Here is a 115,174-nt window from a genome sequence, read left to right as displayed (position 1 = left end):
ACGCATTAATAACATCTATGGCACTCTGGCGCATGGATCAGAGTCGTTTCCAACACTTCTTCGCATATACACTGGCGATCTCAAACTTATTTTTCGCCATAAATTAATCTGATGTACGCGTTGCAAACTTTAGTGCTGCTGATAATACCTACGTGAGAAATCAGCAATGTTGTTACTTAGCTCGACATGATAGAGGATATCCTTGGCGATGTTACTTCCCTGTTGGGTGTCGTCCTCAATTTCACTGCTGAAATACAATGGCACACGACCATATATTGGTGTTATTGAGACCCGTAGAGAATATATATATATATATAGATATCCACGTGTTATTCACGTTGTCATACACACCTGGTCGAGAAAAGCGAGTGACAAGAATTTTAATTAACAGATCTAAAGAGAAAAGAGAATTGCGTTTACAGAATCAAGATGATGTTCATGTCGTGATTAATATCAAATATAGGAAACATTCACCATGAAGTAAGCGTTTGTTACTGAACCACCCACTGGTCATTTTTTTGTGTGGTCAGCTTTTATACAGCAAATCAAGTCTGTAATTATAATATCATTATAAAACGTATCATCTCATATATGATCTTCAACACAATTTCTAGCAAAAGTCACAATCAGATTCTATCACGGTTAAGGCAGTTCATAGCAGAAATCCAGTTGAAGGTAAAAAGCATATCACCGGCTTGGCTTTTGATAAGCACGTACCATAAAACAACTACTGCAGAAGCTAAGTCTGTCCATCAAAGTCACTCTCTTGTGCACTTAGATCAGAATGAGTATCTGGATGAGATTGAAGCTATTGTTTCTTTCAGCATGACTAACCGATTAATCCTAATCTCTTACTATGCAAACTGACACCTGCAAAAAGAAAAGAAACAAGTGATATTGATGTACTTTTAACATTCAGTGAAAACATAAGACTTTCAGAGGAGAAACTGTATGTGCATTGTCAAATGCATGAAGCTGCCACTTAATTTTAAGCTTTTCCCTCTTTGTTAACTGAACCGAGAAATTTCAAGACATATACATAACACTGAAATATTTTCTATTATCACCCAAGTGTGAGATATGATTCTCTTATGTCAACTTCAGAGTGGGATCATGAAGGTAGAAACTATGTTGGTGTGCTAAAACTTTCATTCTTTTCACCAAAATATAGCAAGTAATATGCCATATGCATCATTATTTCTAAGATCGTTCAACTGGTGACATTCAATATTCACAACAGTATGTTTATGTATGATTCCTTTGAATTCTATCTGCTCCTATGGAGTTAAATTACTTTAAAGAATACATGTTGACATGCTATGCAATTGTTTAGGTGTGTCTGTATTGAAATGTGAATATTATTCATAAAAATAGGGGTGCAAAACCTTGACAGCTACAGAAAATGCAAGACAATACATTATGGTTACCATTTTGTTCCCCTATTTAGTAAGTTAAGTCCAAAAGATGCTACTTTGTCATGATGTAAACAGTTCTCACATGGAGGTACAAAACACAGTTACCTCCCTCTCCAAAGAGCATTACATACAACACTAAGTGATATATGGAAAAAGGAAGGAGATATAATAAAGTTAATGCATACAAATTATTTAAATAAACACAAAGAAACCAAAAAGTATAACAGATGTGGCTGACTGCACCATCAAAAAATTATCAATTTTCCTTAATTAAGAATTTGGCTACAAATGGTTTATGTCAAAAGTTGTGTACATATCACATATTTAGACATGATCTAGTACAATGGCATAAAGGAAAACTTTTTGTGCACAAAACTAAAAATGGCATTATGCTTTTGAAAAAGTTAGCTCTTTGCGGCAAAAAGCACTGCATTATTTACATTGTGAATTATGACTGACTGCATTTCTTGAAAGATTTCAAATTGTTTGCAACCTACAATGCTCTTGGTCTTTGTTTACCACCATAACATCAGTACAAAATCAAAATTCCTTTACAATGTTTCATGAATGTCAAGAAGAGATCTGGAAGTTATAAATTTTAGGAGGGAATAACATAAATGCTATGTTAGGTGTCAGTGACAGAAGTGAAAAGTTTCTCAAAACTCTTCTAGCAAACTTAAAGAAATTACACATTTAAGTAAATCATGTGCTTTAGAAGTACTCTTAGACTGATATAAAAGAAGTGGTTCCTAACATTTCATTATCATTCTGGTGATGCTAATAGCAACATCAGTGTTGTGTCAGTGTATATTGTGGGGGGGGGGGTAATCGCAACACAAGTCTAGCTAGTCTGGAAAAGTCCAAGTTTAATCAACTAACATTAGACAATGCTGGAATATTGATATACTGATGTGTTGGACCCTAAAACTTACAAAGAGTGACATATCAAAGAAATTCATTGATACATAGAAAATGAAATTGACCATACATATACAAATTACTCAATACAATTTAAAAGAGAAATTTCTTCTCAGACACCAATTTACTTACAACTGACTTTAATGTTTTCTGGAGTTTACAAAATCATAGTAAATAATAAGATAAGGTATAGAACAAATATTTATAGTGGAAAATCCAGTTCAAGGTATAAAGCATATTACCGGCTTGGCTTTTGATAAGCACGTACCATAAAACAACTCCTGCAGAAGCTAAATCTGTCTGTCAAAGTCGCTCTCTAATGTGCACTTAGATCAGACTGAGTATCTGGATGAGATTGAAGCTATCGTTTCTTTCAGCATGACTAACCGATTAATCCTAATCTCTTTCCATGCAAACTGACACCTGCAAAAAGAAAAGAAACAAGTGATATTGATGTACTTTTAACATTCAGTGAAAACATAAGACTTTCAGAGGAGAAACTGTATGTGCATTGTCAAATGCATGAAGCTGCCACTTAATTTTAAGCTTTTCCCCCTTTGTTAACTGAACCGAGAAATTTCAAGATATATACATAACACTGAAATATTTTCTATTATCACCCAAGTGTGAGATATGATTCTCTTATGTCAACTTCAGAGTGGGATCATGAAGGTAGAAACTATGTTGGTGTGCTAAAACTTTCATTCTTTTCACCAAAATATAGCAAGTAATATGCCATATGCATCATTATTTCTAAGATCGTTCAACTGGTGACATTCAATATTCACAACAGTATGTTTATGTATGATTCCTTTGAATTCTATCTGCTTCTACGGAGTTAAATTACTTTAAAGAATACATGTTGACATGCTATGCAATTGTTTAGGTGTGTCTGTATTGAAATGTGAATATTATTCATAAAAATAGGGGTGCAAAACCTTGACAGCTACAGAAAATGCAAGACAATACATTATGGTTACCATTTTGTTCCCCTATTTAGTAAGTTAAGTCCAAAAGATGCTACTTTGTCATGATGTAAACAGTTCTCACATGGAGGTACAAAACACAGTTACCTCCCTCTCCAAAGAGCATTACATACAACACTAAGTGATATATGGAAAAAGGAAGGAGATATAATAAAGTTAATGCATACAAATTATTTAAATAAACACAAAGAAACCAAAAAGTATAACAGATGTGGCTGACTGCACCATCAAAAAATTATCAATTTTCCTTAATTAAGAATTTGGCTACAAATGGTTTATGTCAAAAGTTGTGTACATATCACATATTTAGACATGATCTAGTACAATGGAGCAGCAGAGAGGGCGAACAGACCAAATGATTCCGACAAACAAAAAAAACAAAAACAAAAAAATAAAATCTGTAGAAAGGTCCAGATTTTCACCAATAAACGTTTCCTGGGAGGTTTTTATTTTTTGTTGAAACCAACCCCATCAATAAAACCTAGTTCGAAAAGGTAGCTGAAAAATAAAGTACTCTACGTGTTTATTTATTTTTTTGTTTAATTACTGGACGACCAACATTGGTAGGTGCCCTCTCTGCTGCTATTAATTAAAAGATTTTATCAAGACCCACACGGTATCTTGTTCTTGGATCATGTAAATTTATTGTTATAAATCCATGCGGAGTAGCTTGCGCTCGTGAGAAGAAATTTCTGAATTTAATTATATCCATGTCACCACCACACCAAGTTTGATGAATATTTCGCAGCGTGTGTGTGTCTACACCATTAAACACAACTAAAATGTTGCAGTTGTCTCTAATCACCTTCGGAATTTGTGTATATCGTTGAGTAACATAGATCACATCTGTATTTTTATGTCTACCTCGGGAAAATATTCTGGCTGGATTTGATTGTTTATCTAGCATCACATCGTCGTATACAACTAAATTATTGATAAATCCGTCTAAAACATCTACGGACGGTGCTTCATCAATATCGGTTATAAACTCTATAACATCATTACCCTCGTCCAGTAATCGCGTGTTTTCACTAAAATCTTTAAGTACATCATAACATTGTTGATCAGCGGATGGTGCTACTAAATATAATTTATCCCATTTCAACCATCTCATTATCAGATTAAGTAATAACTGCGTCTTACCCGATCCAGATGGTCCTATGATAATCATTCTGATGGAGTTCGGTAGCGCAGGATGATGTTTAACTGGCTCTCATTTTCTTGTTGCTGAGAAATCAATTATATCCATATATATTATATCATGAGTTTATATTGTTTACGCTGTAGATTTAAAACTCCAACTGTTGATTTAGCTACGGTTACAACAAAAAATAAAAAAATAGTGTATGGTGGAAAATGTTCTGTGTGCGGTAGGAAGAAATTTTCGTTTTTACCTAATAAGCGTGGTGGTGATATTGCTAATTTGATGTCAAAGTTTCCAGGTACTCCATGGGCTAAATACTCAGGAGAAAAACATCTACCAGGATATAATTATTGCGGTCCTGGTACTCGACTTGATATCAGGCTCGATAATCAAGATCAACCAAAACCAGGTGAGGAACCAATAAATGCTATTGATCGAGCTTGTCACGCTCATGATGTTGAGTATAAAAGTAAAAATCTACAAGATAGGCATATTGCAGATGTGAAATTAATTCACACGCTAGATTCCATAAAAAATAAAAATATCAAAGAAAAATTAGCTAATTGGTTAGTAAGATCCGCGATGAAAAGTAAATTAGCGCTTGGGGCTGGTAATATATAAATGGAATCGATTTATTATTCACCGAGAGGATACTGGAGAGGCAAAGCAGCAATTGGTAAACTTGCTGATGCAGCAGCGGTTAAACATTCTGCTGCTAAAACGTGGTTATCTAAACAAGCAATATGGCAAATTTATCTACCACGTCCTAAACAAATTCAGTACGCGTATTTCGATGTCAGTGTTCCTAATGAAGTTCATCAAGCTGATATTCTGTTTTTACCGCATGATACTGTGCGTGGAAAAACATACAAATACGCGTTAACCGTAGTTGATGTTGCAAGTAGATATAAAGAAGCAGAGCCGCTATCAGCGAAAACATCATCTGAAGTAGCCGATGCGTTTGAACGAATTTATCAACGAGGTGGTGGACCACGAGGTGGTCTACGATGGCCACAGCTACTACAGGTTGATCCTGGTAAGGAATTTCTTGGTCCAGTATCATCGTTGATGAAACAACATAATACCAAAATACGACGAGGTCATACTGCAATTCACCGTGATCAGGCAATTGTTGAGCGATTTAATCGAACACTCGCTGAGCGGTTATTTGGATATCAATACGCGAGGAAATTTATTCAGGATAAAAGATCTCGCGAGTGGGTTGCAAGATTACCAAGCGTGATAGCTGCATTAAATAATGAGATTACACGAACAACCAACATGAAACCCATTAGCGCGGTCACAAAAAAAAATATACCAACACAACGAAAAGATGTTGAAAAACAGAAAATATTGGGTGATGTCACAGTCAGATATTTATATGAGCCTGGTGAACTTGAAGGTGGTAAAGCGAGAGCGACTGATCCTATTTGGAGTGTTACCACGCACAAGATATCCACCGTGACAAGATCGCCAGGTAGACCTGCAATCTACAGATTAGATTCGGCTGCTCCTCAACGCGGATTTGTACGTGAACAACTACAAATAATCCCCACGGATACACAACTACCACCGTGATCACTTAACTAGCGCTAGTGCCTGCACCCTGACGTCGATTACACTCAAGACAGGTCAGCATGATATTTTCTCGTGCATGACCGCGACTATTATCTTTTCTATCTACGGTAAATTGTCTTGAATCATCACTCGAATACCGCCATAACATTATACAATTGCAACTTGTGCAATGATTATTCTGCTGCTGTTTTAACTCAATAATAAATTCAACATCAAGATCAAAGTCGCATTTATTTTTTTTATCAGATTGTTTATATCCGATTAATTTTTTTCTTATTATATCATCATCGATGATGTTAAATTTATCAACGATTTCAGGAATTATAATTCTACGTAATTGAGATATCTTTCTGACCCTCAATACCGCTAAATAGACTAAATTTGACCACTCGATGTGATCGTCTACAATCCAGACTCGTGTGTCAGAAATGGTTAATCGCTGAGACGAGTGGATCGTCATAGCGTATCCCAATACCCATGGAGATTTGTCAGCGCGCAATGCATCTTCGACTACACTGATATCAACGGCGACAATATCATTTAATACGAGATTCTGTTTCTCAGTCTGCCCTGGAATATCAACATTAATATTTTGTTTTCGTGTATCTGATGGTCTATAACACAACAGTACGGGTAATTCTGAATATTTTTCTTTATGTAGTTGAAATAACTGCTGTTGTAAATCGTCTCTGATTATTTTTCTGCTTGCTACGATCAAATCGTTGGGTCTCCATAAATTTAAAAAATCGCTCATTGAGGTCTCTGAGATTACTCTGAGTAATATTTCACACTGAATTTTGTTTGATTGTAATCTGATTAATTTTTTAAACTCCTTCAAATTTGCATCGAGAGCTCTATGATCATCATCTATTTCTTCGTAATAATCAACGAAACTTTTTAACCAATCATGTGGAAATGGTCCAACAAAAGGCGGTGGTTGACCATGATCGCCACACATTATTATAGCGGTATTTTTTGTCAGCAACCAATCAAGAAACGTTTTTAATGTATCCAATGACACCGTACATATCTCATCCCAAATAATTATTTTAGGTATATATTTTTCTCCCATTCGTTCAGGAGTCCATGTATCCCCGCGCCACCGAAAGAAACTATGATACGTGCAAGATTGTACTTGTCGTTGTTTCATCTCGCGTGCAAGTCTATGTGTGGGTGTCAGCACGATCATATCCGAATTTCTAAAAACATTAATTGCTCGAGTCGTTTTGCCGCATCCACCAGGTCCATTGAGATATACTGTCTTATATCTGGTTATTGGATCACTCACCGGCGGCGCTTTCGACATTTCTGATATTTTATTACCCTTACGATAAAAATCTCTCATTGGAACATCTGCTGATTCTGTGTAATTGTGTACTATTTCTTTTTTTATGCTCCACGAACCCCATCGTTCATCATTACTTGTGAATTTCATAACAGATTTTAAATATTTACTCGAAATATAAAACGAATCTGTTGCGACTCTGACTGCGGTCTTAGGAAATCTATTAATCATCGATAATAAATTTATGGAAACATAAGCCAACATGGAAGATCTTAGATGAGTATACTGTGCGGAGACGTCATTTATGTAACTAACGATCGTGCCCAATTTTGTTCCGTCGGATAAATAAACATTTTCTCGATTTACAAATATATTTCTCGCTGTTGTATCAGCGATTATAAAATCGTACTCGGCATCATCTAAAATTAATCGTGTGTGATGTCTTTTATGATCATATGCACCACCTTGAGTAAATTTATCTATAATTCTTCTACTGAGATCTTTTGCGGTTTTGAGTTTAATCTCGAGAATTTTAGGAGCTTCTTTGATAATATCATCTTCGGAAACATCAGGACATTTTTCCTTAAACTCGCTAATAACTTCATCGAGATTGATATAATCTGGCATGGGCAACCAAACTTCGGTCTGCGCGTGATATGATATAATTGCCTCACTGACCACCAACGATGTCAGTATCGCACAATCTAGCATATATCGTAACAAAACTATAGGTGCCCAACGTTTTTCACAAAAATGTCTGCCAAACCAAACATAACAAATCTTGTGAAGATTTTCGTTAAGCTCGAATGATTCAACACAAGCAAATCCAGTCAGATCAAAATCAGGTAATGGTCCATTAATTGCCACTCGAGTCATCTCGTTTGTGGGGTGACCAAATCTTTTAAAGTACACAGAACAATCTCCGTATCCTAGGAAACTTCCCGGATAACATGCAACCATATCAACCGAAATAACATCGTTGTAATTATACTTGGTATTCCATAATCCGCCATGTCCGTATTCGACGCAACTTGCGCGTACGTCCTCGAGTAAATCAAATCGTGTTGGTTTCCATGAATTTCGTTCTCTGGCGAAATGAGCCGCAACAGATGGAACGGTAAAACAATTAGTAATTTGTCAGTATTTTCCGCGAAAAACATCCGCGAGATTTTTCATCTCGTCATGGAGAGATTCTGTTCGATATATTTCACCATTTGGTCTAACAAACTGATCAAATTCACCTTCCTCATCACTTTTAAATAACCATACCGATACAGGATCGTTTTTACTTATTTCGTTGATAAAATCAAACATGTCTGGGGGGTAAAATCTAACAGTTCGATCACGTGGAAATATTGTTACTGCGCTGGTCCATGCGTGTGCGTTGTGATCAATAATATTTATTGAAGCTCCTTTCGATTTATATTTAGATTCGTACAGTACCTCTCCCGTTATTGTCGCTACAGTTATTGGAAATTTTAATAGTTTTCCTAACTCAGCAACATCTTTTATTGTAGCACCTGTATCCTTAACTGAATCAGCCCACGAGTTTATTTTTTTACGTCTTAAATCAGTTAATCCATTTCCACGCATCGCGTTTGTAAAGTGTTCTATTACTCGTTCGGCTACACAATTTAACCTTGAAAATTTCATTGGTGCCAGTTTATCAACGTTGGGTTTTTTATTTATCTCATAGATTCCATAAATAACCGCTGTTACAGGATACGCTCTCTCATAATACGGTTTGTCAATACCCGTCAGTAGACCCGGTCTGGAATTTTTACTTAATATAACAGTTTTATTATTACCAAGAACAGGATCATATTTGTCACGGATAATCCAACTACCTGTTTCTGTTAATACAATAAATTTTACTTTGAGGAAACATTTTTGATTGCCCTCGTATTCATTGATGTAGTTAATGATAGTAGCCGCTCGCTTGTCATTCATTGTGGCGTCCTTGACAGTATTGCGAATAATCTTGAACGTTGACCATGTATGAGATGCACCATCTGTGTAAAATTCCTTCTGGGCGTCGTGAATTTTCGAGATCAAACTTTTATTTTTCGGATCAACCAGATCTCGTACTGGCAAGTCAGAAGATAATCTGTCGAGGTTGAATTTATGCTTAACAGGCCTAGCTTGGGATAATTTCTCAAACTCGTTCATATAATTAAAACAAATATTTAAATAAAAAATATTATATATACAATGTCTCAATGCAGATGGTTGATGATCGGTTCAGTAAATCGATGCAACAAATCCTGTAGAGGTGAATTTTGTTGGATGCACTTACAGGGTATACGGCGAGGAAGTCTAGGACCAATACCGTGTCTGCGGTGTGGTGTTGGAGTGCGAGGAAAAACAAAATTATGTGGAAAGTGTGGGGGAAAACGGTTCAGAGAGCTTAAAAGATATTATGACAAAAAAAATAATAATGGTGAAAACGCTATAAAATCCGTGGAGGATTATATATCAAGATTTCAGACAAACAATGATTTAAACAAATAATATTATTATAATGGAGCAAAATATATTTATCCCACATCCTGTCGTAACAAACTATGAATCAGATCGTAATGGCATGATTAGAAATTGCAGGTTGAAGAGACCGGTTGGTAATGTTTCTAATACTGGCTATCTAAGGTTCAACGCTGGAGGGAAAGGGTATCATTGTCATAGATTTACGTACGAATGTTTCTTCGGAGTGATCAAAGACGGTTTTGTGATCGATCACATTGACGGGAACACTCAAAACAATAATTTATCCAATTTACAAGCTATCTCACACAGCGAGAATAATACACGTGGTAATACTGGAAGATGTAAGACAGTTTTTAGAAGGGTAGTAAAGTCTACAAACATAGAAACCGGTGAAGAAATTACATTTCAGTCTATGAACGCAGCTGCGAAATACTTTAATATTAATCCGCGTTTGGTACAATTAATCGCAGAAAATATAACCAGATCTGCTTTCTCAAAAAAATATAAACAGAGAATCACCTTTCAGTATCAATAATTATCATCACCACGTTGAATTACATTATTATTTTAGGAGACCCAGTACTGTATGTCCTCCATACACTACTGAATTTTTGATTATGCAAAAGGGAGATTACTTTGTAATATATAGTTTTCTTCGTAGATTTTTGATTTTTTATGATCGTAATTAGTCAGTTTAACTAATTACGTCGTAATTAATTACTCGTAGAAGCATATTTATGGTTTTTAAATATTTCCCATCATACAACATTACGAGAAATCAGGGCAATTTTACAACCGCTTTTATTGATCCGCAGGTAGCTGTATACAATCAGCTTAGGAGCCGTTGTTAGTGTACAGGTGCATTTCACAATCCGTTATTGATTTCTCAGGTATTTGCAGTCTGCATAATACAAATATATTCAGAAACCACTGTTATAATTCACAAGCCGTTATTTTAATGCAGGAGTAGTCATTTAAATGTAGAAATTATTATTATTCAGAAACCGCCATTTTAGTGTAAATATATTTGAAATTAGTTCCTTAGTTATATATTAACTTCTGAAACATATGTTTCTAACAAGATTTGATAGCTCAATCGGTATCGTATTGGACTGTGACGCTCGCGGTCCAGGATCGAATCCCATGACTGACAATTGGTCGGGTGGTTACGCATATTAGCGATTTTTATAATTAATTGGGGCACCGCTAGCCCCCCTCCGCTGTCAGAACACCATCCTGCCATGTCAAACGTGGTAGATACATGTTTTTGTATTTCCCACGGGTTGATTATTGTGGGTGGGTGTTCTGTTGAGCGGAGAAAATGGCCTCATTTCATTCATTACATCTCATTTCATTCATTCATTCATTACATCTCATTACATATATTTCATCTCATTATTTATATTTCATTTAATTGCATCTCATTACATACTTAATGAACCTGCTAAAAGACTCGAATAGAGGTTCCATTTCATAATATATGTTTGTGCCGTCCATGCATAATGAACCTGCTAGAAGACTCGAATAGAGGTTCCATTTCATAATATATGTTTGTGCCGTCCATGCATAATGAACCTGCTAGAAGACTCGAATAGAGGTTCCATTTCATAATATATGTTTGTGCCGTCCATGCATAATGAACCTGCTAAAAGACTCGAATAGAGGTTCCATTTCATAATATATGTGCCGTCCATGCATAATCTGAGCTCGCTAAAGACTCGATAGGGGCTCTTCATTCATTAAATGTTCTGTGTGCCTGGTGAACTTGGTAGAATGCGATGGCAATCTGCGAGTTCTTGGCTGTGCCGTCCATGCATAATCTGAGCTCGCTAAAGACTCGATAGGGGCTCTTCATTCATTAAATGTTCTGTGTGCCTGGTGAACTTGGTAGAATGCGATGGCAATCTGCGAGTTCTTGGCTGTACTGTCCTTGAAACATCCCGACGAACTCGCTAAAGACTCGATAGGGGTTCTAGGGATAATTTTTTTTTTATTTTAAAGATTTATATATTATATAATGAACCATGAAAATATCAATGACATTATTTCTGCTATCAAAAAACTAGAAGAAAACAGAATTAATATATCTGATGAACTAAATCCTGAAAAAATAATATCTGATTTTGAAACATTAGAAGAGCTTAAGAACGAAAATAAGTACGTTCTATCATCTCAATATAAGTTCATAAAGCGGATTCAGTCAGCTATGTTTCAGTCACTGGCTATGGTGAGCGATGATCAAGTAAATAAATTTGTTCCTCTTTCTGTCGCAGTAGAAAAGGTCAGATCGCTGTTATCACACGAGTACGAAACGAATAAAACAATCAGTACCCGCATAAGATACTTAAGAAAAATTATGTCAGCGGGTAACGACCAAAGCAACTCTGTCTGAATTATTATCTATTTATTCTGAGATTATATTTATTTCTGAATTATTATTTATTTATTCTGAGATTATACTTATTCTGAATTATTATTTATTTATTCTGAGATTATATTTATTCTGAGAATATATTTATTTTGAAATATTATATTTATTCTGAATTATTATGTTTATTCTGAAATTGATGGGCTGGTTGGTACTCAGAATCATGCAAACCAATCAATTTTGTAATTTTGATGGGTTAGTTGGTAGTCAGATTTATGTAAAATGATCAAATTTGCAATTTTGATGGGTTAGTTGGTACTCAGATTTATTATATTTTTTCTGAATTATTTTATTTATTCTGAATTATTATTTATTTTTTCTGAATTATTATTATTTATTCTGAATTATTATTTATTTCTAAAATTGATGGGTTAGTTGGTACTCAGATTTATGTAAAATGATCAAATTTGTAATTTTGATGGGTTGGTTGGTACTCAGATTTATTATATTTCTTCTGAGATTATATTTATTCTGAGATTATATTTATTCTGAAATATTATATTTATTCTGAATTATTATGTTTATTCTGAAATTGATGGGCTGGTTGGTACTCAGAATCATGCAAACGAATCAATTTTGTAATTTTGATGGGTTAGTTGGTACTCTGAATCATGCAAACCAATCAATTTTGTAATTTTGATGGGTTAGTTGGTAGTCAGATTTATGTAAAATGATCAAATTTGCAATTTTGATGGGTTAGTTGGTACTCAGATTTATTATATTTTTTCTGAATTATTTTATTTATTCTGAATTATTATTTATTTTTTCTGAATTATTATTATTTATTCTGAATTATTATTTATTTCTAAAATTGATGGGTTAGTTGGTACTCAGATTTATGTAAAATGATCAAATTTGTAATTTTGATGGGTTGGTTGGTACTCAGATTTATTATATTTATTCTGAGATTATATTTATTCTGAAATATTATTTATTTTTTCTGAAATTGATGGGCTAGTTGGTACTCAGATTTATGTAAAATGATCAAAATTGCAAATTTGATGGGTTAGTTGGTACTCAGATTTATGTAAAATGATCAAAATTGCAAATTTGATGGGTTAGTTGGTACTCAGATTTATTATTTATTTTATTTTCTGAATTATCCATCAGATCGTGGGGGGGGGGGGTAAGTTGCTTGATTCTCTAATTGATTTCAATTGAATAAAATGCCAAAACCAACAAAAATTAGAAAAAATCAGTAAAATTAGCTCAAATATCAGTAAAATTAGCTCAAATATCAGTAAAATTATCTCAAAAAATATGTAATTTTTTGCTGATTTATTGGTTTTTACTGGTTTTGATATTTTATTCAATTGAAATCAATTAGAGAATCAAGCAACTTACCCCTACGATCTAATGGACAAAATCACCCAAAATGGGTAAAATACCCATCAAAAACACGAAATTTGTTGATTTTTCACTGAAATTCAGAAAAAAGAAATATTTCTGATAAAATATAATAAAATATTTCTGATAAAATAAAAATAAAATAAAATAAAATATTTCTGATAAAATAAAATAAAATAAAATATTTCTTAATCCGCTCCTTATTTTATTCATTCTGGAATATTATTTTTTTAAGTTGATCGACTTTAATGCAGGAATGTGCATAATTTAGAATCTGATCTCTGCTACAAATAAGCTCGATAATATGTTTTTGACGGAGCTCATCTAACTGTTCTTGTGTTAATAAGAAATCCTCACCTCCGTATTCATCAATAACTAAATTAACGTTAAATTGCTCCATGTTTTGTGAAAACGCTGTTCTGATGGCGTTTTCAAGTACTTCTTTGTCGTGTATAAAAACCCTCACGTGCTGGTACATTATATAATATTTACTTGATTAATTAAGATTTCACATACAGATTTATCACAAGTTCTTCTCCACGTACGTCAATTAAGCGATTGAGATGGTCTGTGAGCTTAAAATTTATTCGTGTTAACATATTATTGTGACACCGCAGATAAACAGGATTAGTTGGTTCTTGCACGATTAAACTTCCGGGGGAAACTTGTGGTGTAAATGTATATAAGATATATCCTTGTTGAGCCTGATTTGATCTTCCGAGATCTATTTGATAGCTGCCATCGACTACGTCACAAACCAGATTGACCACGATCGTGCTGGTTATATTAACGATTCCCGGAGATACGTGTCTGCCGCCGCCATGTGGATCATTATTATGTCTGAGAACAGTTGGAGGTGGTGCTAGTTTTTTCCACGCATCGAGTATTTTAGGAAAATATTCATCAATGACATCACTGACAGATTTTCTTCGAGCGTCCGGGTTATAATTGGGAAATTTGAACGTCGGTATATCAGATTCCTTGATTTTATATTCATCAATTTAAAACTTTTTTGCAGCGGGAGACGATTTTAAAATTAGATCTATAATTTTGTTGTGAGTGCGTTCCATAGCTTCTGCGATATAATTCAGAATTTCTATTTGTTTGATAATTTCCCCTCGTGTCTCGTGGGACGTTATATCGAAAAGATACTCAGTGAGGCGTTCACGTAGTTTATTTAGCTGATCTTTATGATCAAGATTGGAAACGTCAATAGTCCTTTTAATTTCGTGTTCATGAATATGACCACTGAGTTTATCCTCCGGTAAAGCTGAAAATATGTCACCACCATAACCAATTAAATCATCCAAACTAATATCCCAAGTTCGAGGTCCACGCCACCACCACCAAATATCTGTCATTGTAGCTTCGTGACGAGAGCTGCTTGTCAGCGTAAAATCAGATTTTTTTGGTTCTGGTGGTCCTTCATACACCGGGGGAATTTCAGGCCAACCTAGTACGGATCTTATCGTGGATTGATAAATATCAACGACGTAATCGGGAGAATGTATCTCAACCGTCGAAGATAGCGTCGGTTCATGAACGTTAATTGATATTTTTGCTTCTTTTCCGGTTATTGATTTTATTCTACGCTGAAATTCCTCATTGATATCTTCAATCTCATAACTACCAGTGGGTATTCCAACATCTATCCAGTCAGGAGTACCATCTGGTTTGTTCTTGTTAGCAAATACAAGCAAATTATTTGCTGGTGTACCATTAAATGATTTTGATCTGATATTTGGCCAGTTGTAATATACCCGTAATTGAGCTAACGCTATTTCTTTTACTGGAATTGCAGTAGGAAAATTAATACTAAATTCAGGATCAGATGAACTTACCGAGATCATCGTTATCTTTGGCGGAGTTGTGTTAGTCACGATCTGCTGGAGTAATTCTGTCATTATTAATATTTGTATCTTTAATACCGATACCTTCGTCGTATATTTTAGTCATCATTGAAAACTCGAAATCGGATATAATTCCATCACCGAGACTCGCTGATAACAACGAGGATAATTTCGAGTATGCTACCGTCGTTATGTGTAATTTTATTATGTAATCGGATAATTTTTCGTTCGTGCAAGTACATATTTTTTTTTGCGATGATATTGAGCACACCTGCAATCGTTGCCGCTGAAATACAAATAGTTACAGCTACTGGTGCCATCATTGTCACCGCTGATAATATAACACCCGTTCCAGCAACAGCAGCGGATACTGAATAAACAATTACATCAACGATAACTAATCGTCGTCGATATTTTTTTACTTTTACTGTATATTGATCGACTTGATCTTTTAGCGCCGCCTGTCATTCACGCGCTTGATTGTACCTGTATTGTGCACCGTCCATATATTTTTATGCAGTAACCAATTGAGGTGTTTCATATACAAATTCCAAACACCACCAGTAAGATGTTGCGGTTAATTTCTTATCAGCTGCTTCCAGAATAAATATTTCTTCGGTTCCGCTATTTAATATAATAGATACATCCCCGGAAAACCTGTCGGTGGAATGACGCCATGGAAACGTTGTGAAGATCTCAAATCGCGCAGCACTGAACACGGACAGCCTGTACACGCCAGTGACTGTTGCGGTATATTTGATTGTATTATTTTGCTGCGACCATGTTGCAAATCCCGATGATACTGTGTATACGATGTTTGTGATATGTCCGGGAGTTATTCCAGCTGAAATTTTAATCAGACCGGTTTTGTTAACGATCTCAGGAATCCCCGCTACGATGTTTTGCTGTGTTTATTTGATCGTGTCAATGTTGGTCTTGATATCTTGCTGTGTTTGTTTGATCGTGTCAATGTTGGTTTTGATATCAACGAGTTTTATGTCAACGGAGTGCGGAGAACCAAAAAAATCTTCAGTGGTTTTTTGATGGTTTCTGCGAAATCTTCCAAAAGCGCGCACGTGAACATCATACTCAGCCCGTAACGTGGATAATTTATTATCTACGGTACCATAGCTAATGTCAACATACTTTTTCGTTGCAGCATCTTCACCGGATGTTGGATCTCTTAAAACTACTATTTTGTTTCCGTTCATGCTGAGTTCACCCGTCATTGTGTCGCCGGTGTTTTTCACGCGATTAGCAACGCTTATTCCAATTTCATCTCTGATGGTTGTAAATGATACACTTGAATCTCTGATTCTGCCGCCGTCAGTGAACACAGGAATATTATCTGTAACTGCACCGAGTACTCGTCGAACTATATCATTCCATTTAATATTGCTCGTTTTTAGTTTACCATATCGATCTTGAAAAATAACAACTTCATCTGGGTGAACTCCAGCCAGGTTCATAATATCAGCGAGGTCATCCTTAGTCGCATACTTCGACAGATCAACATCGCCGGATGTTCTCCTAGCACGCGAGAATCTTCTTCCGTAAATATCAACCATTATAATAAGATATGTTGTTTTAAACGCTTTACGCGAAACGAATCTGTTACTTGTATAATCATGCACGAATTTATGTGGTGGTTTGGATGATTTTGATATAGCGTTGAGTACATTAATTACTTCACGGCCGCATATTGGCGGATCTGTCATTGTTTGTGTGGGTAGTGTTGAATACCAAACTTTACAACCGGTTCTAGCGTGGAGTGGTGCGACATACTTGATAAATTCAACGGGTGGAGCTAACCCGTACGAATCAAAATAAACGATTCCACGTGGATCAACCGCGTATGATACCCAATGAGTACCGGGTCCAGAACGTTCATCGAGATTAATAATACCTGTTTCGAGTTTATTCGGTTGTTTTGGTAATTGATCTCGCATAAAAACACCTCTAAAGGCTTTTATTTTTAATTTTTTAGCGGCATCAAGTAAATCAAAATTTGATGCTGGAGTATCTAACATGGAAGCCTCAGACCGCTTCCCCAACGAGATCCCGGTAATCTCAGACCGCGTCCTTTTTTTTTTTGTTATATCGTCCACCAGTAATTTTATCAAAAACTTTTTTACCCGCCTCTCCAGCAGCACCTAACGCAACTGCTTTTGCTACGGCTGGAGCAGCAGCAGCTATTAACGCTGGAATAGCAGCAAGAAGTGGAAATATACCACCCGTTTTAACCATGTCTTTGATGGCGCTCGGGGAAAGATGAAATTGAACTCCAGTTTTTGATTCCAGGGCTTTATTGAAATGTTTAATCTGATTATTTGTCAACGATAATTTGTTTGGACCACCACCAATCTGATCTCGTTTTAGTGATATTTTAGTTCCGCATTTGTTGGTGGTTTTTGATTGAAGCTTTTTTACCTGACCAGGAGTCAGAGTAACATTAACATGACCATACAACATTTTTATATAAAATATATTTTTCTAAATAACATGATTAAATATTTTCCACCGGTGCATCAACGACCCTCATTCGACCACTGCCGCCTTCAAGTAACATGGCTTTATCGCTAAGTATGACCGCAATTGCTCTATAATCAACACCACCTGTATTCAATGTTGCTTTAAGATGTATATCAACGACAGATTGTTTTGATAGATCAAGATGCTCCAATGAAAAATAATAAATTGGATATAGTTTTGAAAAATCTAATTGTGATATTTGCAACCCATTATCCACGTTTTGATCACGTCCCATGAATGACATTAAACGATGATATGCACGTCCTATACGATTTTGTTCATAATTTAGTTGTATATTCTCTGTTGGTTCTTGTTGTCCGTTTATCCGTAAAGAAATATCTGTGACACCTAGTTTATCAAATATCATATGAGAGCGAACTTGTGAACCTAATCGATTAGTTTCCTGAAACGCAATAAAAATATGTCGCGGTGCAGAAACACCCTGTTTTGATGCTATATGCCATGTAAACTGACCGTTAACGTTAGTTTGCATACTATCTGTGCTTGTTGTTAACCATGACAATAAGGATTTACCACCAGTGTCCATGAAAGAAATTAATTTTTGTTCTACTGCGATCGTTGGAGTCATTACCGGCATCCATAGTGAAAGTTTCGATATTACTACTTTACCAGCACCACCAGCAGGTCTCCACAGAGCATCGTTATCATCACCTTTTCGCACAAGAACAACCGTGTGTCTAGCTCCAAAAAAAACCTTCCTAAAATTTCGACAAAATCCAAAAATATGTGATAGTGGAATTGCACATGAGAATCTTCTATTGCCAGTAGACAACATATTTCTACGTGCTGCAAATCCCAAGTTGAAATTTTCGCCAGAACCATGAACCACTGGCCACACATCAGCATCAGCGCTATCGGCAAAATTTCTTGGTCGTCTCGTATTATACGGATCGCTTTCAGGGTGATTGGAGTTATCTTTCACAAACATCATTGTAGGGCCTGCTGATCTTGTATAATCATCAGAATATCTTGCTAATCCTATTATTGTTGTAGCAATGTCGACATCTTTCTGAATCAATTCGATATTTTTTCCATCGATCATATAAGTGGCGCTATCAAACAGTGCCATGATCCCGTTGTTGACAAAACCAATTTTTACTGCATCTGCATAATTAGTGTCATCCGTTTTTATAATTGTACCTTCTACCTCAAGAAAAGCCTCAGCGGGTAAAAAGTATCTACTTGTATCATGAACTTGTAGTTCAATTCTTCCACGTTGATTTGGTATTCGTGCTTCATAAGAATAAAACTGATAATCACGTACCGATTCATCTTTAAGGACAGGTGCTTCCATGTCAAATGCTGTGTCTGATTCACGCTTAAACATTTTATTATAATTATTTTCGTCTAACACGAAAACCGGGTTTAGAAATTCCACTCCCTGATATCATGCTTGAAATATTATTCCCTGGTTCACTGAGTCTTTGATCTGCTATCAAATTTCTTTCTGCTTCTTCAGATATCGCCGCTAGTTTTTGATTTGCAGCCTGATTTATTATTTTACTTACGTCTGCTGGCATCACCTCAGTACTTGCCAGTTTCACCGGTGATTGTTGTTTTCGTCGCAATAATCGTGCTAGTCTTTCTTTGATCGCCGAGAATGCCTTACCAGCAACATTGACAATTGCACCAGGTGCTTTATCACGAACAATATCAATAGCTTTCATCGATAATTGTTTTGTAACGGGTGATACTTTTGGGGCTGTCCTTGTAAATAATCCCTGAATAACATCACCAAGTCCATCTCCGTAAGTAGCTCTGTAGATTGGTAATCGTGAGTTTACCGCTCTGACCTGTACAGGTTTGCGATGATTATTATGTATGATCATCTTATTTTTATTTACCATTTATTTAACAACTAGTCATCAGCAAGTTCATCGATAAGTTCTCGGTAAACACCGATATCCATGATACCACCTTGAAATAATCGCCGACACATATCAGATGCTTCATGAATTATTTCCGGCACGTTTTCCTCCTATGAGAACCTCTAACCGTGACACATCATTAATGATATTATCAGGACAAATAAAATTATTTCCCAGACCACTGCCAGTAGCTCCTTCGTCTGATTTCTTAGATGGTGAGTATAATCCTTTCATTCGTCTAATTTCACCCAATTCCAGATCTTCCCGTTCCATTTGTTTTCCTGCTTGCTCAATTGCTTTAAATTTTGACATCAACCTCTGCTGCGGCGAAGAAGATTGTTGTTGTTCTATTTGTCGCATAGGTGGAGGAAGCTGATACTGGAAGAGTTCTCCTTGTTTCTCTCTCTCTCTATAAAGTCTTTTTACTTCTTCGTAAAGAGCTTTATATTTCAAATCATCCTTTCTAACTCGTCCTTTATTTGCATATATGCGATATATCCATTTAATAAAATCATAATCTTTCGTTTTTTCATAAGGGGGGTTTAAAACAGCAGATTTGTTAGATATATAATCTAATATTTTTTCGGGTAATTTTTCTCTTTTAGTATTTATAATATCTTCGACAAACCCTTCCTTAAAATTTGTAATTAATTTTATATTTTCCTTTGTTGGCCAGGGTCCAGGTGTACGTTCTTCCTCCTCGCTGGTGACTTCAGTATAAAGTTGTCCAATTTCTTCAAGTATTTCCTCACCAACAGGTGGAGGTTGAGCCGCAGCTATTTCCCTGGCTATGCCAGGTGGAAGATCTCGTAAAATATTCTTTGTCTGTTTAGTTCTTCTTGCTATTTTTTCAGCTTGTTCTGCTGTTTGTTTTGATACCGGAAGAAGATCCTCTTTGATGACTGTTTTAACTTGTTCAGTAGCTGCAGTGACGGGTTTAAACAGTTTTTTAGTGTCTTCTTCGTACTCAACTTCTGCTTCTTGTTGCGCTTGTAGATTTTTTTCTAAATGAATCTCGCATGGGAAGAAATTTTTTAATTGCTTCTAATCGTTCTCGTGCTGTTCTTGCAGTATGAGATTCTGGATGTACCATTATTTTTAATATAACAATCTTTTAATTAATAGCAGCAGAGAGGGCACCTACCAATGTTGGTCGTCCAGTAATTAAACAAAAAAATAAATAAACACGTAGAGTGCTTTATTTTTCAGCTACCTTTTCGAACTAGGTTTTATTGATGGGGTTGGTTTCAACAAAAAATAAAAATCTCCCAGGAAACGTTTATTTGTGAAGATCTGGACCTTTCTACAGATTTTATTTTTTTGTTTTTGTTTTTTTTTGTTTGTCGGAATCATTTGGTCTGTTCGCCCTCTCTGCTGCTAATGGCATAAAGGAAAACGTTTTGTGCACAAAACTAAAAATGGCATTATGCTTTTGAAAAAGTTACCTCTTTGCGGCAAAAAGCACTGCATTATTTACATTGTGAATTTTGACTGACTGCATATTTCTTGAAAGATTTCAAATTGTTTGCAACCTACAATGCTCTTGGTCTTTGTTTACCACCATAACATCAGTACAAAATCAAAATTCCTTTACAATGTTTCATGAATGTCAAGAAGAGATCTGGAAGTTATAAATTTTAGGAGGGAATAACAGAAATGCTATGTTAGGTGTCAGTGACAGAAGTGACAAGTTTCTCTAAACTCTTCTAGCAAACTTAAAGAAATCACACATTTAAGTAAATCATGTGCTTTAGAAGTACTCTTAGACTGATATAAAAGAAGTGGTTCTTAACATTTCATTATCATTCTGGAGATGCTAATAGCAACATCAGTGTTGTGTCAGTGTATATTGTGTGTGTGTGTGTGTGGGGGGTAATCGCAACACAAGTCTACCTAGTCTGGAAAAGTCCAAGTTTAATCAACTAACATTAGACAATGCCGAAATATTGATATACTGATGTGTTGGACCCTAAAACTTACAAAGAGTGACATAGCAAAGAAATTCATTGATACATAGCCAATGAAATTGACCATACATATACAAATTACTCAATACAATTTAAAAGAGAAATTTCTTCTCAGACACCAATTTACTTACAACTGACTTTAATGTTTTCTGGAGTTTACAAAATCATAGTAAATAATAAGATAAGGTATAGAACAAATATTTATAGTGGAAAATCCAGTTCAAGGTATAAAGCATATCACCGGCTTGGCTTTTGATAAGCACGTACCATAAAACAACTCCTGCAGAAGCTAAATCTGTCTGTCAAAGTCACTCTCTAATGTGCACTTAGATCAGACTGAGTATCTGGATGAGATTGAAGCTATTGTTTCTTTCAGCATGACTAACCGATTAATCCTAATCTCTTTCCATGCAAACTGACACCTGCAAAAAGAAAAGAAGCAAGTGATATTGATGTACTTTTAACATTCAGTGAAAACAATAAGACTTTCAGAGGAGAAACTGTATGTGCATTGTCAAATGCATGAAGCTGCCACTTAATTTTAAGCTTTTCCCCCTTTGTTAACTGAACCTAGAAATTTCAAGATATATACATAACATTGAAACATTTTCTATTATCACCCAAGAGTGAGATATGAATCTCTTATGTCAATTTAATATTGGGGTCATGAATGTAGAAACTATGTCAGCCTCCCATAGCAGTAGACACGTGGGTTCAAGGCAAGCCGAGTATCTCAAAAACGGCTTGGATGACAACTATTCTGAATTGCATCAAACTATTTAGTAGACAATGTTTTTCAAAATTTTCATCCAGGGAAAGGGCTTGCGTTTGCACTGTGAGCACTATATGCTGTCAAAAATGGTATTTGGATGTGAAAAATGCAGGTATAAAATAGGGGTTGGGGTGCATAAACCTCTTCTGCTATGAACTGCCATTGACTTCTCTGGTCAAGTGAATACTATTCTTATGCTTTGTTTTAATATAGGTATCTAAAAATATGGACCTTTTTGACCTCACTTGTGTATTTGACTTTTTATGATTTTTATACTAGGTCGCTGATTGCGGCATTAAATTTGTACATAAAAACTGGACCCTGCCCCCTTAGAATTTACAAAAGTAAAGACGCCGATTAATGTGGAATTCCAAGTTGTTGCACGCAATTTCTCGAGAAATGGCTATTTCAAGTTAGAGACAACTACCCCGCAATTTCTCGAGAAAGAGCGCAACAATTAGAAATTCCAAGTTGTTGCTCGTAATTTCTCGAGAAATGGTGTATTCCAAGTTGGAGCCCAATACCTGCACTTCAGAGGTAAATTCTTAGGGAAAAAAATACCTTTTTTACGTGTCATATATTTGGTAATTCATTCATTGCACTTTCATAAGTTAATATTGTCTACTCTGGAAAAAATCGTTTTTCTATTTTAATAACTCGTAGAGATAGTGTACTTTTGACTAGGTTTCATATTTTCAGCGCAAGGGAGCAGTCATTACAGTAAGTGGAGTGCTTAGATCATTTATGATTTCCACGAGTACGATATTCAAAGAAATTTCAGCAACAGGACATGAAAGTAGAATAGACTTATACTAACATTTTCTATATTGTACATGTTGCTAATATAAAGAACTTTACCTTACACCCGCCACTGTCGGAAGTTCATAATAAATGTAGAGCGCCACCTATTTGGGACTATATAAGACACCGCCCACGACCGCTTCGTGGGCATGACCCATCACCAATCCGAGAGGTAGGTAATGATAGGTTAGATAGTTCTGATGATTACTGATTAAGGATAAATGCACATGTATTTAAATGTTCTCCGTATATCTATGGGTGTATACACATGAATCATTATTTGTTTATCTTTGAATAATAATATAAAGCAACATAAAATATGATTTGTGTTTTTTGATATGAATTATTTTGTATTCCTATTTTATTGTTAAATTCATGTACACAGTAATGGCGTCACTCGGTCGTACATGATTCGGCAGATAAATAGATAAAAGTTACAATACATGCACAGAATGGGAGTGAGAATAATCAAACGTTTTCGCCGACATTATATTATATATTTACTTTAACGTTTTGAGCAGTATGAATTAAACCGACATGCACCGTCTGTTCTAGAGATTACCATTAATACTGGCCGCCATGTATACATAGTTCCCACTTCGTTCGCCTGTGACCGGAAGCAGTTTCCGGTCGCCATTTTGTGGGTCAAGCTCATTGTGTTGAATACTTGCTGCCAAGCGTGACGACGAAACCTGATTTAATTTTCAAGGAATCAATTCAGAAGTACAAATGGCTTCAAAGTCAGTCAAGATGAAGTACAAAAATGGACTGGAAAAACTAGTGCTGGAAAGATACGAGTTAAAATTAAGCTTAATTGGTGGAATTGATCGTATGAAATGGAAAAAAGAAAAATGACGACTAACGTCCAGTGCCTACCGGAGATAACTTGTATTGACATTTTAAATTATTTGGTAAACACGAAAAGTGCTTACACGTTAGATGATTTGAAAGCTTACAACCAGTTTGTCAATGGTTGGGTCAAAGACGTCCTTGCCGTTGAAGTGAGCAACAAGGTGTTGGTTACTGCGAGGGTGAGTTCATTACATTTGTTACTTCATGCCATTTCGTATAGAGCATTACAAAAGTAGATAAGAGTTATACCGGTATATATTTTATGGGGTTAATTTGTGAAGTATTAAATTACATTATACCACTGACACAATATTGTTGTCATCCTTGTATATCTGATAAATTTAATGGTATTTTTATAAACCATGGTAGAGTGGTGGTGCTAGGGTTGGCAAGGAAAAACAGGGATGGAGGGGAGACCGTAAACAAACGTATATTCGCTTTCGTATGCATATGTTGCAAAAGTTTACATATGCACATATTCCATTTAAAAATGCTCAAAATAAGCGAAGAACTGGAAGTCTGTTTGCATTTTTAGGTACGACACTCACAGCGTATGAATGACACAGCACTAAAGCCATGGATAATTGAAGTAAAAACAGGAATTGTTTAGGCAGCCCATTGTAATTGTATGGCTGGCCTTGGGGAGGCATGCAGTCATATTGGTGCACTTCTTTTTTTACATTGAGACAGCCGTGCGCATAGAAAATGCAAAGACAGTTACTCAAGAAAAGGCCTACTGGTTACTACCATCAAGCATTGACAAGGTCGACTATGCGGAAATTTCCCAAATTGATTTCACGTCAGCTGAAATTGAGAAAAGGAACCTGGAAAATGCCATCTGTGGAACCACCCAAAACAAGGAAAAGAAACCGAAGCCAACTCTCCCACATGTTCCTGCACCAACAGATGCTGAATTCGATGACTTCACATCAAAGTTATTTTTAACAAAAACCAAACCTGTGGTGCTTTCAATCATGCCTAAGTATGCGAAACACTTTATTCCAAGAATAATATCAAATGATCTTCCCAAGCCTCTCTGTGAACTCAGAGATGACAAATGTACTCTAATGTCTAAACATGAGCTTGTAAACTATTGTGAAAATCTGTTCAGTGCCATTAATGTTACTGCAGAACAGGCAAAACATGCAGAGAGGCTGACTTGTGGACAAGCTGAGTGTAAAGATTGGCACCGGTTAAGAACGGGAAGAATAACAGCATCAAGAATGAAAGCTGTGTGCACATCTTCCATTGATAAGCCATCGATTTCCACCATACGAGACATATGGTACCCAGTGAAGTTTTCTAATAAGGCAACAAGGTGGGGATGTCAGCATGAAAAAGATGCAGTGAATGCATACAGGAGAAAAATAGGGCCTCTCCTTGACAATCTCATAGTTGATGAATGTGGTCTCATAATCAACCCTGAATTTCCCCATATTGGAGCATCTTCCGATGGTCTTGTTTCATGTAACTGTTGTGGAGAGGGAACAGTGGAAATGAAGTGTCCATATTGTGTGAGAGATACACAGATTAAAAATGAAAGTATTTCATACCTGGACAAAGACAAGCTATTAAAAACATGCCATCAGTATTATTATCAGGTGCAAACACAAATCTTTCTAAGCAATAAGAAGTTTTGTGACTTTGTTATCTGGACAGAGAAGGACATGTCTGTGGAAAGGATTCTGCCAAACCCCAAGCTATGGCAAGATATGGAAGCAACGTCAGCATCATTCTTCGTTCGTGTTATTCTGCCTGAACTGACAGGGAAATTATTCACCAGACCACAGTCCGCAAACACTGAACCTGTTGCACAAATGGAAAGGAAGCTGCATGCATCTGTGTTGCAACCCTCTCTCACCAACAATGATAAACAGACTGTGCCAGGAAATAACACTGACCTCATTTGTTTATGTCAAGTACCCAATGATGAAACATTTGATAATGTTGTTGGTTGTGACAATGAAAACTGCAGACTGATATGGCTTCACTTTAAGTGCATTAATATGACTAAAGCACCAAAAGGATCATACTATTGTCCAGAATGTTGTCCAGTATATGGCAGTAAAGCAAAAAGGCCTAAAAAGTGTTAGAAGGCTATTCTCAGGACATTTGCATGTAAAAAAAAACAACAGGATACAAACGTATTGTGGTTGTTGTACTTTTTATCTTCACACATACTTATCTATTAATTAAAAGTGAATAAATCATTCCCCTGTACAAATGTGTTTTTTTTTTATTCTGTCTGTATTCTATATATCTTGCTTATTTTATAGCACACCTTGTTATGACCATCTATGCAGAGTAGTAATAACAAGATTTTCATGACGGCTACAGTGGCAACCATATTGACTATCCCCCAGCTTGTTTAGAATGAGTGGCGTTCACCGACTAATGGTAACAGATGGACAGACTATTCATAGCATCTTCTTATCAATAACCAGTAGAACTAAAGTAAAGAACACAAGTCAAAAAGTTTAGAATTAAGAACACAAGATAATGATTTGTAATTGACAAATATTTAATGGTGACACAATTATGTAAGAATATTTTGTATGCAAAGTTATGAGATGTACAAAAATAAAGACTAAATCTCATATATATGTAATAAATCTATGATTATTTCACAAATCCTTACTAGTCAAATGGAACAACAGACTCGCACATATTTATAAGACACCATGCAACACTAACAATTTTGTCAACAACTGGAATTTCTCCTTTCTCATTCATGAGGAAATCAATTGGGAGCTTTCCTGAAGCATGGTATACTTATTTTGCACTAGACCAATTACACGTTCCACATGAATTCGCAAGTGTGCAATTTTTCTACTATTTTCTACATCAATAGGAGACAATTGTGATTTCCCCTTAGTAAAACTAGGGGTAATTACTTTAGCACAGTACATTCCAATACTGTCTGAAATATTAAATCCCCTGTCTGCTAACACAATATCTCCAGGCAATAAATCTGATAAAAATCCAGTTTTCAGTTATGTATTTGTCACTTGCCCTACCTCCCCATGCTCTGGAAAGAAAAGAAATAGATCCCTGAGGTGTAATGCCAATAAGAAATTTTATGGTGTTGTTGTGCTTGTATGATGGCCAAGTCTGAGCTTGTGCCATTAGGCTTTTAGGTCTCTGTATAAATATTTCAAAACAGTCAATAATGACGGCCACTTTTCCACCAAAATCTTGCCTAAATTCCATGGGCATGGTAAGCTGAAGCTCCTCCCTCTCGGGCCAAAACAAAAGAGGCTTTAATCTAATATACAAAACATGAATAACATTTAAAAATGTCCTTGACACGGTTGATGTTGATATCTGAAATCTGTATGCAATATCTTGCAAGGGGAGGTTGATCTTAAGTCTCATTAGTGTCATTATGATTTTTTCAAACTTCCCAACTTCTAGTCCACTACTGGTTTGAATGTATGGAGCAACAAATTCAATCAGGGTCATTAGGGTCATGTAGGTCGGCATTCCAGTGTAATACTTAACTTTCTCGTTAAGCAGCAGGGAAGTTTAACAGACCATTTTTTCCGAGCAAAATAAACGTTCCTATGCGAACTTTCTCCGTAGAAGCCTCGGAATTAGAAAATAAAGCCTTCCACGAGATCTAATTTTCGCGTATTCCAGACTTGGTGCATCTGGTGTGTATGCCGAGTGTGTCATAAAACATAGCATCCGAGACAGGAAATAAATTATTCGGGATAAATTTTTTGTTTTTGTTGTCACGTGGGGTTGCTTTTTCATGAATAAATTTGATCAAGACCGATACGATACCGACTACGTGGATCATGAAGCAGCAGGGAGGGCGAATCCTACAAAATACTTTTCCGAAATACCCCCTCCGCGGAAACTATTCCCGATAGAGGGCTTATTTCGACGAAATAACACTTTTATTCAGAAAACGAGACAAAAAAAAATGTCCTTGAAAATGCTTTGTATTTCCGCTGATATAACGCGAGTTACTTCAATAAATCCGACTCGTATCCGACATAATTTCCACGGTGAGGTATCATCGAAAAATCAGGTGTAGTTTGCGCCCTCCCTGCTGCTCTACGAAGACGAAGATTTCCAAGGAAACATTTTTATGTTAACTATACAATGTATCAAGGCCGATACGGTATCGTGTCCGCGGGTCGTGTAAATTTATTGTCACAAATCCATGCGGGGGAATTAAATCATGGACAAATAAATAATGGCAAATATCGGAGAAGCACTCACAACTAGATTGGCACGACAACGACTAGCCGCGATTAAAAAATTTATTCCGGTCCATGATTCCGTTAAAGAAAAATTACGAGCAAGACAAGAAGCGCGAGTTGAGTTTGCAACATCTGCGGAGGAATTATTTAAGCCTATTACAGCAGCTACTGGTGAAGTTAAAACTGCAATTGTAGGAAAAACTGATCCTGCTGACCCTACCAAAACAAAACGAGGGTTACTTCAAGCAATAGAAGAACTTAAACAGCAACAGGCAGATGAAGGTGCTGTAGTTGATCCAGGTGCCGCCGGAGTAGTGACAGTTGCTAAGGAAACATTTATTAATAAATTTACCGAAGATGGTATTACTGAGATAAAAAATATTCCACTTACTAGCGTGGATGAACTTAAGGAGTTTTCTACTTGGATTGTCTTAAATTATCCTAACCGGCAAGAATTTCTAAAACCAGGAGCTGCCTCGGGTATAACCCAGGCTGATTGGAGGGATTATGTTTACAAAGTAAACCGAGGTATTTCTCGAATATCTAGCACTGATGATACCTATAATTTTATAAAAACTGGCGTAATTGGGGTTAATAAGGAACTAAGAGACCAACAAATGAAGGCAAAGGAAAGGGAAAGGCAGGCAAAAATACAGGAAATGGAAATGAAAAGGCAGGAAAGGGAGGAAGAAAAGAAGAAAAAAATACAGGAAAAGGAAATGAAAAAACAGTCGAGACTACAGGAGAAGAAACCACCAGCTCTAAAAATAGACCCCGCAATAACACTGCCTGATCCAGTGCCTGAAATTTCATCACCTGAACAAATGGGGGCTAGCGCTCCTGATGATGATTTTACCACTCCTGTTTCGTTGCCCATCCCCCCCGATATATCAGAAGAGGAAATACTGAAAGAGAAACTAAAAGAATTAAAAAATGAATTAAAAAATTTAATTGATGAAAAAGAAAAATTACAAGAAGGTATACCGAAAAAGGGTACCGACTCTAAGGTAAAAAAGATAGAAAAGAGGGAAAGATCTGTAACTGATGAAATTGTTAAAACATCAGCAAAACTAAAGAAAAAAATGGGAAAAGGATACACCGGTCGCGGATATAACAACCACATCTGTCCTGACAATATCGTCAATGACGTATCACGGTTAGAAGTTCTCATAGGAGGAAGACGTGCCGGAAACAACTCTCCGGAAATTATAAACGAGGCCGCAGATATCTGTCAGAGACTATTTCAGCGTGGCATTATGGATATCGGCGTTTACCGGGGACTCATTGATGAACTCGCAGACGGTTACCACAGCGACTAGTAAATTTAGTTAGAGAAACAATAATTAAATAAAATGATCGTGCACAATTCTCAACCTAGACACGCTAGCGTGTTACCAGTCCGCGTAGTGAACTCGCGATTACCAGTCTACAGAGCAACCTACGGAGATGGTCTCGGTGATACAATTACTGGTTTGTTTTCAAGAATAGCCCCTAAGGCATTACCGATTGCAAAACAATTGTCGATGAAAGCTATTGATGTCATTAAGGATAAAGCCCTTGGATCTGTTGGTGATCTCGCCGGGAAAGCATTCGCGTCAATCAAGGACAGACTGTCACGGTTAATTCGCAGATCAAAAAAACCGCCACCGGTGAAACTGGCCAGTACTGAACTTATGCCCGCGGACGTCAGTAAAGTAATAAATCAGGCTGCCAATCAAAAACTTGCAGAGCTTGTAACCCAAACACCCGAACAAATAAATACAAGCCTGATATCAGGAAGCGGATTTCGTTTTAGAAGACGATAATTTTATATAAAATGTTTAAACCTATATCTGATCCAGCGTTCGACATGGATGCACCAATACTCAAAGATGAGTCCGTGCGTGATTATCAGTATTATTCTTATGAGGCAACAGTACCTAATCAACGCGGACGAATTGAATTACGAGTCCAGGATACAAGTAGATATTTCCTGCCCGCTGAAGCATTTCTTGAAGTCACGGGTGAACTTGTAACAGATGTTGTCGCTAATACAGAATACGGAGCTAATGTTCGAGTTGGTTTTGTTAACAACGGTATCATGGCGCTGTTCAAAAGTGCTTCATACAGCATTGACGGAAGAGAAATTGAAATAATTCAGGATAATGTTGACGTTGCTACAACAATCCTGGGATTAGCGAGATACTCAGATGATTACACTAGATCAGCTGGTCCGACTATGATGTTCGCTAAGGATAATTCTGATCATCCGGATCATAGATCTAGCATTTTTAGACAAGCAGTAAGTCGTGCTGCTCCTCCTGTTGCTGTTGATACAATAGAGAATTTACCATTTCCCAACCCTAATTACAATCTTGGTTTTGCTACGCGTAAATTAATGTTATCAGGTGACCGTAGGAGATTTTCATGCGCAATTCCACTATCTCACATCTTTGGATTTTGCAGAAATGTCAGAAAGGTTATTTTTGGAGTCAATCATACAGTTGTACTTAACCGAAAAAGTGATGACGTTGACGCCATCTGGCGAGAGGATACTGCTGGTGTTGCTGCCGGTAAAGTAATATTATTCAAGCTTGCGTTGTGGATGCCAGTAATGTCCCCATCAATCACTGAAGAGCAACGGCTACTCTCTTTCATGGACACAGGCGGTAAATCATTGATATCATGGTTGACAACAACAACAGATTCCATTCAGGGTGCCGGTGCTGGGCAATTCACGTGGCACATAGCATCACAGCAGGGGGTGTCAGCACCACGACATATTTTCGTAGCACTTCAGGATGGCGCAAGAGTAAATAGTCAAACACGATCGAATATGATATTTGACAAACTTACTGTCTCTGAGGTTTCGCTGCGAATAAACGGGCATCAAGAACCATCTGAGGACATACTGATAGATTATACAAATAATCAAGTTGCACGTGCGTATCATCGTTTGATGACATTTATGGGACGTGATCAAAATATTGATACCGGGTTGCAGATATCACAACTGGATTTTACAACGCTGTATCCGATTTATTACTTTTCGCTGGAACATTTGGATCTAACCAAACAATCTGTCGTTGATATACACTTCAAGGCTAACGTGGGCGAGTTTCCCGCTGCTGGGTTTAGAGCTGTCGCGGTTATACTCTCCGATAAAGCAATGCTGCTTGAAGGTGTTGGCGGACGAATGAGGGTCATCGACGCTCCAATCGAGAATATGTAACGCAATTAAAATCAAACTTAGAATATAATGTCATACAGTCACGTTAATGTCACCTTGACTTCCGGTCAAACGAAGAAATTGCAATCGAAGAACGCAAGCACGTGCGGGACATCAATAACGTTAAAACGAGATCAGATTACTGGTGGTCCAAACAAATTGTCGTTGACTAATACTCAGCTTAAACATCTTAATAAGGCACTAACAGCAAAAACCGGTGTCCGACTTGATTTCTCTGCTGCAGCTATCAAGGACATGACCAAAACCGGTGGAATATTTCCGCTCATCCCAATACTAGCTGCTGCAATTCCAGGATTACTTGGCGCAGCGGCAAAAGCTGCAGCGTTAGGTGCAGTTGGAACCGCAGCTGGAATGGCACTAAAAAAGGCAACGGGAAACGGATACAAGAAAAAAAAGGGGAGATCCGCTCGCGGATCAGGGCTAAGACTACCAGGAACTCCCGCATCATGGTATCCAAAAAAATTCTAACGCCGTTGAAGCTTCCAGCGTCCAATTTTGATTTACTCGATGCTGTTAAAAAATTGCGCATAAAACATTTCAGAGGTGTATTCATGCGAGATCAATTACCGCAACAACCGAATAATCCAGAAACTGGCATTATCAATCTCGACAACAAAGATGGTCCGGGAACTCACTGGGTTGCTTACGCGATCGATCCACGTGGAATTATCTATTTCGATTCGTACGGTTTAGCACCGCCAACTGAGTTTCTCAGGTATGTCCGCGGAGTGCCTCGCACTCTCAACAGCAGATTCTCCAAGAAATCCTTCGGATTTCCAATTCCAGTGTGGCAGTCGACGCTACCAACACAAACATTAGTTGATCCGCCCATTTGTGGAAACAAGGTTTTAAATGTTCTTGATGCAATCTCAAGAAATCCAGCAACGTCTCCGCATCGAGTAGTGTATGAATATACCGCATCGAGAAACGCTAGCGTTTCCAATGCTAGGCATTTTCATGCTCGCATTTGAAAAACAGCAATAAGAATAATGGTGGATATTTACGGAAGATCTTTCACAAGAAAAGTCAAACCAAGCACAGATGCTGATCTCTCAAAATATGCGACCCGAGATGAAGTCGATAATCTTTTGAATATAGCTGGAGTTGACCCAGATGAAGTTGCTATTTTTCAGGACAAGCAGGGAAAACTAAGAACGAGCAACATTAAGTTCAATGACATAATTCGCAGAGTTCTTGGAGCTACCAAGGATAACTTCGTTGCATTTAGTCATGGCGGCCGCATCAAGGACTCGAACATATCAATCGCAAGCATCAAAGACAGTATTGATAAAGGTGTTGATAAATGTGTGAAAAAAACCGGCGACGTAATGACAGGAGAACTCAGCATGAATGGAAACAAAATAACCGTTCTAAAAAATCCGGAAGGTCTCGAAGATGCCGCAAATAAACAATACGTCGACACGCAGTACCAACACGTTGCTGGCCTAATCATCGACAGAGTAACAAAATCCGGCGACGTAATGACAGGAGAACTCAGCATGAATGGAAACAAAATAACCGCGTTAGCGAATCCCGAATCCGACCAGGATGCGTCAAACAAACAATACGTGGACATCGTCAACGGTAAACTAAATACGCTGCGGTCAGAGTATGATGTTCACGTGAACGGGTTTAAAAGACTCCAAAGAAACTTCGCAAAAACTGATGAGACCGTGGATAAGTTCTTTGGAACTCCTCCAGTCGTCGACACGAAACTTTCTGAAATCATACCAAATCTTACTAATAACACCAACGATATCAATAAGATTAATACCCGGTTAGGTGTAGTCAGAACGGAAAAAAGTTTTTCAGATCAAGTTCAGATAATAGAAAATAACATTAACACGATCAAACAAACACAGCAGAATATCGTATCGGGTATTCCTGAGATCGTTAACAAAACCAGTCTGATTAAAGTCCCCGTTACAGTTACTCCCGGGCATATCGCCAACATCGTATTCACGGTATCATCGGGATTCGCAACATGGTCACAACAAAATAGCACTATCAAATATACAGCAACAGTCACCGGTGTTTACAGGTTGTCTGTGTTTTCAGCCGCTAAATTTGAAATCTTCACAACATATCCTTGGAGACATTCCACCGATAGGTATTCGGGGGTTGTAACTATAATACTAAACAGCGGAACCGAGGAAACATTTATGCTTGTAGCCGACGACAAGGAATTAACATCAACATTTTACTGGTGGTGTTTGGAATTCGTCGCTGCAACGCCTCAATTGGTTACGTAATTGAAAATTACCAGTAATTTTAAATAATATGTCAACGTTGAAATCCGAAGGATTTCCAGATGCTCAACAATATCGATACAATCAAGTCCGTGAGTGGCAATCTGAGTTAAAAACTGTCATCGACGCGACGTCCCAAAAAGTAAAAAAATACAAGCGCCGCATAACAGTGTTAGACATTATGGTTTATTCAGTATCTGCCGTTGTTGCATCCGCGGGAGTAATACTATCAGCGGTCACTCCGGTAACTGCAGCAGTCGCGGCCACGATCTCTGTTTGTGCGACCACAACCACGGCAGGAGTTTTCGGCATCATAGCAAAAAAAATATCCTCGTGTGCTAACACAAAATTACACGATTACACGTCAAAATTAAATACAGCCACGACCGCATATCAGAAATTATCATCGCTGATATCATCATCGTTAGACGCGCAATCCAGCGACGCCGCGTTGATATCAGATTCTGAATTCAAACTAATGTCAGATGCGTACAATGACTATTTGAAAACTAAACAAATAAATAATGTCACTGATGGCAACGCCACAGGAACTGCTTCAGCAAATAGTCACAAACACAACACCGGTAAGGACCACAATGATCTCAGTGTCCTCGACGACACCACAATTCGGTATTAATTTTCGAACTCCAATTGCCGTGAATGAAATCGCGTTGTCGAAGCTCAGTGCGTATCACAGCTGGCCCAATATCAGGTCGGAATCATTTGGTGGTCAGCAGCCAAATAATTCGTTTGTGTTTTCGTGGAAAACCAAAGCCGACTCTGACGAATTCGACTGGGATACAATTACGCTACCCACTGGGAGTTATCAGATCGAAGAAATCAACAATGAGATACAACGCCAAATAAAACGAATCACCGGCAAGGAAGCCAAAATATCTATAACAGCTCATGAACCAACGCTGTCTGCGGTCATTGAAATCTCAACACCGGGATACGCTGTTGATATTTACAACAGCTCAATTCGAACAGTATTAGGATGGCCACGGTCACGACCCGAGGTCCCCCGGAGTCGGGAACCGCCATTGAAATCTGATTTCGAGACCACCAAGGAAGAAATACACGACCTCGTGTACAGCAATTATTTTTCCCTTGCAGATAGATTACTAACAAAAAAAGGAAATCTTAGGACACCAAATGATATATTCAATTTTTGGAGTGTAGCAGTTCCACGTGATGATGGAACCAACATAGCAGATATTTACAAATTTGATGATATAGAATCTAAATTTTTTATTCCGATCAAGACCGAACATCAGCAACAGCTACAATTGTTGCGGAAATATTTTCAGGATTATATTTCCGATACGACAAGACCACGCGGTGACATTATCACAACCATAGAAAAACTAAACAAACTCGCATCCGCGATGGAAATCATAAATCTAAAAATAATTCAGTTGTTGTTGGATGCCGGGGATCCGGATGCGTTAAAGGAGGATCCTCGGAATGTCTTGGGGGAATATGGACAGCAAACTAGATTAGAATTTGCAACTAAATACGGTATTCAAGTGAAGGATATTCCAAATTTTAAATTTCCTGGATATAACGCACCCGTGCTGCGAGAATCAGTCCAGGATCTCATCGCGGAATCTTTCGAAGATATTTCTGCCACGTACACGCGAACAAGACCAGAACCTGTTATTTTAAGACACGACAACAGTACAGCATCCGATGGCAGACACATCTCACCCGGGATCGTAAATATCACAGATGTTATCGCGGTCAATCTTGTATGTGACGTCATCGACGGTAGCTACAGCGCTGACACAACGACGGCGACGCAGGGGTTTATCCTGTATACGTTCACACCAAAAGACCCCCCTGGTTTTCTGATTGTGCAAGAACCAATCAATGTGGTCTATCTGCGGTGTAATAATCCGTGGTTGTCAACGATAAATTTTAAACTCACCGACCAACGGGGGGATTTGTTGGACCTGCGTGGCGAGACAATCTCGGTGAACTTACTGGTGAAGTCCTAAAATGCTCTGCATGAGAAACTCTTCGAGGACAAGGACAAGTCAACGGATCCATAATAATAGTTTTTTTTCTGCAGTGGTCCACTTTCGTCATCGCGTGCAAATACCCCATCAAAACCGGCATCGTTGGAAATGCAAAGCATTTCTCCTCGAAGAGTTTCTCCGGAAGTCCAAGGGACTTCTCATGCGAGTGCTTAGCACGCAGGCGCGCATTTAAAAAAAACGGTTGTGTATAATGTGTGAATACATTCACGCACGAGTTCATATTCATGATAAGCAAATTCTTCACGAGGCAATAAAAACCGCATTTGGAAACGCTAGCGTTTCTGGAAACTCAAAGAGTTTCCCTGGAAATGCAAAGCATTTCTCAGGAAGTCCAAGGGACTTCTCGGGACAGTATTTCCCCGTTCGAATAATCGTTGACGTGTACGGCGACGAAGACTTCTTGTTGACGTCGTCACAATTAACACAGCTACAGCAAAATCATATGATCACAGCTTGGTGTCAACGAGAACAGATTATGAACTATTCTCATTGTTGTATTGATGTTGAAACGCTCAAGCAAATCCTGAACACTCATCGATGAGAAACTCTTCGAGTTGAGAAATTCCAAGGCAAAAAAAAATAATACACTTTTTTTTTACCCTGGAAATTCTTTGAATTTCTCAACTCGACATTTCCACGCTGGCGTGCACGCGGTGGTATTTATACTTCTTCGGCGTCACAAATACTAGTATTTGTGTCGGAAATGCCTGGCATTTCCGCGTCTAAGAAACTCTTTGAGTTTCCGTTCTTTATATACCCTTTTAACAGTCTCACCCTGGTGTTAATTAATTTTCGAGTCTCATACTCGGATGACAATTCAAGCCTGATCTTCTCAACTGCAACGCACAGTGGAATAAATTCAGATACCTGATTGGACGTTATCGTGGCAAGCGATCTGTAAATGCGATCTTGCAAACCCTTAATGAACCTATATCTGGCAGGGAGATTGTTCTTCCCGGACCGTGATAGCTCATTCAAGTATTCAAAATCTGACATAATTGTTTCAGTGTCTAGTAAAATATTAAAACCCCGCTGTTGCAATTTTTCGAGTTCAACAATTATGACATTTATGTTTTCGTGATTCATATTATTATATATTTTTATATTTTTAAATTGGGAAACGCTAGCGTTTCTGAGAAGTCCCTTGGACGAGAAATGCTTTGCATTTCCAGGGAAACTCTTCGTTTTTTTTCTTATACTGAGTTATCGTTGTTGTCAATGATATAACAGAATGAAATCTTCTGTTTGAGCTTCTTGGAAAATGCTGTTTTGTAGATCCCGGTTGCGACATGCTGTACAACAGGTGAACAAATACCGAAATACCTACTGGCGGCGTTTATTGACTGGAATACAATTTCTTCACCTGCGTTTATAGATTTAATAGCTCTTCTTGCAACTGTTTTACAACGCCCTGTGTTACCCAGTAGGCAGTTCTTGCTCTGAGTGACCACGCGAAGATTGTTTATAGAGTTATCAAGTATGTTACCGTTAATGTGATCAATGACAAAACCCTTAGGGATCACTCCGTTAAAAACCTCATAGACGAAACGATGACATAAATACCTCTTTGAGCACGTGGCAGTAAATCTTAAATAACCAGCATTATCAACTGTACCAACTGGTCGTCTTCGCGTGCAGTGTCGCACCGTGCCATCTCGGTTTGCCTCATAATTTGGAATAGTTGGATGTGGAACAAATTCTTGTTCGGGGGTGAATTCTTGATTCATTATACTATAAGCAAATCATTTGTCTAATTCATAATTTGCCTGAAAACTTATTTATGTAATCACGCTCCGTGAGAGCGTTCGAGGCTGGATTTTTTTTATCATAATACCGTTTTAGTTCTCGATAGCGTTTCCCCCCACACGCTGAACATAATTGAGTTTTTCCTCGTACTCCAATGCCGCATCTGATACACGGTATCGGTCCTAGACTCCCACCGCGGACCTGTTGAGCATGTTGTCCACAGTATTCGCCTCTGCAACGTCTGTTACACGGCTCTGATGAATTTAGTTTGATCCACTTGCATGAGAAATGCTTTGCATTTCCAGAGAAACTCTTTGAGTTTTCGTTCATTATATATAATATTTTTGTCTATTTAAATACTTGTCTTAATTATAATAATGAGTTTTGAAAGACTATCCAGAATAAAACCCGTATCAGGTTCTCGATTCGATCTTGACCGGTTAACCGCTGATCCACGACGAAGAGAGTTAAAGGAACTGCTTGGTGTTATCAAGAATGCCAAGGAAGAGTTTCGTCGTGATGGTGCCGCACATGTGTGGTCGACATATAAAATTATCCCCGACGCGAGCGTTATCATTGATGCTACCATGAACGATACAATCGCGCGTAACATAATTGGGTATCTCGACGATAGAAGATATTTCATACAGATAAAATTTATTGTCAAAGTGGTCAACGAAAACGACGATGACACGTGGATTATCCGTGATAAAAATGATCCTATCCTTGACATTAAAAGGAAAACTATTTTGTTGAGCAATAATTCTAGACCAGGAATGTTGACGGGGGTTGATATACCGTATTACGCCAGATCGTATCCAGTAACTGCAGTCGTTTACGGAATATATCCGATAAAGAAACCAAGTGTAGATAAACTCACGCCAATGAAAACATCAGTGGTGTTAAATTGTGTAGCTGAGCGAGTAATGGAACATTTTAAAAACGCAGCACGTGGAAATGGTCTAACTGAGATCAGAAAAAATAAAATAACAACATGGGCTAATCGAGTCAAAGATGTAGGGGCCACAATTAAGGATGTTGCCGCGCTAGAAAAATTATTAAGATTTCCTATAACGGTATTATCGCTAACAGGCGAGGAATTGTATAAATCGAAATACAACCGTAGTGGAGCTTCAATAACAATTATTGATCATAACAGCCACGCCTGGACGGAATCAGTTAAAATATTTCCACGCGATCGTGTTATAAGGTATTATTCCGCGGGTATGTTTGATTGTATTTATCAAATGAGTAAAACCGATCCGGTATCGGTATGGTTGTTTAGAAGTTCTGAAGTTGGTGATTATGACCAGTTCGTGACCCCGAACGGAGAAATATATAGAACTGCGGAGTTACAAAATGAAATGAAAGCGCTCACAGAAAAATATTCAACTGAGCAAGTTGATCAATTACTAACTAATTGTTTTACTGTTCCAAGTGTTGCCGCACATATAGCACGACAAAAAAATAATTGGAAACCAACCATGAAGAGTTTTCTCGAGAATGTTCAGCAGAGTTGCATCGAATACGGACACGGCGGTTTATGGAATAGTGTATTTGTTAGTGATAATATGGTATCGGTGGATATGATTGCGTGCTATCCAGGAAGTTTTCTTGGCTATGGCGAATGCGCTGAATACTTTAAACGATTTGGACATCCCACAAATTTAATGACAAGAGTAGCTATTAACGGACCTTTACCTGATTTTGACCTGACTGGATTTGCTCGCGTGGAATCGTTCGAATTTGCAACACGGTTACATCCTATTAATTATGCTGGGTTTGGCAGACATTTCCACGAAAGGAAGTGGGTGCCGTTTCCGTTGTTGCGGTTTATGGTTGACAAAGCAATACTAACATCTGTTGTTGTCAGTGAGGGGATTATTTGTTACTCAAAACAAACCTCAGTTTGGTTACCAACTCCAACTGATACTGCGTGTTATTCTGACTTAAAATTAAATTATCCTACAACGTCTGAAGAAGAATTACGCACACTGGCGTATAAACATGATGAGCGCAACTGTAAAGATCTCGGCCGAAGATTGATAGGTAAATTTACTCAAGGTGGAGCATATGATCATAAACGACATCACAGTCGATTAATTATGGATGAAGAAGAATTAAATTTCATTATCGCTGATACTACTGCGAAAGATACATTTTGTAGCCGCGAGGATATAATAATATCATTGCCGGGGATGCCTGGAAAACGATTAGGAACAGTTGTTAGTTATATCGACGGTGATTCAGCTCAGTACACTCATTTGAGATCCTCTATGCTGGCTTATGTTTCTATAAATTTATTGTCGATGGTGAATAGAGTTCCCTTCGCGGTAAGGGTTGCAACAGATTCGTTTTATATTAACGAAGACGATTTAACAGCGTTAGATTTACCAACATCGGATGATCAATGGGGAACATGGCGAGTAAAAAAGGAAGAGTTGCACGCGTACTGTGAATCAGCTGATGTTGAAATTAAAGATGAATATCGTAAATCAACAACCTTGTCGTGGACAACTTTGTCGTTGCCTTCTGTGTACGATCCAATTGCTAGACACAGAACAGTTTATTTGAACGGACCTGGAGGCTGTGGTAAGACAACTCGTGCAATCGAACTATTCCGCGGTTCTGATTTGGTCGTGCTAACACCAACACACAGACTTGCCAGAGAAATGATACAACGCGGAGTAAAGGCCTGCACTTATCACGGCTTTTTCAAATACAGCGGCGGTACATGGACTCCTACACGAATGGGAACGAAGTATATCCCGGAGAAAATCATCTGGGATGAAATAGACACTGTGCCGCTGGATACATTACAACGGTTCCTGACGTGGTTGTTAACGAAAAATACCGCAGTTGTGATGTGCGGCGATCATGGTCAACCACCACCATTTGTCGGCGAATCTCCCCACGAATGGTTGAGAGGGTTTGTTGATTATTACGAGGAAATGCGTGATGACATCAGAGCGCTTGATGACACATTAAAGGAGTTTAAAAAACTAATTAGGCTACAAACCAATAAGGTGCAATGTGAAATAATGCGTGAAATAATTCCAGAGACTTCATTTGATAACTTTTTAACGGCGTGGAAACCAGATGATTTAATTGTTGCAAGTAGAAAATCAGTCAGAGATACACTTCAGCGGCGACTATTTCAGTTACAGCGGCAGAAATTTCCAACGTTGGAAGTGCCGTTATGTTATAGACCAGATGATACACGATTGCAGAATATTGATGTTGATATTCCCGGAAAACCAGAGAAACAAAATTTAGTATTGAATGATATAGTAACAGTTAACGTCGATGCGGTCGAAGATGCATTAGCAATAAATAAATCACCGTGGACACTAGGATATGCTATGACGATTCATTCAGCACAAGGATTAACTATTTCTGATACAACTGTTTGGATCGTTGATGACCGCATCGAATGGTCAAATTTAGTTTATTTAGCCGTGTCCAGAGTAAGAAAGATGGCTCAGTTACGAAGAATTGTATTAGATACGTCAACGAAGTCAGCCGTTGTTGAGTTAACGCAAAAAGATCAAATAAGAAAAAAATTAGACAGTTACCGACAAAGCGACAAGAAAAATAATAGAGAGTTTAACCTGGATATCAACGCTGTGTTGTCGTTACGTGAGCGTCAGAATAATCACTGTGCGAGTTGTAATTGTTTATTGCTGTGGCAGTATTCGAAAAACGACCCAAGACAATTTACCGTGGATAGAATAGACAGCAATCTCGGTCATACGCGTAAAAATGTAATGCTGACCTGTCTTGAGTGTAATCGACGCAGAGGTGTTGCTGCAGTTATTTAAGTGATCGAGGTGGTAATTGTGTATCCGTGGGAATCACCTGAAGTTGCTCGCGTGTGAATCCACGCTGAGGAGCAGTCGAATCTAATCTGTAGATTGCGTTTCTCCCAGTTGATCTGGTTATGCTGGATATCTTGTGTGTGGTAACACTCCATGTGGGATCGGTTGCTCTTTTTTTTCCTCCTTCTAGTTCGCCTGGTTCGTATAAATACCTAACGGTGACATTACCCAGCAACGGGGACGCTAGCGTCGTTGGCTGCGTTGAAACACGTTCACTGACGCGGGGTATATATTTTTTTGTGATTGCATTTACAGGTCTCATGTTTGTTGTTCTGGTAATTTCATTATTCAGTGCGGCTATCACGTTTGGCAGTCTTGCAACCCATTCACGAGATCTCGTATCGTAAATGAATTCCCTCGCGTACTGGTATCCGAATAATCTCTCAGCGAGTGTTCTATTAAATCGCTCAACAATTGCCTGATCCCGATGAATTTCAGTATGTCCTCGTCGTATGGTAACGTTATGCTGCTTTGTCAGTGATGATACCGCGCCCTGAAATTCCTTGCCAGGATCAACTTGTAATAATCGAGGCCAGCTTAGAGGTCCTCGCTGATAAATTCGTTTAAACGCAGAGGCGACTTCGGACGCTGTTTTAGTCGCTAACGGTTCTGCTTCTTTGTATCTACTGGCAACATCAACTACTGTTAGCGCGTATTTGTATATTTTTCTGCGGACAGTATCATGAGGCAGGAATAGTATGTCAGCCTGATGAACTTCATTGGGCACACTAACATCAAAATGTGCAAAATTGATTTGTCGAGGTGGTGGTAAGTAGATTTGCCATATTGCTTGTTTTGATAGCCAATTTTTGGCAACCTCGCGTGTTACTGATGCCGCGTTGGCGAGTTTATTAATTGCTGCATTACCTCTCCAGTATCCGGCCGGGGAATAATAAATCGCTTCCATTGTTATTAATTATCCAGCGCCTAATGCTAATTTAGATTTCATCGCTGATCTTATTAACCAATTAGCGAGTGACTCCTTAAATGATTTATTTTTTATGGCGCTTAGTGCATGAATTAATTTCACATCCGCGATATGCCTGTCTTGCAGATCTTTACTTCGATAAGCAACATCATGCATGTGACACGCTGCGTCGATAGCGTTTATCGGATACTCTCCCGGTTTTGGTTTAGATTGTTCATCAAGTCTGATATCTAGTCGTGTCCCTGGACCGCAGTAATTGTATCCTGGGAGATGTTTTTCTCCGGGATATTTAGCCCAAGGGGTACCTGGAAGTCGTCCGAGGGTTGCTGCGATGTCACCTCCGCTGACTTTGTCAGGCTTTTTTTTTGAAATCTAAATTTTTTTGTGCCACATCGCGCACACTTACCAGAAAGTGCTTGTCTGTTATTTTTTGTTGTAATGGTTGTTAGATCATTCGTAGGGGTTTGTGCCTTACACTTCACACAATATAGATCCATAATTATTATTCCTTATATACAAATGGAGATCACTGATTTTTCTGCGACGCGAAGGAAAGAACCAGTCAAGCATAATTCCGCGCTACCAAATTCTATCAGAATGATCATCATAGGACCGTCAGGATCAGGTAAAACGCAACTGCTACTGAACATGATAATGAAGTGGATGAAATGGGACAAACTATACTTGATAGCTCCGTCTGTGGATGATCAACGTTGTTATGATGTTATAAAAGATTTTAATGAGAGTGCAAAAGCGCTGAGTGAAGACGGCGAGGATGTTGTTGAATTTATAACTGATATTGAAGAAGCTCCCTCCGTGGAAGACCTCGACGGGGAAATAAATAACCTAGTAGTGTATGATGATGTGATGCTGGACAAGCAAAAAAATCCTGCAAGAATATTTTCACGAGGTCGTCATAAAAACACTGATGTGATTTATGTTACTCAGCGTTATACACAAATTCCTAAAGTAATTAGAGACAACTGTAATCTTCTTGCTGTGTTTAATGGAGTTGATGTTCACACGCTGAGAAATATTCATCAAACCTGGTGTAGCGGCGATATGGATATTAATAAGTTTAAGAATTTCTTTAGTCATGCTCAAAGAAAACCTCACGGATTTGTGACAATAAATTTACACGACCCGCGGACACGATACCGTATCGGCCTTGATACATTGTATAGTTAACATAAAAATGTTTCCTTGGAAATCTTCGTCTTCGTAGAGCAGCAGGGAGGGCGCAAACTACACCTGATTTTTCGATGATACCTCACCGTGGAAATTATGTCGGATACGAGTCGGATTTATTGAAGTAACTCGCGTTATATCAGCGGAAATACAAAGCATTTTCAAGGACATTTTTTTTTGTCTCGTTTTCTGAATAAAAGTGTTATTTCGTCGAAATAAGCCCTCTATCGGGAATAGTTTCCGCGGAGGGGGTATTTCGGAAAAGTATTTTGTAGGATTCGCCCTCCCTGCTGCTCATGAAGATTTATCGTGATAAAACCATGCGGAGTCATCTGAGCGCGGCTGAACAAATTTTTAAATTTATTCATATCCATGTCACCGTTGCACCAGGTCTGATGGATATTTCTCAACGTGTGCGTATCTACGCCATTGAATACCGATAAGATATTACAATTGTCTCTGATCACCTTTGGAATCTGCGTGTATCTCTGTGTCACGTAAATAACATCGGTATTCTTGTGTCTGCCACGCGAAAATATTCTAGCCGGGTTGGTCTGCTTTTCCAGCATAACATCGTCGAATACAACAAGATTATTAGTATCACCGTCCAAATTCTCCACGGATGGAGCTTCGTTGATATCCGTGATGAATTCGATCGTGCCCTCATCGGTATTGTCGCTAAATTCCTTCAGCACTTGGTAACAACGCTGATCATCGACGGATGGTGCAACCAAGTACAACCTGTCCCATTTCAGCCATCTCATAATCAAATTCAGCAATAATTGCGTTTTACCTGATCCTGATGGACCAATGATTATCATTCTAATCGAATTCGGTAATGCAGCATGATGTTTCACTTGTTCGCGTCGTTTCGTGGCTGAAAAATCAATTACATTCATGTTAATAAAATACATGGATCTATATTGTGTTAAGTGTCGCACGCACACAGCTACGATAAATCCGACCGAAATCGTCACACGCAAAAACAGAAACGCAATCGCAGGAGAGTGCGAAGTTTGTAAGACACGCAAGTTTAGATTTGTAAAAAAAAAAGTAGAAGAACCGGAGGAGATATCGCAGCCTCCTTGACAAATCTACCTGAATTACCCTGGGCGAAATATCCCGGAGAGAAGCATCTACCAGGGTACAATTATTGCGGACCTGGAACAAGACTCGATATCAGACTTGATAATAATAAACAACCAAAGCAAGGCGAAAATCCAATAAACGCCATCGATGGAGCTTGTTATGATCACGACCTCGCACATCGCAGCGGAGATTTACAACAAAGGCATCTTGCTGATATCAAGCTAATTCACGCACTAAACGCGATTCCTAACAAAAAAATTCAAAGAGAAATTAGCATCCTGGCTGATCAAAGGCGCGATGAAAGGCAAATTAGTATTCGGCGCTGGTAAATAATATGGAACAGATATATTATTCTCCGCGAGGATTCTGGCGAGGAAAATCAGCGATCGCCAAACTCGCCAAGGCCGCATCGGTAAAACAATCCGTCGCTGAATCGTGGCTATCAAAACAGGCAATTTGGCAAATATATCTTCCTCCACCTAAAAAAATACCATACGCGAGTTTCACCGTCAGTGTCCCCAATGAGGTCCATCAAGCGGATCTAATGTTTCTTCCTCACGATACCGTCGACGGAGTCACATATAAATACGTCCTGACTATTGTCGATATCGCCAGCAGGTACAAAGAAGCAGAGCCATTATCAAACAAAACAGCAACGGAAATTGCTAAAGCATTTAACGAAATTTATTCACGATCCCCATTAACATGGCCAAATCTTCTCCAGGTTGATCCAGGTCGAGAATTTCTCGGTGCGGTTACTTCATTGATGAAAAAAAATAACGTTAAAATCCGACGCGGTATCGTAGGTGTTCATCGCAATCAAGCTATCATTGAAAGATTTAATAAAACGCTCGCAGAACGATTATTCGGATACCAATACGCGCGTGAATTTATTCAGGATAATCGATCACACGATTGGGTATCGAGATTGCCTCATGTAATCAGCGCGTTAAATAACGAGACGACTCGAACAATATCGATGAAACCCGCGATTGCAATTACAAAATCGAATATACCTTTGAAGCGAGATTCCACAATTCAGCCTGTACTAGGTACGGTCACAGTTGGATATTTATATAAAGAAGGCGAGGCTGAAGGAGGAAGAAAAAGAGCAACCGACCCAACCTGGAGTGTCACAACGCACAAAATATCCGCCGTAACAAGATCGTCAGGAAGACCAGCGATTTATATTCTAGATTCGTTAGCGCCACAACGCGGATTTACCAAAGAAGAATTACAGATAGTACCTGAAGATACTCAATTACCACCAGCGTCATTAATGTAGTTTATTCGAATTCGCCCTAGCTGAGATAGTTTTCTTACTCTCGACACGGCCAAATATACCAAATTTGACCAAGATATTCTATCATCGACGATCCAAACTTGACCATCTACGGTCAATCCCTGCGACGAGTGTATCGTTGTTGCGTAGCCTAATTTCCATGGCGATTTTTCTGCATTTAGCGTATCATTAACAAGATTAATATCAACAAAGATAATATCATTCAGGACTAGGTTTTTTTCTTCTCCGCATGGCAGAGTAACATTAATATTTTGTTGTCGAGTATTAGCGGGCCTGTAGCATAACGGTACCTGCAGCGTTGGAAATTTCTCACAATGCAGCTTGAATAACATTTCCTGAATAATATCACAAATAATTTTCCTACTAGTGACAATCAAATGATCAGGACGCCACAAATTTAGAAAATCGCTCATCGGAGTTTCATCGATTATTCTTCTCATGACGTCACATTGAATCTTATTCGGTTGTAATCGAATTAATTTTTTAAACTCGGTCAATAAAATCTGTCGATCTATAATCGGCGTCGATTTCCTCGTAATAATCAACGAAGCTTCTAAGCCATTCGTGAGGCGATTCACCATCAATCGGATTAGGTTGGCCATGATCGCCGCACATTATTACGGTGGTATTTTTTCCCCCCAGCCAAGTTAATATCGATTTTAATATAGCTAAATTCACCGTGCAAATTTCATCGAAGATTATAATCTTGTTGATATATTTATCGCCCATTGATAAACAATCTAGCGTGTCGATGCTTGTGATCAACGGATCCACCTTGAGTGAATTTGCCGATTATTTTTCTTTCTATATCTTTCGCGTTATCACAGTCTGTCGGCAACCACACATCGGTCTGTTTCCTGTACGATATAATCGCCTCACTCACTGTCAACGACACTAACATCGATGAATCTAGCATATATCTCAACAACACCGTAGGAACCCAACGACGCTGAGAGAAATGCCTGCCGAACCAAATATAGCAGATTTTATGTAAATTTTCAGCAAATTCAAACGACGTGACACAAGCGAATCCTGTCATGACAAAATCAGGCAACGGTCCGTTAATTGCTACCCTTGTCATTTCGCTGGTAGGATGGCTGAATTTAGCAAAATACTCGGCACAATTGCCATATCCAAGAAAACTTCCAGGATAACACGCGCTCATGTCAACGGAAATCATATCCTCGAAATCATACCTGGTATTCCACAATCCGCCATGGCCATACTCGATACAGCTACGTTGAATATCAGCAAGATATTCGTTTCTTGTTGGCCTCCATGAGTTTTTCTCTCTAGCGGCATGAGCGGCCACAGACGAAATTGTAAAACAATTCGTTAGTAATTGATCGGGATTTGACGAATATTTCACCGCGAGTTTTTTCATTGATTCATGTAATATTTCGTTCCTGTAAATATCACCGCATGGTAGGATAAATTGATCGTATTTTTCCTCGCTCGAGAATAACCATATCGATATTGGATCAGATGCGCTTATTTTTTTGATAAATCTGAACATGTCATCGGAATTATTATTCTCCGTGGAATTTTCCGCAGATTTACTATCTGCAGGATAAAATTTAACTATTTTATCCCGCGGAAATATCATTACCGAATGCGACCACGCATGAGAATTATGATCGATTGGCGCTCCTCGGGATCTATACGGCGACGAGTATAATATTTCTCCCGATAACGTTTTCACCGTGATAGGAAATTTTAGTTTTTTACTCAACGCAGCCACGTCATCTACCGATGCACCATCAGCGACGGTCCTTGCCCACACATTAATTTTATCCAACCTTAATTGAGTCAAACCAGATCCACGTCGAGCGTTTTTCATGTGCTCGATTACGCGCTCAGCCACGCAATTTATCATCGGTGATTCTTTCATCGCAGGTAGGTTTTTTATATCCGGGTTGTTATTTAGCCGATAAATTCCATAAACAACAGCGCTGGCAGGATTTTACCTGGCATAATAAGGGCCATCGATTCCCAATAACAATCCTGGTTTAGAATTTTTATCGAGAATAACATTTTTCTTACCGCCACGCACTGGATCTCGTTTATCGCGAATAATCCAAGTATCATCAGGCATTTGTGCGATAAATTTTATTCCAAAAATAAATCTCTCCCCGGGGTGCTCAGTTTTTATATGCTCGATTATTTTCTTAGCTCGCTCCAGATTCATCGTAGCATCGATGGAATTTGTTTTCCAGGTCGACCAAGTGTGAACTGCTCCATCGTCGAAGAATTCTTTCTTCGCTCGATCAACCTCAGGAATTATATATTCTGCCTCATCAAGATCAAATGTATCCATGATTATATTTTAGACAAATATCTAAATTAATAATGCATTGCAAATGGCTATTAATCGGCTCAGTAAATAACTGTGACAAATCCTGCAGAGGTGATTATTGCGGCGCTCACATACATGCGATTAGGCGTGGTAGTAAAGGACCACAGCGGTGCTTAGTTTGTCAAGTTGGCACGCGAGGGAAAACTCGATTGTGTCTGGCGTGTGGAGGAAAGAATTATCGGGAATTGCGGCGATATTATGAAAAAAAATCCTCGTCCGTGATAACATGTGAAGAAGATTATATTAATCGATTTCAAGCTAATAACGATTTAGACAAATAGATATTCCTATATGAATCCAAAATCAGCGATTCCAGAATCAACAATTCTAGAGAAGATGACATACGAGTTTAAATCTCATCCTACGATCACAGGATACGAGGCGTCATCCGATGGTATCGTCAGGCATATCAGAACAAGAAATCAAGTCGGTAATATTTGTAATTCGGGTTATTTGATATGTACCTTCAGCGAGAATAAAAAAAGAAAAAAAACAAATTATATTCTTCACAGGTTCGTATACGAGTGTTTTCACGGACCTATCAAGGGTGACCTTGTTATCGACCACATTGACGGAAATAAACTAAATAACAAATTATCTAATCTTCGCGCGGTAACTCCGAGTGAAAATTCAATTTGTGGTAATACCGGTAAATATCCGAAACATGCCAAGGCGGTTAAATCGATAAATCGAGAAACAAACGAGGAAATTATATTTACATCGATGAATGCCGCTGCAAGATATTTTAGTATTCACTCGGCATCGGTGTGGCGAGCAGCAGAAAGAATAATCAACGCAGCATTTTCCTATAAACTCGGCGAGTGGATCGAGTTTTACTATATTCCGATAATATCAGACTCGGAAAATTAATTGAAGATTACAAAGTATAATATAAATGAACGAGGAAAACGTAAACAATATCATCAAAGCTATCGAGAATTTGAAAAATAAAAATAAAAATTTATCTTCGGATTTGGACGCAGATAAAATCCGGTCCGAATTTGAGACGATTATCCAAGGAAAACTCGAATACAGGTACACGCTACCATCCGAATACAAATTCATAAAGAAAATCCAGATTGCGATTTATCAATCGCTTGCGTCTGTCAGCGATGATCAAATCGAGGATTTGTTAAATTATCGACGCTGGTAGAAAAAGTAAGGTCAAGTTTATCCGACGAATATGAATCGAGAAAAATTACTAGCTCACGCGTCAGGCAGCTAAAAAAGTTAGTCGATGAAAGTAAAAATTGAAGATTTTTAAAATTAGAATCGAAGATTCTCAAGATTCTTAAATATAACAAAATTTTTCAATTTTCTTGATTTTGACTACCAACTACCCCGTCAGAAACAAGAAAAATTGATATTTTATTTTAGAAAATACAAGAAAAATGTTCAATTTTCTTCATTTTGACTACCAATTACCCCATCAAAATCAGTAATTTCCAACTTTGTCAAATTATTTTTATTTTTTATAAATAAATTTTATTTGTTAAGAATATTATTTTTACTGAAGATTTATTTTTTTTGCTAAATAACAACGAAATTGTTCAATTTTCTTGATTTTGACTACCAACTACCCCGTCAAAAATAAGAAAATTGTACATTTTTCTTTGATTTTGACTACCAACTACCCCGTCAAAATCAAGTAATTTGTACATTTTTCTTGATTTTAGTAAAAAAAAATAAAATTTCAGTGAAAATTAATATTCTTAATAAATAAAATTAATTTATGAAAAATAAAAATAATTTGATAAGTTGGAAATTGCTTGATTTTGACTACCAACTACCCCGTCAAAATCAAGTAATTTGTACATTTTTCTTGTATTTTGTAAAATAAATATCAATTTTTTCTTATTTTTGACGGGGTAGTTGGTAGTCAAAATCGCGCATTTGTAAAAAAATATTATTTTTCCCTGATTTTTATTTTTTTTTTGGTCATTTTTCTCTGGTGGACAAATTTAAAAATCTTCGATTATTTCACAATCTCACCAGTAAATTTATACTAAGTGTTTCTCCGCGTATATCAAGTAAATTTCCATTTTGATCCGTCGGTTTGAAATTTATCCTCGACAATAATCGATTGTGACATCGCAGATAAAACGGATTTACTGGCTCTTTTATTATCAAAAATCCCGGAGAGGCGCTAGGTGAAAACGAATATAAAATGAATCCCTGCTGTGCCTGTTCTGACGTAGATGCATCTGCGTTGTAGCTACCTTCGACGACATCCGCGTGAAGATTAATCGCGACAACCTCCGTTATATTAACAATACCCGGCGAGATATGCCGTCCCTGCCCGGTTGGATCATTATTGTGTTTGAGAATCGATTCTGATTGTAATTTTTTAGTCCACGCGGCATGTCATTTCGGAAATAACTCATCGATGGTATCAACGACGGATTTTCTCATTTTATCAACGTCATAATCAGGAAATTTGAAATTTGGTAACGTTTCTTCGGTTAATCCGAATACTGTCATAAATTTTTGTTTTTCTCCTGAATTTTTGATCAACTTGAAGCTGCTAATAGGAAGAACATAATCGGCAATTGATATATCATCAATTATCGCACGAATGAACATACCGTGATAATATTCAATATCATTCGCAAGTTGATTTAAAATCTTCACGCGTTCGATAATTTCGCTGCATGAGCCTGATTTATTTACGATACATTCATGAAAGGATTCCCGCAGTAAATTTAACTGTAATTTATGTTCTTGATTAAATTCGTCGATGGTTCTTCTTATCAAGATACCGTCTATGGGGGCTATTATCCTGTTAATGTTGGTAGCGTCGAAGATTTCCACACCGGGGGGAATTTTGGGAAGAGGCAACCACGAGAGAATTCTTTTGTCCCTGAAAGTAAAAGCGAACATTACCAGGTTAAATTTGTAGCTGTTCATGAGACTGATGGCACTGCTGATTAGAGGTTTATGTCTGATAGTTCCGTACCATCCTTTATCGGTGATAAAATCTGATTTTTTTGGCTCCGGTAGCTCTGGAGGAGCTTCTTCGTGCCAACCTGGAATAATAAAATCAGATTTTTCTGGTTTTGCCAGAGGTGCGATTTCGGGCCAACCTAGAACTGTCCTAATCGATGACTGGTAAATATCGACGACATATGGCGATTTTACTTCGATTATCGATGACAGCGTTGGTTCGTGCGCGGATATTTTTATTCCCGGTTCAGTATCGCCAGTTATATTCGATATTCTACCAGTAAGTTCCTTGTTAATTTGCTCAATTTCGTAACTGCCTGTTGGTATGCCAACGACGATCCAATCGGGAGTTCCATCGAGGCGGTTTTTATTGGCAAAAACAAGCGAATTGTTCGATAATAATCTACCGAATGATTTTGATCTAATATTGGGCCAGCTGTTATAGACGCGTAACTGTGACAGCGCAATTTCCTTGACGCTAATTGGTATTGGGAAATCAATACTAAATTCTGGCCTGGTTGAGCTTGCCGATATCAGCGTTGTTATCGGCGGCGTTGTGTTTGTCACGATTTGAGCTAGTTCCGACATTATTGATATTCATTTGTTCAATCTCAGAATAGATATTTACCATCATTGATAATTCTAGATCGGATATAACTCCGTCGTTGAGACTTTCAGAAAGCAGCGATGATAATTTCGAATACGCTTCGTTGACCTGGGATAGTTTACTCTTGTATAGGGACAATTTTTCACTCGTGCATGAGAATATTTTTTTTGCGATAATATTGAGAACACCTGCGATTGTTGTTGTTGATGATATTATTATCGTTGCTGCGATCGGCGCGATTGTTGTTACCGCGGATAAGATTATTCCCGCACCGGCGATAATTGCGCTTACCGAGTACACAGCAACATCGATGGCAACTAATCTACGCTGATATTTTTTTATTTTTGTTTGATACTCGTCTAGGAGTTTTTTTTAACGAATCCTGCCACGAACGCGCCTGATTGTATCGGTAATCCGATGCAGTCATTTATTAGTTAATTTATCTAACCAATTGCGTGCAGTGTACTGGATAAATATTCGATAATTACAACATAAATGGTTGGTCCCGTCGTGGTTCTATCTGGTGGTTCTAGCGTAAATGTTTCCTCGATATTTGCAATCATCAAAATATTAAAAAATTCGTCGTGGGTGTAACCCAAGGTTATTATCTTGAATCTTATCACGGAGAGAAAAAATATTCGATATACTCCAGTAATTGGCGCGGTAAAGCTAAATGTGTTATTCTCGGGTGTCCATGTACCTTTGTGTGTTTTTAACACAAATGGTACATGGCAGGGAAGATTTTTTGTTTCTACCTCCGCTGGTATTGAAATACGACTTAATATTTCAAGATTCACTGATGATATTTTTGTGTTAATATCGCTAATTTTTGTGGCTGAGTCGAGAAGTTTCGTGTTCAAATCTCGAATTTCTCCGTCGTACAATGATATATCAACCTTTTGACGCGCCAAATCATGTATCGCGTTAATATCCTCATTATTTTGATAATATCCTCGTTGATTTTTTTTTGTTTTCTCGTCGAGATAATGGTACGATGTTTTATCGCTTTTCTGACTCATTACGGTTTTTATCTCAGTAATATCGGTGAAAATGTTAGTAATATCCTTGCTGATTTTTCCTACCTTATCGCTAAGATTGTCGTGTGTGGCGGAGGAATTATCGCCGAACGTTTTTATATCTTCCTCAATTTTTTTACTAAGTTTAGCTAAGGTATCGTCGAGTTTTTTAAGATCGTTATTTAGCCTGTTAAGTCTCTTTGTCAATCTGTCCTGAAGATCGTCGTGTAATGTTTTATCGGCCTTCAGAAGCAACGTTGCTGATAATTCGCTATCTCTTTTTTCCATATCCGCGATATCAGCCTTCAGGGGTAACTTCGCTACAAAATCGGCGATATCAGCGATAGATTTTGATACCGACTCTGATAGGTGAGTAAATTGATCAATACGATTGTTATATTCGTCCCGCTTGATTATATCGGTTATTTTCACGTTACTTGTTTGTAATCTTCCTTCTTTGCTCTGAAAAACAGCAACTTCACCAGGATCTATCTCTGACAGCAATAAAAGATTATTAATATCATCCCTGGTGGCGAATTTTGATAGATCGACGTCAGCTACTTCCTTCTTCCTGTAGAGGAATCTTCCGTAAATATCAACCATGATACTTATCTGCGGCGTATTCAAATACGATTCTATGATACGGGCCGGATGATTTTGAAATTGCATCGAGGACGTTAATTGATTCAGGGCCGCATATCGGTGGATCCATTAGCGTCTGCGTCGGAAGTGTCGAGTACCAAATTGGAATATTTAACTTTGACACGTAATTGATAAATTCTTTTGGTGGAGCTAGTCCGTACGAGTCAAATTAAACAACTTCGCGAGGATTAATCGCGTAGGCGACCTAGTGTGTGCCAGGGCCGGTATTTGAATCGAGATTTATTATTCCTGTCTCGGTGGAATTTGGCTTTTCTGGTAGTTGATCCCGCATAAATACGCCTCTGAAAAATTTTATTTTTTTATTCTTGGCTTCGCTGAATAAATCTAAATTCGAAATAGGGCGCGCTAATCTCAGGCCGGATCCGTACGGAGGAGGGCGTCTTAGATAAAGGCCGCTTCCCTTTTTTTTACCGTATCGCCCTCCTATTTTTTCTAGTAGTTTTTTACCTGCGTATCCAGCCGCGCTTGATGCTAGACCGGTTGCTATTGACGGAGCAATTGCGGCTAATAATCCGGGAATAGCAGCTAGTAGAGGGAAAAATCCACCTGTTTTGACCATGTCTCTGATGGCACCTATACTAAGATTCACATGAACGCCGGAATTAGCTGATTTGGCTTTGGTAAAACGTCCATGTTGATTTTTAGTTAGCGATAGTTTGTTAGGTCCGCCCTGAATTTGGTCATTTTTCAGGGTTAATTTCATACCGCATCTCTTTGATATCGCTGTTTGGAGTTTTTTCATCTGACCCTGGGTCAGAGTTACGCTGACGTGTTCGTATGGCATATTAATAATCGTTTTAATCTAAATTTAGAAAATCTAGATTTTTTTTACATTTTCTCGACAGGTGCGTCGATGACTCTCATTCTGCTGCTGATGCCTTCCAGAATCATTGTTCTATCACTGAGGATTACCGCGATTGCTCTGGCTGGTCCACCTGTGTTAATTTTGGCTTTGAAGTGAATATCAACGACAGATTGTTTTACTAAATCAAGATGTTCCAGGGAAAAATAGTAGATAGGATAAAATTTATTAAAATCCAACTGTGATATTTGTAATCCAGTATCGATATTTTGATCACGACCCATAAAACACAACAGGCGATGATATGCGCGGGCGGTGAAATTATTAGCAAAATCAATCGATATTTCCTCGGATGGTTCTTGTTGCCCGTTTATTCTTAGTGATACATTTGTCGCTTCGAATTTGTCGAATATCATGTGACTGTGTTCTTGATCGTATCTATTTGAGTTTTGAAGGGCCACAAAGATGTGTCTGGGCGCCGAGACGCCTTGTTGTGACGCAATTCGCCAGGTAAATATTCCGTTGATATCAACATCGATAGAGTCGGTCGTAGTTGTCAGCCAGGACATAACAGACTTACCACCTTGATTCATAAATGACAATAATTTTTCTTCCTCAATTATCGATGGGACTATCGCTGGCATCCACAAAGTAAATTTGGTTAGAAACACCTTACCTGGATCGCCTCCTGTTCGCCAAATAGCTCTGTCATTGCCTGTGTCGTCTCGAACAAAGGAAATTGTGTGTTTTGCTCCGTAAATAACTTTCCTGAAATGCCTGCAAAATCCAAAAATGTGAGATAGCGGAATCGCACAGGAGAATATTAATTCATCGTCAGTCAACATGGATTTTCACGTGGCAAATCCAAGGTTGTAATTGGGATTTACCTTTATCATCACACTTTCGACGTCGGCATCATCGGCACCGGCAGTATGTTTTTTCGGTCTCCTGGTTTCATACTGGACATGATCAGCGGTATCGGAGTTATCTTTGGCAAACATCATACTAGGACCAGCTGATCTGGTAAAATCATCCGAGTATCTAGCTAGGCTTATTATCGTCATTGCTATATCAACGTTGCCCGTGATTGATTCAATTTCTCTTCCATCGATCATGTAAGTGGCACTCTTGAATAAAGCCATGTTTCCTTTGTTAACGAGTCCAACTTTAGTACCTGCTGCATAGGCGCTACCGTCATTTTTCGCAATTTTACCAGCAAATTCGATATATGCCTCAGACGGAAGAAAATATCTTGTCGTATCGTGAACTTGAATTTCAACACGATTAGTCGCATTTGGTGTCACTGTGTCGTACGAGAAATACTGGAAATCACGCACGGAGGTGTCCCTGCCTACAGGTTCGTCCATGTCGAATACTTCGTTTGACACTTGTGCGAACATTTATTATTAAGAATTTCATCTAAAACGAAGACCGCTACCCGATATGAAACTTGTATTCGCGACTTCCTTTACTAGGTCATTTATTTTTTTATTTGTGAAACTTGTGTTTGCAACTTCCTGTGCTAGGTCATTTATTTTTTTATTTGCTGCGTCGTTTATAGCTTTACTGACATCGGCGGGCATTTCGCTGGTGCTAGGTAATTTGACAGGCTGCTTTTTTTTACGCATTAAGTTTGATATTTTACTTTTGACAAAATCAAAGCCTTTGCTGGCCAAATTACCAACGCCAGATATGACAGTCTCACCGATCTTTCCTATTGCCTTTGATGCAATTTGCTTAGCTGCAGGTCCAATTTTAGGGACTACCCTTGTAACGAGACTTTTAACGATATCGCCTAATCCGTTGCCGTGGACGTATTTGTATACGGGCAATCGAGAATTAGCTACGCGGACCTGTCTAGGTCTGCGTTGATGTTTATGAACGATCATGTTATTCAATTGTGTTGTTTTAATCGATGAGTTCGTCAACGAGCTCTTTATAAATGTAGGAATTAATAACACCACCGCGAAATAATCGCTGACAAATATCTGAGACCTCGTTGATTATTTCAGAAGAATTATTTCCGGCTTGTTTTCCTCCGATTAGTATTTCGAGGCGAGATACGTCGTTAACAACACTGTCAGGGCAAATGGTATATCCGCTTCCTGTTTTTGGTTCCGACGTTGATGGTTCACTAAACCACGCTGACAATACATCTTCCTCTTCCTCTTCTGGTTTTTCTTCTTTTTCTTTTTCTCTTTGTTTTATTTTTTCTTCTTTTTGTTTTACTTTTTTCACAAATTCAAGATATTTAGGATCATACAGGAAAGGGGGATCTTTGTGGACGAAATATATCCAATCGATCCACTTTGATTTGTCAATAGGTTTTCCGTGAAGTCTTGGTTTTAAATATTCATCCCTTTTATCATAATCTGCGGCAATATCGACTAATTCATCCTTGTCTTCGAGTTTTTTAAGAGCATCCTTGGTAAAATAACTGCTAATACGGAATTTAGGTTTTTCAACTTCGGATGTCGTTGTTTTTTCCTGTGGTTGAATTTCTTGTGGTTTTTCAGAAGATTTTTCTCTTGTCGGAGGTATTCCCATATTATACGCATATCTTTTATCTGCGATTTTCAAGAATCGGATATAAATCGGGTCAGCGCTCTTCGCCTGGGGTAAATTAAATCTAGCTCGAAATAGCGCATTATACCAAAGATCTCGTCTACTTCTTTTTTTTAATCCTTCCTTTGTTAAATAAACTTGTTTATTACTGAAAGAATCTTCCGCGAATGTAGCAAATTCAAAAATATCATCACCACCAGTTTCTCTAAATTTATCAAATTTTTTAAATTGTTCCATTAATGAGTTCCAACCGCTATCGGTAAAGTTTTCCATTAATTTCTCGCGAGGACTTTTCTTCTGGCCTTCTTCTTCTTCTTCTTCTTCTTCCAACCATTCTGCTTGCTGCGGTTCTTGCCACGCTTGTATTAGCCGGTCTGGCAATATTCGTGTGTGTTCCTCAATGTCTCTCAACACAGGGAGAATTCCGCGTTTTCTGATATCTGGATCTTTTTCTTCACCAAATAAGACTCGCTCGGTTGATTCGGTAACTGGCTTTAATAATTTCGACGATAATTCGGTAAATCCCTGTTCTGCGTGTTCGTGTTCACGAACTTTTTTCATGAATAATTCTTTTGCTGGAATAAGTTTCTTTAATGCCGCTAATTGTTCTCACGCTAATCTAGCAGAATGAGGTTCTCCAACTGTACTAGTTTTCCGACTCATATTATTTTTAATCATATTATTTTAATGCGACGTAAAATGGACAAAAGCAGCCCCACGTGACAACAAAAAACAAAAAATTATTCCGCCTCGTTTATTTCCTGTCTCGGATACTATATTTTATGACACACTTGGCACACACACCTGATGCACCAAGTCTGGAATGCGCGAAAATTAGATCTCGTGGAAGGCTTTATTTTTGGATTCCGAGGCTTCTACGGAGAACGTTCGCGTAGGAACGTTTATTTTGCTTGGAAAAAATGGTCTGTTAAACTTCCCTGCTGCTCTCGTCATTATCACAAAATGATTCCTGATTCATTTTGTAGCTGCTTAATCAGTAATCAGGTGTTGAATTTCACTGTCAACTACACACTGGCTAATGGAGTTAGTCTCTGGTGTTAGTTCTTGATCTGGTTCCATCTTTTCATTGATTGTAAAAGAACAAACAGAGCTGCCCCTGTGACCAGCAGATTCATCGCCTTCCTTGGCAAAAGATGTTTCAGGAAAATGCTGCAAATCTAGCAACACTTTAGCTATATCATGGTCTTCTCTGGTCTTCTGTCTGTGTTGCATTCGGTTGCACCTATAACTCAAAAATATTTTAGCAGGAAGCTCTATCAAATAGAATATATGAGAGTAAAACCAGGTGTGTAGTGCTGGGGGAATGGCGTTCCCTTATCTATCTAGCACCCCACCACTGATTATACAACATATCAACTTTTGTAGGAAAAGCACATGTTAGTTTGTTTTATACATGGAGTAATATGGTATCTTTAATATTAACAACGTAATTACTATTAGAAAAGTAAAACCTTATTAAATAAATATGAAATTACAGGATAGACTCTATCATGATAATTTTCTTATTTGGTTATGAATATAATTATCTGTATTAAACATTTGTCAAACTGAGGAAATGATACAATATATAAGGGAAACTACTTTGACATGCTAATGACTGATCAGTTTGTACCTTTCTGCTGTTTTCATTTTCTTCCTGGATTTCAAAGGTCCAGATAAGTCACCAAGTTTAAGGGTGGGAGCCCAATCTGGATGTGCTCGACTATACAAGTCTGCAGGTTTTCCTGAAAAAGAAAATAAAACAAAACAAAGTAAATAATTCAAAGTGACTAGGTACATAATATATGGCATTGATAAGATCTAGTTAGAATCGTGAATGCATATTTGAAATATCAACATACATTTTCTTAGAAAAACAATGGTAAGAACTGTAGTTCACATGCACTTTAAGATTTAAAACAAAGCGAAACCAGCCACAAATTTCTACGTTTATGTGTTATTCACTGTAAGAAATATACGGTATACTAATAATAATGATAGTAATCTATGAAACATTCAATGAAAGTACCTTGAATAAAGTGGTCTGAGCAGATTTTTGAATGCTTCGACGGCAGGTCCTTTCTGTTGATGTTGGCCAACCATGTCCGTCGTCGCTCTTCACTTAATGTTTTTGTTTGCTCTCCTTCAAATTTCCTGACAACAGGTATAGTGTAAAAGCCACGTTTCATGGAATCGTCTGCACGGTTTGAACAACCTTTAACCCAGCATGTATTAACCATTGTGCGATTGCAAATTTTATTCAGGTGATAAACAGTCACGCACATGAAACTCATTGACCCACAAAATGGTGGATGACCTTACGGTGCCCGTATGTTATGACGTCATATGATAACTATGTATAGCCTATCGTGTGCTGAACAATGGCGTTAGACCCTACAACAACAACAAAACATGCTGAGAATATTTAAGGTAGGAAACATTATTAGGTCTTTAGTTTTGTTCTTGCAGTCGAAATAAGTGAGCTTTGAGAGCCCTCTTGAATGTAATCACTGTCTTTGTGTCTAAGTTCAGTGGGCAATTCATTCCACGTTGCTGGGCCCTGGTATCCAAAAGAACACTGTCCATATGACTTTGTTTTCATAGTGGAAAAATTGAGTATACGATTGTCAGAAGAGTAGCATAAGTATCTTGATGGTGTGTACACATGGGTGAGGTCAGATAGGTATGTTGGACTAGAGTCAGACAGTGAAACGTAGTACAGAGAACAAATTTTGTTTGATTCTGGATCAAATGGATAGCCAGTGTAGGGTACAGAGCAGCGGGGAGGTGTACTCTGATCGTGGTACTCTAAGTATGATTCGCGTGGCTGTGTTTTGAAGTTAATGGAGCAGATATTGATATGAACCAGACAGAATTGAGTTACAATAGTCCAGTCTTGAAAGTACTAATGAAATCACAAGTGTTTTAGCGGCATCAACTGAAAGATATTTGCGAATGGAGCTGATACGTCTCAGCTCAAGATATGCTGCCTTGCATATGTTCATGACATGTTGGTGCAATGTGAGAGTACTGTCCAGAGTAACACCTAGGTTTCGTACTGATTGTGTGAATTTAATGTTGGTGTTGCTGATGTTTATTCTTTGTGTTGTGATCAGAATGGCCTCGGTTTTATCATCATTCATCTGCAGCTTGTTACATGTCATCCATGATTTCACATCAGAAATGCACCTCTCTACACCTTGGATGGTAGCATCAATTTCAGTTGGGTGGCTAGATTTGTATATTTGGGTGTCATCAGCGTACAATTGGTGAGACACTGGATGATGATCTATGACCCTTGGGAGTGGCTGAGTGTATAGAATCAAAGGTCCAAGAACAGACCCCTGTGGAACACCACAACAGAGATCAACTGGGCTGGAGTGTATTCCATTTGCAGACACAATTTGTGTCCCGTTGACCAAGTAGGACTTGAACCACAGTAAGGCTGTATCATGAATGCCAAATACATGCTGGAGACGGTGAAGTAATATATCATGGTCTGTTGTTTCGAATGCTGCAGATAAATCAAGGAGGGTGAGGACTAATCTTTCCACTATCCAACGCAGAGAGAATGTCATTAACTACTTTTAGAAGAGTAGTTTCAATACTGTGGCAAGGGCGATATGCAGATTGTACATTGCTAAAAAGACTGTTTGAATTCAGATGAGATACAAGCTGGGATAGAACAACCTTTTCGAAGATTTTTTGTATGAACAGGAGATTAGAAACTGGGCGGTAGTTCTTTAACTCGTTATGGTCCAGTGTTGGTTTCTTCAGCAGAGGCTTTACAGTGGTAGTTTTGAAAAATGATGGGAATTCCCCGGATGAGAGAGAGGTATTAATAATATCAGTTAATGAAGGCGATACTGGATCTAAGCACTCAGTCAGCAGTGATATTGGAATTGGATCAAGTTCACATGACTTTGGTGCACTCTTCATCAGGATTGTACGTACGAAATCCATAGAGACAGGTTCAAATGCTGCTAATGGTTGCCGCTCAGATTCTGTATACCAACTGTATGGGACGCCGAGTCAGTTAAAATTGTGGTGTCAAGCTTATCTGTAATGGTTTGTACTTTGTCACGGAAGTAATTTGCAAACAGATCCGGAAGGTCAACTGGAGAGAAGGTAGTTGGAAGTGGTGTAGATTTGTTCCTTGACATTAGCTTGTTAGTAATTTTGAAGAGCTCTTTGCAGCTGGAACTTTGCATGATCTTAGTAGTGTAATGGGCTGATTTCGCTGCATGGACTATATTTGTGACATTCTTCTTAGCAGCTTCATAGATTTGCTTATGAATAGCGAGTCTGGTGGAAAGCCAGAGCCTCTCAGCTTTATGGCGGTCTCTGTTAGCAGTGCGAAGCTGGTACCTAACACTGTATACCATTGAGAACACTTTTGAATTGATACTCTGCACTTGGTAGCTGGTGCATGGTTGCCAAGCAATGAACGCAGTCAGGTGTCGAGTTGTGTGGGAGGAGGTAAGCAAATTGTTAGGTTATCTTGGATGTCATGCATTAGTTTGGTTCTATTTATCATACGGAGGTTTCTCTTAGTAGCAGATAAAGGTGGAGGGTTAGGGTCTGATACATCAAGATGGCATATAATGCAGAGGTGATCTGATGCAAGGTCATGGGATACCAGGGAGGACCGTAGAATGTTATCGTCAGGTCTATGAAGAACCCAGTCTAAAATGTGACCATGTTTATGGGTGGGTTGATTAACTGACTGTTTGAGGTTGAAAACATTAATGGAATCTGAATTTTGATGTATTTGGGTTTCCGGGACAGTCAGAGTGAAAGTTGAAATCTCCAAGAATAATCAGGTTGCCACCTATCGAATTTCTATTGTCCAGGAGATTCGGAAACGGCTCCAAAAAAAGAGTCAGCCAGCTTGTTTTTTCTACTAGGAGGAGGGTGGTATAGGCAGAAACAATGGACTGACCTTTTCTCCAGTGTGAGTGTGGTTTGGACTAGTTCAAATGATGTGTGGTCGAAATTGAATGTTGTGGTGTGTTTAAGACGTTTTATCCTGGAGTTCTTTGTGATGACAGCAATTCCACCTCCGCGAGAATTACGGGTGAACAACTTGCTGGAATAACCAGTGGGTGTTAGATCCGCCCACTTGGGCTCATCGCCTGATGTTTTTAGCTGTGTTTCTGTCAGGAAAAAGACGTCATTATTCTGGTCGTTAATAAAATTAACTATTTCTGTGTTTTTCCTGTGGTCCTACTGACTGGGCATTGAATAATGCAATACGCAGAGGTATCTCCTGGATAGTTGACACAAAGGTTGACAGATTAATAGGGATTTCAATTAGGTTATCTAAAGTAATGGTCAAATTTGTTTAAAAATTGTTGAGCCGAAATAAGGGAGATAACTGGAATTCTTCCTGTTCTACGCCAGCCAGCTTTGAAACGTTTCTTTTTTCACTTCTGTTTACATTTCGGTAATGATGAATGTAGTCCCAGTTCATTTAGTCTTGAGCACAGTGTGTGGAGAGCCAAGGAGTGATCATTTAAAGCAATTAATGAGGGTCCATTGTAGCATAAACGGGTTGAAAGGTGAGTATCACATGATGGCGGTTTGTTCAAAAACAGTGGAGCAAGACAGCTGAGAAAAAGTCCAATTGTTCTCATTTCCAAAACAAGGAGATGAAGAAACACGTACGAATTGAACAGCCCATACATAATGAACACAATAACGTAGATTAAAACAGGCAACAAGCACAAATATCATGAAAACGGCAATAAAAAATGGAACAGCTGCTTCAAGCCGGTTAAGCGATAGCGGCCATCTTGTCTTGTTAATGGCAGTGAACCATAACAGAGAGCGCTTTTGACCACTCGGTAACTCGGGGCCTCCCAATAATAATATGAAGGCAAGATATTATTGTCATACTGTAGTTTCATTTCCCTGCTAGTTCAGTGACTGATGGTAAAAATACTGCACCTGAATGAGTCAGCTCATTTCATTGATGGATTGCAAGGGTTTGATATCTGATTCAAGATGAAATAATACAAATTAAAACACTCTTCATGGTTCACAGATGTTAATAAAAGGAATAGAAATTTATGCTTCATTAAAAGTACCTAAAAATGCCTGATTCATTTTAAATACTACATGTGAAACAAATCAGGTACTTTTAGATACATTTTGTGATTTGTACCTAAAAATATAGTGAGTAACAAATACAGTTCATGATGCTGTGTGGAAAGAACTATAGTGTCATGGTGTTTACTAGTGAGACACTGGCTATTACAAATGCATCACCTGTAAAGCCTTTGGCTAGAAACTCGTTCATTTATTCATTTGCATGCCTTAAAGAAATGTTTACAATATATGGTTTGGACTTGATGCAAGTGATGAACCCATGCATTGATGAGATCGGTTGATTAAATTTTTACCATCACAATTTTGTCTTGTATAGACTTTAGCACAACCCTAGTGGAAGCGGTGCTGATAAAGATTTTATTTGGATTTAATGATTAGAAAAAATTAGTGAAATTGAGCATTTTTTTTTCATTGTATGCCTGTTTTTTTTTTTTTTGTTTTGTGTCAGACATGTTCAATGTAAACTAAAGTTCTGGTTATGACTTCATTGAGAGCTGAGTTATCCCGATAACCTAGCCAAAAGAGGGCATGGGTATACTGTTAGCTTTGTGCTCACTCTTGATGTGTGAACCATGTTTGTGGCAACCTCATACACTTGCACTGCTCCGGTGGCCTAGTGGTTAGAGCGTCCGCCTCGGATGCAGGAGGTCGTGGGTTCGATCCCCGGCCGAGTCATACCAAAGACTTACAAAAACGGTACTAACAGCTGCCTCGCTTGGCGCTCGGCATTAAGAGGTTAGTGTTAGGAGTGGTCGGCCTGGTGTCAGGATAATGTGACTGGGTGGGACATCATGCTACATCTCTGCGGCATGATGCCCCAGTGCTAGACATCACTATAAACTGCCATATTGCAGACATCGTGGCGATATGACTGAAAAATTGTTAAAGCTACGTTAAAAAAAAAATCCAAATCCAAATCATACACTTGCTCTTTGTGATTAAGAAATATCGAAATAAGATTTGAATATGTACTACAATTCAGATCAAAGAAAACATATTGCAAATGCCAAATTTAGCTAATGTTATATTAGACCAACAAGATTTTTTTGTACAGTTGGGAAGCGTGCTATCACAGGTTTCTCCCTGAACTGAGTGCCTGTGTTTTTCCACCATTGGTTTCTGACATTACTTTATAATTAAAAGTATTAAATGAAGGACAACAACCTTATTATGTTAATGTTTCTTAATTACATCATAAAGCAGTTCAGCAAAGTAAAGTTAAAATTTTTATCTCGCAATTGAAACAACTTGCCAATTTATGAATTTTCATTAGTTGCACTTGTTTCCTATGATAATCGTGCATTTTGGTCATGTCTGATTCAGATATTGTGGAAGGTTATTTCAGTAAACAGCCAAATGCACTTTAAAAGAAGGAATATCATCCTGGAAAATTTGTTGAGGCTTTCTTGTAGTAATACAGCTATTTGTAATGTTTATTCTAGTGAGGTCAATCTAGTTATTACCGGTGGAGACCCGGATGTAAACCTGTGACATAGGCATCGTTTTCTAAAGCAGCCATGTCATTTTTTCTCATGACACAGTGTGACACAACCCAAACCAAGGTTTAAAGTTCGCATCTGGGAAATGTAATTTGATTGCAGTTTACACTTATGTAACTTTCTTTTACCATTCTACTATTGATTTCAGAAATTGTTTCTTTTCTTCGTAGCTTAAATACCAATTTACTCAAATATGGGGTACTGTACAACTATATTTTACATTTCAGAGATGATGATGCAGACTATCACAGTGACCCCACTCTTACAGGCCAAGTAAGAGCTGGGGTGAACTTGCAAGTGAGTAATAATTATGTAAGCAAGTTGCAAAAAAGCTGAGTCACTTAACACATTAACCCCTGAGCCAAACAGACATTCCCCTGCAGCATACTTGCAGAGATCACTTACAGCAGTGTTAGCCTTACCAGTGCCTGTATCCCTGAGACTTGATGAGAGCACTTGGCTTGCAGATTTTTATAGAGGGGGTTACTTGCAATAACTTTGTTATTATTTTATTTGTATTCGTTTAATTAAGCTGAAATTTGGCACAGCAGTTCTCAATAGAATTACATACTTAATGGTATAAATTTCATGCTACATGCAGAAATAAAAGTGAAAACAAATGATGTATTTGCCAATTTGCTTCTGTTGCCATGAATAATCCATAAAATCCATTATGAATTTACACAGAATTATTAACATATTCAACACATGAAATGATTCTATTTTATGTACACAGAAATTCCACTTGTCATCTCTTGCAAACTTAACATCCTGTGAATACTGTACACAGATGGGCATATTTCCTTGCTCTTTACTTACTTTTCTTCCTTATAATTCTCACTGAAATTTTAAAAATTAATAAAACACTTAACAAACCTTGAATTATGAACACTCATGCTAATAAAATTCATTTTCCAAACATTTTTTAACGATTCTTCAAAAGAACTAATGGTCCAAAAAATTAAATTCATTTACATCAGGGTCTAAATCCGTTGTTGGTCCCATGTATGGCGTCCTGTCAATGTGTGTTTTGTCATTTACGATCGATCGATCAGCTCTTTTCCTATTTTCTTCTTCTTCTCCATCCTCTTTAACATTCACATTCTCATCACTACCGCTGTTATCTCCAGTAGCTATTTTGATGTCACTATCAATCTCGTCTGATTAAAATCCTGAAAATTCTCCGTCAGAGTCTGCCAAGTAAACTTCTGCTCCCAGTGGCTTATTTTCCTTAATTTGCATCATTTTGAGATCTATATATTTTCACTATTCCTGCTATCAAAGTCAAAATTTTTTCTCTTTCTTTAGCAATGTTCACTCTATATATGTAAGCTAAAATTGTATTGGTTAAACTGCCTGCATAATTAGGAAGTGGCTTCAAATCAACCAATGGTTTGCGCCAATTTAACTCGTGTGGGATACAGGCCTAGACAAATACTGCCACTCAAACTTGGCGCACAGGATAGAAGCTGGGTAAACAAGGCCACGTTATCGAGGCACTCGGGAGATGAGGGAGGTAAAGTACGATAAATTATCGAGGCAGCAGGGGTTAATGTGTTAATAATGCTTGACTAGTAAATTTTTGTTTCATCCACTTATCCCAAAATGTCAATCTCTTGCCTAGGTTGGATAAGCGGTATGCATTTTAGTCCATATTAAAAAGGAAAGAAACCTATTTATTTCTTTAAAGGGCTTATTTGTTTACTTTTTAAATGTCAATATATCTTGTTTACTTTTTTCTCTAATATGACAGCACTAGTACTTGTACCAAGAATGGAAAAAAAACCCCTGGAATTCAGAACCTTCCAACTTCTTCTTTCAAGACTTGGTCATTTGATAGAAGAAAGTCACTTGCCCCAAGTCTGTTCCTTTAATTAACACAGAAGTTTATGTCTGTTCTCCATTAATGCACAGCAATTACATTTCAGAAAGTGGTTTTCCATACTGGGCTAGGGTTTGGACTTTAGTAAAGAGAGATCTCGTTTTACTTTATTTTTTCATTTAGTTCTCATTTTGTTTTAAAATGACCTTTTCTAGAGTAGTGTCAGCAACTTTAGCTTCATTGATTTTCTACACCCGGTTTACAAGGTCCAAAACGGCAGTTAGACTTGCTTCATTTAATCATGAATGCGTTAGTTCCAGATACCCTGACTGAATTTCCAACCAGTGCCAGTTTGGGATATTGTTTGCAAGAAATGCAAAACATTTCCTTAAAGTCTGTGAATTCAAGCTATGGTTTAACATCTGTCTCGTCATATTTGATATTTTTTGTAGGAAATGCATTTTGAAAGCTATTTCTGAATAGATCTGAAAACACCAAATCCCATGTGATCTGTCATTAACATACTGCCTAGTTGTGTTAGAAACATTGTTTTTCATTGGCTATTTGGCTCGCGCATGAGCAGAAGGTTAAAAGTTGGAGTTATTTATTTTTGCTAAATGGAGCCATTATATTTGTATCGAGACCACTCTTTATTCCAAATCCCCATATTATCCTATCATATAATAAAAGGTCGCATCATCAGATTAAAACTTTAGAGTTCTGTGACATAGTGTTTGAATTTTTAAAATCGTTTTCCCTTTATCATTAAAATGTCTTGATTTTCTGATTGTATCACATGTGCAGCATTATTTGTTGCACAACATTAATCCGTTAATTCTGAGAAATGCAGCCATGCATTTTGTATTAGTTCTTGACTGAGGTTATGGGTACCTCTGCTACTAACTGAATTTAGAGTGAAACAATTATGATAACAGTTTATAATAGTATTAATTAAAATACCTCCATCATGTACCATCAGCTATCATTATTTTTGCTTCTGTTGATGAGAGCAAAATAAATTTTTAAAAATTGTCTATTTGTATACCACCATTTTGTTAGCCATCATCTTCACCTACCTTGAAGCAGCTATTTGTAATTTAGCAAAGTTAAGAGCAACAAAATGCATCATTAAGAACATATTAGAGACAAAATAACATATAATCAAAGGCTAGAAAAATATGCCTTTAAAAGTTTGCAAACTTTAAGACCCTGAAATATTAGGTCACTTGTATAACTCGTATCCACCAAACTTTGTACTATTTATTCTCTTGTATAGTTACAACAAAGACACTGTGAATAAAATAATAGCTCACATATAATAAGCAATGCTATTATTACACATATACAGCTCATAATAAAGGTTCATAGTTTTGAAACGACAAGCCATAAAATGTACTGAATTCTGTGTCCACAGAGTTATGTGAAATTCATTGGTTCACATGGGGACCTTTTCTGTGGCACTCAAATAGTTCTCTAAACATCACCACTGGGGCACATGACAATACCTTACATCATTAAAACATGAACAGAAATCGCCATTTGACCACAAGCACTTGTGTGTTTGGTAACATGTGTTACTCCAGACAAAAACAGTCTTCAACATCGGAGTCTCAAAATTTGTGCAATGCTTCTGCCAGTCTAGGAATTCCTTAGGAAGGTAGTTAAATATTCCACCTTTTGGAATGCTGTGCCAAAATATTATGGATAGTATTGGAAAGAATGATGATCACTGTCAAAGGAACCAAAACCCTGATTTGGATAACATCCTTTTTTTAGCTGTTCTTCTAGTATATTCTCTACTGCTCAAACTATGGCACCTTCCTTCATGCATGTTTACAGAACCATACATACCATAGAATTTTTATGAACTCTTTCAAAGACATTTTACATAATTGGTATATCAGGACATTCAAGTCTTTGAAACTCATTCTGTATTATTGGACTTGTAAAAGGACATTTAGAATTACACCTCTCACTCGATAACTCATGCACAATGGGATCCCAAAACATAGACTGCTCTATATGTGAGGGTGTGAGCTACCGAGGGACCTAAACAAATCTGATAAACATTGAGAAAACTGCGTGGGGTGGGTGGGTAGGGACTTGGTTGTTTGATGCAGAATCCTTGTTTAGCAAGCATGTTGATAATAATTGTTAATAAAGCACATTTTCTAATGAAGTTGTTTGTTTCAATGCATGAATTACATTTAGTTTCAAATTGTCCAACATCTAAAAGATCGTTAACTTTATTCGAACTGTTTTCAACAACCATCACATGTACGTGAAAACATTAGTGTATTACGTCACTGCTTTTTGATTCATTGATTAGTCTGGTTCATTGAGTGGTATGTAATAGTGTAGTGTGAAGCATGGGGTCTATGAAGCAGGGAACCAGACTAACTGTTGATACACTATCTAACAAAGTTCTTTTTTCCCCCAAAACTAGCAACATTTATTTTGTGAGACAATTGTCAATGTCGAAACTCAATTTTTGTATTGTTCAGTTAGTACAATATTGATGCCATGATTTCATTTCGAGTAATAGTGAAAATGCTTGAGGATATCTCTAAGTGTCAATTCAGGAATTCTTTGAAACTTGTTTGCCCACATAGGTCCATATCAGTGAAACAAAGCTCTTTAGTTTATGAAGTATTAATTTCACTTGGTTGCCTTGCTGTCTATGATCAGTTATGAATGAGTCTTTAAGTACACAATAGCATTTGTAACAGTGATCAATTGATCAACTGACATAAGATCAGCTCCACTAGATCTTAAGCATGTAGGATTTACATGACTTTAACTTTTCTTTTATTCAACCTCAAGGATATCATAATTCAAAAAGGAGGCCAGTTTTTTATTCAGCAATACAACAAATACTTCTGCAAGTCAGAAATCAAAATGGTTGGCGATTTAATTAGGTTCTCAGAGAAACGCTCGTGGACATAGTTGTTACGGTAGATTGACACATTTTACCTTTAAATACATATTGAATTTATGATGATTACACTTAAAAGGAAATTAAAGATAAAACTGAAATAATTTGTCTAATGTCAAATTGGTCATATAATACAAAGTTAAATATTTAAAGGAACTTGGATTATTGACAATTAAATCCCAAATAGTCCTAAAAGTTATACCACAAATCCAAAGGTACGGAGTGTTCTGAATGATTTCCAGTATTGAATGTGCTACTGTGCCAATAGTCTTGGATGATGAACATAAGTACATGTACTTATCTTAATTTCGATAATTTTTATTTGAAGGCACTGAAGTTTTGTCAAGTTTATGCTATTTCAGAAAAACAAAGATTTCTGGTGTAAAGCAGAAGACTTTGATGTCTGTTGGACCGAAAAAGACTTCTTAAAAGCAAAGTCACTTATGCAAAAGAAACAGAGTGGCATGGTTCATTGTAATTTCATCGCACTGAAGGGGCAGATGGATGAAAACTTGTCACCTGATGCCATGAAGATTAAATCGACCACAAATGCAGGGGGCAGCTCTGTGGTATCAGAAGCTATGGCCTTTGCCATAATTGAAGCGTCTTTCCAGGCCAAATTGCTGAAGGTACTTAGTTTCTGTATCACTGTTCCTCTTTATCTCTTATTTCTTGTCTATGTTATGCAATTTGTTGTTTTAATCTTGATGCCTCTATGTTTGTCTATCTCCCTTGTTGATATTCAAAACTGTTAAGACTCTATGGTCTTAAACTAAGTAACAAAAAAGTGAAAACCAACAAGTCTTGTAAAGTTTAAAAATATAATTTATTTCCCTAATGTACTCTTATGTATATTTAATTTTCATTGTTAGATTCTTTTTAAATTCATTAGATGATGTGGTTTATGTAAAATTATGCCTTTTCCTTGATTTTGGACATTATCTACCTCACCAAGATAACTGGTAGTTTTTAAAATTCTGTAAACGACTATGCATAGTTTATATTTCACTGCGAGTGCATGTTAAATCTTAGGATTATTATCTTAGTATGAGTCATGAACACTATGTTTATCATGTTCTTTATTATAATTTGATTAATAGATCTGGTTATAACTTAAATTGTTATAGACATTAACTTTTAGCCCTCATCAGGATTATTATTTTGTGTTATTTTTTATATATATAATATTGTTTACTGGAACAATTATTTATTCCTGTGAAAACATCTGGGCAGAAATCATTGTTGTGTTCAGTAGTTTGATTTGGGTGAAATTATTTAATTCAAATTATTCTTCTCTGGAAATACAAAGTGCTCTAACATTCTTGGAAAGAGACATGAACTTGGAAATAGAGTGAATTCAAACAAGGAAACCTTGGATTATACTGTATTTCAAAAAAGACTGTTGGCACATAATTACAATTCAGGCAGTTGGTACTTTAGTATATTGGAGACTACAGGTACATCAGAACCTTCAGTGTTGGACATTATGTGGAATACCATTACAATTTATTCAAAACTATATTCATTTGGACTTGAATTGGTCATTCTAGGATTATTTGGGATTTAATTTACAATACCTTACATTCTTTGTACATCTTCACTATGTATTCAAGGAAAGTTGATTAGTTGTTGAATTTACAGATCTTGTTGCTTCTCACTCTTTTTTATTACTTATTTTAAGACCATAGAGTCGTAATAATACAAAGTGAAAAATTGAAAATGAATTGTAGGATGGTTAGTTCAATCCGAAATAGCAATAAATGTTCTATCAAAAGTATTGAGTAATCCAAATGAGATCCAGCGTGTTACGAATTAAGTTGAATCTATTGTACTAGTGTGCCCATAGCATTGATGAATCACAATGATTTAATCCTAATGTATTTAAATCACTTTACAGTAATTTCGAAACAGCTGTTAAATGCAAACCTGAGCACTTTATAATTCCAATGAATAATTGAATTAAATAAAATCCTCTAGCTGGAACACATATTATTCTGGAGACTGATTATTATGCTAGGAATACATAATTTCCATCAAATCATCTCTCGTATAGAAAGCTAGGATGCAACAGCTAAAATAGAAAGACGGTCAACGATTCATTTATATACTCAAACTTATAAACAATGACAGGTAAATTATCCAATAGCCAATCAGGAATTAGCCTTTTTGTTTTGAGAAAACATGTGACCTGGAATTGCATCATAATTTTTATATAAATAAGAGTACATATATCTTCATTGAAGCTTCTGTGTTTATGAATATGTCCTCATCTTAAATTACAATCATAAAGGATAGTAGTATTTAATATCATAATTAGTAAATGACTCTTACAATTAATAAACATGAAATTTAACACACATGGTGTAAATATATACAACAACTACATTTGACAAAATACTGATGATAGCTCTGATATTGAAGGAATATGTTCATATATCACATCCAATGTCTTATCTCTTTATATTTCTGTGACTTTTTAATGACAGTTTCAAAACCACACAATACGGGGGAAAACATGGATCCATGTCTTCTATTTTACACCAGGAAAGCTCTTGATGAATAGAATTCCATAGAAGACTGGAACACAATTTAGTCTTTGATAAGTTCTTGTATTCTTATTGTGACCTAAAATGTGGCATGCCTTTAAATTTAAACCTCTAAGTGGGATGGCAGAAAGGGGGATAATCATTACTAATTTACTACACTGAGTCAAAAAACTGTAAAAACAGTCTTTACCTAATTCATGTTGATGGAATTAAATTTTCCCATTTTTGTTTATATCTAAAAACAGAAATTGTCCCAGCTTGCATTGTCTTTGTGCAAGCTTTTCTTATGGCAGTAGCATGAAGGCCTTCACAAATTAAGCAATTGAAAGCAATTTGTGGACAAAAACAGTTGCAGTCCTGCCAACCCTTATGATTTTGCCATAAGTCTTACGAAAATTACCCTTAAAATTTGGACTTACGGAATTAAAGTATAAACTACGGAAAAATGATTGTTGCCGAAAAATCCAGATGGTTCATTTGGTTCTGGGTTTTTTATTAGAATTAATGGAATTAGTCAGGGAACCAGACTAACTTTACGGAAATGCCTCAGATGCTTTAAACTACACATATTTTTTCATGCGAAACGTCTAATTATAGAATTTTTAAAAATGGTGTCCAGCATGCAGTACACGTTGGAGACGAAACAGAACTAGGCCTCTTAAGAAATGTTAATAATCAGCACAGAAGAAAAAAAGGTATATTCAGATTCTTGTGAATAAAAGCTGGAAGGACACAATTATGTTTATTGGACATGATGTGTCAATTTGAGATATGATTGTTGCATGAAATGGAGAAAAATATATGAGTCTGACATCAGGTTGAGAAATAGCAACAAACCATTGAGCTGCACAGGGTTTGGAACTGAAGTTTGTGGAACTAGCGGTAAATAAGGTTTACATGTACTTTGCAAACTTTTCAGTTGAACATAATGTTTACCGTTGCTGCAGGTTTCGAATAATGAACTTTTAAAGACGTTTTTCAGTTTTACAATAGCAGTTTATGATGCTTTGTTACACCTTACTGAAAACTGGTAAAACTTACGGACACAAATCAACTGCCTTACTGAAATGGTCTCATCAGGGTTGGCAGGTCTGCAGATATTTAAATATGTTAAATTCCCATCAAGCTACATGTGCCCAATAGCAGCAGAGGGTGTGACCAGACCGTTGTTTATAAGGTCCATTTTGGAAAACTAAGGCTTCCATACAAAAACGAAAAAAAAAAAAAACAACGCTGATAATGTGAAACCAAAGCATCTAACTTTCCGAAAGTGTGTCTCTCACTGGGTTAGTTGTTTTTGTTACGTTTCTTTTTGTGTTAGTGTTTTTCAAAAAGGTACGCACCCGAGTTTACCCACCATGACACATATCTGTGGCTGCACCTCCTCTGCTGCTGTCAGTTAAAATAAAATTTGATAATGCCACCAGCGTTTGAATCTCATACAGCTAGATTAGCTTGAGAGCAACTAGAAACAATTAAGAAACATATTCCATTATTTGATTCTGTTAAACAGAAATTACAAGTGAGACAAAAATCCAAAGGTGAGTTTGCAGGAGGTGCAGAACAGTTATTTAGACCCGTTACAAAAGTTACTGAAAGAGTCGCAACGGCTACGGAAGGTCTTCTTCCAGCATTAAAACAAACTGCTGAACAAACTGGAAAAATAGCAGCGAGAACTAAAAAAAACAAAAAAGATTATACGAGATCTTCCAACTGAATTAGCTGTCGCACAAGCTCCACCCATCGATGAAGAAATACTTGAAGGTATTGGCAAAATTTGTACTGAAATAAGTGATATCAAAGATCGTATAACAGAAACAGAAGAACAAGCAAGTGCCAAAGTTGATATAAACGATACATTTACCAAAGTCAGTATTAACAACATAAGAGTAATTGAGAACGTAGATTTAGCTGAGTTTGCGGTGAGAAGTTATGATACCCGAGAACAAATTTTAAAACCCGAGTATATCGATGATCATGTAAGTTGTGATAACCAGTACAAATGGATATTTCGTATATACTATGATGCTGATCAGGCCCGTGCCAATGATTCAAGATACATCAAATATCTCGATAAAATAAAAAGATACAACATATCGTTACAAACTGAAAAATATCCCTCCTCCCTATTCACCACCACAATTACTTCCTCCTCAGCAGCAACAGATAAAACGACCACAGTCTCCAGAAGAATTTTACGATGCACCTGACACCGGTGTTACTGGCAGTGGTATTACAGGAAGTGGTCTACTTGTCCTAACAATATTCTTGATGATGTGTAACGATTAGAAATTCTCATAGGAGGAAAACGAGCCGGTAATAATTCTCCAGAAATAATCAATGAAGCAGCTGATATTTGTCGACGATTATTTCAAGGTGGTATGATGTATATTAATGTTTATCGTGAACGTATTGATGAACTCGTTGATGACTATCGTAGTGACTAGTTGTTACCATGATTAAACAAATAAATAACAAATAAGATGATCATACACAACAACGGTCACCATAGTTTCCCAAAATGGTCTTCGAAGGTCTATGCAATCGCGAATTAAAAAATGAGCAGTATAATAAAGATGTTATAACGTTTATCCGACACAGCATCCAGTATGGATGAACCAGTTCACAAAAATTAATCCGTACGCAATTTCCAATTTTATTCTTATGATGCAAGACAACCAAATCAACGAAGATGAATTAAATTGCATGTCCATGATACAAGCAGATATTTTCTACCCTCCGAGGCATTTACTGAGGTAAAAGATGAACTTGTAACAGATGTTTCTTTCAATACAGCATACAGAGCTGATGCCATAGCTGGTTTTGTTAATAATGGTATTATGGCGGTATTTGACAGCGCCACATATATGATTGACTGTAAAAAACATCGAGACAGTTCAAAAGGAAGATGTTTCCACAACATTAGTAGGGTTAGCAAGATACTCCGACGATTATACAAGATCAATTACTAATCATCCTGGTCACAAGCAATTTCTTCACGTACAATACTGCGACTGACCCACAACCAACTACAGTGATAGATATACCTGGTGCTGAATTTTCGATGTTACAAAGCACCAACAACAATTACAATTATGGATCTGCTGCACATAAATTAATGTTGAAAGGTGACCATAGAAGATTTTCATGTGCGATTCTCTGTCACATATCTTTGGATTTTGCAGACATGTCAGAAAAGTTATCTTTGGAGCGAAACACACAGTTGTGCTTGTACGAAAAGGTGATGACAATGATGCTATTGGCGTAGTGTTATCAGCGCTAACACCAGCGACAGCAGCAGTAGCAGTGACAATATGGGTTTCATCATTGGCGACAATTGCTGGTGTTTTTAGTATTATCGCAAAAAGATATCCACGTGCACAAGCACAAAACTGCATGATTAATCTGTAAAATTACACATGGCAACAAATGCGTACTCGAAATTATCGTCGCTGATATCATCAAGCCATAATGATTCAACGATATCAGATTCTGAATTTGACCCAATGCTTAAGACATACATTGAAGTAATTGATTTAGAAAACCATATGGGTTTAAATAATGACAGAACTACTAAAGCAGATATTCGCAAATACAAGTTTGCTGAAAACCGTGATGATATCAGCAAGCTCAACCAACCTTGAATTCAATATTAATTTTCCAACCACGATTCCAGTTAAAGAAATTGCCCTTGTGCAGTTGCGTGTATACTACAGTTGGCCCAATATCCTGTCAAAATCGTTTGGTGGATTGCCACCAAATAATTTGTTGGTATTTGCAAATAAAAATAAACCAGATGGAACACCCAATTGGCAGTTATTGAAATAGCCACAGGGCATTATCAAATCGAACAGATCAATGATAAATTCCAGCATAGTATTAATCTGTTACGGGCCTGGAATCTAAGGTAGCCATAACAGTCCATGAACCAACGCTATCATCCGCGATGGAGATAAATTCACCAGATATATGCAGTTGATATATATCAATCATCGATTAGATCAGTGCTAGGATGACCTGAAGTAGCTCCACCAGTGCCTCCACCAATACCTGAACCAACTCTGACTGATTTTACTTCAGTGGATCATTCATACAGGGTTATTGTTTCAAAATATTTAGATAAATATTATAAAGCATTGATTCTTATGGTATTGGTAAATTATTGCTCAGTGGAGGTAATTTATTATGGGAGTATAGTTATTTTACCATTGGAGTTGGTACTACACAAGTGGGTACCTCAGCAAGCAGTATTATTAATTTACTTGATAAAATTTAAATAAAAACACAATACCGAGAAAAATTAAAGTAAAAATTTTACAGAATATCTTCTTGATTTGTCATCGCCGAGGGAAGAAATCATTAAACAAATAGATATTAAATCAGATTTTATTTGATTTTAGATTTATTCATGAAATTTTTGTAAAAACTGTTGTTGATGCAGAGGAAGAACCGAAGCTAGAGTTTCTTAGGCATTATTCGATAACAGAAGTTAATTTACCAAAATTTAAACTCCTGGGTATAATCCAGGCAAGTAAAAGAAATCAGTCAACGATATCATTGATGAGTTTTATCCTAAAATACTTGTTGAATGGAGAAAAATATCCCGGCCATCAAGTATTCTCAGATAAAACAATAATCCACTCTGGGAATTGTAAATATAACCTCAACGATCGCGGTCAATCTTGTATGTGACGTAATTGATGGCAGCTATCAGACAAACACAGAAATATCAAGTCAAGCACAGCACGGATATATTCTGTATACTTTTACACCACAAGTACCACCCAGATATCTGATTGTGCAAGAACCGATCAATCCGGTCCAAAATTAAATTGATGCTGATCTGACATCCAATAAAGCCACAGGCAGCCATTTTGAATCACTATTGCTCTTGAGTGGATGGACACATCAACGTAATAAATAACACCTGTGAAGTCTAGTTGGTCCTTTATAAAAATGGTGCCTATTGGACATCCAATATGGCCAACACAATTTTGAAAATCTTATCACTACTCTACCTGAAAAATGGTCATATCAGTATACAAATTTTCACAAAGTTTTATGGTGATGTTGGTCAACGATGAATGGATCAGAAGAGCTTTTCTGGTGGTCTTTTGTCCATTGTGACTGTTGGCACAAGTTTATCCCTACTCCTAAAATACTTAATGTTGCATTGAGACTTGTCACATCTTGTTCCTCCTAAATGAAATCTTTTGCAGCTTAGACCAAATTGCCATCTTGATAACCATGTTGCTACTCCATCTCACTGGATGATCATATGGGCAAGGGGTTCTCACTAAAAAAGACATGTTATGATGTCTGGCTAATAGAAAATTATCACTGAAGACTATCACAGATAGTTTTAACACAAGACAAGACAGCTAAAAGAAAGAAAATGTTTTATCTTTCATTCATAGATTTTTTTTCCAGTAGTGCATCAGTCCTTTTCCAGGGACTCTTGCTGTTGTAGCTTTTATTATTAATATTATTATTATAATTTTAGACCGAGATGGAGATGGAATATTCCACAGACAAAGGACCAAAACTGGACTTTGTTTGTGAAATATTTAACAAAAAATCTGGAGTCTCGGTCACAAGGAGTGATTTCTCCAGAAATCAAACAAGAAAGAAAGCCAAGAAGACCCCAAAGACGAAATTGACAGGTACGTAAACACTCCAACTTCTGCCATCTTAACCCCAACCATCGTTTGTGCTTGCATGATTCCCACGCTATCGGGAAAAAGTCAGGAGAAATTATAATTTTTTTCCCAACTGAAAAATCCTTCAATTTTGCAAATATTGATGAAAGTTAGGAAAAACCTGGGAATTTTCTGCCAGCACCTGACAGCCGAAACAGTAACTTATTTGAGTCATAACTAAACTGATTTTGAGTTAAATTTATCGAGTTCTAACCAGAATTTTCGGAGGGTGCAGTATGGATTATTTGGGTGCTCGCAATAAACATATATGCTGAGTAAATCCAAACACTCATTGGATTAGATTCTTCTAGTAGACTTATATTTTCAAAGTCAGCTCAATATCCGTATCTTTTCTTGCATGGAAGGTATGAAAACCAGTGTAGCATCACAAGAGACCAACGTGGTGGTGGTAAAGCGTAGCCACTTACCGAATTTCCTAGCAAACGTTGAACTATGTTAGATCGAGTGATGCATGCATGAAATCGATATGAAAAGTACCTATTTTCTCAGAAATTGTGATATTATAATCTTTGTCTTTAATCTGCTGAAGGACGAGATAAAATTACGCCGTTAATGAACTCTGACCTGTAATTTGCATTGTTAGTCGCTTGAGTATACAAATCTAACAACCCACATTTTTAAATGTTGTAGAGAATTTTTTTTAAAAGAGTATTACATGAAAGTGGTATACTGGTTGCAACAAAAATATAAAAATGAAAGAACACAAAATTTTTCATATTTATATATTCCGAGAATAACTTATGGAGTTTTGTTGTAGAACGTGACTACCATGTTGACATGTGCTCTCTGCTTGATAAATCAGACTGGACAGATTGCCGGTTTGTACAAAAATGATCAGACTCTCATTTAATATAATTGAATTTCTGTACAACAACATTAAAAAGGAATTTGTTGTTGATATCACATCACTATTGGACTTCCGATGTCGTTGTTTGAGATTTATGAAGTCATGTGACTAGTTATGCAAATGGTGAGTACAGGATCAGGTTTTATCTATGCCGTAGTTTTGTCTAGTCTGTCAGCGGATTCTGCCAATGTGGGTATGTGAGAAAGCTTGCCAGTAGCTTCTCGTGGGTCGGTGGTTCTTTCTGGGGTTTTCCTTATTACTGACTGCCATGTATAGCCTATCGTATGCTGAAAAATTGCATTAAACCATACCACAACAACTGTCAGCGGATTAAAAACATAACGATTATAATACTTGCCATTTTTGAGAAAATAAATCATTTTCCTATCGATTTCTTACAGGTGTAAGTTGGTATAACAAACATTTAAATTTTATTGGCCCGCTAGTAAGCAACTGCCATATGACGCTACCGCATGGTGGTAGTAAATTCCAAATTGTCTATATGCAGTTGCAATGACCCCACACCCCAATGTCCAGATATGAAAAATGAGTTGGGAGTATTCGGAAGAAACCCATAATGGACTGCTATTCGCTTTAAGCCAAATATGTAGTCCAGATTGTTGAATTTCGGAGCTGAAATGAGAAATTGTCGTCCCTTGTATTATATATTAAAAACGATACGAGCCTCTATATCAAAACAGGCTTGGGGACTGGTTTAATGAATTACAAGAAGACAAGTTGCTTTTACAGAAAATTCAGTCCTTGTTTATACAACAGTATATAATTTGAAGGTTTTTGTCAAAATTTAAGTCAACCCTTTTGAAAATGTTTTTTAAATGATGGATTTTTAACCAGATCATCTTAAGGAGATTAGGTTGTTTGAAAAATATATATGTATATTGCTATAGGATTAGGTTTGAAAGGAAACAAAACTAATTTATGTTCATTATGTTGTTCCCACTTTGCAGGATAATGCAGGTCAGCAAAATCAAGTTAGAATTTTTATTCTGTACATTGAAATGACTACATGCCAGTTTATAGGAGTATAATCAAACTCCTTTTGTGTGATACATTTTGTGGTTTTGTATATGATCATCTTTTCTGACTTTGATGTTTTGGAGAGTCCTGAAAGAGAAAACATATTTAGATTTAGAAAATGCTTGCTTTATAATATAAAATGTTCTTTAATTCCATTCAGTGATGGTCATTTGTGAAATCTTGAAAAAATTAATTTCATCCTGGAAATTTATCTTTAGAAAAAGTTTGGGAACGATGCGCATGATTGTGACACGATATCTTTTAAACTGTTGTCATTGGCACTTTAGAGAGATACTCCTATACTTTATGCTGTCAAGACTTGGAATTTTGGCTATTTTATATACATAGACACAATATGCAGCATTATGATTAGTTGGACTTAGCTATGTGGCTGGATTATCAAAGTTACATAGTTTTATGTACTGTTGATGTTTATGGCCACTAAGTATCGGTCTTTTACTGACAAAGCATAATAAGCTATAATGACTTGTAACGCAGGTGTAGATAGATAGCAGTAAATGAAAAGCTTCCCCCTGCGGGTCCGGGGTTGTAGAATTGGCCCGACGTGCCTCGCTACATGTCGTAAAAGGCGACTAAGTAGAGGCAACCTGTTTGCCGTGGGTTGCGTCCCGTGTCGGGGGAGGAAAGGATCCTGGTAGTTGAGCAGTGGCTTTCCCTGCAATACACTACTTTGGCCTCTACTTCTCTTAGACGGGTGGTCGGGATGGGCCCGGTTCCGACAAATCGGCTGGTCACGCCGAGCCCTAGGAGGTCTTTATTAACTTTCTCACCTTCTTTCTCTCTCTCCTTGTATCTCTCTTGATACCACCGTTGCCCCTATATTCTTTTCCTTTATATTTCCCTTTTCCAAGTCTTAGAAGGCTTCCTAGAAGGCGGTGGCTTAACGGGTCAATCGGGGGGTAATTTTACCGACCTTAGAAACTGGCGACTTCAAGGTCAATCAAAGGTAATTTTATCAACTGAGTATGGCATTTGTGTATCCCTGGCACTTGAAAAGTGTCCCCTTGTTGGGCTCCTTGGTGGGTGGGGAGCACGGGTGCTGAATTTTTAATCTAGCCATCATGGATAATTCCAAAAAAAATCAAAATAAAAGATCGAAACCCTTATCAGAGTCTGACGATGAACCATGTAGTGTGGAGTCATTTCCACGCTTCATGATCATACAGTCAAAAGATGCCACGAAACCGCTTGCCGCACTATCTCCATTTGTCATCGAAAAGACTATCACAGGATCGATTGGCACACCTAAAAGTGTTAAAAAGTTGAAATCGGGTTGTCTTCTTATTGAGTGTGAGCGACGAGGTCAATCAGACAATATCAGGAAAATGAAAACGTTCTTTGATATCCCAGTAACCTCATTCGCTCACACCACACTGAATACGTCCAAAGGCGTGATTCGCTGCCGTGACTTGGCTGGAGTCACCGACGCTGACATCATCGAAGGAATGAAAGATGAAGGTGTCACTGCAGTCCGACGAATACGTATTAAACGTAATAACAATCTGCAGGACACCAACACCATTGTACTCACCTTCAACAGGCCAACTGTACCCAAAGTGGTAAAAGTTGGCTTTTTGCAAGTAAAGGTAGAGATTTACATTCCCAACCCCCTTCGGTGTTATAAGTGTCAAAAATACGGCCATCACGAAGACCGCTGCTCCAAGAGCCAAATATGTGGCCGATGCGGAGACAATGCTCATCAGGAATCTGATTGTAGAGCAACTCCGCATTGTGTCAACTGCGGAAAAGAGCACCACCCAAATTCCAAGGATTGCGATACCTGGAAACAGGAGAAGGAAATTCAGAGGGTAAAATACACAAATAATATTCCCTATCCAGAAGCCAGAAAAATTGTACAGGCAAAAACAGCCCATCCTGGCCCATCCTTCTCCACTGTAGTGAAGAGCAATCCTAAAACAACGAAGGACGCTCAAACACAAACAGAAGCACCCGATTCAACACCAAATTCGAACACCCCCCATTACCAAGCACAGAAAAACACGGCATCTACTCAGACTACATTTAATAATACCCAACAACCTAAATCACCAAAGAGTAAAAAATCTCACGGAAACAGGCAACAAAAGGGGTCAGATGACCCCATCAAACTTTATAACAGGTTTGGAGACATCGAGAGCATGGATGCAGAAGAATCTGCTCCATGTCCTCAAGGTGGCTCCAGACCTAACAACAAAAAATTCACCCCCGTACTTCCTCCAGATAAATAACCAAAGACATTGCCTCCGCGAAAGGTCTAACCTAGCTCCAGAATCTTCAATATAAACTTGTAATGAAGAACACCATCATACAATGGAACTGTAGAGGACTTAAAGCCAACTACAATGATATTCTTTTACTCTTAAACGAACGTGATCCTGCAGTACTATGTCTTCAGGAAACATTTTTGAAAGATACAGATAACATCACACTTAAAAACTACTCCCTGTTTAACAACTACTCTCATAATGTTGACAGAGCCTCAGGAGGAGTCTCTGTTATTGTGAACAACAGAACCCCTCATAGCGTTATCCCTCTAAACACAAATTTACAAGCCACTGCTGTGAGCGTCACTCTGCATCGGGTGATTACCTTTTGTTCTATCTACATACCACCAAACACCAATTTAGTAACAAATGAATTAGACGACCTTGTTCAACAACTCCCCGCACCCTTTATTCTACTCGGTGATTTTAATGCCCATAACATTTTATGGGGTTCAAATCACATAAGTGACAGAGGTCACAAAATAGAAGACTTCATTTCCAGACATGATTTGTGTCTATATAATACCAAATCACCGACATATTTACACCCAGGAACTGGTACATACACGTGTATTGATTTGACAATTTGTACCCCATCGCTGCTTTTGGACTATGAATGGAAGGTCGCTGATGACCTTCACAGCAGTGATCACTTTCCAATCTCTCTTAACAATACCAACGTTACAACTGACGAAGCAGTTCCACATTGGAATTTAAAGAAGGCCGACTGGGCCAAATTTGAAACACTTTGTACAACTAGACTTAATAGGGATACTGTCTTAAACGACAATGACCCTTTTCAATATTTTACTTCTGTTTTAATCGACAATGCAGAAGAATCCATTCCCAAGTCCTCACCAAACGGTAAAAAACTCTCAAAACCATGGTTCACAAAAGAATGTAAAGAGGCCATTAGACAACGCCGAGAAGCACTGAAAAATTTTAATAATCGTCCAACACCCGAAAATTTAACTAAGTACCGTATTGTTCGGGCCAATGCTCACCGCACGATTAAACAAAGTAAAAGAACATCATGGAAAAAATATGTTTCAACTCTAAACTCTCGTTCCTCTGTAAAGAAAGTTTGGGACACGATCCGCAAAATCAATGGAAATAGGAAATACAATTCCTTTCGACATCTCAAAGTAAACAACAAGAATATCAATTCCAAACATGACATTGTTAACATACTTGCTGATGGCTTCTCAAAAAATTCCTCATCCTCTAATTACTCAGAAGCATTCAGAAGTTTAAAAACTCACAAAGAAAAGACACGGTTGAAATTCACATCGAATAACTCAGAAAGTTATAATCAACCGTTTACAATGTATGAGCTGAAGGAATCTCTGAATAAGGCCCACGATACATCCACTGGGCCTGACGAAATACATTACCAGTTTTTGAAACACCTCCCAGAACCTTCATTAACAGCCCTTCTAGAAATTTTCAACAATTTATGGATTACTGGTAATGTACCTAAAATCTGGAAAGAGGCAACAGTAATACCAGTTCCCAAACCCGGTAAAGATAGCGCAGATCCTAACAGCTATCGACCAATTGCACTTACAAGCTGTGTGTGCAAAACAATGGAACGAATGATCAATTCTCGGCTTGTATGGTACTTGGAAACTAATAATTTAATATCTCCTTTCCAAAGTGGCTTTCGATATGGCCGGAGCACCAACGATCATCTGGTTAGACTAGAAACATTTATTTGAGATGCATTTATCAAGAAAGAACACTTAGTAGCGGTTTTCTTTGATTTATAAAAGGCCTATGACACGACATGGAAGTATGGGATACTAAATGACCTGCACGATCTAGGTCTAAAAGGCCGTCTGCTCTCTTTCATATCCAACTTTCTCTCCGACAGAGAATTCAAAGTACGAGTGGGCTCTACCCTCTCAGATCTGCACGAGCAAGAGATGGGTGTGCCCCAGGGCAGTATTTTATCTGTGACGCTCTTTAACATCAAAATTAATAGCATCACCAAGTGTTTGACTCCTGGTGTGGATTGCTCCTTATACGTTGATGATTTTCTAATATGTTATCGGTCAAAGCACATGCATACAATTGAAAGACAACTGCAGCAAAATATAAACAAAATTCAAAATTGGGCCAATGCAAACGGTTTCAAATTCTCGAAATCAAAAACGGTATGCATGCATTTCTGTCAGTTACGAAAACATCATGATGAACCGAACCTCACGCTGGATGGAACACCTATTCCAGTTGTTGAGGAAACCAAATTTTTAGGTATAATCTTTGACAGAAAACTGACCTTTATTCCACGCCTAAAGAACTTAAAAGCTAAATGCTTAAAAGCACTTAACCTACTTAAAGTAGTAGCGCACACTGACTGGGGTGCTGATAGAAAAGTCATCCTAAATTTATACAGAACGTTTATTCGCTCCAAACTAGACTATGGTTGCATTGTGTATGGTTCAGCCAGAAAATCGTATCTTAAAATGTTTGATCCAATTCATCATCAGGGAATAAGACTGGCTCTGGGAGCATTTAAAACATCCCCGTGTGAAAGCCTTCTAGCTGAGGCGAATGAACCACCGTTATCGCATCGTAGAGAAATGCTTTCCGCACAGTATGCTCTGAAATTAAAATCAAACCCTCTGAATCCTGCTTTTTCGGCTGTTTTTCAACCCAAATACAAAACTTTATACGAAAATAAACCAAACGCCATACCTTCCTTTGGCATTAGAATATCATCCAGCCTTGACACTACAAATATAGATCTTTCTAAAATTCAGAAAACATCCATCTCCGAAACACCACCCTGGCTAATTAAACAACCAAAAGTACGTTTTACGCTACACGATGGAAAAAAATCCGAAACAAACCCTTCTATCTTCCACAACTCTTACCACGAACTCCTCACCGAATTTAAAAACTACACCAGAATTTATACTGATGGATCAAAGGATGAGGAAAAGGCTGCTGCAGCCTCTGTTTGTGGAAATCACACAACGCAAGTTCGCTTACCAAATGGAGCATCAATTTTTACAGCCGAAATCAGAGCAATAGACCTTGCTCTGCAACATATAGAAAAGAACCGTATTTCAAACTGTATCATCTTCTCCGACTCGCTATCAGTACTCCAGTCACTACACAATAGAAAACTGGAGAACCCATTATTGAAAAACATACTTGTAAAAAATACCGAGCTGAGTGTCTCCCACAATATAATATACTGTTGGTTACCTAGCCACATTGGTATTAAAGGTAACGAAAAAGCAGATCGCGCTGCTAAAATGGCCCTTTCTCAAGAAGCATCTAATTTTAAAATACCATATACTGATTTTAAACCTTGTATCAGAAAGTTCTTACGTCAGAAGTGGCAGGCATCATGGAATGATGCTGTAAATAACAAACTTCACGCAATCAAGCCAACTCTAGGAGAATGGACTCCTTCCTACAGAACCATTCGTAGGGAGGAGGTAGTCATTGCAAGCATTCGAATTGGTCATACTTATATCGCCCACACCCACATACTAAAAGGTGAAGGCCCACCAGCGTGCATTTCTTGCAATGAACCATTCACTGTCAAGCACTTTATGATAGAGTGCTTTGACCTACAACCTACGCGCGATCGTTATTACATTGTGCATGACATGAAAGAACTTTTTGATAATATAAACATCACTCGTATTATCGAGTTCTTTAAAGCCGTAAATATTTACTCTAAACTCTGACTTTTATGCTATCACCTTGTGCAGTTTTATGCAATATATATACCGTCCCATTTTAATACCTATTCATCATTTTTACATCTCCTGTTGATCGGGAAGCTTTATTTTGCACCGTTATCATCTTACCGTTTTTTAATTTCTACCATTTGTTCTTTTATATCGCTGGTCGATATAGGACCTTTTATAAGTTTTAAAAGATTATAGAAATAACACTTTGTTTGGCGCTAAATAGCCTAACAGTGCCGATGCGCCGTTAAAAATCAATCAATCAATCAATCAATCAATCAAATGAAAAGCTGATAGGATGATCTGTTGTGTGTTGTCCTACATCTGTCCATCAATTAGCACAAGTTGTCGCTGCTCTCCTTCACGACTTGGATGATTGCCTGGAAACTTTAAGCATACATTCATCACATGGTATCACAACATAAGCCATCAACACAATTTGTTTCATTTGTCACTTGAATATGTTCATTTCGTATGTGACATGACAATATAAAATCCCCACAGCTGTTCTTCTGCTGGTCTGTTTCCTTTTACCATTATGATAAATCAGTGATGTACTCGGGGGTTAAGTGAACACTTTTTATTGTTGCATGACCATTTTGTGTAATCATACAGTACTGTATAACTCATTGATTTTTGTAACAGAACATTTGGTGAACTAATCAAACTAGCTAATATCAGAATTTTAACTATTACATCATTTCATTGCAAGGAGACTGTTGCAGAATTCAAGATATTTCAACTTCTTCATGTCTCCAATTAGCTAGCGGAAAGATCTTGGTAGTGCATCAACAAACCCTGCATCATGTATGATTTGTTTCATAGTTGCATTGTTTATACAAGTGCCAAAGACTGTCAGAGCTCTTTGACATCTGTGCTGGAACTGGTAATATCTTTAATCAATACATTTTCAGTGATTTGATTGTCATGATCTGAAATGTCATGCTGAAATTTACACAAACGCTTACAAGTTCAGTCCTCAAGAATTTATTGCAGATTACCACTCTTATTTTTATCCACTATTATATAAATATAGAATCCAAATCACTACTGCACAAGTTATCATAATTGATTGCATATTAGAAGCATATTTGTTTGTACATGCCAAGCTTTCAGCATCGTTCACCCCAAGGCAAAAACTTTTCTGGTATGAAAGATGTTCATTATCTTGATTTGAAGATATTCTCACCAGTGTTCATTTATAATGTAATGCTAAAATGTTTATCAATCCTAACCACTTTCAGGAACTTAAATATTAAAATTTAACCAATGATAAATATAGAAAGGTTCAAAACTGAAACTTAGAAAGGATCATAAGTGGTAAGTAAATAAATGCCATACTAGATGTAGCATCTTGGGTGGAAAAGAAAGAATGAATATTCGTGCCAGTAGATGAGAACTTGCCTCATGTTCTTGAGTCAAGTTTGCATGTCTTGCACTTTATTCAGTTGGCCACAGTAGCTAGCTCAAAGCAATATACCACATACATAAACATGCCAAATACTATTCAATGAAATTAGCTGGCATGTTTGCTTCTCTGTCTTGATAGCCTATTGCATTGTCACATACAGGAAACTGGATACTTTAATATCTGCATTAGAATAATTGTAAGAATTATATGTTTGTTACAATTAAATATATTTGTTACAACTAAGTGATTGACACATCATTTCCACATAATTATTTTCTTCTGTACTGATAAAAATTGTTTTCTTATTTACCCCTTACAAAAACGAGCAAATAATAAGATGGATACATCCACACAGAATGCATTGCATTTTTAGTTTTATTACATTCTCATTGATTCCAGTCATATAAATTTGTGAATATTCTTTAAAAGGTGTCTACTGCATAAGAATAGAGTTGGAGTACTGTCCTTATTTGTTATTTATAGTATCTGTATCTGAACCCCATTTTTAAGGAAACAGACCGGTTTCTTCAAAAGTGATCTTTGCCTAACATTCATTTTATTGATAAGCTACTTAGGTGTAAAACAAGCCTAAATTTTTAAAGATGTTAAGTGAAATGTTTTACAGTGTGAGTTTTGGATATTATATAACGGAAAATGTTAGAGCAGATGGATCTTTGCAAGGTTCAAAACATATCAGATCAGAAAAAGTGAACAATCAGCACTGCTTTACAAACCTTAAAAGAAGACTATGAGAATAATGTAATACAGCACTCTGATCACCTGACCATGATAATTGCAGAATTCCAGTTCATGATCATTCAGCAAAAGTTGCTTAGTAGACTAGTTGAAGTGAGTACTGAATATAAATAATTTTCAATATATTTTGTGTTCTAATCAATATGGATTTTCCCTTTGTGACAAGAAGTTTGACAAGCTGCAAAACCAGGTTAGTAGTAAAAATGTATCTTTTTCATACATGCTGTAATTCTGGCATGTAATATATACATTAACCTTTTTAAGCCCAAATTACGCTTGTTTGCCACTTATAATAGCAATACTTACGCTTATACCTCATGGTATTTTTTTTTGCATGTATGCATTGAGGTCAGTTTATTACTTTCGTCGTTAATAAAAGGACCATATTGGATCTGTCAGATACAATAAGCCAAGTCAGTTGGGTTTGTGTGATAGAAACACACTTTTTCCAAGCTGAAATTGACATCCTGGGATGCTAATATTTTGTAATGTTGGCAATAGTCGCTGCTTTGTTTTCTGCAGAACATCCACTGAAGTGCAGTCTTTATTAGAGAGATGTCATTTAATTTTTTAGGGGGATGATAAATGCTTGAAAACATTGTCTCACTCTGATTTGTAGTGTACAAAATGGACAGAAATCCATTCCTTTCCTTACCTGAAACAAATTTATCTTGTGATGCATGAAGCAACCAAAGACATGCTGCATTTGGAAAGAACATTTATTAAATAACCAGTCCCTTACAGTACACAAGAGTTGAACTAATTGCAATTCTATGTTTTTTATTTTAAAGCAGCCATTGGCAGGAAATTGGCTGTACCACAGATTAGCTTTCATATTTAAACATGTTAAGGAGAAGCTCAACAAGGAGAGCATTTCTTCAAGTCAGTGTTCACATTTCTTTGAATAAAGTAAGAGTCAGTTTCTTTTTAAGAAATGTCAATCAACCTTTCTAAATGTACAGAATATACAAGACTTGAAATTATGTATTGTCCAAATATATGATCAAAACAAAGATAACTTGATCTTTACATGGGTTATCTTCATTCAGTGGCTTTTCAAATGTTATTCTGTAATGTCGACCATACCCTCTACTGTGGAGTTACCATTGGTGTGCCTGCTGCAGCACAGTGATGATTTGTAGTTATTTATTGCTCTGTCTCGGAGGGGATTAAGTCCCCCACTGTGACATGTAAGATTTCAGAATATTGTTAACCTGCACTGTATTTGGTCCTAAATGAAAATGGTGTAGCTAGGACATTCAGTATGATCAACACTGTGACCATCTTGAAATTCTTGAAAATCCTGAATGGATGGTCATACTAACATGGGGTTTTCGCTGAGAAACTTCATGTGATATCTAGTTGGTCCTAAATGAAATTAGCCCAACCTGATGCCCAGTATATTGCTGCAAAAGCAAGCATCTTGAAAATCTTAGCATTGCTTTTCCTCGTAAATGTATGGTTGTATCAGCATGGGCATTTCACTAGTAGACTTCTTGTAACGGTACTAAATGAAAAAGGTACCTATCAGACATAAAATACTTCCATCTCAACTGTTATGTAGCAAATCTTTAATGCTGTTATGTCGACTTGGCTCCAAATGAAAATGGTGCTGGTCTGGGGTTTAATATGGCTGCCACAGTGGCTAGCTTGAAAGTATTATCACTACTTCTCCTGGCTGGTAATATCATCATGGGTTTTTAACTAAAAGACTTGTAATGCTTGTTTGGCTTAATTAAAATGCTGCTGATCTGACGTTCAATATATGGCTATCTTGAAAATCTTGTTATAGCTTTTCCTTTTAAATAGTCATTTCGACATGGGATTTGGCATTAGAAGAGCTCCAGTGATGTTGTGTTGGTCCTGTATGAAACTGACAAACCCTCAGTTTGGCCACAATGCTGGCTGTCTTGAAAATGATGATATCTGTACTCCTGAAAGGATGGCTTTATCAACATTGCATGTCGTGAAAATGTTATTGTCACTACTACCACTGAATGGATGATCATGACATGGTGTTTTGACCAAAAAACTTATGACGATGTCTCCTTTGTACCAATCTGACACAAACATCCAATATAGCAGCTAATTTAAAAATGTTGTCATGGAAGAATATCAGGTGGTTTCAATACTCAGCACTTAAAATAAAGGAAGGGTCTTGTTTTAAATTCCTGGAAATTCTGTCCACCCAGTGGAACATCAGCCCCCTGAAGGGATTCATTTTAACTGTTCACAAGTGGCCCAAGATCATGCCAACGTCCTTTTGGAAGTATTGCTAAAGTAGTACTTTCCTTGTTTCTTATATTGATTTTTGTGATAGATCATTGTTGATTATTTATTTCTAGATCTTACCAAAGCTTGTAGGAATCTTTGGGAGAAATGTGACCTGCAGCTTTTGGTTGTTTGGACTTCAGATAACCATACAGATACAGATGCCATAGAGTCTGATACCCTCCCACCAAACACTTTAGTAATAATCATAACAACTCAGCAGTTCAACTTCATATGGAACAACACCTGGACAAACAACCAACTGCCGGAAAAGGGTGCATGATGGGCTGATCAGGTAAGGCCTGTTAAATTCTAGCAAATGCAGTATATTGTTTGATACAACCATTCTGTTAGAACATTTCGCTTTAATTTCCCAGATCCTGGGTGGCCAAGTTGTGTTAGGCGCTCAATTATACCGATCAGTGACATCTCACCTTCATCCAAATGGATTTGATTTTAAGGCTTAGCCAGCTTGGTTATGTGAGAAAGCTTTCCAAGCTTCCTGTGAGTGGTTCTTGGCAGTTCTTTCCCGTGCTGTTTTGTTGTTGTCAAAATATAGTGGTTGCCATGTACAATCTCGTGCTGAAAAATGGCTTTAAACCTATAACAACAATAATATCTACAACTTTAATTTTCCAGGCCAAAGTGGAGCTTACAGAACCAAATTAACTTGAGTCATCCACACTTGAGGAAATAACAGATACTAGATTGTTTAAAGAATAGACCATTCGGTATTGCCATAAATTGTAGTAATGAGTATTAAGATATAAAACTGTATCCAGTATTTGTGAGATGATGAAGAATTGTTACAGGTATTATCTCTGTTGTTATGCGTAAGGGGATGTATGAAAGCCTCCAATGGTGAAACCATTTTCTAAATTCTTGAAGAAGGGATGGAGAATTTTAAATTCCATGGAAAAATGTAAAATGCTTTTCAACAGGCAATTCATCAATAATGATTGGAATGTAAAAGGCCATTGCAGTTTTACTTCGGCAGAAATCACCTTGTATTTGTATTGTGGGCGAGTGTCTGTACTATACTTCATGACCTTAATTTTAAATAAACTTAAAAGAAATTATAAAAGTAATTTTCAGAAAAGAATTTCTGATTGTATAATCACAAAATGTTAGTTTTTCATCCAGCCTTTATTTTTGCGTATAATACTGTCTATATTTTGGTAACATTTGATTTTTTTCTCTTATACAGTCAGTTAGAAAAATGATATTGTGCAATATATTTGTATGCTTTCCATCAATCATTTTAAAACATTAAATCTGGTATTATCAGATTGTCTTTGGACCTTTTTGTTTCTGTTTTATTTTTTATTTTTGGCTTACTGCCACTTTTAGCTTCAACTGTTCCAATTTTTGAGAATTGTTTGCAGAAACATGAACATAGTATTAATCTGCATCATCATTTTTTAATGGGACAACCTATCATTTACAACCACAATCACAATGCATGGATTGTTTTTATTATATGAACTCTGTCATGAGCGATCAATTGCTGAATGTGACCAACAACCACGATGTTTTGACAAAATATGCATGTCGACACTGCTGTGAACGCCCACATCACAAAAATGGGGATAAACCCTACAGACATTTAATCCTTCTAACAATGACCGCTTACACTGTTAAACAAAACAACAGAAAATTAGGTTGACTAGGGAGTTTATTGTGTTTAATATTTTTTTTGGTAAACAAGACTGAGGGCTGTTCCTGTAAAACATATATCACCCCCCACCCCCACCCCGGGAGGGCACTTAAAAAAAAAAACTTCTGTAGGAGGTTGTGTTTCAAACTATTTTGATTCTGACAGTGGAAGGTTGGTTAGGAAAATCACTTCTGTTGTGGGTTCTGTTAACAGATTGAGAAATCACTGGTGGGGCTGTCAGAAAAAAACGAATATATATTTAAAATCGCAGCTAACCCCCTCCTAGTGGTCTAACATGAATAAAACATTGGGTCAGAAAATGATGCCAGTACACATGATTGTACGTAATTTGTACGAATTCATGTACTTTTAAAGCAGTGATACAAGTTCTACAAATTACGTCACTGTCACGGATATTAAATATGTGCTTTGCACAGTATGCAATTATTATTAAACTTTGAACTTTAAAAGTGCATTTTGTAATGTAATTTGCACTGCCAGTAGCGGTCTTGTAGCACTTGATGCGACATCCAGATGGCTGGATACTTCGGTTCGACATGAAAGTCTATTAAACAAAATTTGATTGGTTCATTTTAACCCTGGAACAAGCATTAATGGTAGTTTTAACCTTATTTTCATCATGGAAGTTTTACAGATGCGTGTTTCGATTAAGGGCCACACAGAAAACCAAAATGGCTGAATTACAACAGGGTTTGTCTTCAGACGACGTTTTCAGTCGGCAAATACTGGCTGGTGATACCTTTGATGACAATGAATTTCATGTATATCGGTCTGTTGGACATTGGGAAAATGTCACTGGAAATACCAGTGTGTGATTCCGAGCCCAAAAGTTAAGCTGAGTGTGAGTCCGATGTACGTGTTGGAGGGACAATATGCCAGTCATATTTGTTCAAGATACCCATGTTTGAACAAGCAGACTATGCGAATGTTGGACTTAAAACCCTAACACAGCATTATTGAAGAGAAAAGTTCTGGCATAAGAGGCAGTAATGCACTGATTCAAGGAAGTGAATCTTTGGCAGAGTTCATGTTAGTGAAAACTCAGAGGTCTTGGAAATGCTTAATCACGCATATTTGGATGCCAATTTTTGTATTGGGGATGCAGAAAATCACTTAGGCGAAAGTCCTCCATACACATGTAATAGATGGGTGGCAAAATTCAAAGACTTGCCAGTCATGCTTTAGCCACCTGCTTATTGGGAAAATGTGTTGATCAATTAGCTTTGCAATATTTACAATGACAGAATTTAGTGGCTGAAAGCCCCCCCCCCCATGTACATGTCACCATTATAAGAGTTCATCAAAAGAACATGCTGCAATAGCTGGGCGGCAAGATCAAAGGCTTTGACTGGCAGCTGGATGGTAAAATTTACTGATATTTACAGTGCTTGAATTCAGAGGCAAAAGGACCCAGATATGTACGTGTGGTCATTTATAACAGTACATCAAATAAACAACTTTAGCTTTCATTCTTGTGTTCATTTCCAAATGTAGCGGAGTAATCAGTGCACTTGACCTCGGAATCATGACATGTTGAGACTTAGACTTGAATGAGTATTTGGGGGTTCAGAGGCAAACTGACAAAGATTGTAACGAGATTCAGGAGAGTGCTAAATTTGTTAGAACTGATACTTTTGATGGGACAGTAGCCAAGTGTAAGAAAGTGCGTGATGCCTAGCTTGGTGCTTTGAATAAGATCTTCCTTGGATTGACAAAATTCAGACTGATGGACAAACAAGAGCTATGTTAGTGTTATGAAAAAATGTAGAAATTAAACTCAATGGCAACCAATAGTTCTTATAATTTGCTTAGTTTTCTGGGAGGGGACTGCAACTTTTGCTGGTGGGACTCATATTTGTACCAAAATGGGAGTCCTGGACTCCTGTTTAAAATCCTAGTGAGACCTCTGTAAAACTTTTCTATTTGGAACAGAGATATCCAAGATAGAATACCAGTAGGGCCATACCTGTGAGTTGTTGAAAATTGCACAACCATAAAGAACAGTAACTTGTTCAAGCTAGTTATGCATATGCGTTTCAGACAGCAGGCAATGAAAGGAGTTCACAGCACAGAATAATATTCGTACAGAGGAGGAGGATCATATTAAATTCAGAAACATTTAACAGATTAATGCTCATAGGGAACATCAGATAATCCCCATACAATATAATTATGTGTGTGTAGATCTCTAGTTGGCAGAACCACTATGGCAACAAAAGAATAATGAGACAAACATTCATATCATGCAGATGTATTACCAAATGAAGTACATGCTCTCCATGTGCAAAAATTAAATGACATTAAACATAAGAGATTGACTGATCTGTGTAAACTCAAAGCAAGATGGCTAAATATTGTCCTGTTTGTGTTATTTTCTGCAGACCTTTGGCATTTAGTTCCAGGCCATCATTTGGTATTTGTATTAAAATTGGATTACTATTATCTAGTACACAACATTTTGAAGCAGTGTCATTAACTAATCATGAAATTGATGCAAAAATACTTGATGTCATTCTGATATATGAATTCTTTACTACACTACTAATCTGTTGATCCTGATTTATTTTTTTTACTGGTACCAGTACTTTTAATAAAATTGTAACTTCTATTTTCTTGCAATCTAAATATGTGTAATCAAGTATTATTGTCAAAAGGTAAAATGTGCTTAGTTTTGTTGTAAAATCTAACACTATTAATTACCAAGGGACTAAAGTAAAAAGTGGGTCAGCTTTATGTGTGCAGAAATTATTGCCATATTACAGTGGTGTACAAGATGCATTTTGCAAAGTTGTAGAATCAGCACTCGTATTGTCACCACATATTCCATTTAAATAATATCATTATTTCTGTATATTCGGGGCCTCAAGTGGTCTAAAGCGCTCTCCGTTGCGGATCACTGCCATCTCACCTCTTTCTGCATGGGTTCAAGTCTCGGATTCGGCTAATGTGGGTATGTGAGAAAGCTTGCTAGTAGCTTCTCGTGGGTTGGTGGTTCTTTCCGGGGTTTTCCCGGGTTCTTCCTCCACCATTAATACTGGCCGCCATTAATAGCCTATCATGTGCTGAAAAATGGCGTTAAGTGAGGCAGCTGTTAGTACCATTTTGTAAGTCTTTGGTATGACTCGACTGGGGATGAAACCCATGACCTCCCGCATCTGAGGCAGACTCTCTAACCACTAGGCCACCGGAGCAGTCTGAAACTATGAGTTCTGCCTTTAAAGTCTCACATTAGATAACATTTGAAGTAGCCATGATAGTAATTTTGGATGCATCTGTACTAATTTCACCTCTGGTATATTCAAATCATGAATGTGATGGAGGAACATGTCTCCAGAATAAACACATCAATTTTAGAACCTGTTCATTGAATACAAATCAAGTGTATAATCCGGGTCCAGCTGGATTGTTAGAAATTTTTTAATTCTTTTGACAACATCATAATTAGCTGTCAAATATGGAGTAAGCCTATGGTCTTTCTGCCATCCTAACCAAGACCCCACCACAACCAGATGACCATGCTCAGTGACATCACAGTAATAATCGCTTTACAACTAGAGATGACATCTGAGTATTTTGATTTCAGTAGAGCCTTAACAGAGTGGAAGAGTAAGAAAGAGTGACAGATATTTAAGTATTAGGGAGATATTTAACAATGGTTATTCCTCCCCCCACCACTTCCTCATTGGAGATCACACACACACACAACTTAGTAAATCCTGAAATTCTGGCAGCATCCATGCAGGGGAGATAACTTGACTATTTTATTTGATTGTATTGGTCTTTGGTTATCCCATGGTATTTCTGTTACGTGAACATTATCTTACAGTGTGTCCAGTCAGCATGGTCAAAAAAGGTTTATGACCATTGAGAGTTGTTGAAGGACACACATTACTAGATATGAAAGAACAAGAACCATGCTATAAATCAGTGAAGATAAAATAGAGTCTATATGGATTTGACTATCCCTGATTGGATTGATAATGAAAGTAAGATTTTAGTAAAAAGAATCTTTTGAGAGCTTGTCCTACTAGTAACTGGAAAAAGTGAGGGACAATGTTTTATTAACATAATTTCCCTCACTTGACAGGCTTGAGTTTGGAAGACTCATTACTGAAATCAGTAGCTGGCTGTTTGGTGCAGTATTGAAAGCACACATTTCAAATTTGTGTAGGTCCAGAAAATGGTGCAGCTGTTACGGTTTTCTTTTCACAAAAGCTTTTGTCATAGTTGTGCTTATGCTGATATAAATTTGATCATGAGTACTTAAAATTTTAAGTTATTGAATTTTAATATTATGGTGTTTGCACAGGTTTACAGGGAGAACTGAATTAGTACAGCAAGTCTTTAATTCTTGAGTTTTGTGCAGAAACGTGGAATCCAAACACAATACATCCAGAAATGTAGAGGTTTTCAATCTTGGATTTAGAGTCCCATTTCATTTCACATCTGATATGCATATTCACAGACAATTAGTATAGAAGTAGGAAAAGTAAGTGACAAATTTAGATACATATCGTAGACAAGACAAGCAGTATGTGGGGGGACAAGATCATAAGAACAGGCTGGAATGGAGAATTATACTAAAAGCAATAAAGAGTAAAAGCGTGACTCTTTATTTAATGTGCAACATTATTTTGTCAGCTTCAATAAAACATTACATCAAAGAGAAGACAAAATGTATACAGTTAACTAAGCCAATGTGAATTTAGCTACTTAAAAGATGTATCAAATTGATTTTAACTTTCTGTTTATATCTGTTCTGGTCTGTTCCTGTCCATTCTGGTGATTATGTCCAATGAATCAGTATGGTTGAAATAAATATGGCAGATTATGATTACTGGTATACACTGTACTTCTGCCTGAGAGATGTGAATACTTTTATTTCTTGGTTTGTTGATTCTGGTTGTTGCTCATTTAAAATGCATCATTGAAAAACATAGATGCATTCTCATTCTTTGTTACAAATATTTATTACAGATGCATATCTCCAGAAATTGGTGAATACATCTTAAATAAGTTATAAATATTTCTAGTTGGAACACTGGACATTATTAAGTGAGCTAAACTGTAAATTTTCGGCAGCATGTGATGCAGGATTGCTTAAAACTTCTCCATCTCATATGCTCACCATAAAAAATGCATTTGTACAAACTGATGATAACTTTTTGGTAACTGTCAGAAAGGCATAATTGACGATATTCAAAGGTCTACAAAAATTACTATAGTCAAAATTTATAAACTCGTACAGCTGTGGCAGAAATGATGGATTGGTACCTTTGCTGTTGTTGCCACAGTTGATTAGTTGGTTGATTTAGTTTGGTTTTTTTTGGGGGGGGGGGGTAACGATATGTTAAGTGGAGGAAGAACCCAGAAAGACCACAAACCCAAATTGGTTGATCTGTGACAAAAAATCACTGTGTGAGATGTGCAAGTGATGTAAAAGTAAGCACCTTAGTACACTTGGGCATATGGAGCCTCTGTTGATTTGGTGTTTATCTTCAACAGCCGAAGTCATTTAGACATGAGATCTCGAGTTTCGGTAGATCATTATGGCCTTTACACTATTTTCAGATGAAGAGAATCTATATATGGCAGCCAGAAGAAAATCCAAGTACTTTTGAGACACCAAACACCACTTATGTAGAACCACTGACCTTCCACAAGTAACTGACAACATTCTCATTTGCACATAGGAGGTAAGTAATGACATGACAAAGATCTTGTACCACTTGAACATGGAAGCCCCTTAGATCTTTATCACATATTAGCATCTTATACCACACTGCCATGAAAGCCCCTCTGGCCATAGGTACAAGTCTCATATGAAAGACTATAAGTGGGAGATAGAACCTGTGACAACTGGATTGAAAGTGTAGAATGTTACTGCTAGGCCATCTGTGATGCTGATGATGCTGTTGACAATACAGTTAACTGCAATAACATTGATTTTACGAGTACTCTGGGAAAAATTATTCCTTGACTTTCATCCATGTTTTAAAATATAATTAATGATATAAAAATGTTTGACTTACTATATTTCTTTTGTTTTTTTAAAACTTTATATTACTCATGCAACAAGCATCAAAATAAGACATCAGTAACTGAAATATATGTTCTTACAAGAGATGATATAGTGTAAAAGTAGCGATCTCATAGCACTTGATGCGACATCCAGATGGCTGGATACTTCGGTTCAACATGAAAGTCTGTTAAACTATATTTGATTGGTTTATTGGACCCTGGAACAAGCATATATGGTAGTTTTAACCTTATTTTCATCATGGAAGTTTTACAAATGCATGTTTCGAATAATGGCCACACAGAAAACCAAAATGGCTGAATTACAACAGGGTTTGTCTTCAGACGACGTTTTCATTCGGCGAATACTGGCTGGTGATACCTTTGATGATAATGAATTTCATGTATATTGGTCTTTTGGACATTGGGAAAATGTCACTGGAAATACCAGTGTGCGATTCCGAGCCCAGAAGTGATGTTGAGTGCGAGTCCGATGTACCTGTTGGAGGGACAATAGCCCGTTATATGTATTCAAGATACCCATGTCTGAACAAGCAGACTATAAGAATGTTGGACTTAAAACCCTAATACAGCATGTTGAAGAGAAATCTCTGGCATAAGAGGCAGCAAAGCAGTGATTCAAGGAAGTGAATCTTTGTCGGTAACTGAAATATATGTTCTTACAAGAGATGATATAGTGTAAAAGTAGGCAGAAATAATGTAGCAACACGTCCACAGGCATAACATGTATTATAAGTTTACCAAAACATTTATTGAAAAAAAATAATAACAAGGAGTCAAAGAATTTGACCACACATTTAAAGCAATACAAGATTCAACTATTATTCTAATCAAAAGCAGCATGCATGAGAACAAAGAAAAATAGCAAAACATAGTGATCACTTTAGGAAATCAGAGTTTAGTAAGGATACAAATTCATATATTCTGTATTAGAATATAAATCCCTATTATAAAACCTGTATCCATGGATATTATGTTAGTAGGTATTAAGGACTGATCAATGACATGTACAAATAATAAGCCACCATGAAAATTTGTGATTTCACAGTATCCGAGACATACATGGCTGACAGACAAACAAACAAAAGGACAAAAGATTGATTATAATGAATGAATACAAATACAAATATGCAGTAAAATATATGATCTATAAGAATTCAGTAGATTACTTCCAGCCAGCTATCATTTAAATTGCTTCTGTCCCCAATCCAACATTAAAATCGCTTCTACTGCCCACTAACCCATAGCCAGAAATTATGTTTTAAAAAATATGCTTCTGTAGGGGCAGTGTTCTTCGATTAAAACAAACCTGACGGTGGATCATAATTTTTTTATATTGCTTCTGTTGTGGGTTGGTTGAATTTGAAAGTGCCTTCCCCTCTGGGGGTATACGTTTTACTGGAATAGCCCTGAAGTATACTATACGTAGATTGTTCCAGTACTTAGCATGGTTCCATGCCTTATGTAGATACTGCCCATATTTAAAGTAAGGCAGGAACCAGTCTATCGAGACCGATGAACGACTGTATTGCGAGAACACAGACAGACATCAATAGCCTTTATGCAATCATTTGTGACAACGACCACTTGAATAGTAAAGATTGTTCTGAAAAAAGCAAACATAAAATGAACACAAAAGAAGGAAGCCTGGCTACCGCTTTGTAAATTTGGCAAGTCAGATATACAGTGAAATATATGACAAACTGTAAACCAGGTTAGTATACGTCACAAATTGCCGTTGTATTGCCAAACTAAAGGTAGTGGTCGCGGATATTGTTTGTTTTTAGAGTTAATCTGTATTGCCTGGGGGTGAATAAGGTCTTTGTCTATTAAACCAGCTAGTGAAAATCGTTTCCGGGATTCGATTGATATTGTTAAAAGCTTGTACATGTGATCTTCGAATGTAAATGAGATTAATGTTTAATGATAGAAGTATATCCTTATTGTTATGTAATTTGTTTTTAGATAAATGCATGCAATATTTTAGCAAGATCTATTAATAAAGAATAGAATATATGTACAGTGATTGTTGTTATTGTCATTTAAATAATTCTGAAACAGGACCTTGGTACTATTCTTTTTCAGCAAACCTGTTATGAGAGAACACCTGTCTTGAGAGACTTTTTTTATTGGCAGAAGGGGCAGTCTTTCACAACAGGTTTCACTGTACAGAGGCTCGGTTTAAGAATTCTGCACTCAAGTTCATCACAAAAGGAAAACATATTTACGTGCAGCACTGTAACAAGCATGCACATCGTTATAAAATTATGCTTCATTACATTTTGACTGTTTCTGCTTTATGTGTAAGTTCTACAAGAAAGATCAGTTTTAGCTCAAGAAAGGCCTGCATGAGTTACGGATAAGCAGTATGAAAGAAGACCATGCAAATTGAATAATTTCCCACTTGATCTACACTGATGGAGCACCTAACAAAATTCTTAGTTTTTCACATTATAACTGAATATTTGTAGAAAATCTTGGAACACCATGAAAACCCTGGTCCAAAAATACCATTTCTGACACACGTACACACATTGCAAATGTTTTCAGCAATCTCATCATTAGTTCTCATTTTTCCAACTTTTGTTTTGATGAGATAAAAGGGAGATAAATAAAAGCAGCAGGCAAAAGATTTTGTAGAACAACTGAATAATTTTTAGCTTGTCAGCCAGATCTTAAAAGATGGTCTGTCAGTTTTTCATCCATCCCTTAGCTTCAGTTTATCACTACTCATCCTAAACTGCTTGAAGAATGCTACGAACTTTACTCAGATTAATCCCATGGTCTGGATGGTCCTGAATACAAATGGTGCTACTTGGACACCTAGTGAGGCTAGTTTGAAAATCGTTATCATTAATCCTCAATGGATGTCAAAAAGACATCTAATCATGTCTAGATTTGGTCCTAATTAAAAATGGTGCAGATCTGATGTCCAATATGGCCAGCACAACTGCCATTGAAAATATTGTTGCTGCTCCTGAATAGGTTGTCATATCAGCAGGGAGTATTTTCTGCAAGACAGGCTTTGATATCTACTTATTCCTCAATGAAAAGGGTGCTTATCTATTATCCAGTATGGCCATCACTGCAGGTATCTTACATTTCTGTCTCTACTTCTCCTATATGGATGGTCATATCAACTTGAATTTTCAAAAAGTTATGTTAAGTTGTTCCTTAATTAACATAGTACCATTCTGATGTCCAAATAATGGCACCATAGTGTGGTATGTTGTGCGTTTGAACCCTGGCCATAACAAAGAATTATAAAAATGGTTCCAGCAGCTGCTTCACTAGGCGATCAGCATTAACAGGTTAGTGTTAGGACTGGTTGGCCTGGTGTCAGGAAAAATGTGTCTGGGTGGAACATGATGTTATGTGTCTGCTGCATGATGCCCGAGTGGTAGACATCACTATAAGCTACCACATGCAGACGTCATAGCGATATCACTGAAAAATTGTTAAAGTTACTTTAAAAATGCAAATCACACACACTAGCAGAAAGACTTGGAATTTCTTAAATACCTTCATGCTTCATCTCAGACATTATGAATGATCATTATGACATGGGGATTTAACCCATTGACCTTGTCTACTTTGTCCTAAATCGAAATGATGATATACCAGTAGGTATAATTTGAAAGTATTGCTATCACTGAAAAGTATCAGAGATGGTTTTAACACTGGACAGTTAAGGGAAAGATATAGTCATAACTTCATCTCTGGAAATACCTTTTGCCTGGTGGAGCAGAAGTTCATTTGAATATTTGTATGTTTACCTTACTGCACTTTTTATTTGCTGCATTTAATTTTTATATTCATATAATCAATATTTGAATGCACAATAGGTTGATATAAAATCATACATGCCAACCATTACATTTCTCACGTGATCATTACTCTGATTTTCACTAAATTATGCCTTACGCTTGATGGTATATGGATTACACTGTTTCGATGTATTGCCCCCGCCCCCCCCCCCCCCCATCATTGAGTTGTTTTCTCATTTTTTTTAACATCCCATTAACCCCACAGATCATATTCTAGAAATGTTGGTTTCTACGTAGCTATGACATAAACAGTACACTTGTCTGTAGACTTGCGTGCACTTTCCTAATGGTATTAATATCTACTATTTATAGCAGCTGTCGTGTTTCCTAGATGAAATTTAGATGAATATGTTCGCTAAGAATAGCTGTTTCTTTTCTTTCCAGCCCACCTTTTTTGGGGACGACGATTTGTTCAGACTGGGAACAGGTGATAAGTTGAATTTTAACTATTCCTTCAGACAATGGTAACTATTGTTTTTATTACCTTGAAAAAAGTTCTATAGTCTTTTCTGATGCTGACATTGAGTTTATTAATTGTACCCCCATTAACATTCTATGAAACATCTCTGGAAAATGTTTTCACTGCATACAAATCTTGTTAACACAATATTTATTGATGTAATTTTCTGTCATTGGATTGGTCAAGATAAATACATGCATTTTTTGGTTCAGACATCATCGAACTTGATCTGATTCAGTTCACTGGATCTTGAATGATAAGAATATTTTGTTGAGTATGAAATATGCCAAGTGTAATTGTTGCTTAGATTGATTTCAACCTTCATCATCAATGTTCTTTTCTTTGACATTTATTGTAGTCATTCATCTAACAACTTGTGCGTGCACGTAGCAAGCTGTAATAACCATCATAAATTCAAATCTCCATTGTCTCATTGTTGTCTTTGATGTAACCAAAGATGTAAAGTGGATTGGAATTGTTTTAATATCCAGCACCAAAAAAATCTTTAATTAAATGGGCAGTTTTTCATTTTTTCGACAAATTTGATTTACAAATTAAATTCACAAGAAGAGCATGTTAAGTGTAACAAGGATTGCTTGTAATGTGGTTCTCATGTCTTGCAGAGTGTGTTGTTATAGTTGTTTTGATACTATTTTGCAGTCTTCTTTGGTGTCCCACAAACTTACTTCATATCACTTGTGTCACGTTATCTCAATGTATCAGTCCCTAACCCTCCATCCTGGTTTGCTACTAAGAGTAACCTTCATACGATAAATAGAACCCAGCTAATGCATGACATCCAAGCAAACCGTAACAAATACATTACCTTCTACATCAGTACTACTTGATAAGTGCTTGACTTTATTGGTTAACAAATGTGCCCTAGCAACCAAATGCAGAGTATCAATTCAAACATATTATCTGTGTATAGTAGTGTTAGGGTCCTTACTATTAAGCAGATCAATGAAGCTGCTAAGGAGCATGTCACACAGTTCATGCAGCAAAATCAGCCTTCTAAAATCACTAAAAGCTCAAGCTACAAAGAGATTGTGAACCAGCTGATGTCAGGGAATAAATGTAAACCACTTCCATTGACCTACTCTGTGGTCAACATTCCAGACCTGTTTCAGTGTTTTGGTAGGGGTGTAATAAAACCAGTACTTTGTATCGGCAAGTACAGAAAAGGTCTGCACAAGACCAGAATTTACCGGTACAAATGCAAATCAATGAATCTCATCAATGCATAGTTCATCACTTGCACAGAGTGGAGAAATTACGTTGTACAGAATACTTTAGGGTAAGAAACTAAACAATCAATGAGTTTCTGACCTTACAGGAGCTGCGTTTGTGATGGACATTGTCAAAAGTCCACACCAATATACTTTTGTTCTACACAACATCACAAAAGTTATCTCTGTAAATTATCAGGTCAGTGTCATTAAATGTAGCTTAAAGTACCTAATTTGTTTCACACAAAATGTTTACAGCGAATCAGGTACTTTAAGGAACATTTAATGTCGTTGATCAGAAATTTTATCGAGTTTCAGATAGGATAACTTGGTGTAAGTGAAAGACTTCAACATCAAAATGTCTGCTTCAAAAATGAGTCACTTGCATACTATTCTGACAATATAAATGATGATGCTTTGCATTTTATATATGCAGTAAAATCTGACTTCAAAGAAACATTTCCGCTGTTCACAAACTTGTCAAAAATCTATAATACATATGGCTTCAACATTCACATTCATAGCAATTATATGTAATAACTTTTGTTCTCCTACATGTATCTGGCATCTCTTCGATTTACCTATTTTGGGTTGTTCAACATCCTGATTGTATCTATGCAAATTACCACAACGGGCTCACCCACTGCAGTCTTAAAACAAATGGCACTAGCTCTTATCAGCTAACCAAGTAATACGTGAAATGGTAGATTAGAACTGGTGTGCATTTATCATTATTACCTTTTTTTTAAAAAATTAATGACTTGTTGATCACTGTGCCAATGTTGCTGATTCTGCAATAAAAACTGAATGAAGGAGAATGTGACTGTCTGGATTTGTATCTTTGCTTTAATTTGTATTATTCTGTCTTGAATTAAATATCAAACCCTTGCAATCCATCAAATAAATAAACCAACTCTCCTTCTTTGTTGTTTGCGGACAATCACTCGTCAAAGCTGGCAGGGATGTGGGACCTCAAATGTAGTTGTATGTAAAGAACAAGTTGGCTATTTACAGACTCTGATGTTGAAATGCTTAACCTTCAAGACTTCAAACAGGTTTTACAGTTTGTTGGTACATAATTCTGAGTCTCGTCTTTTTCTGGTACAAACGCAAATGTTATTGGTCAAAACCAGCATATACTGGTGTAACGGAACCTCAGATTTCTTCCGTGACAATGTACAATACATTAAACCTGAGCTTGAGAACACTTTACGTTAACTATTATTATACAGTTATGATACAGAATGTCAGCGGCAAGTTTTCTTAATGGATTTTGTAATTACAGTTGTGATGAAGAGCGCCCCAGAGTCATGTAAACTCTATCAGACTCCATTTGCTGCTTGAGTGCTTTGATTTAATATTGGCTTCACTAATCAATGTTACTAATATTTTCCTCATATCTGGGAAATTCCCATTATTTTTCCAAACTGCCATTTTAAAGACTGTTGATGAAACTGACACTTGACCATAACAATTTAAAGACCGGTTTCTGACCTCCCATTCATGTAAGAAATCTTAAGAAATGTTGTTCTATCCCAGCACATATCTCATCAGAATTCATTGTTTTTAGCATTGTACACTCCAAATATTGCCCTCGCCACATTACTGAAGATGCCCTTCTGAGAGTAGTTAAAAACGGTCTATCCACTGTGGATAGCAGAACTATTTCAGTCCTCACCCTCCTTGACTTGTGTGCATCATTTGACACAATCGACGATGATGCATTACTTTACTGTTCCGAGATCCCATTACACCTGTAAATGCCAGATTTTACTGGTAGAATTTGCCCTTGTACTGAAAACATACTATATTTGTGAACTGACAAACTCTATAATGTGTCTTAAATCTTGAACGTTAATTGTATCAACATCAAAAACCTGTTGGAAATTGATCTGTTCTTTCATGCAGTTGTAGTCCCATATCCTAACCGATGTGGATCAGTGATTGACAAGTTGCAGATGAATGATGAAACAGAAGCCATCTGATCACCAAGCAAAGCCTTTTTTGTTCACATCCTTTACCTCAAACAATAGGTATCGACAATACCAACATTAAATTCAGTCAGTATGAAACCCCCAACTGTACACATTACACTAAAATGTCATGAACATGTGCAGTGTTGTACGTCTGGAGCTCCATTCACAATTTTATTTCAGTGATATGACTGAATTTTTTTTAAAACTACACTAAAACACTTGTGTGTTGCTTATACCCTCCCAAACATGCGTGCATTTCTGGTCAGCCAACTGTCTCAGTTTCTCATTGCCGACCCATGCACTTATTCCACAATGGCAAAAAAAACAAAAACAAATGAACACATTTCCAAAATCGATTGGTGTGTCTAATTGAGATGGTTTATCTTCAGTACTTTGAAGCGCTTAGTACGTTATATATACCAATCAGTATAATATATAATTTGTACCTACCATAATTTTAAAACCAATGCATAGGAAATGTACATTTTTTAGGTCTTGGTACTTTCAAGACTGTACTATTGTAATTCACTTCTGTCTAGTTCATCTCTGTATTTACTTTAGAAACTTCAAAAAGTTCAAAACGGTGCTGTTTGGACTATCATTAGAGTACAAAGAACTAAGCACACCCAGAGCTGCCACTTGTCCCTATTTACTCAGGATCACTAACTTCCTTCAAAGAGAGTAAGAGTGATACAGAAATTCTGCAAGTTATACAATAAAACATGGCCCTTTATTGTATAGCTTGATGAATATCACACCAGATGTACTTTTTGTTACATCTGAGTGTATTATGGTTGAAAAGTCAACTGTATATTTATCGTATGCCATTGGACCTTTTGTATTTCTTATTTGGCTTAAACGAGAACATTATATTTTAAAATAACTTAATAAAGCAATATATATGCTGACCTACAACAACTTTTTAAATACCATTGGAGAACTGCATAAACATTTTTTGTCTTTCATAAAGATCACTCATGCTAGCAAGAACGATAACTCTTTCCAGCACATCCATACATAAAAAAAATAAAATTAATGACACCAATATGACATAAATTGAGTTCAAAAACATACAGAAACTTCATTTTAGGAAAAAGCAGACTTTTATATGAAGGAATTAGATCATACAAATGTGTTGTTTTGCATTCAACTAAATGTATTACAAAATGTTGGTATAGCTTGTGGAGTGTAATGTATTTTCAACATTAGACTATGATTATCGGATGACCCCAATCCTAGTGACAATTGTAACGATGTGTTTGTGATCAACTTTACTTTATAACTATCAGATCATCCACTTTAGGTAAGAGACTTTGGTATTTAAATTGAAATTTAGATGTTTATTATAGGCAAAAAGAGGTGCCATTTAAACTATTTTGAATACTTTTGAGGAAAACCATTTCATCTGTTCATATAATTTCTTGTGAATATCAATCTGAATGTATATCATCATTGTACAGAATGGAAAATCTGTATGTAGCATTTCTGGCTTTTACTTTCGTAATGATATATTTTTATGTGTTATCTAATATTGTTAGGCTCTTAAAGCTCTACATTATTATTATTCTTATCATTTATCTAGCAGTAAAGGCTGCTTGAAGACTAAGATAAATCTCATAAGCAATAGAAATTGACGATCAAGATTAAGTTGCACCTTTGACTAGTGCTACTGCCATTAAAGTGTTCCATTTTAGACTTGTTTTTTGTACATTTCCCAGAGACAATTTTATTCTTCGTTTCTCCCTTATTATTGTTTTCTAATTATGTTTTCTTTATTGGTGAAGAAAATAAACTCTTAATGGTTTACTTCTTTTTCCTTGTTGCTTTGCTTAAAATATTTATGTCTGTATATTTCACTTCTGTGATGGCTATTTGATCATATTTTAAGACCAATTCTTTTACAAATAATTTAATCATTCATCATATAACTCTGTCATTCTCCGTCTCTTAACTTTTGTCCATAAAGATGTGTGATAGCACATTGAAACGGAAAAGTGTAGCACCTAGAATACTGAAAGGTACAGCTCTAAATGGTTCTAATTCCTCTCCCCCTTGCCAGTTCCATGCTAATTTCATCCAGTCAGCATGTTCAGATCAGCCTTTGATAACATACATTAATGTGAAGGAGACATTTCAGACTTGTTACATGAGATAAATACTTTACTGATTATGTGATAACCACTTTTAATCTTGTCACTATGATTGAATTTGAATGCTACACTGGCAGTGTGTCATGCGGTTGCATTCAGTTTTGATTGGTGGTTATTGTTTAAGTTCATGGTAAAACAAGAACCACTGATCATAACTGGGACTTGTTCACTGCTTGATACACTGGAATCACTGCATCAAGACACGATATAGATACAAAGCAACATATAAGTTTCTTCCAAAAGTGGCTATTAAATGACCTTTGAGTATCCAAGTCGTACATGGGGACAAAGTTTGAAATGTCTACTTTTACACTGATATATGCAATCAGCGAATGACCATGCCGACGGGATAAAAAATATTAGCAAAGAATTGGCAAGTGAACAATTTTAAACCACAAGTTTCATTTACTGTATTTATGTTAGGATGGATTTCATTGTTTACAATGTCCACTCCCCCCACACTGAGACTTGATCAAGACAAAACTTTGTGGGTAAAGAAGAAATAACACAATTTCTTAAGTTTTGAAGACAAGAACATAATGTCTTCCAAATGATCAAATGACCATCACTTTGATGTGTGTTGAGAATACTGTGTCATAGGCTGTGTATTGTAAATTATGTCAATATGTGGCACAGATATATTGTTTCTTTCCTTAAGGCTTTTTGTGTCACATTTGAAATCGACAAATCTTTTATTTGCTTCTTTGTTTTGTAATTCAACTAACTTGTGTCTCGTCTATTGATGCAGAGATTGCTATATTACCTCTTGTAACTGTTAGAGTTATTATACTATGTATATGGTTTTGTGCCATGATTTATTTTATCAAAAATTATTTCATTTAATATACTTGATTTTTTCGGAAGACATTACTGTGATCTAAAGGAAACAAAGTGTATTATATAAAAAAAAATGAGTCCCCTTGCATTGTCAAAGGTATGATGTAGTTGCTAGTGAAATTCCTTGTACTGTTTTTAATAATGGCACTTGAAAGACTTCTAAATGTGTTTGAAACAAATCCTTTACCATGTACATGATGGCAAATGCACACCTGTCTCTTGATGTTAGTGTTCTTTCTAAAACATTACCGTAACTATTCATACATAACACACTTAAATGCATAACATTTAAACATGGTTCCTTTTGTTGGTAAATTAACTAAACCCTTCATTCCAGCCAAATCAGCATAGACATACAAGTCCATCTATTTTGTAGAAAGTTTTTGTAATGTAACCACTCACTTTATATAGCGTCATTACAACAGTTCATTGATATGATTGCAAATTTATGGTTTTATTATTTGTCTACATACTTCTGGTAATATTAGGCTTTGGATAAATAACATTTTCTTCTCTTTTATCCGTATTTTCACAAATACAAGTCCTGTCAGAAAACATGCTTGACGTTGCAGTGCTTCTAGCAATTTCCAAATGATAGCATTGCCCCATATGTTTCTGACTACATAGTTGCATTTTAAAGCTAAATCTTCAATCACTTTCTACCTTGGTTTTGCTTTTCATGAATTCTACCTTTTTTCTGAATATATTTGGCCATTGGTTTATGAAAACACAATCTAATAAGCTGGTACTTCCCAGACACAGGGATGTCCACCATTATTCACTGTTACAGGTTCACTTATAGTTGGATACTAATTTCATGACAAAATAGTGTACAAGAGGCAGTTGAAGTATACGGTTGACCGCTTCTGTTCTTACAACACAAATTGCTTTTTACATACTATTGTTACAGTTTCGAAACTCAAGTTTGTATATTTTTATCATCAAAGAATAACATGCGGACATTGGGAAGTGATAGTTGCTAACTTACTCGGGAAAGGGCTAACGGTCATTTGCCTTTCAAAACACATGCCTGTGAATGAGCAAGAGTTTGTTGTATAATTGATATCAACACTAGCTACTTGATGGCTTGATGAATACATTTTGCTAAAACAACACTAGAACAAACCTGGTGAAGGCGAGGGGTCATATTAAAAAAAATATGGTTAGTCATTTTACTTCTAAACAAAATCACAGGGTGAAATCGTTTTTCGCTTTCCAAATTTAATGACGAAGTTTACATTTTTAGGTGACTTATTCGCCCACTTTGCATGGTAGCGTGACACCTGATTGTGGAATCTTGCTCTCATAATAGTCTCACAAAAGTTTTGCATAAATTGACTGTTGTGTATATTTTTCCAAATGCATCAATTTGTCTTCATGCAACCACTCATACATCAATGTTTTTATACCCTTATTTTTCAGAACGATGCCCACGATTGCAGTCCAGAAGACACGTTGTACACGCGATTCAAGTTTTGGCCCTTGTCCATGTACAATGTCTTGCTTTTTGCAAGAAAATAAATTTTGCTCAACACCATATTTTCAAAGCTTTGTTATTGCTATTCCTATTGGCTATCAACATAACGTTTTAACTAAAATACTTTGTCATATGTAATTGGGCTTAAATGAGAATGGTGCCAATCTAATGTCCAATATGGTCACAACAGCTGCCATCTTGACAATATTGTTATTGTTGCTGCACCTGACTGGGATGTCTTATCTTGAAAATGTATCTACACTTTCACCCTCTGATCTAGGTGCATTGAAATTCCCAATGACAGTCGTTTCTGTTTAAAAAAAGCAACAAAACAGAAAACACAAAATGTACAGTTCAATACAAATGCGTTTAGTCCTTGTAAAGTATACAAATACACCACTACGAACTTTAGTTCAATTCTGACTGCATTTATACTGTATGGAACTGGTCATTTAATATATTGTTGTTTCTTCCCGGGGTAATTATTTTATAATTGGCTTGAGCAGATGTTCTGCAGAAATAAAGCCAGTGACAATTGCAAACACTGTCGTAACATTTTAGCATCACATTTCAAATTTTCAGCGTGGGAAAGGTGCATTTCTAACACGAAGCCATTTGATTTGGAGCATTGTACTTTACAACTCGTATTATCTTCCTGTCATTAACAGCAGAAGTTTGGTAGTTGCATGTAATTAATCTAACCTGTGTATTGTTAGAAAGAATAATGATGTTGGAAATTGTCCAACCTTAATGTTCAACAATTTAAGGCATTCTACATGGTTGTATCTACATGTGTCCTATTATTTATTTGTTCTTGTAAGGAAAAATATAAAAACAAAATTTTGATATGGTAGGAAAAAATTAATATGTCATATTGTCATGATGAATCAATAATCTAATCGTAATTTAGATTTTTTAATTATTTCATTGCAGTTCCCTGCTTGTGGCTATTGGTGATTTTGGCTAATGCGACAAAAAAATTCAAACATGCAAACAAAGTACAATAGTACTTAGCGGATTTCTGTATTTGGTATACTGCTCTGCAGCTAAAATGTATTAAGTGGAAGACATTGGATTGATTCCTCGTCTCGCGATTGGTCGATAAAATGACAGCAGTTAAATTTACATTTCTTTAACATGATGTAATGACTTTATGCAAATAAAAAGGCCTATGAGTAGCATTAATACCAAGTCTGATCTCTGCAGTTATCACAAACTGGCTTAGTGCTTACTGAATATTATAAAACAAAAACTTTTAAAAAAGTGTTAATTGATCTATTTTGAGAACATTCAGTGAAATTTATCTGCTTTTTTAAATTCTCAGTATTATCTTATCGGAATGTTGTTGTTGTTGTTGTGGGGTTTAATGCCATTTTTCAGCACACGATAGGCTTTGCATGGCGGCCAGTATTAATGGTGGAGGAAGAACCCGGCAAAACCCCGGGAAGAACCACCGACCCACAAGAAGCTACTGGCATGCTTTCTCACATACCCACATTAGCCGAATCGGAATGTACAGATGCACTTATTTCCTTATTTCTGTTGCAGTTCCTGCAATATTCTTGAAGTATCATATGAAATTCAATAGTATTCCGACAAAAAAATTTCTCCGTTTTAAAGCGGAATTCTGTTTTTCTCCTAAGTTAAATGCAATTTTTCTTGATATAGTCCGTGTTTTTTTTATCATTTCTGATCTGGTTTTTCAACGCTCGGTTTGGTCCCATTCCGCAATGACCCTTGTAACGTATTCATTGCATATAGCCCACGACTCTCATAAAGAGTATTCTGATTGGTCAAAAGTTTAAATTCATCCAATGGATCTTCTTATAAAGGAAAGTGATGGCAATGGAAAGAAGAAGCATGCTTGCAAAAAATGGCGTCCCGAGTTGTTGAGAGAGACCATGACACAAGTTTATATAAAGATTTAAAAAACACATGGAAATGGGAATGGCTGGAGTGAAAAGTCAACGAAAATTTAGTTGGTCAGTTTATAAGAAAACTGAACGCTTGAGGACTAGCATATTGTGACCTATGCAATAAAGATACATAAATTACTGAAGTCGTTTCTTTAATGAGTTGCTAGAAACTGTCATTATATTTATCGATGGGTATGCTCACTATATATATATACATATATATATATATATATATATATATATATATATATACATGTATATCATTGCCTGATCTGCATAACACAGAAAAAAGCTAAATATCCAGTTGCTTACATTCGAAATTAACTCTGCAATGAAAGAATAAAAACAATTTGTCTATATTAAAATCTGCCATAAACTGGTTTACACACACACACACACACATATATATATAGTTGTGTGTATGTATGGATGTATGCATGTAATAAGAATGGTCAAAAGGGAAGAGGACAAATTTCACTATATTTCACTTGTAAAATGTGTACATGATAAAAGTGTTGAGCGACACTAATTTCATTCACAGATGATAATCATTTGTTCAAACCTCTGAGGTGGCCAGGGTGTCTTAGTAATGCATTGATTATGTAGCACTTTGGTAGAGTAATTATAACTGTGCGGTAACGAAAATGCAGTTGTCAGCGCATTTTATGCAATAATGGAATCTGCAATAAAAGAAAAAGACATATTCATGGTGTTCAATGTATGAAATAAATATTAAGTCAGTATAAAGTGTAACTAATTTTTAAAACACAAGTTTTGTTAAGTAGCACAAATGGCACTACTCTTGTATGTAGATATTCATGCATGTACGTAAGTATGAATGGGTGGATGGATGGATGCATACAAGTTGTGGATTGTTGGAGGGTGTACGGTAAGAGGTTGTGTGATTGCCTGTTTGTCTTTTGAGCCTCTGTGTGTGTGTGTGTGTGTGTGTGTGTGTGTGTAATGCTATATTGAGTGATCAATTTTGTTTCCACCATTTTTTGGACATTGCTTTTAAACAGTTTGTAATAATCTGTCTTTGAGTGCGCTATGAATCCATTAAATAAACAGAAAATGAGGTACAGTGGTGGAATTATATTTATGATAAGTACACATTTATGCACTGAACTCAGTTGCTACATTTATATTCTAACTTATTTGGTAACAGTTTATGAACATCCAATTATATTATTTTTTAAAATATAACACATACCAATTTATGCAATACGTTTATAGAAGAATGCTTGGACAGAGCATTTGATGGCAGGAATGAACAAGAAGATGTGAACTAAAACGGGAATAATACTACTATAAACATTCGACATCTATTTGGTAAAAAAGAAGAAAAAAAAACAACCCGAAGAGAATAGATAGATAGAAGAATTCTGAAACTTGGTAGTAAATAGTTTATTTCATCAATAGTTATGAGGATATGTGTTTCTATTTGTCTGCATATTGCCTGTGTTTATATTGGTAATTTGTTGCACCTGGTCAATTGTGCAATTAACTTAAATAACCTTGCTGATAGAATAATCCATTTGACATGAATAATGCATTGATAGCCATCAGCTTCTCTCTGGACACTGCTTCAGAAAATGCACCTGAAAAGAGGTGATTCATTTATGTCGTAACATAGCCGTTTTTAAATTTCTCTACGAGTAGCACATATTCATTAATTTATCATGGAGGTATTGATGTACTTCAAATATTAGTGGTCTGTCTGCAATACATCATATTTTCCGTTTATAAACTTGCATACAACTGTTCTTCAATTCCTGTCAGTGTTTAACTGCGACTAGACCTCTACATTACAGCAAAACACATTTGATTTCTCCTCTTAACATCTTTTGGTTAATAATTACATAAATCCTACAATGTATGCGTCATAAAGAATATGTGATTTCAGATATAGCAGCAGAGAGGGCAAACAGACAATAATTGACTCACCCTGGAATTGCAAAATTAAGCCTTCCTGAAAATTGATAATAAAATCACAAAAAAGGGATCGCGGTTACTGGGTGCCGAGTATGAGACTTTGCCCTCTCTGCTGCTATTCATTAAAATTTTTATCAAAACCGACTCGGTATCGTGATCGAGGATCGTGTAAATTTATCGTCACTAATCCATGCGAGGTTGATTGAACTCGACTAAAGAATTTTTTTAATTTATTTATGTCCATATCACCACAACACCAAGTCTGATGAATCTTACGCAACGTATGTGTATCAACACCATTAAACACAGCAAAAATATTACAATTATCTTTGAATACTTTTGGTATTTGTGTATATCGCTGAGTAACATAAATCACATCTGTGTTTTTGTCTTTCCCGCTGGATTTGATTGTTTGTCCAGCATCACATCATCATACATGACTAAATTGTTAACAGACCCATCAAGATCATCCACGGATGGTGATTCATTGATATCAGTAATATAATCAATAACATCCTCATCATTTATCATCATTGACTGCATTATGTCCATTCAAGACTGAATATTTATCTCAGATGTAAAATACACCCTTAATATGGACAAGAAAGTGAAATTGATGAGAGGGCACACAGATGCAAAAGAAAAGGTCAGATTGAGAAGATCATGTTACATTGTGGACATGGAAAACAGAATTGGGCAAAATGATTGACTCTTCACCAGATAACTAAGCTGGAATGATCTAACAACATCGGAATTATTGACCATGATGTCCTGGGCAGGCCAGATTTATGAATTTGGTTGCATATTTTTTGTAATTAACAAGAGAAGAATCACTAACGAATAACGTGTGTTTGATAATACCCCCCCCCCCCAATATATTGTGTTCAGTTCATAAGCTTTATACTGAATTTAATGGAATTCCATAATGGATTTGGAAGTAAGAATAAAAACAATAACAATAACAACAACAACACCTTCACATGTTTTCTTGTAGTTTGGATGTGCTAAACTTAATACAGAATTTTTTGAAATTCCATAACAGAATTGTCAATAACAAAAACAACAATAATAACAACAACAACAACAAATACCTCTACATCTGTATTCAATAGCAATGGGCAGTTGGCAAGTTCCTTACAAAGTACATCACGAGAGGTTAATAGGGAATACTAAAGGGGAATTATTATAATGGCTACAGGCAGAGGTACACCTACCTCTTTAATCTGTTCATTGGTGACTCTTGTTGCCATTGCCACCTACTGATGCGAGGCAGAGAAAACTTGTGGATGAGGACAGTAACATCCAGTTCCTAGCTGTTAATGCTGAGTGCCTAGCGAGGCAGCTGTTAGTACCATTTTTGTAAGTCTTTGGTATGATGCGGCGCCGAGGTTCAAACACACAACCTCCTGCTTCCAAGGTGGACACACTAACTCCAAGGCCACCAGAGCAATTCTCTAATTTGATTCTGAGTTAAGTGATAGCAGATGCTTTTCAATACTGAAAAATTTATGGGATTGATCATGTGCACTGTTAAGACAGGAAATGTTTACAAGTTCTTGTTTGCTGAGTAGAAGCAGATCTCGTAAATTAGAATGTTTTTTGGTTTGTGCTGTAAGAGAAGCGAAGGTCCTGCCCT

The 115,174-nt window shown here is 36.9% G+C and overlaps 1 protein-coding gene and 1 pseudogene across 8 annotated transcripts; one reads left to right on the top strand and one right to left on the bottom strand.

Annotated features, from left to right (window-relative positions):
* Positions 1–23,075: 23,075 nt before the first annotated feature.
* On the top strand, positions 23,076–109,749 carry LOC149786919 (AAC-rich mRNA AAC4 protein-like). 8 transcript variants are annotated; one of them, XM_089977449.1, is made up of 8 exons: positions 23,076–23,132; positions 64,901–64,970; positions 69,759–70,059; positions 77,480–77,639; positions 90,089–90,309; positions 97,264–97,388; positions 101,943–102,022; positions 109,633–109,749. In XM_089977449.1, the coding sequence occupies exons 3-5, from the start codon at positions 69,781–69,783 to the stop codon at positions 90,295–90,297; spliced, it is 648 nt and encodes a 215-aa protein (XP_089833575.1). In that variant the 5' UTR covers positions 23,076–23,132; positions 64,901–64,970; positions 69,759–69,780; the 3' UTR covers positions 90,298–90,309; positions 97,264–97,388; positions 101,943–102,022; positions 109,633–109,749. The 8 variants fall into 8 exon arrangements, with proteins under 8 accessions (XP_089833575.1, XP_089833568.1, XP_089833570.1 ...); XM_089977442.1 differs by lacking the exon at positions 23,076–23,132 and adding an exon at positions 23,432–23,568 and having other exon boundaries at positions 64,901–64,985; positions 69,793–70,059; XM_089977444.1 differs by lacking the exons at positions 23,076–23,132; positions 109,633–109,749 and adding exons at positions 23,432–23,568; positions 105,156–107,029 and having other exon boundaries at positions 64,901–64,985; positions 69,793–70,059.
* Positions 26,726–59,999, bottom strand: LOC149786920 (uncharacterized; annotated as a pseudogene).
* Positions 109,750–115,174: the final 5,425 nt, after the last annotated feature.

This window comes from Sinohyriopsis cumingii, chromosome 12 (assembly GCF_028554795.1).
Source record: "Sinohyriopsis cumingii isolate HCF-2022 chromosome 12, ASM2855479v2, whole genome shotgun sequence".
Lineage (NCBI taxonomy): Eukaryota > Metazoa > Mollusca > Bivalvia > Unionida > Unionidae > Sinohyriopsis > Sinohyriopsis cumingii.
The sequence above is the reverse complement of the archived record's forward strand: the minus strand, read 5'-3'. Positions and strand labels throughout refer to the sequence as shown.

Coding starts and splice junctions, on each gene's coding strand:
- LOC149786919 (XM_089977443.1), top strand. CDS start 23,546: ATGACCCATCACCAATCCGAGAG. Junction 23,569..64,900: donor ACCCATCACCAATCCGAGAG/GTAGGTAATGAT, acceptor TTTACATTTCAG/AGATGATGATGCAGACTATC. Junction 70,060..77,479: donor TCCAGGCCAAATTGCTGAAG/GTACTTAGTTTC, acceptor TTATAATTTTAG/ACCGAGATGGAGATGGAATA.